The sequence below is a fragment of the Seriola dumerili genome, unplaced genomic scaffold, assembly GCF_002260705.1.
Source record: "Seriola dumerili isolate Sdu_G_001 unplaced genomic scaffold, Sdu_1.0 BDQW01000044.1, whole genome shotgun sequence".
Classification (NCBI taxonomy): Eukaryota; Metazoa; Chordata; class Actinopteri; order Carangiformes; family Carangidae; genus Seriola; species Seriola dumerili.
This window is the reverse complement of record NW_019174299.1, coordinates 1,983,330-2,093,075: the sequence shown is the minus strand read 5'-3', so window position 1 is coordinate 2,093,075 and position 109,746 is coordinate 1,983,330. Positions and strand designations below refer to the sequence as shown.

At 40.3% G+C, this 109,746-nt stretch overlaps 2 protein-coding genes across 2 annotated transcripts; one reads left to right on the top strand and one right to left on the bottom strand.

Annotated features, from left to right (window-relative positions):
* Positions 1 to 19,199: 19,199 nt before the first annotated feature.
* baiap3 (BAI1 associated protein 3) lies at positions 19,200 to 44,026 on the bottom strand. Its single transcript, XM_022739611.1, has 33 exons — positions 43,893 to 44,026; positions 36,476 to 36,563; positions 35,256 to 35,339; positions 34,937 to 35,044; positions 34,311 to 34,370; positions 32,539 to 32,605; positions 31,531 to 31,744; positions 31,330 to 31,374; positions 30,712 to 30,789; positions 29,561 to 29,666; positions 29,279 to 29,386; positions 29,105 to 29,197; positions 28,101 to 28,204; positions 27,897 to 28,014; positions 27,600 to 27,724; positions 26,286 to 26,376; positions 25,059 to 25,115; positions 24,847 to 24,944; positions 24,648 to 24,699; positions 24,368 to 24,519; positions 24,107 to 24,230; positions 23,455 to 23,595; positions 23,201 to 23,296; positions 22,720 to 22,935; positions 22,237 to 22,305; positions 22,061 to 22,140; positions 21,232 to 21,340; positions 20,615 to 20,686; positions 20,412 to 20,495; positions 19,997 to 20,117; positions 19,800 to 19,923; positions 19,507 to 19,712; positions 19,200 to 19,303 (listed from the first exon to the last, which is right to left on the bottom strand). Exons 1-33 carry the CDS (start codon positions 44,024 to 44,026, stop codon positions 19,200 to 19,202), a joined length of 3,528 nt encoding a protein of 1,175 aa, XP_022595332.1.
* Positions 44,027 to 61,923: 17,897 nt separating this feature from the next.
* usp31 (ubiquitin specific peptidase 31) lies at positions 61,924 to 72,805 on the top strand. Its single transcript, XM_022739649.1, has 16 exons — positions 61,924 to 62,592; positions 63,145 to 63,279; positions 63,608 to 63,702; positions 63,784 to 63,876; positions 64,402 to 64,537; positions 64,937 to 65,084; positions 65,181 to 65,361; positions 65,506 to 65,617; positions 65,862 to 65,956; positions 66,995 to 67,072; positions 68,328 to 68,457; positions 68,867 to 68,986; positions 69,214 to 69,439; positions 69,553 to 69,711; positions 70,125 to 70,277; positions 71,098 to 72,805. Exons 1-16 carry the CDS (start codon positions 62,068 to 62,070, stop codon positions 72,570 to 72,572), a joined length of 3,861 nt encoding a protein of 1,286 aa, XP_022595370.1. The 5' UTR covers positions 61,924 to 62,067; the 3' UTR covers positions 72,573 to 72,805.
* The last annotated feature ends 36,941 nt before the right edge of the window (positions 72,806 to 109,746 follow it).

Genomic DNA, 109,746 nt, shown 5'->3' with positions numbered 1-109,746 from the left:
TCGACTGGCCACATGAAATCTCTCTGTGCAGTGGAAAGATGAAAGGCTGTATTAGTCCACAAAGAACACGCAAATTAAAACATCTGCTTGATGTGCATGATGTGTCGCTGGTGGTGGCACCTGTTCCAGCTTGTGACACACAACAGTGAAAGATGAGGGTACAGATTTCTGAGCATTGAAAAATGTATATAATTATTTCTGTGTTTTTCTGAACTTAGTCTTTTTCAACCAGGGAGTTACGCTTTAAAAAGAGAAATATGGCAGCTTCAATTGAAGAGGGAAGACAAATAGTTGTGAAATTATATGAACAATAACAACCATACTATATTCATTAGAGACTAGGTGGGTTTCTGCTTAAATGGTTCCAGCAAGATTAATCACAAGTACACAATGCTGCTCTGACTCATGAGGATGAAAAAAGAAGGAAAAACAATATCAGCATCTCTGGCATAGTGAGATGTGCTACTAAATCAACATCTTGGCCACAGGGAAATCTTTGGTTACGCCCCCAGCAACAATGATGGAGGTCTAAACAAAGTTAGACACCCTAGCCAGGAGGAAATGGGCATTGATGCTGTGGGCTATTGTCATTATTCAAAGCTGTCACATTTCTCTATTGTGTGGTAACAAACATTTTACTATAGTTGAACAGAAGTGGTGTCAAAATGCAAACAACACCGGATGACAAATGGCTCTAACTGTGTTGTTTTTGGTGCACATGCCAGAATCCGGTCTTAAACAAACCACAATCAGAGAGATTTGAAATGTGTTCTGGACCAGTTTTTGTTTGTTCCTCCATTCCTATCAGCTGTTATTTCAGATCTCACAGACAAACCTTTGATAAAACTTGAGGGAATCAGGCAGCTCATTGCTTTATTGTTGCAATACCAGTGGGCTCAGGGGAAAACTATTATTTGTTTGTTTGTTTTAAACAAGAGTGCTTGCAAAATCAAAGTGTAAGAGCTGTGTCTTAATTCAAGGGCTGTGAAGGATGCAGCAAGTGCAAGTGTTCCTCCACAAATGAGCCAGACCAGCCTTTAAAACTGACTGTTCACTGAAAACAAGGGGTCTTTGTCAACTTGTTAAGTGCAAAAAAATTTGACAATTCTCATGAAAATGCTGTTCTTAGAAGGATGAAAAGTGTATGTAATGGGGTTTGCGTAACTTTGCTTAAAGGAGCTATTTGCAAGTTTGGTATTGCTAATAGCCAACGTTAGCATCAACAGCTGTTTACTTACTAGTCTCAAACAAACGTTGCAAGTTCAGCATCCAACTTTATTCCTTTACTCGCCAAGAGCCAACTCCAGGGGTGGAAAGCAACGCCAATGTTGTTTCATTTTATACGACTTCTTTTCTTCTACTGAAGTAAGCATGCTAACCAGTTAGGTATCACTTTCAGATACCGAGTCACTGTAACATTCAGGCTGCCCTGAGAAAGTAACGCTGCTCAGATGGGGTTGAAACTCTCAGCAGGACTGGTAAGTAAACAGCTGTTAATTCTAACGCTAGCTATGTAGCAATAGCAAAACTTACAAATAGCTCCTTTAAACTAGAACATATGTTGTATGATACCTGAGTTTACAGTACGACTTTGGATGCTTCACTTGAACAAATGATGGACAAAAGGCAAATAGTGTCAGAATGTGATAATATCCATATAATCCTTTTCTATTTTTCTGCAAAACCAGGTATGCTTTTACTCTCCATATTTAGGGAAAAGAGGGCTGCATTTACAAGACCCGTTGGGAGGATACTTTAAAATTGGGTGTAGTTTACTTGTTATGACATATTCATTCTACACAAAGTGGTCCCAGCCCCTGACTGGGAATGCAGCTACAGAAGAGCCCCTCGATACATGATGAAATTCTGGATGTGGCTCAAGCAAGACGTGTATGTATATCTCTGGGTGGTGCTCTGTGTAGTTTCTGTCAAAATGCAGGGCTGATGGATCCAGAGATCCGCAGAACACACTGCCAGTTGACGAAGCTGACATTTTTTTAAAGTTGATTTTATTCAATATTCCATAGGCATTAACCTCCCAAAAAGCAATTTCTATCTTTTTAAAAATCTTTTTGATTTAGGTTTCGGTGTTAGAATATGTCTGAATGACAAAACAGATCAGCTGATTGGTGAACTGGTGAAAGATGATGGCAAAACACATTTTGCTGTACTTTTTTCAGAGCGGTGCTGTCAGCATGGTGCTGTGTGCCTCCCTCTCTCTCTGTTCTGCTTCACTGTGGGCCTTTCAGCTGCCCCTCTCTGGGCCCCCTTCCTCTCCATAAGGCCTCCTACTCTCTATTGTTCTTCTGTTTGGTGCTTTGTTTGAGGCCTTCTCTTATCAGCTGTGCAGGCTCCAACTCTCCTATTTATAAACATCTCAAATATCTCCCCCTCTGACTTTCACTGCCCTGCTCCCTCAAAAACCAAACACGCAATATCAAATGTAACATTAAACAGAACTAATTGGCTGATAAATCCTGTCTGTCTTCTTCCGTCGCATATCACCATCCTCTCTCTACTCCCTGAACATTCCCCGCTCTTTGCCTGCTAGCAGCACCCATTTATTGGCCTTTTTAATGCATTGTGGGAGGTTTGTGTGGAGGTAGAGCTGAGGTGGCCGCCCTTGTCTGGAAGGCTTGTTTTATGGGAGGTCTACATTCACCGCAAAGGATTTTCTAGAGAAATGCAGATTTTAGCAGAGGACACTGTTGGACATGCCCGCCTCCACTTCCCTACACAGAGCTGGAATCAAAACAGTGTTGGAGCATAATCCATTGTCCTTATGTTCTTCATGTGCACATTATTTATGTATTTAAGGTGGTAGAGGGATGTGTCGTGTGAGCGTAGTGAGGTCATGTAGAGGTGGGACTCTATGTTTATAGCCAACACATGGAGGACCTTGGGTAGGATCAGTGAACCACAAGGGTGTCATTACACAGTTTTCCTTACATCAGCCACATTTCCTTCACACCCAAAAACACATGACTGCAGTGCAAACAAAGAGCATGCCTCAGCTCTGTCCAGTAACACAAAGACAGATTGAATGCTTGAAAACCCTCACCACAAAGTTCCCTAAACTCCTGGGACTGTCTGGATGACATCTTGAACTCAAGTCACTCTGTAGCAGCTGCGCAGGAGAACCAGACTTCAGGCTTAACCAGCTTGTATAAGAGTGAGCCTGAATGAAAACACGGGCCTCCCTGTGCTTTCAGTCAGATAAGAGTAAGTCCAGGGAGCAGGCATGGACTTCCCTGAGCATTCCTCTGCCGCTGCACACAAGACAGCTTTTATCTGCTATCCATTTTTTTTCCTGTGGCCCCCATTCCAGTGGCAGGGCATGATGCGTGTTGTTTCGTAGATATACCTGTGGAAGCCTTCAGTCACTTGTACCTAACTGGATCACACAGATAGATGATGCGATTACAGTCTACATTTACTGCACATAATGGGCCACCCAGCTAGCTTAAATGGCATGGAGACAGCAGAGTCAGCCACTACCTCTGCATATTAAAAAGGTAAATACCCAAAGTTTTGTTACCTTAATGTTTATCTTGTACATTACCTCAGAATACATTTTGAGTTGTTGAGACATCACAACAGATCGTTCAACTGGAGCTTTAAAGGGTTAATCCTCTCCACTGGGGCACGGAGGAAGAAAGGATATCATTATATTTAAAACCCTCTGGGCGCATTCCTGAATTTCTACATCTAGATACATTAAATAAGCACTAACAGAAAAAAAAGATTTACTTTGTAATAGATAGAAATCACCACTGATGCATCCAAAGAGCTAAATAGATACACTGTGGTATATACCTCTCAAGTATAAACAAAAGGAAGAAATATGAGCTGGATCATATCACTGTGGTTAATGTCTCACATTATGAATAAGGATTTGAAATATGACTTTAATTAATAAATAATTGGGTCAACCCTCTAACAAGTAGTGGCCTGCTAGTGTACAAATTCATGCTGTGCAGCCAAACATGGTTCCAAGAAAACTTTATTTTATATTGAAATAGAAATCCCAAGGATATTGAAAATGTTAGCTTCAATTTAGGGGAAAAGTCATATGAAATATTTCCATTTGGCAGAATGGTACAGCCACATAACACTCAGTCTCAGGTCTAAATATTTTAGTCATATATACATGTCTTACAGCTTCAATGAAGAGCTGGACTTAGGGGGAAATCAAAATGGACAAGCTGTATGTCAAGGGGTTAAATGTGTGAAATAATGGAACCATAGTAATACAAATAGGAAAAGTGTTTTGTGCTTTGAACATGTGTGCAGCGACAGAGTCGTTCTCTCTCTCACTTCAGGAAGTAAACACCTTCTTCCTGCCTTTCAGTCAGAATGCAAATCAATTAACAGCATACATACTTGAAAGTAACAAAAATAGGCCATTGCTTTGTTCTAAACTGATGTCTAGTGGTAACTGCTTGCAGACACAAGGCACTCTCAGCTTCTTTGTTTGACTCTAAGCTGCTGATTTCCGTATGTTGGACCCAAACTTGCAAACCTTTCGTTTACTTTTCAAACTAAAAGTCACACATTTGTTGTTGTTTTTAAACACAAATGGCTTTAAACTAGTTCTCTTTATGTTGTTGCTGTTCTGGGATTTGGCTGATGGATTAAATTGTCACGAAAAGTGTTTCCATCCCATTAATATCTGATGTCATTATGTTGGCATTTCTTTTTTCCAGAATTAGACCTACCATAAATAATACTTCATTATGTCTAATGGCTTGTTAACTGGTTTTGGCTCGATGCAGAGTTTGATGTATGGCTGTCTTAACTGAACACACTACACTGTAATTCAGCCACTGCACCACATGGGCAGAGATTTATGATACAGATTATTTTATTAATAATCTGTGATGCAAATACAAACCAAAAGAGCTCGTTGACCTTTGCAAAAGGTTTTCTTTATAGACTGTAACCAAGTGTTACTTGTGGCATATATAAATGTTGAATCACTAAATACACTGATAACTGGGTGATCTATCCATCTGTGCATAAAACCAGAAAATGTATTAAGCGGTGACATCTGGAGCGGGGTTGAAGTAACCTCAGACATTTGTTATGTTTATAACTGCAATGAAAACAATTGCAAGATATAAGGAGAGGGATTTTGGATTGATAGAAAGATGGAGGAAGATGGACGAACAGACAGACAGCGTGGTTTTACAGCAGGGGTTCTTCCCCAGATCCAATGAACCCATCACTCCTCACTTCAAAGAGAGCAGTGCATTCTGGGGCAAACTGCAGGATTTTGCTGTTGTGTAACAACCAAGGGGTGTTTCTAGGATTTGAGGCTATGTGTGCGTGCGTGTGTGTGTGTGTGTGTGGGTGGGTGAATGTACTTCATCTGATAAAGTACAGTCTGTCTGTTCGTGCACTGATTATCTGTGTTTGGGTGATATGCATGCAAACCATGATTGGTCAACGTCATTCTACATTACACGTCACATTGTGTTTTAGCACTGGAGCAAAGTGGAGCGATAGGTGGGCTCCTTATCTTCTTTACCGTCTAACTGAGTTCCAGTAGAATCTGGAGGTTGTGGAAGTTGAAATACCAAAATTTCAAAGCATGAATTAATTAATTTAAGTTTAGCTAAAGGCAGAGCACAGGCCTTAGGTATTCAGACTTTTACTGACTGACATTATTTTGAAAGTACAGTATTTACACTACATATTAATGAGATATCCCTTTAGAACTCGGGCCTGATCTCTCGCAGCTCTATCCGTTTGTAGAGCCAACAGGAATGATGTTGAGGAAAGACTGTCAGATCATTTCAATGAACTTCAACATGACAGCCCGCGCTGCTGCCTTCACGAGAATCAGCCATGTTGTTAGTGGGAGCCAGTCACTGGGAGACAATGCTGGTGTTGCCAAATAGCAGGCATCTGGATTGAGTTTCACTCTGCTCGGGCCGTATCCTCAGCAGATGGTCCTCGCCAAACAAGCAACACAACGCTGATTAGAACCAGAGGGGCGGTCCTCACGTTTACTGTACGTGCACTCATTTCATGCATGCTTGTCAAAAGGCCAGTTTTAATAACATGTACCTCAGGGAGAAAAGCACTTCCACACTGCTTTGTGGTTTGGGCCAGAGAAGCTTCATTTACTGTAAAAGCGAGTGACGACTAATCAGCAGTGTTTCTTTCCGTTTCTGTTAACTTCATGGAGAAACTGCAAGTGATTAGTAAAGCTTAATATTTAATTTAGGTTTAAATTCATTTCATTGTGGGAAGCATTTTTTGCTCAGAACAGAGGTGACCAATTTGTTTGCATGTGAGCAAATGGAATTTGGGGCATTTGGTGTATTGTGAACATTTCAGTGGATCCAGCTTTGCAGTAAAACATCTTCATCAAGCTTGTCAGAGGACAAACAAGCAGAGGGAGACATAAGAGTGAGACGTCACCTCGTCGGTGCACGCTGGCACGCTGCCTCACAATATTCCCCTTCTTTTCATCCCGACTGAGTGTACCCTCGAATTACCGAGCATTAGCTCCTGGACCCATTGCAGAGGGAGGTGGGGGCACACTGAGCTACTGTTCGGCTGGAATACAGGATGGCAGGTTCTTTTGAAAAGCTCACCACATGATGCCCACATGATACAAAAACACACTGCAGCGCTAACCCACAATGGCCACAGAGTTTACTAGCTGTGTGGGAGCTGATGAGAGCAGACTGTGAGTGTTGGCAGCTGCCATGGTGGTCCTGGGGACTATACGATGACATCCATCATGCTTTGAGGAGACTACAGAGGCTGAATGTGGGATTTTGGCTAAAGCCTGGCTAGGTGTAGAGGATTTTGGCATGTTGGGGGCCATATGGTTTGCTTTGTAGTAGATTGTCACCTTCAATTTGTTTGTCTGTCCCTGCAGTGGCATCTTTGTTCTTCTGACACACTTGGGTACAACAGAATTAAAGGCAAGGTCCACAACTCCAGAAACATTTACAACACTGAAAATTGATTCATTTTTATTCTAAATTTCTTACTATATTGAAGTGGCTAAGTGGTCATACATGTTTAACCGAGGTTATGTGTTATACGCAAATGGCATAGCTGAAGGAATGTGCTGGAAACAACAGGACTATTTAATGAACTACTTTGATGGCTCTCAATTTTCTTTTGGCTTGTGTGGAATCAATTGTATATAAAACGAGTAAGAAAAGTGGCCATCACAATGCAAAATGAACAAGAAAAGAATTCAAAATATGGCTTGGTCTATGCTTTTACATTTATTTGCTAGATTATGTTCACATACAAGCATATGTATAGTATATTACAGTCTTCTTGTGTCCCAACATTAGCAAGATCTAAATAGGTTGTCAGTGGTGAGGAAGAGCTGTATGTAGAGACTCAGTTCACACCCGCTCTGATAATGTGTCATGTTCGTTTCTGAAAGGGTAAATGGGCTCTCAAAGTTAGAGTCAAGATCACAGGCGACAGTGAAACAAAACATGGGACAGCTGAGCCAGTTGTGAAACACTGTGTGCTTGGACAGAATGGTGGGATAACATTTTAACAGCTGCTCCTGTCCTGAAAAAACACAACTTGAAAGTGCCAGTACCCCTATCACCGACCCCACTCTACTATCGGTGTGCGCTGTGCACAGCACTGTTGGAGGACGGAGGGGTGGGGTGGGGGTGGGTGTTTGGCTTGGTCAGGGGAGAGACGATGTGACTCATGTAGAGGTCTGGGGGCATGAGAGAGAGGCCGACATTATACACTGTTCCTCCGAATCACATACTGTACCCACAGGCCCTGTGACCACAGAGGCTCTCTTTAGACTTGCGTTGATCACTTATTCCCCTTTGGGAGGATTCCTTCAGTTCATTCCCACAGCCTCCCTGTGAGGGTCCAGTTAGGAGAAAGACGGAGACCGCTCCATATGGCTGCACCTCCCAACCAGTGAACTTTGACTGTGAGAGACCGTATGGCATTTTCAACTTTTCAGCACTTTCACACATTTATCCGGTACACATGAATAAAAGTGTAATGTGTTATCCCATTTGAGTTCGTACTGAATAAATGTAAATTTTCCTCTGCTTACTTTACACATGTTTAACTGTATCCTTTGCACATTTCTTTAATCAACTATCCAATTAATGCATGGAGTGTAAGGGGGGTATGGGATCCTTCGTGTAAACTGTGTTTGGGACCAACCAAGGGAACCACAGTTGGTGTGCCTGCTGAACTGAGTGGATAAACAGAGGATTCATGTGGACAAAGTTTTATCTACTGCTGAAAGTGGTTTCATGCAGTGATGGTTGCTTGCCAAGAGCTTCAGCCATAGTTGCATTTACAACACAAGAGGTTATAATACCCCCTCTGAGCAGCTCTACTTCTGCCTGGTATCCTAGACGCTGCAGTGACTTGGTATCAGAAAGTGACAATACAGTCCGAACAGACTGGGGCTAGCTGATTAGCGTGCTAACTTCATTGGAATAAAAGACTTGATGGAAATGACAGCAAAACAAAAGTGAACATTGGCGTTACTTTCCACCAATGGAGACTGCTCTTGGCGATTAAATTGATGCAGAACTCGCAACATTTCTTCTAGATTAGAAATTAAACAGCTGTTAATGCTAATTTTGGCTATGTAACAATAGCAAAAACATACATAACTAACAAGTCCCAAAATGAACCTTCTTTGACATCAAACTATGGACAAAATGTCTTGCTGTCTTGGAGAGCAAACATTGATGAAACGATCAATGGTTTCAAATGGAATCGTGGAACATGCTCTGGGCTGTTGTTGGACATAAGGATATCAGATGCTATTCATGTGATAACCTCTTGGGTTATCATATGTCCATAAAGCTCTTATTGTTCTTCATTTGTCAGGGTGTACTATGTCTTGCTGTACTTAATCTAATTTGTACAACTGTCATAAGTACTTATATAGAGCTCTTCACAGCGCACAGCACAATTACTGTGTGGACACCCTGAAGACATCTGAACAAGAGCATGGACATAAAGATGAAAAGAAGGCTGGAAGCCAACCTTTGCAAGAGCACCAGCAGGGGAGGAGTCTGCTTGATTAGTTTGTTCGTGAAACTCACTCCAACTGTCTCCAAGGAAGAAAGAGGAAAAAGTCAAATTATCGCAGTGTCCAAGAGCCATTTCATGTGATTCAACCTCGGACGTAGAACAAGACGACATACAAAGGGGAGAGAAGAATTGTGTTTGATGGTGGGTGAATTTCTAGTTCACTCAACCATCCAATTAATGCATGGAATGTAAGGGGGCATGAGATCCTTCATATGAACTGACTGGAAATCTTCCAAGGAAACTGAATAGTTAGCGCTGAAAGGCTCTTTACAGCACTCACATAAATGATATAAAATATTTTGCAGCCAGTAGAAACACATAGATAGAGCAAGAGAGGAAGCACATTGTGTTCAAGTCTGCTTCAGGGCCAGTGTTTCCTGTTTGAATCATAACAGGGGGTTGCTGCTGTGGTCTGCTACAGAATGCATGTGAAAAGTGTAAAAGGTTTGTTGACCTTGAAATGAACCAGGGAGATTTTTATCAGCAGCAACTGCTCACATTCTCCCTCTTTCACCACTGGTGGCCATGGATACAGTCGTCTTTGTTAGTTAGTGGCCATCAAAGACTTCAAAGACAGAGCTGTGAACACTTTGGCTTTGCGACTGACCACTTGACCCTCGGACGCCCCGCTTGTGGAGAGCTGTAATAGGAAATGAACTAAAGATTACTCTGACTACAATCAGTCAGGGGATAAAAAAAAGGGCTTCACACCAGAGGATATTAGCCTTTTCAGCACAAAGAGAGAAGAATACACGGGCCATTCAGAGATAAATGCTAGGGTGGTGGTCCTTCAGATTCAATTAATACTGACTTTGGGTGGCATGGCCGCTATACTTTGAAGGATTCAGACTTTGGTTGCGCCATTTCTTGCCTTTGAAAAGGGCAGCGGTGACACAGAATAAATAACAAGAGGACTAAACAGCTCTGGTCAAAATGTCATCTTTAATGTCACCCCCATCATTGATGCAATGGTGAGCATGCTTTGACTAGAAGTGGATACAAGTCTTTCCCCTCTGCAACAATCCTCACCTTTTGTGACCTTCAGACCTTCATACCCGGGGTGTAACTAGAGAGGGTTAGGATTTAAAAAGTTTTATTAGATCTATCACTGCAGTCAACATGTGCAGAAATCAGAGAAAGTTTACGTTTACTTGTGTACTTGTAGTGAAAATGTGTCACAATATATGACTGATAGACACAGTGCTGAGGGAAGATTATTCTGTTTTATCGAGGGCAGATTACCGGCATGATCCTGAAGTACAGTTTTCCTCAAAGTCTGCCATTTTTGCTCTCACAGCGTGTAAAAAGTAGAGGAACACGACACAAAAGATTAAGTAATACTCATATTTTACAGTGTTGAAATAGTGGTATTATTTCACTCAGACTATTTGTATTTTAAATTTGGAAAACAACAAAAAGTCCTCAGGATGAGATAAATTTTATTAACTTTAAATCATCTTGTATTCCAATGAAATGAGCATTTACAGTAGCTTTTTTGTTTCTGGCAGTTTCATGTCCCACACTGAAGTTTGCTGCACACTGTAGTTGTGTCATGCCAAGTTCCTCTTTCTTAATCTCACTCTTTCAGGGAAAGCTATTTAGAGTTTCACAGCTTCTACTTGGACCAAGTGTTGCCTGCTGCACATTAAATTTAAGTGACAACCTCCTGTTTTGCCTGAGGAAAGCTTCAGCTTCAGAAACCATTGCATGTAAAGTAGACTGTCGCCATGTGGCAGCTGATTGTGTTTGGCCCCATGTTTTGTAAAGTTAGGAACAGCTAATGTCGCCTTGCACACATTAAACAAACTGCCAAGAGGAAATAAAATCTGAAGGTGCATATGGTGTCATTAGAACTAAAAGAAAGCAAAGTCTTGAATTTTTTCTCTTCATTGTGATTTGTGGGTGAGCTTTGAGTGAGAATGTACAGCTAAGGAGGTATAGAAGTCATTTGGGCTGTTGCAGAAATAACCGGGAATGGATGTGCGTGTTTGATACCAACCAAGGGAACCACAGAGGGTGTGCTCGCCGAACTGAGCGGATAAACAGAGGATTCATGTGGACATGCCGTGCCACGATAATGACTTCTTCACAGAGCCCTCTGTGAGGAAAGAAAATGGTTCTGTTTTCATTTAAGTCTCAAAATGAACGTCCTTCTCTGACATCAAACTATGGTGTTGGGTAGCCTCCCCTTTTCGCTCATTTCTACTTTTCAGGCTCTGCTTTTGTAGAACCATCCTCTCTGCGATGACTCAGACATTTGTCTACCAGGAGGAGAGTACATTCACAAACAAGATGTCCAGTTAGTCTTCAGGAGCTGACAATGACGGAATCGTAGAACCTCCTCTGGGCTGTTTTTGGACATGAAGGTCGGAGGGAAATCAGATGCTGTTCATGTGATAATCTCTTGGGTTTTCATATGTCCATAAAGCTCTTATTGTTCTTCATTTGTCTGGGCGTACTATGTTTTGCTGTATATACTCTGCTTTGTACAACTGTCATAACTACTTATATAGAGCTCTTCACAGCTCACAGCACAATTACTGTGTGGACACCCTGAAGACATCTGAACAAGAGCATGGACATAAAGATGGAGTAAAGGCTGAGGGCCAAGTGCATTTGGTTAGTTTGTTCATGAAAGTAGCTTCATCCATCCATCCATCCATCCATCCATCCATCCATCCATCCATCCATCCATCCAATTTATGTGGCGCAACTGTGGATGAAGTACAAGACAACATGAAAAGAGAAGTGGAAAGAGGAGACGAAAATTGTGTTGGGTGGTGGGTGAGTTTTCTGTTTATGTGTTATCAATTATCAATTTCCATTGGATTGCGCTGCAACAAGCAACATTCCTAAACTTGATATGTACAGTGTGAAGCAGCAGGGTTGTACTAGTGACTCATTTTACATTATATGTCATTCAATCTGTTGTTTTTCTTTTTATTTCCCACATTTCCGCTTTTCATAAAACAGAGACAGTAGAGAATGACAGGAAATGAAGGGGAGAGAAAGGGGATGTCACACAGCGAAGGGCCTGGGCTGGATTCAAACCCAGGCCACAGCGGTAAGGACTCGCCCCCGGACGTCCCCTAACAAATATCGGTCAGAGCAGCTTTCATAGACTTTTCTCTTGGTGCCGGGTATTTGAAGGACTGACTGAAATGTCATTGCTAAATATAAATCTTTCATATTCGCCATGGTGGTTGTCACTTGTCACCCTTTCACCTAAGCGCTGAACTGTCAGACCTGCAAGCACAAGGTAATGTACAGCAGCTCAAAATACCATATGAGGCTCTGGACAACACTTTGTAGTGATCGATGCAAAAGCATTTCTGTGGTCAGTAATGTGAGGCTCATACTTTATATGTAGTTAAATACGAATGTTTGTTATTCAGCATATTATCAAAATCATGTTGTTGTTGGCTCAAATCATATGAAAACATTTGGAAATTGTTATTGTTGGAAGAACATGTACTGTATGTGCAATGATTGCCAGTGAGCTAAGTACATGCAGGTCGAAACTTGTTCGTGCCAAATCTTTTCAGCGGGGGTCTGCAGGGTTTCCCTTGTCATTCCATTCAATATTCTAACCATGCTATGAATTGTGAGTAAACTTTGCACAAGGTCTGCAGGAGCTCAAAGTCTGCTAGAAAGCCCTGAAGCACCTACTGATTTTCCAGTGTGACAGAGCTTTGCCTATGTGGACTAATCAGAACATGCGAGGAAGTCTATGATTGTGGACACTGGGATTGGACCACTCACTCACTCACTGAGTCACTCAGTCACTCACTTACTGTATTGACATCAGTTGACGCAGCTCTGTGTGAAGCTGAAGGGATGATTCTGTGATGGGTTCTGTTAAAAGGCTCAGCGGAGTCACTGGCTTTAGCCCAAGCACATTTGCATTCCTGAGGGGCAAGCCGTCCAGTATTATCTCTGCTCGCTCCAACAGAGGCCCCTGAAACCACAAAGGACTTGCTGTGTTGGCCTCTCCTCACCCTGGCCCCCCATCATATTTGCTGGAGAGGAAAGGCGGACTTCAGAAGTGGCTAATTATGCTGACGCCACAAGCTAAGGATGCACCTGCAGACAACAGGTGTTTATCTCCTTAGCCTTTGAGGTACCGTCCTTTATTCTAAAAGGAAACATCTCAGGCTTTGGCAGCAGCAGACATTTATTATGTGCCACGTCTGATTGAATCATATTTCACTTTAGGTCATAAAGAAGGACATTTCTCTGGAAGTGCTTCAGATGTATTCATTTCTTCCACTTCTGTAACTTCTTTGAAGACATATAATATAACTTAATGCATGTGTATGTACATACGTGCGGTGGCTTGGTTGGATTAAATGAATGATCTCCCCCTGGTCCTTGGAAATGTATCAGGTGAAGTGTCACGAATAAACCTGTGGTGTCAGTCTTCAGCGGAAAGCCAAAGGAGTGCCACGTCAGGGAATCTGCAGGTGTGTAATCTAAAATCTTAGAAAAAAAAGAAAAAAGAAAAGTGTCTGTGTGGGGGCTGCTACAGTGGGAGGGGACGGGCTGTGCGGTGTAACATTTCTGTGTGGAGGATTAGGGTTGTTTGAGGGGAGATAAGACACCGCGGGATCACAGCGCTGTTAAATGCATCTGCCAGAGCCAGTGAGGGAGCAGCAGCAATGCAGAGACTCTGCCAACATTCCTGCGGATCAACACCAGCTGAAGGCTCCCACCTCTCTCCCTGACCTCTGCTGCCAAAACTAGAGAGAACACCTGATAAGGAAAGCTCACTGTAGCCTCTCACACTAAACCATCTACAAATTCACTTCTTTTTATTTAACGCAACTGCACTTATGTACAAATTTGAGGTACTTGTACATTCCTAGAGTATTTCCATTGTATGCAACTTCACAGTTACTTCTATGTACCTTTTTTTTAGAGATAGATAGATAGATAGATAGATAGATAGATAGATAGATAGATAGATACTTTATTTATCCCCTAGGGAAAATTCATGTGTCAATTAGCTCATTGATGATAATAACAATAATAATAACAGCTGATAATAATTAAACAATAATAATTAGATTAGTCCACTTCCTTTGGCTGAGATGTTGTACAGCCTGATGGCAGTGGGAACAAAGGATCTCCTGAACTCAAAGTGCACTATTGCAGTTTGTTCATGACAAGATTAGATATCTCTGTGAGGTCTGAACTATTGTTCCACAAGATGTTGTATCATCTTGATGACAGCTAAACAAATACAGTTATACATATATATTATTTCATTCACTAAAAGGTTTGGGAATTCTCTGCAGTAACTGATATGTCCGTTTGTCATTAGAGACCATCTCAACACAATCTGACCATCTGACTACTTCAGTACCTCTAAAATCACAAAAAGGCACACCTGTGATGGAGGAGGATCATGAGCCTTAAGAAGCTTTCAGGTAAACAAGAGTCTTGTTTTCCTGCTCTGTGCTGCCATGAGTAGGTGAGGACTACATGCACCGGCCTGCAGGACTCAAGGAAGCTTAAGAAAGGATTTGTAAAATTACGAGGACATCTAGTGGTTCAAATAGGTAATCCCAATTGAAAATTGTCTGTTGATCCTCTCCCTCTGACATACAAGCATTTAATCTGACCTGCACAAGCTTGTATTTTACAGAACAGATGAGAAATACCATTAACTCATATATGAGGCTCCCAGCTGCACAGAGACATTATTGTATAGTGAGCTGTCAGATGGATGTAGTGTGTGCAGGCGCTGACTAGAGGGCATGATGTCCGCATTAGATGACAAGGTCCTCTCCACACCTGAGCCAGCACACAATTCAGTAACCTTCAGTCATCACTGGACTTGTAATTTAAAATGTATTGACTAGCATTCAGTAGAGTACAAGCACTCACAGACCCTCCATGTCCTCCAGCTGTCAGAAACCCTTGTCTAATCTACCATCAAAGAAACTCTTTGAGGAACATGGACAGTAAAGTGATTGTGTCAAGGTGAGTCCTCTGATCTTACACTGGACATAATGAACACTTCTGTTTCACAATGTTTGTGCATGATTTTTCTCCAGGGCTGACGTGGTGTTACAGGATGTGTTTGATCGCCAGGTAGCTGCTGCAAAGGGTCGGAAACATATTAAAGGTCGAGGAAAGACGGAGAGACAGGACTGAGGGGAGATTGATTGTGAGGATGATGACATTGTGGGGAAGATAAAGTGTAGGCAAACAGCTCAGTGTCAGCCTGCGGCATTTCTTTACACTACATACCCCTGCTGAGTTTAAACAGCAGGTGCAGTTATCGTTTCACTTGTTCTTTCTGTAATGTTTCAGCTACGCTCATGTTAGTGAAGGAACCAAGTTCAAATTTACATACAATCTTTATTCAAGGTCATAGACATCTCCCAAAGTTATAATCCAATAAACAGCAACACGGGCATTTACAATTCAAGGACAAATAATTCACTTTTACAATAACAAATTGAAGATGTTTGCCTCTTGAAGATATATTTCAACAGCTGTTGTGTTTAAATTTGGCCGGCAGACCACAAACCAAATACTCAGTTAACAATACTTCTATATTCATAAAACATGTCCATGTCAGCACAGACATTCATGAAACTAAGTTTTGATGATATTCTATTAATTCACAGTCTGATGTCTTTTGCCACGTTTTCCAAACAAGATATTAAGACCTTTACCTTTTTTCATTATAGCCATTTTATGAAATGCATTTTGTAGGACATGGATACTACGATAATACAATTCACTGAACATTTGAAGACTGAAATACTTTCTTTGAATTTGAAAAATCACAAAAATAAATGAATTTACGCAACAAATACTGACCAGATTGCCTGTCTGTGTGCAACATAAGCACATCTAGAATACTGTGAGTGAACAGACAATCGCATTTAATGGGTGTGCTTTCCTTACGTACGGAATCTGGAAAGTGACATTTAAAAGTGTCCCTGTTAAATATTATCTAACTCCCCACGCAGTTAGAAAGATGTAAATTACTTCTGTATTGTGACCTATTATAGATTGTATTACATAATATGAGCTTTATCTGACTATATAATGATTGTTAACACTCAAAGTGCGGTTGCATTTTTCTTTGTAAACATCTGGCCAGAACATCTGGTTTTAAAATAATCTCAACACTGAAAATGAAAAAGAAGAAGTTCTGTCTTTCTATATGATAACTTGTATTATGTTGTTAACATAAAAGGGATGGAGGGTGATTTTTCAGTAACAATACTAACAAACAAATTCTGCCTTCAATATCTTAAAAACAATACTAAACATAAAGGCTGTTCAGACAGACTGAGAGGATTCCTCGCTCCTGTCTAGGTAAGGCAGGCTTCTCGGACACCTGAACAATCCCTGTAATGCAGCACACTCTCCAGGCATAGATATGGTTTTTTGCGTGCTTCATCCTCACAACTCCACAGGGTATAACGACAAAGCACTACACAAGCAGCTACTGTAAAGATACATCACTATCAAAATGCTGTCGGTGCGAAGATTTTGGTGCTAAGTTCTCAATACTTGCTACAGTGTTTTATCTCTATCTCTATTGTTATCTCTACACATATTTTACTACTTTGTGATCCTGTTGTTTTGCCTGTGTCTTTTAAAATAAATAAAACTGCCATTCTCCTTTTTTTTTTGTTCTTTTTTTTTGTAAATGCTAGCAGAAACTCAAAAACTGACTGCATGTTTACCAATTGTAAACTTTAAGCTACATTTTCGACAGAAAGGGCCAGTTTCCTAGATAGGACTTAAGACTTATGTGGCATTTTAAACCAGGCTGCTGGCTCTCACAGACATGGTTTGGAATAATCCTGCATTTAACTCAGTCTATTAAGTGAACTGATTCCCTGAAGGAAGATTAAAGTTCCTCCAGGACTAAAGGGACTAAAACTTAAATCAAACCGCTTGCTTGGCAGGTCAGGTTAATGGTCAGTCAGTGCAGACACAAGAAAATGTGGGGGGTTTATATCATGGGAGTCTTGAGCTCCAACAACTAAGACAGGTGTTTGATATTAACCTCGTTAGTGAGAGCTGTGTGCTGCTCACTGGAGAACTGACACAGGTGATTGAAATTCAGCTCGTTAGTCCGTGATTTCAAATGTAATGTAAAATTGTTTCAAAAAGTCTTGTTTTTTAAACATAATAACTATTCTGGATTTAAGCCTTCTCCTAGTTTAATTCAAACTCTCACTAGGAAACATGACCTATAGACTTGCTACAAATATATTAGCTTGCTAAGTTACTGCTAATATAAGATTTAAATATGGGGAACTCCATTAAGACAGAATTTGTCCTTTTTTGAGTTTTTTTTTGTAATATTTCAATTGCATAACAACTTTGTGTCCTCAACAAGATTCCCAGTTGTGTTTTTCTACAGTAACACTAAAATCTTAACCTTTCAGTCACAGACACATAGCTTCAGAGGACTGGTGAGAGCCGGTATTGTGCCTGCAAGGCCAATGAGTGCTTCTGCCGGCAGGCTGATCTTGCCTGTCCCCGTGAGTATAATTATTCCACTGCACAGGTTCATTACACTTCCTTTCTCTTTACCTCAAGAGATTAAACCCCACACTGAGACACAATCTCAAATTTTGGCCTGTGATGAGCCTGCATCGATTTAAAATTGTATTAACAAAGGCTTTCGCCATCTTGGATGGCTGTTTCCAGAACCCTCCGAACGCTACATGAGCTCATTAGCTGCAATTAGCTGGGTTTCTCCGAATAAATGTTTTTGAAGCTCTACCATCTGGACGTAAGCCACACTGCCACACACTGTGTTATCTTTTGGAGATGTCATGGTGTATTTTCTCCCTTTTAATTATCAGGCATCAGTGTCTCCTGGTGTATCCTCATAACCATTAAAATATGAATAATTTTTAATATTATGTTACCAGCAGAGTAGAAGCAAGAAACAAAATTAGTCATTTAACAAATTCAGTATTACTTATATCTTTATAAATAATCAATTTGTCAAATCAAAATTTCAAATCTGTTAATCCTCTTTAGTTGAGCTGTTGTTTAAAATATCATATTCAGCATATATATTATAAAAATATTATAATATATAGTAAAATTAAAACAAAAGAGCTAAATAGCTTTGCTGGCTACTTTTTAGAATAGTTTCAAATCAAAATAATTTTATTTTGGTGCTGCAACAGTATAAGGTTTTTTTTCTTATTAATTAGTCGTTGCGTCAACAGCATCAATTAAGGCTGATTTAAAGGAATAAACAAATGTGAGCTGTCACATACATTTCTGCAGAGGTGTTGATTCATTGGTGTCACACAGAGAGAAAGAACTGAGTTAAAAGAACTGGTCTTCCCACCACACTGCCTTTGGCCTCCTCAGTGACCCATCATGAGCTTCGTGGAGAGCAATCTGAAAAGTCCAATGAACCCGAGCTGTGCCTCAGGGGAGTGTTAGGCTTCCCTGCTGCTGATGGGTCTGGCTGGCCTTAAAACACCAAGTCTTAGAAAAGTGCAATTCCCAAAAGCTATGTGTTGTTTCTTCATGATTCCCTTACTTTTATTCCTAGCTGTTCGTTGGTAAGCGACTATATGATTTGGAAAATCAACGTGAGCTCATGCTTTCACATCCTAAATAAGCTTTCATGCATCTCATCTCCACAATGTCAGTGAAGAATGTGAAAGTCTCGATACTAGTTAAACCCCCCCTGCAACTAATGAGCATATCTGAGGTATAGATTTAGACTTTGACTGAATACTATTGGATATGTAAGCTACTTCCACAAAATAGTTCTAAAATGTTAAATCTATCATATTAAAGATCATACAACAAAGATAACATTACCTCATTACAAAAAATATAGACTAGTAACATTTAGGATCAACTATCCATTAAGTTCTAAAATATAGTTTAACTGAGACAGCATAGGGTTGCACAGTGACAGGATGTTCATTTCCCAGTTGGAAAACAGTAATACGCTCTGCTTTTCCTTTTTTTTTCTTTTCATTTTGGTGTAATTACTGAACAATCATTAACATTGGAAAAAAAAAAAAATTCAAATATTTGTAAACATCGTACCAGTACAAAAGCACATGTTGCAAGACGTGGTCAGAAAACACCGATACAGGCAGCGCTGACAGCTTTTACTCCTCCTCCATCGACTTCTCAATCTCCTTCAGCCTGCGGACAAACTCCTGAGCCTCCCTGTCTCCGATGCGAGCGTCCAGCATCCTCATGATTGGCTTCTCTGGAGGGGAGAGCAAACAGATGAGAGCAGTTCCCACACCTGACACAAATATCTCTAGATTGAATGGCTTTTCATGTTCTATTGGAAAAGTAATTGGAAACCCAGGCCTACACCGTCTGGTCTCCAAAGAAGCCAATATTATGTTTGTGTAAAAAAAAAAAAAAAAAAAAAAAAACACTGATACAGCCTGGAGCTATATGTACCACTGGGTTTACTGCGAGACAGGTGCAGAATGACTGGCTGGACACTCTTGCCGGCCGCTGAGGCGTTCGGTCTCCCTGGCCAGCAGAAGTCGCTGAGAGGAGCCACGGCTTCACCGGCGAAGTCGTTGGTGGAAAGCCAGTCGTAGTCCATCACAGTGAAGGTCAAACAGGCAAACCTGTGTCTGTACTGTTCAGGGCTGACGTGGCTGGAAGAAACAGGAACCAGACAAATCCGGCTTAGGTTACCTACGTGTGAAACAGGAAGAGGATGACAGGGGGAAAATCCTACTCACAAGTAAAAGAGTTCATCAAATACTGGGTGCAGGGTCTTAAGCTTCACTTGTGTGCGTTGGCTCTTGGCCATAGGGAAGAGGTGATGAGGACAGAGCTCTACTATGACAAATGGGTCACTGAGACCTGAAGAAGACCAGAAAAGTGAGTGAAAACATCAAAGTTCAAAACAGCAACCTGCATTTAATTCAGGTTTTACCATTGGCATCCAGTGCAATGATATCTGCGGCGTGCAGAATCTCCACCGTCAGTCTCTGCTCTGGAGCGTCGTAGTAGCACTTCACGCTGATCCGACCGTAACGGGTATGTTTGAGTGTTTTCTGCAACGTTAAGCACATGTTGTAATATGACGTGAAAGCAACACTCATTTCGATTTTTTAATCACTCCTCTGACATAAACATATTCATCACATTCATCACTACATGCTGCGTCACTTGAAAGCATCCTGTTTTCCACGGGTCCGGGATGAGACAGATTTTTAAACCGGAGGTGAAACAACAGAAGACAGAGAGAGAAAGAAGAGTGTTGTGCTGTCCCGATCAATGCTTCTCTGTCCGCTCTGGGGCTACAATGATATGATGATGATTGTCAGCCAGGTAAGTTGAAAACGCACCTGGTGGGAAATCTTCTCCAGATAGTATTGTTCAATCAGCTCAAAGGAGGAACACTTATTCAGCCTGAGCTCCTCATCCAGGGCCTAAAGCAGCACGAGGACGGCCAGAAAGGGAAAGAGATAAATGACACGGTGGGTAGAAGGACATCAATCTCACCTTTCACCCACTCATGAAAGGTTGATAGATTGCATGAAGTCCCTACCTTGTAGTCTCCACTCTTCATGTCTTCCAGGGAAAGACCCTCTCCCCTAGCATGGAAGAACTGCAGTACGGTCTAAAGCATTCAAGTAAAATAAATAAATAAGTAAATAAATAAATAAATAAACTTCTAAGCTAGTAGCCCACATATTCATTCCTCTGATTCTGACAGAATGAAGTCTTAGTATAATAGAGAAACATGTTGTTCACACAAACAGCATGAAACCTGTAGTAGGAGGCAAACATGATATCTGTCTGCCAAACTCCACAAGCCCCATGCCATGACTTCTCATGCAAATCTGTCACGTCCTCTCCCAGCTGGTTAAACTGGCATTGGAATATACAGCAGCTCCCACATTGTCATTCATGAGGGGGACTCACTTTGGCACTGAACTACCACCTAGTGACTTTATAAATATCTGATATATGCTAATGATTGCACGACAGCAAGCATACAGAGCTAATTAAAGGCTGATGATAACGGCAGCGATGATAATCTTTACAGAGATGACAGATGTCTTTTTTTTTTGTAAGCAAGACTTAAAAGGACGTGTGTCAAAGCTGGAGCTGGAAACAGCAACAAAAAGAGTATTGTGAGATAAAAATTCACAGAGCGCTGACCTCCACTGTGTACTTGAAGCGGTTGTAAAACTCCACCTGAACGCCTCTGTTTTCTGTGACCGAGTCCAGGATCATCCGCAGGAGCAGCTCCCACATGCTTTGGAGAGCTCTACAAGGCAGCAGACACAATGAGACACCCACACGTTTGTGTTTACCAGCACGTCCAATTACACCCCTGTACCCTCACTCAGCCTCGTGTTATGTTTTCACAGATAATAGCTGAATAATGATAACTTGTCTAAGAGGGTGTTATCATCGTTACAGAGCTTACATTCATAGACAATCACAGCCTCTTCTTTTTTTTTTTTTTTTTTTTTTTTTCTTTTTGCTGAGCTGTCACATTTTTCACCTAATACTTTCAAATGGATTCAAAGAGGAGCCGACAATGAGGAGGATTGTGTAACTCGGTTTAAGGATATGTCTCTTATGGAGCCGGAGTCAAACAAAAGACACTTTTGCGTATACGCTGTCCTTCCTCCAGTCGAATGTATACTGATGATGCAGCCTTTTAAGTGCAGGCGAAACGCCACATGTCACACCGATCAAATCATTTACATCTTAAAGTGTAATCTTTCTCAGAAATGTTCAAACTCTACACACTGTTTTTCACAGCCTGACTGCGATATGTAGCGTGTGTACACGTGATTTATGTGCTCTTTTTGTTTTGCTTCTGATTGAATGAATTTGCACTGAATGTTCCTTTAAACTTTGTATCATTAGCTGCACAGGCTCACCAGATGGAAACCGGCAGTTAGTCAGAATGTGTCACGATTATAACTAAGAACAGCTCTCAGCAAAAATAAATGAAGTCATACTTTAGAGATATTACCTAGTCAGGTTCTCCTTTACGAGGTTCTCAGTGAGGATGACCATAGTGTCTTGTAAGTACTTCATGAGAGGGGACACAGCCTGGAAGAATGTGACATTAATAGACGTTACGTGTACTGCGGCTGCAAACAGCACTGTCACAAAGGATGACTGCTGTGGAGAACCACTGCCACTTACGTCGTCGTTGTTGATGGAGTCTGGAGACAGGCTGATGTGCTGGATGTACCTCCGCAGCTCGGGCAGCATCTGCACGGACGGAATCTCTCACACATGTGCATATGTGGACACGAGTACGTACAGGGACGGGGAGTATCACAACATGCAGCAATGCATCATGAAAAAGGACGAATATGCCTGAAACCCATTATTGGCGAATTGGGTGCAAGTGTCACAATAATTCATGTGTAGTGCATTATTAAATAAGATCAAATGTACAGCTCCAAAAATAGTCCTGCATTTAGTGATGGACATTTATTGTGCGTCTCTTTTCTCTAATTTGTACAATGTTTTATGCACATTTCAGAAAATCACTGCTTGTAGAAACCTCACATCGTCAAGGTGAATCCTTTCTCTTAAGGCATAAACATTAAAAACATACTGCATACATGTCCCTGAAGGTATCATTCATTCAGGCGTGGCTAGACGGCAGGTGTCCGTCACCTTGTCAGTGAGCAGCGCGATGAGACGTTTGGCTTCTCTCTGCAGGTCCAGGTCCATGTTGAACAGCTGGCCGTTGAGAGCCTTGTAAACCTGCTCCTTCCCCTCCACCCCGCAGGACTCCGCCATGGCCCGCTCCACGCCTTGCCAGTCCAGGTCATGGGGCAGGTGACCCAGGAAAACGCGCACGTGCTCTGCGTTGTTCAGGGCGATGCACAGCTAGCAGAAAGCAAGGAGGAGCCCAAGAGGAGAAACACAGGGTGGAGGTGGAGAAACAAAGAAGGAAAAGAAGCAGGGCTACAGAGAAGTGGAGGGATGGGGTGTGAGTGTAAATGACTAGAGGTAGCTGCTTTTTTTTTTTTGGACTGTAAACATATCTGTTCTCCTGTTGAACCCTTTGTGTTGCCAGGGAGCACACTTGCTGACATTTACCTCCCACGTTATTGTATGCCCTCCCCCTGTTCTGTCTTGCTACAGGCGTTACCTGCACTGTGAAGCTCTTGTGGTCTCGGCCCAGCTGGTTCCTCTCAATCTTGCGTGTTATCATCTCTGAGTAGCACACAGCCTCGCTGCAGAAATTCTATGAGAGATAAAAAAAAACCCCAGTCTGTTATTACAGGGAAATTCTTGGTTACTAATGGCACTAAAATCTTCCATTAATCCTGATTATGTGTGTGCTATGTCGTGTTTGTGTGTGTGCGAGTATGTGAGTGTGGCAACACTGGAAGTGGCACTCACGTCCGTCAAACGAGTGACAAAGATGAAGGCTCCCGCAGAGTCTGGCCAGGCCAGCTGGAGCCAGATCTCGCGTACCTGGCTGAAGCACGTTGTCACTTCCACCGCTGAGGAGCTGTGTTTGGCGAGCTGCACCGGCTCCAGCTGTTCACAAAACACACCAACCAAACAGGCAACATGTTTTCAAGACTGTGTCATGGGAGAAGAAAACACTGTTGAGTTTTTAAAAGTTCTGTGATACTTTATTTCAACCCCTTATTTATTATGTACGAGGAGTACATAAACAATTGAATAAATTATAACACATAAAACACTTTATAATTTGTGTTAAGAAGCTATAAAGACATTCGTAGGTGTTTATTATTAATGCATTCGTCAACTCCTCAGATCAACTGGTGTATGAGCAGTTAATGAACGTTTGAGTATAACACACGTGTAATCATATATAATGATATGTTGTAGTTTTAGTAGGTTTAAACACATGTACAGAAACAGTTTTAATCGTCCTGTGAAATATTTGCACATGTGTAAAATAGATAATAAATACTAAAATCTGGATGCTAAAAATAATTTAAACCTGCCTATGATATACTGTATCTGACCTCCATTATTTTAATTTTCACTTTCCAACATTTCAGGGGCAGGCGCCTCTCACCTTGTCTGTCTCCACTGCTTTACGGATCCGGTCACAGGATCTGTCGTGCACGATCTGCAGCCACTTATGAATGGAGGACTTGAACCAGTTATGAAAGCCTGTTAAGGCCAACATTTTAGCATCCCTGTCAGAGAAGAGCACATATTATATACACTCAAGGACCAAGAATAGGTTGAATTCTCATCTTCTTGCTGACATTTCAAACAGATATCCAGCAGTCAGACACTTTACGCTGCTACGTGAAACGAACTGATAACCAACTTGAGTGGAAGAAACTCTCGAAAGCCTTTGAGGATTTTCAAGGACATGAAGAGTTCAAAGATGGTCTCCCCCATTGTCTGAGTCAGTCTGGAGCTCTCCTGCTCCAGAGTGCCACACACCCGCTCCATCGCTACATTCACATCGTCAGCTACCTGGAGGATGAAATAATTCGACTCTGTTCAGGCACAAAGTGTCAAAGTTAGCAACAACAATACAAAAAGGCTCAAAAAGACTTTGTGATACATTCTTACAATGACTCTTCACATTTTCAATGACATACCTGCTTCTCCAGCTGCCTGTATGATATGCTGAAGAAATCCACTTTCACAGCACTGTGAGAACAGACACACACAAACACAAAGGATGAAATGGAACCGGTCCAACAGTGCAAACCAATGTTTTCTGTGGCAGGCAGCAGAAGATCACTACATTGGATTTCCTCTAAGGTATGGTGCATGTGTTTCAGTATTGATATTCACCTGTAGAAGAGTTTGTTGTAGATGTTCTGGGCTCTCTGTACGTCTGCACACACGGCATCCACCACCTGAACCAGCTTCTTCAGCTGCTCCTCCAGAGTCTACATACACAGCGAGCATCCTGATCACGCCTCACTTCTTAAGGCACAGTCAGTGCAATTATACGATGTGATGATTTCTATCACCGAGACTTATATTCATTAGTATACACTTACCCCCTCCTCTGGTTTATATCGTGCAATTAAGCTCTCATACCACTCTGCTGATCCTTTCTGTCAAAATAATTACACAAATAAAAGAGAGTGAAAGGGTTAATTATGTATGTCTGTATCCTCAACGCCTACAAATGCCTTCATTTACAATGATGTCGAGCAGATACAAAATACTAAACATACATGATAAAAAAAGAACAATCAGTTAAAACAAACACATAAATACAATTAAAAAATAATGTAACAAAAACTGGTACAAACAGGGGTTAAAAGGTTAGAGATTATGGATTTAAAATGACCAAAGAATTCGTTTTTAAAGAGTTTTGTAGTGAGTTCCAGGCCGACCAAGCCAAAATCAGTTCTTCCAAGCTCAGCGTGAACTTGAGGGACATGCAGTCATTTAGTCCTGGGGTAATGTAAACTAGCATGGAAGTAATATATGATGGCAGCTTTCCAATAGGGGCCTTTTAAATAAACAAATACGTATGCAAATCACACCTCTCTGAGAGAGAGAAGAGAGAGAGAGAGAGAGAGAGAGAGAGAGAGAGAGAGAGGATGACGCAGCCTCTTTGTACAGGCAGTAATGGTTGAGTGTTAAAGACATCACCAGTAATGAACCTGAGAGCAGAGTGGCAGACAGCACCAAGGGCCTTTAGATGTCAAGATGTCACAATAATCTTAAAAAACAATGCAATGAGAGGCAGGATTTATTCCTAAAGAAAAATATTTTTGAAGGACATCTTCTCATCAGTCCAAATGAAGTATTTGTAGAGCACGACTCTGTCAGTATTGGTGCCACTCTTTGTGGTTATTTATCCAAATTAATATTTTTGTCTCTGGAGAAAAACATAAATTCAGTTTTGTCTGAGTTTAAAATGAACGTATATTTACTGAGTGATTGTAAATCAGCGAAGCAGTGTTGCACTGTACAGTATCCACAATGCAAAAAGCTTCATTCACCACTGGTCTTCTTTTCCTCTTTTCTTGGTTATTTGCTGCTTTAACAGGAACACCAGCAGCTATACAGCACATCACTGCACTCTATGCAGAGATATGTGTCATGTCACCCCTGTGTATGTGTGTGTGCATGTGGGCGTGTGCTGATTTCATGCAATACAAAGTATACGTACAGTACGGCACCTCTATCCGTCCAAAGTGGACCCGCACACCTTTAAGTGAACTTACAGTAAGAAACAAAAGTTCATTCCTTTATTGCTCTTTTATTGTTACCTTGACAGCAGTAGTGATGTCCAGATGCAGTTCATTTCGAAGAGGACATACAGTCTTAAACGCCCGCATGTTTTGCATGTAGCCAATCCCCCTGGCATACACAGACAGGAAAAAGCCAGTTACAATACAAGACTGCTTTCAGGTCCCGTAAATGCTCGTTTCACACTCACAAACCATTCTCTAAATTCTGTCCACTTTATTTGTACGCAGGATCCTGCATTATATATGCAGAAGGGGAGAGATTTAACTTTAACTATGAGGTGAGTCACTCAGTGTGTGTGTGTGTGTGTGTGTGTTTCTGAGGGGTGTAGATAATCTCCCTCGAGGTGTTGATCACTGGGCAGAGCCTGATTTCTTACGGGGGGAAGTTTCTATAAAAAAAAAACACCCAAAAAAAACAGCCTCCAAAAGAGTCCCACACAGCAACGTGAACTTCAGTAATTAGCTGGTTTTACTGGCTGGCACTGGTGTGAAATAGTTAAACAAATATGGTGTATTTAATGCTCTTCTTAACTTCCTTGTTATGTTTGATGGTAACTTGAAGATGTTCTGTTAAAGACTTTGATCCAGAGCAGGATATCTCTACAAATACCAACCAAATGGCAACATCAAACTTTGTACAGACAGTTCCTCACGATCTCATGGACACCTGCCCTTCCTGCTTTTTAAATTTTCCCTTGGCCAACACATTGCCGCTGACAATGTGTCCAGAAAATTAATGCATGGATTTCCATGAAATTCACTGTGGATATTCATGTCCTCCCAAAGGATGAATGCTTATGATTTTGGTGATTTCTTTTCCAGCTTAAAGTTCCACACGTACACTAGGAAGCTATATCTGTATCTAAACCTGTTATCTTCATACTGATGCTCGGCAAGAGCGGTAATCCTGTCAGATTTTCAGGACTGCGTCGCCCCAATACCAGCGTGTATGACAGGATTTGGTCGCTGATTTTACTGGTGGAATGAAAGCATTATATGATATAGAGAAGAATACATGTTACCCAAGGTGAACATAATAAATATATACAGTACGTTGTTGCTTATGACTGCAATATGTTAGGGCAACTAACCCTTATGTTTCAGCAAAATTTGTGGCCAGGACAAATTTTAATATCTTTTTTTGATATGAGTAATGAGAAATGATTAAGATATTGCTGTTTGAGTAAAAAGCCCCAACACTGCTTCCTCCACAGAGTGTAACTGACTGGTTGTAGTCTCTCTCTGTGTCCGTTGGGGGGAGAGGTCGAGCGTGTTCCCGGTATGGCAGCACGGGCGGGTGCGTGACGTGATGTGATGGCAGTGTGACTTTACCTCAGCATGAGCTCGTAGCGTGTAATGGCAGCGGCGCTGGTGCAGGGGAAAACCTGACGCATGTTCTTCATCAGGCACAGGCAGTGCTCTGTGTACAGCCTGAAGCTGTCTGACAGCTGCCTCTCCTGGACACAGGAAGGGCCTTCAGTTATAGCTTCAAGTACACTGGCTGTGAGACATTTTTGGCTGAACCAAAAACCTTGATGAATGTCAGTGAGGAGCTGAGCTAATGAGGTGACTGTTTTCCAGATGATGAAAGGTTCTTTCCTACTGGGAGGCCAACGGCGGAGAACCTACCAGGTCTCCCCTCACGGCGGGGGGGTCCCACTCTGCATCGATGGTCCTCAGGAGGCGCATCAGCAGGGAGTAGCACACCCTCTGGGTCCGATGGTGGCTGCTGTAGCACTGCCAGCGACTGCGTCAAAAAACACAACATGCACCTTTTACCTGACGCCAAAAGCTTTCATATTTGATTTGATCCATTCCTCCATTAATACTCACAGAATGGCCTGTTGTAGAGGGGAGAGATCAGTTTGCACAGCATGGTGAGTTAACACAGTCCATGCTGGAGGACAAACCTGCCCGTTCCAGTTGTAGGGCTCTCGCTAGAATCATATGTGGAAGATAAACAGGTCATTTCAATTCCACTTAGACAGAAGTATCGGATTGTACTCGTCAAAAAACATCAAAATAGCATAAAATCTACCACTACTAATAAACTATGTAAACATAACTAACTATAATTACAATATCTTAAAATGATCAAATCACTTTAGATTTTTTTTTTTTTTTCTACAAATCCAGACTGGAATCAGACCAGAATAAAATTTTCAAACCCACATGACTTCACCCACATGAACTGGTGTCTCTGTCTAGCTTCTGACTAATGAAATGTTCTCTCTGTCCTTTCCAAACACTCAAGTCAAATCCAGAGAGCAGCGACTGTCACGGCAACACTAAACAGACTTAAACCGCCTCAGCAGCAACTGTCATCCGGTGCGACAAAGGAGCACATACGAGACAGTGTGCGCTGCGCCGTTCAGCCTTCTATCCTGTGGTGTACTTTCTTTTAATTCCATTGTTTCTTGGATTTCAATTATTATTGTTCTGAATTATGATATAATGTTTACTTGAGCGGATCCGTTGAGTGGCAGTGGCTAATGTGGATCTCCAAATAAATAAATCATTTTACTGTTTCGTTTTTACACTGGAAATTCTTAACTCAAAAATGAATAAAACACAAAACGAATGTCCCTGCTGTCAGAATGAAGCCTCATGATTCACTGGCCCTTAGAGGTCATGCTGTTTGTGGTTTGACTGACAGGCTAATCAAGCAGCTAATCAGCTGAGGCCCCATCCTTAAAGCTCTGTGCTTTTACTATGGAGCTAAACACAAAAACAACACTTTAAAGTGATTGAATGATTAAACGATAATCACAAAAATCACATCACAAATATGATAATTATGATGATTATTTCGACTAAATAATGTGGTGGAGACTCACCTTAACATGAGCGTGCTCATACTCCACAATCTGACTCAGCAGTTTCTTGTGAATGGAGACATTTGAGTCCTTCCCGGACAATGGTGTGTCTCTCTGGAGGAAAAATATGAACATAATGATTCGGTGTGTCGTCTTTGGTGTAGATTATGAAGAAGTGAAACCTGTTACACACACCTGGCTGGTGAAGAGCTTCAGTATCAGGTGACATTCTCCTTGAACTTTAGACGCACTGGATCGAGGCTCCAGCTTGAACCAGGTGTCGTAGCCGGCGACAGGAATCTCCTGCAGAAAGGAAAGCAGCCTGACTACGCGAGTACCTTCAGGGAAATCCCTCACGTTGTATCCTTCAGTCTACTTGTGCTCGTGTGTGATTTGTCACAGTAAGCTTGGCACCTCTGGCTGGTGAGACCTTTTTTTTTTTTGTTTGTTTTGAACATTTCCCCTTTGAACACTCACATTCAGAGGGATGTTGATGCATCCGAGGAAGTCATCAGCGTTCTCCTCGGAGCCTGATGATGCAGATCCGTTGGAGCGCACTGACTTCGCTATCTGCTTGAAATACCTGACAAGAGAGAGAGCAGTGCATAATAAGGAAGATAACATTTCTAGACTCTTTCTTGCTCGTCACAGTTTGAGTTCCTCTTTAATCCCTCAAATCTAATATGAGATATATATATGAGATAATTTCTCATTAATTTCAATCTTTCATTCATACATAAACATACATATTTGTATGGACTAAACATAGGCTATATGTCAATATATGAAATTGTTTCAATTTCTAATAGGTTTTAAATATATTTTTAACATATGTTTTTATTTCATATATGGAATTTCAGTATATGTACATATATTACATTTGCATATGGGATTGTACTGTGAGAATGACAGTCTAACAGTTTTCATTTTTAGGCATTTAGCTAATGCTTTTATCTGCTTTATATTAGAGCAGCGGCAAAGTGAGTTTCATTTCATAATGGAAGATGGATATTAGTCAGTTTTTTTTTTTTAAATAGAAATTGCACATTGCACAATTCTCCACCATCAAACTGATCCTTTTGTCCCTGGGGTATGATCGGCATTCTCAGATTTTCATTAGACACGTCTGCCATTTATTAGTCTCTCTGTGATCCCACTGAACTCTGTGTGTGTGCACAGCTTTATTGGCACTGAGATTTCCTGTATGTCACTCGCTGTCTTTAAGGTGAAAGGACAAAAAGTAAGTGATCCCTTAATTAACAAGCAGGATGGGGTCTTTTTTTTTTTTTTCCAGCAAATGTAGAGAGGCCCGGCCTCTTCACTCATGTGCAAGTGCACATGCATTCAAGTGCAACTTCTGGCTTAATTTAGATGGAAATTACCCTTTGACATGACAAGTTGGATGATTCATCTATTCACTGCCACAATACCAACTGGATGAATGAATTCATTACCAACTTATATAATTGTGCACAAAATCAGAACTTGTGAACCAGTTGCATGTCAGCACTTCAAATCAAAACCAGCAAAGAAATGAACAGCATTTCTTATAAGAGATGAATCTGAGACATTTACATCATTAAACTTACATCTTACATTAAAGGATTACATAATGGAGTTTCTTTTACCTGCCCATTCCTCGCAGTCCACTGACTTCATTGAGCTTCTTGCAGGCCTCAGCAACAGACACATCATCGTCATGATCCCTGGAGAGAAGAGGATAAGTCAGAGGTTGTTACTGGCTCTCATTTCCTGTGAGAACATTTCATTTCATTATCTTTGCACAATAATAAATGGAACCGAGAGCTGACGATCTTTTGGATAATGACTCTCCAACTAGTCTGTTAGGCAACATGACGCAGTTTTTAAAAAGCTGGGAGGGAAAATGTTTCAGTTTAGAGCTGAGACATCAAGATCAAAAGCCGACTTCATCTATATAAAGGTATCTGAAGGACAGAATGGATAAAACTGTCAACAATAACCACAACCAAAACCAATATTGTTTTCATCCAACTTAAAAAAAAACACCTCTTCTCTTTGCTTTGAAATCGAATGTTACTGCAAGAAAAAAAGGGACAAAAGTTAAATAAGATTTTGTAAAATACTTGTGACTGTAAAATGAGATAGAGACAGAGCCTCAGCTAAAAACTAAAGTATTTTATGCTACCTGTCATACAAGAAAAAAAAAAGTAATAATATGATAGTAAAGCAAGTTTAGCCTAATCTAATCAATGCACTCTTCTTACCATATGTCCAGATGTAAGAGGTCGTTGTGGACGTCATCGATTTCACTGTGAAAACAACAACAACAACAACAACAACAACAACCAAAAAGCAGGAAAATCATGAATGAAATCATTTCCATGAATAAACATTAACAATAAACACTGAGATACTGAGATAACCCATGTCCCATACTGTGCACAAGGTTAAAGTGCCGCACTCACAACACAAAGTGCTCGTCCCACACCGGGTTGAGAGTCTCAGGTTTGACCTCGGTCACCTGGATGCACCGGGCGGGTAACACCTCCTTGGTGCTGGAGCGTTTCTCCAGCTTCTCCTTCCTCTTCCTGAAGCTGAACTTTCTCTCCTTCTTCTCCTCCATCTCCCGGGGGCTCTGTCCCACCAGGATTCCCAGCATGCAGTAGGGGTCGCTGTACCCTGGTGGGCAGCAGGGTAAAGTAGAGAAGAGAGGTTATCCTGTGCGTGAAACTGTTTATATCTCCCTGATTATTAGTTACAGCAGCAAGAAGAGGGAAGCCATGACAGTTAGAATTAGTGTTTGTGTTGTGGTTGTCAGTGGTTGGTTGTGGTCGAGGGAAGTCAGCTTGGACAGTTTGATGCAAGAATAACATGGCAGTCTAATATTATATTATTAGAATTTATCAGCTCATTAATCAAGCACCAGTTATTGTTGTAGTACTGATGTGGTTAATGTGTGGCAGGCCATACAAGACAGTATATATTATATACTGTACATATTCATGATGTCTGCGTTTATCATTCAACCCGCGGGTTGACCACTATCAGACAAATGTCAGCTGACTACATGCACAGATGTACACAGATGGAGAGATGAAAAGAAGACGTGCATAGAAGATATTATCTATGTCGGGAATATGAGGCTTATCATTTGCCGACGCAGATTTAAAACATCCTCTGATTTTATTACAAAATATTTCACTATTGTTCCATTTTATCTTTCTGCAAAAGCAATGAAACGTGTTGTACATGTGTCTGAAATATAACACTTGACTGTAATTTCTTCAGCCTCTGAGGAGGTGACACACAATCGCAACCCGAGAGTCTGAAAACTGATTTTTGTGAAATTACAGTTGGAGGTGAATCACGTGAAGATGTATTGAGTGACTTGCTGCTGGATAAGGCACATTTCACAGAACCATTCCGTTTTTTCCATTCGAGAAAAGTGTAACTTAATGCTTGTTATATCTCACCATTTGCATCCTTGGCCATCAGACTCTTTGCTTTCATAACAGAAACTCTCAAGGAAAAACTGGCTCTCTGTGGGAAAAAGGAATTTACAGCGTGTTCAGTGAGAAACTGCACATGCAACAAATCATTGTCATGCACTGAGCACATTACAATGCACTTCCATAAGCCGAGTCTCTTGAGACTCCATTCAAGTAAAATAGCATGCATTGTGTAATAGGCTAAGTGAGTAAGAATGTAATATATATAAATATATATATATATATATATATAGTTATATATATTAGTATTCCTCTACGCTTCATCAGTCAGATTGGCTTTGCGAGTCACAATGCAGAAAAAGTCAATGCACCAGTGAAAGCAGCATAAGAATATTTCCATGGTCAGATATTGTCACTGTGGTCACAACATTTCACAGCAGTCTATCGAACAGTTCTAAGCTTTCAAGTAACAGACACAAAGTCATATAAAATGTGTCTTTCAGGTATTACACGTCTTACATCTCAAAACTCTCCAAGGGCACCGGTGCTCTCCGACTGTGGCTCTGCAGACCCCTGCTTTCACCTTATTACCGCTGCACTGTTCAGACCATCGCCGTGAGGAAATATTAGCTAATGCGTTGAAACACCACGTGCAGCTGCACGACTGAAGGTTAGTGATGTTTCTTATTCTGCACTTTATTAACTCAAGATAATGATCGAAGAAAAGGACTGTAACTGTGGTTTTACCATGAGTCACATACCGCATACTGTAAGATCACAGCTAACTGCAGTTTTGTATAAATAATGACGTTGTGTTTTAGAAATCTGACAGTACAGTATTTTTCTATTGTTCCAGGCACCAGTTGCTTTCCATTCAGCTTTCTATTACAATCTACTAGAAGTCCACTTGAGTCCCGTTAATCCATCCCAGTCTGTGTTAACTTCTGTCACAGTTAAAATTAAATTTAAAGTTTAAACGAAACTAATGCAGAATTATAAGAGCTTCCTGAACTATTCCCATATTAAAACTACTTTTTTTTTTTCCCGAAACACTGTGTTGCTTTCAGAGCACGCAGCACATCATTCTTCAACTGAGCAGCGCAAATTGTTCTGCAAAAAGCCATCACTCACTTAACACCTTCAACATATGTGCCAAAAGCAAATAAACCCGTCAGCGAGTGCTTCCCCGCCACCGACGTGACATTTCCCTTCGTCACTGCTTCAGACTGCACTGTTACATGTCTGAGGAGGTGTGAGAGCGCGACAGAGGACACTGCTGTTGTGAGTCTTTGTGTCTGTCTCGCTCAAGTGTTCCTCTCTCAGCCAGCTGAACCAGCTCAGCGTAAAAACCATCAGTTACTACAGCGTATTCACGGGTTTCTCATTCTCACTCGGTGTTCACCTCTGTGGTACGTGCCCTATTCACAGTAAGTACTTTATATACAGTAGAGTTTATTGTACGGTAACGGAGCCGAAGGCTGAACAGCAAGAACATTACGCTGTAGGGGGGTTCAGGTTGCATTAAAAAAAAAAAAACACTATAAATGAACTTAAATCGAGGACCTTCCACTCTAAACCTGCGGGACACAAAATAAGAAGTATTTTACATTGCAAGTTCTGCGAATTCAAACTTCAACACTGAACAATATGACACCTTACATAACTTTATTATGTCATAAACATCAGCACAGCAGTTGTACCCAAATTTCCCCCCTCGAGCTTAGAAAATTGATGACTGTCAGATTTACTGTTACGTGAACGTATGAAGACACTGAGTCATGTACGTTGTGTCCCACCTTGGATTCCTGAACCTTTTGTAGAATGATGTCATGTTCCTCTTCGCCCATGTCAAACACCTTGGAGAGAGAGAGAGAGCAAGAGAGAGAGAGAGAGAGAGAGACATAAAAAAAAAGCTGGTACAACAGTAACCTGTATTAACATCATGGAAACACTTTTCTTTCTTCATACAAGTCAAACTAAGAACCAGAAAGATCAAAACATGTATTTCCCAAAGAGACAAAAAAAAAAAAAAAAAGATAACAAATTCCACTATATCATCACTGAAATTCCTTTATAAAAATCTTTGGTTGAGGCCCTTCCAGCACCTGAGCTGCTGGGAACACACACCTGCAAATCTTGGAGAAAAAAAAAAGACGCCCACTCGAGACATAAAAGAGGCTAAGATCCTTAGCATGACATCATCTGAATGAATATAATATCACAGCTGAAGTGTGAGTGGGTTTTGATGTTTAATCAGGTTTGAGCCGAGAGCATCTGCTCAGATTTTTACAGCCTGCACAACAAATAACAACGAGAGGCTCAGCGTCAGTGTTACTGACAGAGATTTAATGGAGCTCAGGAAATAGTGTGTTTTCTGATGTTCATTGATCATTGATGGATGGATGGATGGATGGATAGATACCTTTAGCAGGTATGCAAACAGCTCTTCGTCACTTTTCACTTGCTCCGGTGAAGGCACTCCGACCCTGTTGACCACCGTGTACACAGCTTCCTCATAAAGCAGGTCCAGCTACATGAAAACACACTCCACTTAATAACAACCTTTCAAAAATAAAAGCTCATGTTCCTTTGACTTCATGCTTTCTGCTCTGCTGCACATCAAAAGCAGGGATGAAAAAAAAAAAAAAAAAAAAAAAAACATGACTGCCTTCTGTTATTGTGACTTAAAATTTAATCCCCTGCTGAAATGCGATGAAAACAGACAAGCTGTGGCGACGCACCTCTGTCCTGCTGATTCTGTCGGGGATAAAGGCCTGGTCCACGTGCTCTTGGGGCGGCGGCACTGTGCAGGCCCCTCGTTGGCACTGTGAGGGGACAAAGCCATTTAGACATAACAAAACCAGCCTTTCTAAAGGGTGTGTGGAGTAAGAAGTGGAGAGAGGAAAAGCTAAGGTCACAGGAAGGCACATTATTACTGACAGCTGATCCTCAGTCATCACTAAGAAGGAGAAACCTCTTAGTCTGCCGGCCTGTGACGGGAGAAGTGTTCAGATCTTTTACTACAGTAACAATGTAAAACCACTAAATGAAACCACTGGGTTTAGAGGTGGAAACCACTCTTTTGATGGGACTGCTAACAACTCAGACATCTAAAATGTGACAAAGGTACGGTGGCCCCGAGAGCTCAATGCACTGCAACTTAAGAAAACACATGCAAATACACAAAACATGAGCAAATTAAAAAAAAACATCTTCACCAATTTGACAACAGGTGAGCTGCAAATTCTCACAACACAACCAACAAACAGTATTTGCATGTGTTTTCTAAAGCTTCACTGTGTTGAGCTCTCAGGTTCCACCGTACAAAGGGCCCCGACTAAACAGTGCATTGCTGTTTGGAGCCATGGACCATAAAAGGATACCGCTGCTTCCTGCCTTCCTAATATGGTTTTTAATGGAAAATGGTAATCTGATGCACCAACCAAAAAACTGAAGACTCATTCCAAACTCACAAACCCACAAATAGAAGTTCAACTTTGATCTTAAACTTTTTAACTTCAATCTGTCTTTCTGAGAAAAGGTTCTGTTAACTATAATGTGTTGCCAAATACGACATGTGGTGTAGATGTTCCTTATGTTTTGATGAACAACACTTGCTTATTATTATTATTATCATTATTATTATTATTATTTATTTATTGTTTTACTTTGCTGAACATTTGGAAATGAAGTCATCAACCTCCCTCAGCAAACATGATCATAAAGCATCATTGCCTCGTTAACACTGGCAGCAGGAGGAGCTGAACACAGCCACTGACAGCAGCTTGTCACAGCTGAGCTTCCAGTCTTCTGAGCCCCCTACTCAACCCGGCCCTTCTGTCTGCAGACGTCACACTGGCCGCGGCGGTGGGCTGACTGACAGCGCCGAGGGCCTGCTCGCTACATGTATGTGCTACTAGAGTGTAACAGACGGCAAAGGTGGAAACTGGGGGGGGTTTACCTCAGCCTGGGCGGCCCGCAGCATGTTCTCCTGTTTCTGAAGGATGGCATTCATACGCTCAAAGAACTCCACGCTCTCCTCGGAAATCCTGCCAAGAAGAGGGAGCCGATTGACAATTCATCTCTAAAAATAGAGATGAAACACTAACACAAGATGTTAATTTACAAGAAAAAAAAAAAAAGTGAGGTGAAATGCGTGTCGTAGTCATCAGAGTATTTCTGGATGGTAATTAATAACACAGTGGGATTCAGTGACACTGGTGAAATCACACTGCATCCTGTTTGCAGACACTTTGGAGGAGCGTCTGTCAATAAAGACGATCTGTTTCCTTTTCATGAGGAACTACTGGACTCCATCGCCTGCAGCTCAGCTCTTTAGTATCTGTCAAACACCGTTTGAAAAGCAAAGCTGCTCTGGACCAAAGCTCTCAGTGATGCAACATGTCTGCACCCTGCATGAACCAAGTTAATCTACGATGATGAGCAGAGCTGTGTGCTAAATGCAAACGATGTTTTCTGTTTCCTCCAGGTGTGAGTGAATCCCCGGACTCCCGCTGGCCCCAGTTGTCATGGTGATACAGGCACATTCAGGGAGGGGAGTAGCTGACTGAACTCCTTGGGAATCCCCCCTCCACCACCACCACCATCACCACCACCACCTTAACCCTCACCTCTCCCTCCCCTCCCAAATCTCTCACCGGGCATCTTTCTCCCAGCCTGTATGGAAATCACTGGGGCAGGCAGCAGCTCTGACGTGAGCTGTAGCAGAACCGTCGGGATCAGCCATGCCATCCGCCTACAACTCCTCACCCCCAGCACCTCCACCACCATCCCTACCCCCACCCCAGCTTCTGTCTCCTTCCTCATCTCTCAGCCATCCACACAATATTATGCAGAGGAGCCGTCCACAGAGGCCTTTCACGCTCCTTCATTAGCGTCATCGCATGACAGCAGGCGTGTGGCAGCCCATCCCAGCACCCACTGACTCTCGCCATGGTGGGGGAGCGGATGGCAAAACCCCGAGGTATTGATGAAGACTAATGGCAGCCATGCTGGGAGAGCTGGTCAGGTTTCCACTGGCGTCAAACCCAGAAAAAAACGTGATGTTTTCGATTAAAACTGCTAAAATCTTTCATCATACACACACAAAAAAGACACAACACCAAAACTTTATGATTCATAAAGTAACACTGGTAGTGGTAGGTCTGCAACTAATTTATTATTTTCATTATCCATTAATCTGTGGATTATTCTCGACTGATCGATTGATTGTAATTGTACAAAATGCTCATCACCACTTTGCAAAGCCATGAGTTGGCATCATTCAGATTGATTGTTTTGTCAGACACCAAGACATTCTGTTTAATGTCACAGAAGAACGAGACAACCAGCACATTCATATCAAAGAAGCTTGAACCTGTGACTTTTGGACATTTTTTTTTAACTATTTTGCAACAAAGACGGGCCTTTCACTTTTCAGCCTCGCTGGTGTGTTTGTTGATTTTTTGCTAAATACCAAAAACAAAAACAAAACTGAGTTGTTATTTTCAAAAACAACTTGGTCTGTTTGAAATCTTGAAACCACAATCTGTGAATGACTCCACAAACAAAGCCTGTTCCACTGAGAAAGAGATCGGAGGCTTTGCTTTTTTTGGAGCTTGTATTTATTTTTTATTTTTTATTTTTTGCATTTGCTCACATTTACTACAAATTAGCTCCGTTTGATTGTAATACTTGCGTTATGAGACACTCAATTCTCTCCACATCCATCTTCAATCAGCCAGGGCATTCGTCCATCCACAAATCTGTCCCAGCTTCTGTCAGTCCAGCAGCTTGAGGATTTGTCCAGACAGTCTGGGATCTTTTGTTTCCAGCTTTGGGACGACGTGTTTATGAGCAGGAATAAAACCCAAATCATGCAAATCCAGTTAATATTGATTTGATCTAAACAAAAAAAAAAAAAAATGATGCTGATATCTTTTAACCTTTCTCTCTCTCACACAGACACAGACACACACACACACACACACAAGCACACACACGCCACCAGAATAACAAACTGATTTGATGTTGCTAGGAAACAGCCCCCCTTTTTTTCATCTACTCATTTTATTCTAATTCATTTTCTGAATTCATTCAAACACTCCAATTACGTTTTCCTGTCTGCAGAGTAAATCAGGAGGAAAACGTAAATAAAAACACGAACACTGTGAACTCCCTCTTCTATCTGACCGAATATGTGTTTAAACATGACTAACTGGGAGTGTGGAGGTGACAGCGGCCCCTCACTTCAATATAAGATGGCAGTGCATACGTAGTAATTAATAGTGCAGACGTCGCTGTCGTGTGCAGCATGAAAGACAATGTGACGTCTGTATGCGTTCTGACAAAATAAGATGATTTTAAAAAAATAAATCTGATTCATCACGGTTGTCGGTGCGTGATATCAGCCTGCAGCTCCTGTCACAACCGAGGGTGTCCTTGACAAGAACCCCCCCCTTCAATACTACACGCACGACAGTTTGTTTTACTATAATTACACATTTGATTAAGCAACAGAACACTGCAGATGAAAAAGCTTCAGTGTGGAGATATGATCGCAACAGCTCTGATAGAATCTCTCCATTCAATAACTAGTGAAAGGAACACCAGTCTCTCAGCCACAAGCGCTGACACTCTGGCCTGGTGTGAAATTATTTCTAACTTGGGTCCTCATGGGTGCATCACAATCGTCTCTCCCAGCTTACACTCCCTCCCTGTGTGGGTCAATGGCTGACTTATGATTTAGCCCCATTTTAAAACAGGAAAAGGGCAGTTTTAACGCAAATCTCTTATACAACTCTTCCAGATGGAAATGTATGAGCCTTGGGAAGCTGATAAATGTTCATTGTCCTTTATTCAACAGTGCAGTACGATAACACAATGCTTTCTCTCAGTATTTGGTCTTATAGTGAATGTTAAGCCGGTATAGTGGCTATTACTCCCTCAAGGTTTAATGTGTATTAGATTTTTTTTTTAGAATGGATAAGGCTCTTGATATTCTGTATTTCCTTTATTGTCAACAAATCGTTTACCAAATCCAAAATCCAACAATGAACTGATCCTCCCAACAAGTATTGTATACTGTATGTACTGTATATCCAGAGCCAGATGGATGTTCAAATGTCCATCTTCCTGCTCCCTTTAAGCTGAGGAAGAAAACACGTGACATGTATGTTGCACAGTAAGTGTTGTATTTTCCACTTATGAAAGAAGTATTCACATCCGTCACTTAAGTAGCAATCATAGACTGTGGCCTGAGGTGGCGATAAAACAGTGTGGAATATTCTATACAACTAAAAGTCATTTATTCAAACTCTTGAGTAAAACTACTTTCAAACTACTATCAACAAAACATCTTTGAATATTTATATATTATATCATTGTATTACTAGTTTCAGTGCTTGTGTATGTAGTATTTTAATGCTTGGTATTTTGTTATAGCTAGATATCCTCAATATGCACTGTAACATGTGCATCACATTTTATAAGGTCCTAATGTGTTTCACCTGTAAAATATGAATCATAGAAGTACAGAGAGTCAGATAAAAGTGTTTAAGCAAAGAGTACAATATTTAACTCTGAAATGTAGTAAAGGTATAAAGTAACATCAATTGGAAATACTCAAGCATATTACAAGTAGCTGAGAACTGTAATGAAGAACAGTATTTGAGTAAATAAACTTCTTTCTATGACTGGTAGTTTATTTAGAGTAAATCCCACATACACTGCTCTTGTATCGCCAATACTCACTAAAGTACCAAAACTGAAAAAATCCGCCACTGAAAATAGTCCCGAACAAATGCACAATTGACTACTGTTTGAGAAACGTCTGCTAAAATCTACAGTGCCCAGCTGTTTCAGGAAGTTACTGAGCCTGTTTAAAAAAAAAAATAAAAAATCACATCATATATTCGTGAGCCATTTTTTAAGATATACATCTTCAGTAGGAATGAATGGGCTAGGGGCTGAGAGCAACAGACAGGGTAGCTAAATCAGGAAAATGCTAAAAGATGGACACACGTTGGTTTTAGTCTTTTCAATGGATTTGTTGCCAGAAGGAAAAGTACAGAATTACACCAGCCTTATCTTTATACCACTAATGACTGTAATTGCATGTGCATTTGGGGTTTCCATTTAATGTCATTCCAAACTGATTGTTTTTCTGCATTAATTAAAAAATGAGAGCTTCACTACAGTGACACCGAGGAGTCAAATCCATTACTGATACTGCAGCGAGCTCATGATTCAAACCCCAGTGAAGTCAAGTGTGAAATATGAAGTCCACTGTTGTTGGCAAAGATGGAATATAACACACTCTGACAGTTGTCTTGTGTATTTTCCACAGACTTAACACCCGACTCACATCGAGGTAAAAACATAATTTGCTCAAACGAGTTCAAAAGTTCACCTCCAGTGTGCCAGTCTCTGCTCAGGGAGCTCAGCTCTGACAGCCGACTGTACTACTGGGTCAACAACTGTGGACGGAGCAGCCCAAGTCTACACGGCCTCATTTGCAAATTCTCAATTAAAGTGAGAGTGCAGGCGGGTGAGCAGCAGTCTGAATGGATAACAAAGATCAACAGCCTGCCTCTAATGATGAGCGCTCTGGGTATGTGCATGACTGAGGCTCAGTGTGAGGGCTGTAGCACCAGGGAGCTGGCATGGGAAATGAGTAAGAGGTGCGATACTGACAGTTCAAATCACTCTTTAATGAAAAACACAAACAGGGTCCTACTGGAGCAACTGCATTAAAAAAATACAATTAAAATGATAAATCAATAAATCATACTGAGACAGCATTAATAACATGCATTAAATAAACATATACTGTATGAAAAATGTCCCCAGAGGTGCTCTGCAGGTCTAGCATTGGCCTTTCAAATCCCAAACTGATCAGTGTTCAACACAGCATCTGAGGTTATCTTCCACGTTAAAAATAGACATGGTCGTCATTACAAGTATAAGTACACATTGTGGCAGCGGCCTGTGTTTATGTTGCTATAGAAACCTCAGGTTCATACTATTACTTTTGGCTTCAGATGAAGCTTCAAAACAAGACTGAAAAAAACAAAACAAAACAAAACAAAAAAAACATATGATTGATTTTACCTGCGTCTGGAAAAACTCCAACAAAACCTTTAACAGAAAAAAAAAGGTGTAAACCTTGGGAAGGATCAGGCAAGATCCAGACCAGGCTACAAAACCCACTGTCCACAAGTCCTGTTTATTCTCCCACGCTCAAGAGCACAGTGCTGTCGAGCAAAGGGTGACACATGACATTAACCAGGACATTACACAAAAACTAAAAAGTGTAACAGACAATAAAAAGAATAGAAGAACCAAAACTACTAATAAAATACATACAGTACATATAGCATACAATACACATATACACAATACATATTTACAGTACATATACACACATACATGTGTAGATACAAACATACATACATACATACATACATACAGGTCATATAGCATATGAGACATGAATACAAATACAAATACATACAGGCAGATATACAGTATGTATGCTGCATACGCACAAGAATTTACATTAACATATAATAATCAAAAACAAATCAACAGAATTAATCAGTTGATTGTGGCAAAAGAGATTAACACTTAGTTTAAGAAGCATTGATTTACTGTGATATTTTCTCATTCTTAAAACATCAGTATGTCAACGTAAGTGATGTCTGATGTCTGAAAGTAACATCTGGAGAACTGTGAACATTTATTCATTTACAAATGCAGTCTGAAGAATTATTATTCATACAATTTATCTAAGAGGAGTAAATCTTTATATGCACAGCTGTCTGGATGGCACGTCTGGAAGATGACAACTAGGTTTGTCACATCTAGGGCTACAGCTAACAATTATTTTCATTAGAAGTGAGTCTGTCAGTTATTTTCTTCATTATTTGATTAATCGTTTCACTCATGAAATATTTCCCCATGGGTTTGTCTGTACAAGCAGCTTATTACGACCCATAGTTACGTTTTATTGCTAGGCGACCTCTAGTGGCCGAAGTAATTATGACAGGAGCAAAGGAGAAAGTCAGGTGCTGTTATATTAAGAACATGTGTGTCATTACTTTATTACTTTAAAAATAACTGAAACGATTTATCAGTCACATACTCGAAACAGCTGCAGATTCATTTTCTTTCATTTCATCAAGTTAGCATGGTAGCTACTCGGAGAAACTTAAGGTTTGTCTTTTATGGTGAGTCAGCCTGTATGAGCTGGTCTCTCTGGTTCTTCCTGCCTTACATCTTCTTTTTGCTTTGCAAGTTACTGGAAGATGTCTTGCTGTATTTTTGATTTTGACACATATTACATATAATACACACACACACACACACACACACACACTCAACTGAAGCCCTGTAACCGTAACTTTGATGCATATTTCCATTCGCACGCTGAAACACATATAAACGTGTGTGAGGTGATTTGCTCTTCCGATGTGTGATGCAGGAAGACGTCTCTATCATTCAAGCAGCAGCGTGCTGCACCATGGTGCACTCATATGTTCGAGGAGACATGTGGACATGAGAACCATGCGGTATAAACTGATATACAAGAAAGCAGCATTTACGATCCCCTCAGATCCTGACTGTGCATGTAATAGTGAGGTTGATGTGTCCTTTGGGGGTGGGGGGTGGGGCAGCTTGTGCATGGCCTCCTCACAGCAAGTCACAACTTTGGAATAAATGCCAACCACATTAAAACACTCTGTTGACAAGAAATGATGATCTGTGGCTTCAGCAGGACGGCCAGTGAAAAGTAAATGAATAACAGGCAAGAATTATTGCTTGTGGGCTCGCGCTTCCCTTTTTGGAAAGGTTGTCATTATATTTCTGAGCTGCGCCGACTGCAATTTAATTTCCTAATAAAAAAGACCCTCATTATTGAAGGTATTACTTGTCCTAAACGGCAACATATTTAATTAATATTAACTGTAGCTAGAGACTATGTTTTTACAAATAGTAACATATTAACAAACAGGCTGCAAGGCTTTAATTTGAGCCTGACTAATTCAGTAGGTAATTTAAAAGTAAAAGCAGAAAGTACATCACAAACCTAGCTCTAATGTCAAAAGACACAAAGTTCAGGCTACACACTTCATCAGGCAAACAGTGAGCGGCAGCCAAGTATTTACAGACATGAATTAAACATGTTCATTTATATTAAATGAAACAGCACCAGGGACCAAATGTCCACACAATTCCATGAAAAGCCTTCATAGTAACTGGAAACCAGTTGCACCAGTTACTTGTGTCTGAATGTGCTCTTTGACCCCATGAAGAGTAGCCATTGCATTGTGACAACTAATGTGCATCCTATAATAAACAATAAAGCAGTGACTCACCTGCACGGTAAGGGGTCGGGACAGTGTGTGAGGGGGCTGCCGGCGGTGGGTGGGGGCTCCCTCCGGCTCCGCAACGACTGGCTCCTCTGCACCTGCCGCAGCACACTGCTCTTCAGGTCCAGCAGCGTCGTCATGATGTTTCACTGCCGGAGCAAAGACGCAAAGAGCAAACAATCAAGGCTCCACTGTGAGACACTGATTGTCAGCGTTTGTGTGAAGTAGCAATTCACAAAGTTCTATTCTAGGAATGTGAATCAAAATACATTTAATTTCAGCTGTGGGATCATATTTCTATTACTGGCCGTTACAGTTGGTTAGGGGGATTTTTTTTGCTCTAATCAGCTGCCTAATCACCCCCACCCCCTCTCTTTTAAAATAATTATAGGTGTGTTCTATTTCTGTCTGAATCTGACTGATGCTGCGGGGTGTGCAATTTATCTTCCACCTTTTGAGTTCGGTCAGTTCACAGTCACTTGACCTTTATTTTTGGGGCCACACTTTGTACAAAATATGCAAATCAAGACGCCTTGCCAAGCTGAGAGCCGTAAGAGCTGCATAATAGCAATGTCACAGAAAACAGTTGTATCACTACAATAAAATGGCAAGAAAATGTTTCCTGAATGTCTTAATCACAGACCTGGAACCTATAAACAAAACTACAAGAGGACTATGTTGCGAAAACAGATCAGAACAGGGAATATTAAGATGTAAAAAAAAGTCTGTAGGAAAAAGTGTAGTGGAGTCTAGAGAAAGAGTCTAATAGTGAAGAAAGATACTGGTGGTTTGTAAAAAGCACATTCAGTAATACTTTCTGTATCTACTTGTACAAGAAAAGCAACATCATAAGCTATAATGAAACTTTTTATTAACTGTTAATTATGTAATTTACACTTTCATCCTCTGATCGCAAACAATAAAGTTGTAACTGGCATTAATTGCAAAGCTGCAATGTTTCATTGAATAATTAGGATCATTTGGTGGCACAGAGACACAGAGAAGCCGGTGATGCACAAGAGTTCCTAACAGTGGATTTGGAAACTGTGGTTACTGGCTTTTCATCGTGGGTGGACATAAATGTTCTTATTCAACAGATGATGCAATGCACACTCCACATATGACGTCAACCTGGAAGCGGCGGAGAGGCTTCTGTGGTACTCGATTACTGTTCGCCACCTCTAATGTTATTTTAAAACAACAGCCGGAATGTTTTATCCAGACATTGAATCTGTCACACTGGCTGGCCTGACATAGGTAATGTAGAAATCTACTGTAAGAAATGCTTCATCGTTTTTGGAACTATGCTTTTTCGCTTTCTTGCCTAGAGTTAGATAAGAAGATTGACACCACTCTCTCATCTGTACAGCCAGTTGGCTTAGCTTAGCCTAGCATAGCATAAAGACTGCAAATGAATTTGGACCAGTTGTTTACGGATTCAATTAAAAAGATATAAAGTATCAATAATTGAACTCTAGAGGTGCTGGTAGGTGGGTTTTGTTACCTAACCTTGTTACAGATCCAGGGTCAGCTGTTTCCAGTCTTTGTGCTAAGCTAAGTGAGCATTTTTGGCTCTAGTCATAATAACGCATGTGAGTGGTATTAATCCTCGTAATAAAATCACAGAACATTTCCTGTGTCTTTTGACCATCTATTGTATTTTCCAGATGAACAATTTATCATGAAAAAACCTCTTATAATATATATTATTTCTGAGAATAAGAACTTTTTGATGATGCTGGTTTTACTGATTCACCTGTGCCTAAAAGTGTGACAAATAAATGTGTCAAATAATAAATTATATATTTTCATCTCAGAAATATTAAAGCAATTTAGAGAGATATGGGAATACAGGCATTCAATTTAAGAAATATTACATAAAATCATTGCTTTCTTGCAGATGTTAACATGGGCCAGCTTTTCACTTTGATAAGGTTTAGCAGAATATTATCTGAGCATTTGCAGAGGAAGGTACACTTTGCTTAGCGTGACTGTGAAATATGAATTTAGAAAAATGAGCCCATCTGACGACCTCAGAGAGATTGGCAATGTGTTGCTAAGCGATTCGCTGAGACCAAGGAGGTCTTTCTCAGAGCCACTTGCCCATGAAGTGAGCTCTCATTTTGGCTTCATGGTGTCTTTAAAGTATAACTGAATGATATGACCTCATACCAGTATTGTGCTCCGTCAGTGCTCCCCACAGAAAAGGGGCCAATGAAATAACCCAAAGATATTTAATGAAACTGCAGTTTCCCCAATGTAAAAAAGATACAGAAAAAAGGTAAAGAAAAAAGAAAAAGCAAACTTTACAATTTACCAGGAGTAGCAACATCAAATATGATTTTACATCAGCTCATTTTTGCCCATTAACCATAACCAGTCTCTAGGCACAGAAAGCCAAAATATAAACTGTCATTTAAAAGGTTTAATGGGAATACACTGTATTCAATGTGACAAATTTAAGTGCCACATAATTGGTGTGAATGTTATTTTTAAGTCTAATGCCCCTTTATGACTATTTTGTTGAAAGCCAGACACTGAACTTTATCATGTATCTGCAGTAGATACCCTTTATTAGAGTTAATCCTTTTAATCTCAACAGAAGGTTGGACGTCCATAAATATCTGTGCTTCAATATTGAAGTCAGTCACTAAACCCTCACAGGAACACTATACATTTATTAGCTGCAACAGTTTTTTTTAAGTGCAACATAAAATTTTGAGCTGCGGTTGTACAGCAAGAGTGTTTGGTTTCACTTCATATTCATTTCAAGTAAAAAAATAAATAAATAAAAATCTGATTGCAAGGTCATTAATCGCATAAATGACAGTAGATTCTACAGGAAAACACTCAAGGATGCTCAAACGTCTGCCTAGCAACCGAGGAAGAGAGTGAAGCTTATTGTCAAATCAAAGAATCTCCCTAACAGCATCCAATCACTTTTGTCCCTGCTTGTCCAGTTTACTGCATTTTAACTGTGAAGTTCTCATAAATGGCTCTGTGATGCTGGCTCCACCTGAATGACTGAGAGTCTTTGTGTGTCGACAGTGACGGAGGAAGAGACAGAGCAGTCAAAAAAAGAAAAAAAGAGGACTGACAAGGACACAAGAGGGAGGGTTTGATTGATGGAGAAGTTGTTTCTGAGGACAGTCAGACAGACTCAGACAGTCAGACACTCCTTTCAAGAGTTGACAGCCAACGTCTGTACATCTGGGTGAAAAAAAAAAAAAAAAAGCTGGGAGCTCGTCTGACTTTTCAACCAGTAAAAGACACAATAGTCACTGTTATTAACAAACTGTAATAGAGGACAATTAGCTCCGTCTGCTTGTGGAAAGAGATTCTGAGCTGATTTTACAAGCAATGTTGATTTATTTATTTATTTATTCTTATCATTTTTTTTAAATAACGTTCCTTAAGGTTGCCCATTTTAAATGACAGCGCTTACACCAAATAGATCCAGAAATGTGAAACATATTGGCTGCTGTCATTCGGCCAATTGAACTGGGAGCAGCACGCAGTCGGACTTTCCAGCTCGTAGTAAGCCAGGAACTCATGGTACGAGTTTGCCTCACCGGCTGAGCCAAAGAACAGTATGCTATCGATCCAGGAGGCTGACATCTGTTATCTACTTGGAGTATCCACACTTTACTCATTTAGACTCAAGTGTCGATACTCCTTCCCTGTCAGATATCATCAAAGTGTCATTTCCAACACGCCCCCAGTGAGGAACTGTAGGAATTTCTATTTCTACCTCACAGTGATTTCCTATACTTCCCAAAATGACAGTGATAACAGATGACAGGTGTCACTTTACTATTTTCAATCAAAGGAGGTGGAGGTGCATATAAATATTCAGCTATAGCCATATATACTGGTTTCTAATAATGTTCATGTACTAGGTTTAACTGAGACTCACATGAATCCATCAGTGTATTAAAAAAAAAAGAAGATTTATCTATTGAAATAAATATGAAGGGGGTGTGACACTTCATATTCAAAATCCCATTCCTGCATCCGGCGGCATCACCAGCGCTTAAATGATGTAGAGATCTGTATTGAAATTTGATCCTGTGCTAATAAGCTGCTGTTACAGTAATTCAGACGTGTTGCATTTTGACTCTGTGAGTTTTTCAATAGTATATCCTTGAAAGCTGTAACTAATGCCTGTAGTTTCACTGAGGTTGTGACCCTGTCTCCTCATACTAAGACCACTGCAGTGGGCCTTCATACATCCGCGTGTGTTGATCATATACTTAATTACACCCCGGACCTATGTTCAAAAGCCGTCTCTGTACCCTTAGGATGAAGTGGCCATCATCTTATGCCTTTACAAAAGGAATTCTAGGGTAAAGCAACCCAGATCATTTCAGTCATACGCACATCTCAATCTTGATACTTTTATTAATGATAAGCATTAAGATCAACGGTCCAAGGGTTGCAAAGAATGAACTGTTCTAGCATCACGAACATAACGAGCAAAGTGGTTGAAAGTCTAGAGCTAGGAAAAATTATGCTCCATTGCTGGATGATGAGTTAAAATCTTTAATGGCTAAGCGTGACAATGCTGAACACATCAAATCAAATAATCCATCTGACAGGCTCACGCATCATAAACTGAGGAACACTGTCTCCAAAATGAGTAGATACAAAAATAAACTGTACTATCAACATAAACTGAGAAAGGCTTGTAACGAGAGCAAGAACACATGAGGGATTCTGATGAGAGAAAGCACTGATCCGCGTATACCGTGCATTTTATCTGAAGGGTGCATTGAAATTGACAATTATTTCAACAAATTCTGAGCAGAATTTAAGCTGAAGAATGAACGATGGCTGATCCATCACTGTCACGTCCTCTAATCAAAAGGACAATTATTGTAGATGAACAGTTTTCTTGGAAACACATCTGTCTGTGAAGACTCGGCTCCTGGCCTCGGACCATTTAGATGCTAAATTACCTGAGAACTGCAGCAACGTGTATAACTCCCCCGGTAAGTCACATTTTCAACAGATGCCTGTCTACTGGCACATTTCCCTGTCAGTGGAAGAAATCTAAAGTCATTCCCATCCCAAAAGACAGAAAAGAAAGCTGTAATGGGCTGCTCTCCGCTACAGATCTATAACAGCTTTTCACTTAATTGACCATGGAGTGTTATTCAAGTTATGTTTTTTCAACATCTGCGCTCTCTTGGATAAAATAAGTTATTAATTCAAAAGGCCTCAACGATTTTATTACAATGGTTGTTTTTTTTCCCCATCTCTGCCTCAGTCTTTTTTACAAGCCACCTTCCATTTATCTCGGATCAAGGAACCATGGTTATGTATTCTGGTGATTGTACACTGCGCTACTCTGCTGGCACCACTGATGATATAACTGAAATCTTAAATAAGGAGATGAAAAAAAGTGGTAGGATTGGATGTGTAAAAACAACTTAAGGCTGAATTTATCCCAATCCAAATCCATGCTTTTTACAGATCCAGAGCCAGAGCCACTAAAGCTGTCACTGCAGGGTGTCCAACTGCAGCAAGTTAAAGAAAACAGGCTGTTGGATATCACTTTGGACAGCAGTCTCTCTTGGTCTCAGCATATCGATGTATTCTGATCTTATGAACATCATCAGTGTTGTTTATCAGGAGACCCATTATCTCTGGTAAACCTGGATGCTCCTGGGCTCAGCCTTAATGTACTGACCACAAACATGAACATTACACTAGGAATGCTGAGAGAGGTCAATTATGTCGTCCCTAACACAAATTACACAAAGAAAACTAAAGACACATTGTATACAGAGCTTCTTCAGACTGTTTCCTTTTTTACTAACCTACACTAAACACATCTCTAATCCAAACTGTTTCAAACTGCAAAGTCAGATATATATGATGTCATGACACCTCTCTCTCTCTCTCTCTATCTCTCTCTCCCTTGTCCTCAAACCAACTGGTCGAGGCAGAAGGTCGCCCACCATTTGGCCGGTTCTGTTCAAGGTTTCTACCTGTTCAAAGGGAGTTTTTCTTGCCACTGTTGCTAAGTGCTTGCTCATGGGGGAATCTTGTGTCCTCTGGAAATAATAGTGTAAAGAGCGCGGTCTAGACCTGCTCTATATGAAACGTGACCTGAGATAACTTCTGTTATAATTTGGCGCTATAAAAAGAAAACTGAATCAATTTGAATTTGAACAATTTTTATATTCCTCTTCTAACCTTTGTTCTTTAATAACTGTTAATGTATAGAATTTGTTGGAACCTGAGAAGACTAGCAACTGCGTCACCGGATGGCAGTGGCTCGGATTTATTCTCGTATGCTTTTTGACTCCGTCACTGCTCGAGCTTTTGCTCTGAGTGTCAGACTGAGTGTCAGAGTTGTTGATACTTTCTGCTGTCAATCTCCATTGGACCTGCACTGGAAATATGTCATAAACATGAAGGTATAATGGCTAAGTTTAGATACTCCACAGGAATAAAAAGCAGCAGGGTAAACTGCAAAGAATGACTGTTTTTACCTGTGCCACTAAAAGACAGGGTCAGGTTTGTCCGCCTCATCGGACTCATTGTATGTTTGCTGATTTGCAAAAGATGTCAGACTTATCCCTAATTCTCTTTAACAGCAGAAAAAATAAGTTTAAAGTACAAGACGTCTCCTAATTTTATGAGAATTGCTTATTAACATGATTTTGTACTTATGACATGTTCAAAAGTCCACTATAGTCTGTTCCAGCTGAGATGTTTTACAGGTGGAGTCTCAGAGAACTCACCTGTAAAACCAACCGGTAGCCATGTAGGCTGGAGGACTTTCTCATGTTACAGTGCTTCACTTGGATATATTGTACAAATATAGTTTATATGCTCTATTGGTGAAATAGCCTTGCATTAATCACTATGAAGAGGGGTGGCTGACTTTTTGGCAAAAAACATGAATTATATTCGTTCATGCAAAGCGCATATAAAATATGAAACATATAGTGGTTCCTTACTTGGTGTAATAATGATGCTTTTGTGGTAATTTCTATATTTTGTCACTTTTATCAAATGTGCAGATGCAGTTAGTGGCAAAAAGGAAAGGGTCACCACTTCATTACATTTCTACATATTTTGTTTTAATGAGACCTGAAGAAGAAAAAATGTGTGAAGGAAAAAATTGTTTATTTCTAAATGTATTATTATTATTATTATTATTATTATTATTATTATTATTATTATTATTATTATTATTATTATTATCATTTTTATCAGTGGTTAGTGGTTTGGTAGAGTTTTGAATCAGATTTTTCCACCATTAGTCAGTTTTATTTTGTATCTGTTCTTTAGATGTGATGTCAGTACTGGAAAGTACAAATCCCCAGGTTTTCTGGTCGCCTGCTGAAACTGCACTGATGTGCATTTTGTCACTGAGCATCAGAGGCTACAGCTTTGTGAGGTGAGTTTGTTCACGGTTTATGCTCTGCTGGGCGACTTCTGTTTAACGGTGTTATGCTCCCTTCATGACATCGTTAAACGGCCGAGCTTCTAAAACACCTGAGGCAAAAACAGGACAACTGTTTTTAAACTTCAAACTATGGTGAAAAAAAAACAAAAAAAAACTGCTCAGGCATTAAATCATATCCACTACAGGCAGGCTGGTAAGTATGAAATGTTGACAGCCAACAGGCACCGCAGAGCAGCTGTCTCCCAGGTGAACTCATTTCAATTACAGGAGTGGTTGTCTCCCAACTGGATTTCGCTCTGTCTCAGCCGTCAAACGCATAGTGACAAAACGGGTCGACGTGCCACCGTCGGTGGGGCACCGGCTGCCAAGGAAACACTGTCAAAGCCAGGCAAATGCCTTTTTCGCTACATTGGTGCCGAAGTCGTGCCAGGGAAACACTTGCTCACCAGTGTCTCTCTCCTGTGAGAGCCAATGAGCCCGGCAGCCAAAGGCGCCTTGCTGATAGGGATGGAGTGTCTCTATGGTAACAGCAGAGGAAAAGGAGCTGGTAAATACAGGTAAATGGAATTCTACAAAGGCTGAAAAAAGACCCTTGATGTTATGATGTGTGCACCTTAACGCAGCCAAACATGGAGCGCATTAAACATACACACAGTTCATAGCAACAAGTATAACCATCACAGCAGGTCAATCTGATCACTTCATCCCCTTTCACAACTGTGACAGAGACTACCTATAAAACAGCTGTAATCCAGGTGTATATAAAACAATTCCTCACCTACGTAGCACCTCAATCTGCCAATGTCAGTCACAGTGTCAATCAGGTCAGTGTGACTGAAAAATCTTGACTACTTCTCATTCCTTTCCTGTCTCCAAAGTACACATAAAGCAAAAGACAGCTACAGATACAGGAGCCGATCTATAAAGCAACAGGGTTTACAATGTGTTCCACAGCCGTCGGTCATTAGCAGCTCCAAACACACTCAAAGATTAGTGTTTGTGCGCTCTTCAGTAACACACCTTTCTAAGTCATTAGTCTTTTTTGTTGCGGCGTTCTTCGCCAGGTGTCTGTTTGAGCGTGAAAGCTTCATCCTTTAGAGTGTTGCTGACTGTTTCAAAGGGGTTGGGACAGAGAGAGACAGAGAGAGAGAGAGAGAGAGAGAGAGAGAGAAAGAGGGGTGGGGAGATTATAATTTTCCACATTTCCTTGTCTTATAATCAATGTAATTGGCAGCACGCATTTAATTCATTACATTCCTCCCGAGTCTCCAAAATGAAAGGGGAATATTAACCTTTAATGATGACACTGACAGTTTACGTAATTGAATCAAATGCACATTCTGACCTCCACATTCACCCGAACTTAATTTAACCACGTCAGCCTGAGGACATACGCATTCATATCATAACTCAAAAGTAGATTATTCTGTGGTGTTACTGATGATACAAAACCACTGCCTTTAAGACCAAGAACCAAAAGCCTCATCAGTGGCCATCAGTGTTATTATGTGACTGGCCCTTAGGGGCACGTGGGCTAAATGGATCACACCACTGCCACTTCTGTGTCAAATCTTTAACAAGCTTTCCAATGGATTGGGTGTGAAAAAGTGAAGACATCACTGTGACCTATACTCTATGCACCTGTAGATAACGCATAATCTATAATCCAGCAAAGGAAAGTGCATCTAGTCGTCTGCTCCCAGAAGCTCCCAGGGTCCGTGTTGCCAAGGCACATAACAAGCACTCCGGCTTGGAAATTGATTGCCAGAGAAAATCCCAGGAATTGAGCTTTTGTCGAGGGGTGTATGCGCCAAAGCCAAGCGGCAGGAAATCACTGACAGCCACGCACAAAATATAAAACTTAAACAATGGCACAAATCCATTGCTTATTATGCCACAGATAATACATCCTTTGTCACCCTGAAAACACTCACTCCAGCAGCAACACTACTGTCAAAAATAGCAGCCATTGAGTCTTTATGCAGAAGCGGTAATGCCACCTCCATAGTTTACGCAACAACATCACTCGGAATTTACAAGACACTGTGCTACAATACAAGTGATGCTCTGAAGTCATACAACTGCTCACACATGCTATAATTAATGGCGTACTTCCGAACGGAAAAACTATTCACTATATTTGTGCAGCATTACCATAACCTTTTTATGATGCCTCTCTGACTGTACGGCAAGAGGAAAACACTGGGGGAGCTGCTTTTTTTTTTTATTTTTTATAAACAGGTTTTTGAGTAATGACCCCTGATCCGCTGTATTATAATAATAAGAAATGATTAATGACCTATGGATTTATAATGATTAGTCTAAAGTGGAGTTATGACCTCCACCAGGCAGCTTCTTAAGGAAAGTAGAGGAAGACACACAGAGCCACAAACTGTGAACACAAGCAAAGATGCTTTCTGTTTTGTTCTGCACACGTCAACCACAGCGTCTTTTCTAGTAGACTGCAGTTTTATGCAGTTGATGAATAATGAAATATAATCCTTTTTATTTCCCTTTTAATCTGCCGCACATGTAATCATTGTCAATATTAAAGCGCAGGTAAATTACAGGCTTGCTGTCACTGGGGGAAACGATAGTTCTGGTTGAGCTGTCTGTATGCGTGTGTGTGTGTGTGTGTGTGTGTGTGTGTGTGTGTGTGAGAGAGAGAGAGAGTACCACAAGCATCTCCACAGCACAAGATTGATTTATACAGTATGACGCTCGGCACATATTGTGCGTGTGTTCAACCACATCAAGATCAAGAGATCCTAAACCTGCCTTTATTCTCATGAGAGATGCAACTTATTTTGGGAAACCTGTAGATCAGAATAAAACACTGCCTCTATTTCAAGTGCAGAGAGTGGCATTCAAGACCTTTGTGTCCAGGCTCATGAGTAAAATAGCACATCTTCAGTGGCAACTTCATGTTTTATCTTTATCCGATGTGATGCTGCTGCTGCTGCTGCTGCTGCTGCTGTGTGTTTTGATTCTTGATGGGTGTGGGGCGTTGCTAGCTTTTGAAATAAGCAGAGTAATTTGCTATGTGACAAGAGGGCATTCAGAAAAAAACAAAAAAAAAAACACACACACACACAAATGATAAAACAATGAGTCAACTACTTCAGAAAACCACACAACCTTGTCCATTGTCAGAGTTTTAGTGAAAACCTACATTATGTAACATTCCTCTGAAAAGGATTTCCAGAATGTGTGTCAGCCTGGTCTGCCTACATGCTGGTTTCACTCAACCTGCTGAATATCACGTTTAAGGTGTTTATGATGAACACAAGGGGAACTTGTGGTCATATGGCATACAGATAGTAGGTTACATCGTTTATGATTATTTCTTCTCACAAAAAGTGGAACAGGTCTGATTAAACCCTCACGAGATTCATCACGTCAACCACATAGCCTACTCATTCCTACACTGATATTACCTGAGTATCAACAGAACTTTAAACTCCGCCACATAAAAAGAGGCTAAATTCAAATGATTTCTAACTATTGTGAATTCTGATCAACAGGTGCCAATTAACCAGCCTTAATAGTGGCAGCATGAGTCAGTGCAGCTGTTGCATATTTTTGCTTTCAATATTGTCAACTACAGAGGTGATTTTTTTTTTTTCTGTGATGTTAAATGATGAAGAAACCCAGCTCACCTGTGTCTGCTGACAGTTTTCCAGTGTGAAATGTTTTTGCTGCTGCGTGTGTCAGAGTTCCTGTGGATTAGAGCTTCGGTCGCTGCAGCAGCAAGCTGTTCTCTTCTGGAAACGTGACGCAGTCAACTTATGTGAAAACAACGTTTGGGTAATTTTCTTGTGATACACGGCAGACAAAAGCTCATTTTAGTCCTTCGAAATGCTTTTCCTGAGCTCACGCTCAACCAATGCTCACCCAAATATGGTCATAGGAAGTGCAGCGATACTTCAGCGCCCTCGACTACTGTGGGAAATATCGCAATTACGAGTTGACAGCACGATCCGACAAAAGGTGCAGCCTACTGGGGGTGTGAAATGGTGTAACTGGGAAAATTGTCATTTTTATAAAGACAAGTTCTGACGTGAAGAGGTTGAGCTGTGTGGACAACTGATAATTAAAGGTATACCTTCTTGTTCCTGAAATACACTTGTGATTATATGAACCCATTAGCTTATTTCACAGCATAGTAAGTAGGCTAAAAGGCTAATAGTAATAGTAGCTTATTGGTAACAGAGGCTACGTAAATGTGATTTTTAAATATTACAAAGTGATAATAAATACAAAGTAAAGTGTTGATACCATAATTGAAATTGGTATATGTATAAGAAACAAGACTTTTTGGTACCTGCAACTTTTTGGGAGTGCATACTTTGTTGGTGGCTTTGCTTTTGTGAAGTTAAAGTTTATGAAACCAAACTGTATTTCTTATAGAGTACAGAGCCATGCAAGAGGAGGTGAGGACAGAGGCTTTTTATTTTTCAGACACCTAAAAGACACCTTATATTTTGTAAAAAAAAAAAAAAAGAAAAAAAAGAAGTTAAATTAGCGACATAGCAATTACATTTCAGTTGACTGTTCATCAAATTTACACTATCAGTATTTCTCTTCCCTTAAGTTTGGGTTGCTTCATAGGCTACACATGATTGCTTCCGATTAAGGGCACTTGACTGAAATTAAAAGCAGGGAATTTACGGTTTGCACCTGAAGGCATCATTTGACTGTTGCTGAGGGACGTCGCCGAGAAAAATCCTCTCATCAGTGACGGGGGGGAGTAGGTCCAGCTGTTACTCAGACTGAGTTACATGTACTTTACTTTGTTCTGCTTGATTAGCTCAAACAGTGCTTTAACTATGTCATCCAGGAAGGGTTGATTCAAGGGTAACTGGACTCGGTTGGTTGTGGACTTAACCAAGTCCATTTGCCCTAAATCAAATGTGTGACTTGACTCAAAATCATCCTCATAATGACACTGGCCAGTGAAGATATGCAATAGGCCTATTTCATCTGATCCATTATTTCCCACTGATTAATAGGGGAACTAATTACTCCTAAATTGACTCCAAGGCATTGACAATATGTTCTGTTTCAGTACTCTGCTGAATGACACTCTTGCACTAATATTTACACCACATGCAAATAAGGTTGAACAGATGATGCACAGCACTTTGAAGCCTTGTATCATAGGACACGTCAAGCACTTCCTCACTCATCTGTTTGCACATTATAGGACACATGAGAGGAAGGGCATGTGCACAAACGCTTTAAATAGGAACAGGAACATTAATTATATGCTTGCAGGGGGAGAGGTGTCTCTCGAAGCACAGAAATTATTTCACACATGGCCATTATAGCAGGAGCTGCAGCCATCTCATAGTGTAGCACTGATAACACACAAATGGAACCCTTCATCACCACCAGCAATGTGGAAGCTTGTCTGCATCCTGCGATTAGGGAGTTTCCTTATCACTGTTTACCTACAATAATCAGAAAGAGTCAATTCGGAAGCACTCATTATCCGCTGTGGAACGACTGAAATCAGTTGCTAGGAGTGAAATTTGTTTATAATGTCCAGGTAACATGGAATCAAATCTGATCTGGTTGTGGAAATAATGTAGTATGGCAGTGCAAATCCCTGCTGCAAACACCAGATTGCTTAAAAGGTTGAAAAAGCATTTTGGTGCCTCTTTGCATTCCTGTAAATGTCAAAAACAATAGCACAACACTTCAGCGGTACATTGGGTAAACACATAGGTAAAATCACATAGAATCAAGTTCAGCATTCACAATTAATCCCACATCCACAGGTTTTCAAAGCCAATGCTAATTAATACTGGATCCTTACGTGGGTCGTGATTGGATAATTTCCAATGTTAAGCGCCTTAGTTGTTTATTTTTTGACTTTGTTGTGGGGTGTTTTCTCACCAATGCATGTTAAGAGATGGAACTTTCTCTTGTGACTGATTGAAAGAGCCTCCTGAGCTGCCAATGAGGGGCGAATGATACAAAAGCAATCTGACAAGTAGTCGAAAGCTGCAGTCTGGAGAATTACATCAGAGGCCTTATCTAATGCGCTAATGAGGACAATCAACAAAAAAAAGTTGACCTGTCTGATTTTGATATGTTTTGACATCATTTTAAGATCTCAGCAAAATCAAGCAGAAGGCTTTTCCTATGTTGAGTGATAAGACATGTGACCCCTTGCCTTGTTTCCATGGACACATCATTAGAGAACTTCCCCAGCTGGCTCCAACTGCTTGAAGTGTCGATGGCAAATAACAAGTGAAGGATTTGGTTATAACCAAGAGAAAATCAAAACCGTCTTTCATGCCCAACACTCAATCTGATTAAAGTCCTATACCTATGACATTGTGGAGCAATTCCAGTGGATGTATTGTAGACCACAAATTTCCAATAATCTGATCAGATAATAATATTTATATTTTGTATTTTTGTGATATTTCTTCACTTGTTTTACTGATTTATACAAAATATATGACTTAACAATTAAATCTTTGATGGATTCCAATTCCATGCAGAATACAGCACCAATTAATGTGAAGTCATCGCACTTAAAAAAAAAAGGTATCAGTATATGAGAGGTTTGACAGCAGAGAAGACAAGAGAGGTGTATAGTATACAAAATCTTTTAGTTGTTTCCATGTGGCTGTATTTATTTTAATTGCGGTATTTTCCAGTGCATTAGTCATTTTGTCTGAACCCTACAAATCCAAGTGGTAGACAGATTTTTGTCTGAATACTTTGAAATGCCATCTTCATCAGCATGTTCACCAGAAGTCAAAGCTGCACAAAACTTGTAAAAAGCAGTGTTGACAGGTTCTAAAATACACCCACGCAGATTTGACCCGCTTTGTTCTGCTTGTGAGGAGCTGTTCTCAAGGCCTCAGTGAGGAGGGGATGACTAAACGTCAGAAGTTTAAAATGCACGCACAGCGACACAGTGGTGAGCAGTTTGTTGCCTCAGTGTTTTGTCACAGCGCATATCTTCACTGATATCTGCATGTTACATTACAGTAAATGCGGCTCACACAGTAGCTGTGCATAACAAATGTGTCTGTCAATTCTGTGGTGTTATTTGTTTACAGTAATGTCTAAAACTGACTGTAAAACACACATGAGTTACTTTATCCTCCTCTGACACAGCCGCAGACGAAGTGCAGCTCATGTGAAGTCATGTGGTACACAGTATTTACTTCATTGGATAAAGCTTTCTTCTATATGGATCTGTAGCACCACCAGAGTGACATCTGATCCAATGAACATTACAACATAAAGTTCCCTATTAGAGTGAACAAGCAGCCCCTCTAACAAGCAGTTGACAACATCAAACATTTTTCACTCAAAAGTCAAAACTTTTTCTGCAGAAAATTTTTTGTTTTTAATTTATTACAGATTTTTTTTTTTTTTTTTTTAACACACTCAGATTCTCTACAATTGAGCAATAACACAATGATGAAATTTTTTAATGAAAACTTGTTGGACCCTCTCTTTATCTCAGTTACCCGTGATTTTTTGTTTGTTTGTTTACACGCTGGTTTCCAAAGTTTTGGCTGTGATCTTGGAAGAGGGGGTCAGAGCTCAGTTCCCAATGCATCAGACCCATACACTGCAAAACCAATATCTTGAGCTGAATACAGCAACACTGCAAAGAGATTGTGAGTGGAATTATCACTTACTTCGTCATTTCTTGTCTATTTATGATTCCAGTGCAGCTATTCTGTAATTATAGTGTGAGGAATAAAACTACTGTTAGTCACTCCATATAATATTTCAATATTAGTGTCATTATAATGTTCTACAAATCCATTTTTTTGTGTGTCAAAGTAGCTTCCTGCGGTATCATTAAAACTAAATGTCCTTGTGATATTTGTGGGTGTATTCCCTCTTCTGTAGTATCTTTATCTGTCTTCTCCACGCACTTCGCTGAAAAAAGGAAACTTGGATGATTCATATTGATTAAAATGCTCTCACGCTCTCAAGTCCACTTCAGTTAATCATACATACTCTGCCATCAAGACAGCAGTGTTCTGACTATTTTTGTTCCCACATTAGATTGTGAAAACATGTGGACACACAGATAAAGTAGTGCAGTTACACTTGGTCACCATTCCTCTTTCTTAGGACACTTATAAATACATACATACTGCACTGACACATCACTATAGTGTGACCGTTCTAAAGCCACACACACATACAAACACAGTGCGTACACGTTACCTTCTAATATTAGTGAATGAGGTTCTCAAATAATTAGACATCCCTTTGTACCTATGGACACATCCTCTAACTCTGTCTCTTCTTCGTTTTTCCCATGCCTCTTGTGCCTCCCTCAGGCAGAAGACTGAACTGACATAGAGCAACAACACTGTCACTTTATTCTTACATCAGCCACCTCATCACCTCTACCAAAACATGTGCTAACTTTAACAAATACAAATCTCTTCGCCACAAGCACAAATGCACAAACTTGAATTTCTCATGCAGATTTATTTTACAGGTTTACAAATGTTGTTATTACGGTATTTTTCGAGCTTCTCGTGTTTCTTCTTCCTGATGTTGCCGACGCTCAGGATTGCTACATCTATCACCACTGCCTTCTTCTGTTGTTTGTCGATCAACACGATGTCCGGTTGGTTAGCCTTCACCAGTTTGTCAGTCTGGATCTTGAAGTCCCACAGGATCTTGGCTTTGTCATTCTCAACCACCTTAGGAGGCGTCTTACATTCTGACCGTGGGACTTCCCGCATACTGTGTGTACTGTACCCATACTCAGTGCAGATGTTCCTGTACACTATGCCAGCCACTATGTTATGGCGTCCCATGTACGTACTGTTCCTGCCTGCATCTTACACCCTGCTATTATGTGCTGGACTGTCTCAGGAGCATCTTTGCACAGCCTGCAGCCTTGTACGGCCTTGAACTGAGTGCCTGCTCTTGCAATACCATGATTAGTGCTTCTGTGCTGTCTTTCAATCCAGCCTTTTCCAGCCACTGGTAGGATTTCTTGATATGAGCCACTTCTTCTATCTGGTGGTGGTACGTGCGGTGTAGGCGCTTGTCCCTCCATGATGGTTCATCCTCCACTGCATTATCGGGTTTCTGCTACCTGAGGTATTCACTTAGCAGCTCATCTTCAGGGGCCATCATCCTGATGTATTCCTGGATCTTGGTCCTTTCGTTCTGGACAGTGGCTCCGATGCTAACCAGCCTCCCTCGCTCCGAGGGTGTACAGTCTCATGGTGCTGGACTTGGGATGAAACCCTCCATACATTGTGAGGAGCTTCCTTGTCTTGCTATCAGTGACCTCTATCTCCTAGTTTGGCAGGCTTATTATACCAGCAGGGTATCTGATGACTGGCAGGGCGTATGTGTTGATGGCTTTGACCACTTTCTTCCCATTCAGCTGACTTTTCAGAACCTGCCTTACTCTGTGTAGGTATTTGGCTGGGGCTGACTTCCTTGCAACCTCCTCATGGTTCCTATTTGCCTATGGAATCCCAAAGTATTTGTAGCTGCCCTGAACATCTGCAATGCTGCCTTCTGGTAGTTCAACCCCATTGTTCTGATCATCTCTGCTCTCTTTGATACCATCCGACCACACTTATCTAATCCGAATGACATTCCGATGTCTTTAGATCCTGGTGATGTGGATCAGTGAGTCGATGTCTCGCTCATTCCTGGTATACAGCTTGATGTCATGATGTCTATGTAGAGAAGGTGAGTGATGGTTGCTCCACTTCAGAATCCATATCCGCAATCAATCACTGAGGGGGTTCAGGCCAATGCAATAATATAGGCTGGCTACAGCAACATAACAAACTGTGAACGAATTGAAGGGGCCTGAATCCTTTCTGAATGCAGTGTAGCTTCAGCCTGTGCAGAGGCCAGCAATCCCACTGTGATTTCATCAGAAATTGGATTTTTTAGGTGGAAATAAAATATGCTGGATAGTTAAAACCGGGTTAGAAAATAGAACCTTATTTTGCAGCCAGGCTGCTGCTGTGACTCCAGTCCGGTAGGTGGCGGTGATGTAGCTGCAAACTCGCAGACCAGGTGCCAACAGAAACAAGAAGAAGAAGAAGAAGAAGAAGAAGAAGAAGTAAAACGATTTTGCTGTTTAGTAGCTTAGCCCGAATGTGCCTCCAAATATGTGAAAAATGTGAGGTTTACCGAATTTCGTACACATTCTCTACTTTGACTTCCTTTACCTGCATACCATGGCGGACTATCGGTTTCTGTCGTATTTGGACATCTTGGCCGCAAGGGACTGTCGCTGCTTCTGTGGCTCTTGTTATTGTAGCTAGCGCTACCGTTAGCTAAATTAGCTAACACTGCTGTTTTCGTTCTCCGCGTAACCGATGTTGATTCATTGCTGCGGGGCAGTAAGTCAAACCGCAAAACAAGGTAACTGTGGAGCAAGTTGCAGACACAAACAGCTGACCTGGGCAATGTTTTTGTTACGCCTCTTAACTCATTCGGTAACTGGTCTCAAGGCAATATTTTAGGTAAGGTTCTGGTGCACGATATGCTAACGTTATTTTGACAGTGAAATTAAACATCAACCGCTGCATGCTTCAGAAGGAGAGACCTCAATTACAATGCAAACATCACTAGCAACAGCAGCATGAAGCTTTAACGTTAACTCGTTGGCGTTAATGCTGTCTAAATATATTGGGATGGAGCAGCAGATAGCAGCCACAGAGATGGCTCTAGTTCATCACAACACATCTGTCTAACTTGTACGCCTGTGAAAGGGAAATCATGTCTTGCAAAGCCGCAACCAAGGACAAGAAGTCGAGCTTCAGCAAGAAGCTGTTCAGGCGAGGCTCCGTGCGCTCCGTGGGCAGTTTCATGAGCAGAGTCCTGAGGACACTGACAGCCTTATCACACTTTGGATCTGAAGTACAAACAGAAGATGATAAAGATGATGGAGGATTCTCTACTTTTAAATCTGGAAGTAAAGATGTACCCATGGATGATGGGGACATGGGGGGTTTTCTGTCTGGAGAGAGAGTTCCTGGAGTGTCAGGTCTCAAAAACCACGGGAATACCTGCTTCATGAATGCAATTCTGCAGTGCCTCAGCAACACTGAACTCTTTGCTGAGTACCTCGTTCTGGAGCACTATAAAGACGAGGAGCTGGATGAGGACAAACCGAAGACAAATGGCGTACTTCTGCAGAAGAAAGGTCCTCTGGCCAAAGGAGAAGTTACGGAGCAACTGTCAGGACTTGTGCGGGCTTTATGGACGTTTGAATACACCCCCCAGCATAGCAGAGACTTCAAGGTAAGAGTGGCACGCGTAATCACACGAGGCAAGATACTGTCACAAGTGGACATTAATGGTGACTGCAGTTGTGTTTTTGCAAACAATCAGAAAACTAATCGGGGAATCAAATTACAACATTATAGCAGGCCTGTAAATATTACAAAAAATCCCTCAGTAATATGACAAGTCCCACAGGTGTAAGTGTCAGTTGTGAAGGAGTCCTGAAGAAAAGTTAAATCATCATTGTAAACACTTTATCTACAGGATGTGTAAAATCCTTAAACGTTAGTCTGATGTTGTTGTGGGTTCTTTATATGAGAAACATAAAGTGTGAAAGTAAAAATGCATAAGACATTGTGTTGCAAGTTCATTCGTTAGTGCTCTTCTCACTGGTGCACTGTCTGTTGAGAAACGCCTTTGTCATTGCATGTTGAAAATACAATGTTTAGGATCTGCTGCTAATGAAACCTCATGACCAACTCAATTTAAGGTCATTGATGAATAAGTAGTAGAGTAGAGATTGTGACCTAGCATGCATTGTAACCTGTGGGTCACGCTGTTTGTTTGCAGAATGCTGTGTCAAAAAATGCCACGCAGTTTAAAGGGAACGCTCAGCACGATGCTCAAGAGTTTCTGCTGTGGCTGCTGGACAGAGTCCACGAGGACCTCAACACAGTCAACCCCAACAGCAGGCCTCCTATAAAGGTGAGCTTGGAAGAGTGTTTGTTCATTGCTCAGCTATTTTGTCCTTCGCCTCTGGAAAACTGAAAATAGTTATTCCATGTTTTTTAGTATGGTTATTTTGTTACGTTGCATTATATTTCACAGGTGTTTAAATAAATATCTTACAAGTGAGCTGCTTTCACAGTTCAGTTGAACTAGGCTTGCCCTGTCTTGTTTCCTCTTGATTTCATGGGACTTGTCAATAACAACACAGCATGTAAAGGCTGTCTGGCTTTCCCACTAGCTTATGAACCAGGTATTATTTATGAATTACAAATCTGACTCTACAAATCTGTTTGTGTTTGTCCAGCCCCCCATCGAAGAAGATGACCAAAGCCTAGAAGGGCCTTCTCCTCCACTCTCCGCTGGGTCATTCGTACAAGAACTGTTTCAGGCCCAGTACAGGTAGGCTTTATGTCCAGTAGAAGTTCTGTTATGTCCATATTACCTCTCTGCTATATTAAGAGATTTAATTTTTCCAAACAGGTCTTCTCTCACTTGCCCGCATTGCCAAAAGCAGAGCAATACGTTTGATCCCTTCCTCTGCATCTCCTTACCCATCCCACTACCACACACACGGTGAGTGCACACCTGAGCTGTGCTATGACTTTCAAAAAAAAAAGTATGTTTGTTCTACCTCTATCTAAGCAAACGCAGTGTATAGAAGTTCTTCAAAGAGGTGACACCTTTCACTGATTTGTGTGTGTGTGCGTATGAGTGCTGACAAGTTCACAAGGACCTGAAGCAAATACCAGTTTGTGTGGTCACAGAGGGAGGAATGTAACCTGGTTTAGCAGGGGTGTTGGGGGTGGGGTGGGGGGGGGGGTGGGGGGGGGTGGGGGGGTACAGGAGAAGCAGCAAGGAGGCATGGGAGGAGCTTACACTTTAGAGTTTAAAAACAAAACAACAGTGTGTTCATTTTAGGCGTTTCTGCAGTGCAGGAAATATAGAGGAAGGAAATACTACAAAATCTTGTTCTTTGTGTTGTAGAGAATATGTCGGGGTGTTCTCACGGTTACAGTATAATAAAATATAACCATACTTGCTTAGTAAACTGCGACAGTACTGGAGGATTTTTAAATGATGTTCCCTTCTTTTTGCCAGGCCCCTGTATGTGACAGTGGTGTACCAGGGCAAGTACTCTCACTGTATGAGGATTGGAGTTGCTGTTCCTCTCAACAGCACTGTCTATCGCCTCAGAGATGCTGTGTCACGTGAGACCAAGATCCCAATGGACCAGGTGCTATTCCTGTCACTTATCAGCTCAGGGTCTGCCACAGTGAGACTATATTACTGTCACACAGTGTTAGCTCAGTGTTCCTAAAGCAGGGTGTGCCTCTAAGCAGTAGTTTCTTATAAAGCCAGGTTTTTTTATAGAGTGCGCTCAATATGCAGTTGACAGAGTAACAGGTTTATAAACACATTATTTCTTAGGGCGGCAACAACTGAGTGTTAACATTGATGAAAAATGGCAGGGTGAAAATGCCTTGAGAGTAAATGTAAATGACAGCTAAGAGGTGGGGGGTAAGGACTGATATTGAGATGAGTATGTTTATTTATGAAAACAATGCGAAAACACTTGGACACAATGAGTGATTCATATGTTTAAATTTACTCTTTATTTTTTTTCTTCTTTCAGTTTGTTTTGACTGAAATGTACTATGATGGTTTTCATCGTTCATTTTGTGATGATGACGATGATCTCGACATCATTCAAGAGAGCGACTCCATCTTTGCCTTTGAGACACCAGAGACCTTCAAACTGGAAAACATACGCACAAAAAGAGGTAACACTTTCTTTATATTTTGCAGATATTCTTCTTTTTCAAATTAAATGAAGAGATCACAATTTATATAGACTTGTCTTTTCTGTCTAATCACAGGAAGTCTTCTTGCAAATCTGAATCATAACAACTTGAAGTATGGGACAGAAATCGGTAGGACTCCTTCGTTCATGCAGGGGGCCATGACTCCTGTAACTGCATCGCCCAATAAAAACCTGGGTCCGGAAAAAATTATCCTTTTGGTGTGTAACAGAGCTTGTACTGGCCACCAAGGAAAGAGGTACTACAATCAGAATACTTTCTTTCTTATTATTGCAACACAATTGGTAGTTCACCAGAATGGGAATGGGTTAATGGGCGTAGTTATGAAGCCAACCAGAGAAACTAATGACTGCTAATAAAACCTCTTTATGTTTTTTTTTAGGTTCGGCCTGCCTTTTGTACTGTACATGGAGCGCACTGTGACCTGGGATGCTCTACAAAAAGAGATCTTGGAGAAAATGCGTCATCTTTTGAGACCCGGGGTCTACATTCAGGTAGGAAGACACACAAGCAGTCGGCCTGTTCTCTATAATGAATATATAGTGAATAGTTTTGATGCTGCAAATGTTAAGGTAGGTTCAAAATTATACAAACAGACATATATGAACATTTTTATTTTAGATATGAGCCTTCAAAGGAGGGAAATCAGTGAAATTGTTGTTATTTTTCTGATAACTAACCATCTGGCTTGATGTGCTGGTCTCAGAGAAGTATTAAAAATGGCATCTTTATGTGTAGGTGGGACCTTTCAGTCTTCGGGTGGTTGGCGTTGTTGGTATAACCTACCTCCTTCCCCAAGATGAGCGACCTCTGTGTCACCCAACTGTGGAAAGGTCAGTTCTGATATTTTATATAACATGTATCGTATGTGTATGTGCATAGAGTATCTACTTTCCTAAATCTCTGGCTATTTACACTGTGTTTTTCACTGACTGTGAAAACAGTCAATATGATTTGTTTATTGTGAGTCAAATATACACACCCTTTTAGTTTCCATCTTGATCTTTATTGCTTCCTGCAGAGCAAGTCCAGTCAGAGCCAACAAGTCATTTCATCCAGTGGGATGCAGCCAAAGAAAAGCAGGCCTTGCACAATGTGTGAAATCATATCGTTTGTAGTAGAGTAGCGCAGTAATTTTAGCAAACTATACATCACATTTTTAAAACGGTGACTTACCTATGCCGAACTGTTTTCATACCTGTGAGTTTTCTCTCAGTGTTAATGTCAGTGAAATGTGAAATTGAAGCAGGTGGAATTCAAATATAAACACTGTGTGTACATATGCAAAACAAAGGTAAAGACAGGCATGACATTTGCTAACGGGGTGAGGTCAAAATAATATCCTTCCAGGCCTTTAAGCTTCTCTTTTCACACATATGCCATTGGTGTCAGTTTGTCTCACAGACCTGGTTAGATGACATGCCCTGACAGGATTTTGACTGTTTGTTAAAATGCCAGTTTAGCATGTTTGGCTTATAACCTACATAATAAAACAAGTCACAACATTGCCGGTCCATAAAAGTGTATGAATCGAGGTGAAATCAGAGTTGTTTTGTTCATTATTGTGACTGATAAATAGGTGCTTTCATAACAACTAAAATGTCACTGGATATGTTGTTTTCCGTTATGAACACAGTCCTATAAACACAAAGGCTATTACAGCAGACATGTTTATAAACTTTTAAAGGGATATCTGTTTGTCTGTTTGTCTGTTTTTAGAGATTATTTCATTTTTATGGTCACATTGGATTAACCCATCCTCTAAATTCATTCCCTCACAGTGACTGACTGATTGCATGTAGCGATGGGGGTATAGAAATTCAATTATAAGTGACACCTGCCTAAAATACTTCATTTTTTTTCCATCACAGAGCATACAAGTCCTGTGGACAAGGTGGACCACCACATGTGAAGATAGTGGTAGAGTGGGACAAAGAGACCAAGGACTAGTGAGTGTAAAAGATAAATATTTGCTGGACTTCTGTGGTCTGTTTTCTTCTATCTACAGTATGTTTGTTCCGCACAGAAAGAATTGAAGCAAGATGTTGACATTTGTTTTCTCTAATCTTCACTGAGAACAATATATTGCATTTCAAAAATCTGAACTGTAGCAGAACAGTAAATTTGCTAGACATGCTGCATACACCAAATGACATGATTAAACCGTGGTGTTCCTTTGGAAGAACGGGTTAAACCACCCATTTTAATAACTTGCCTTGTAGACATGACATTGAATGTGTAATTTACTGTGATTTTTATTGAAGGCCATTCATTAGCAGGTAAGCTAACAAGCTCGGCTTTGTTAAGCAATTACATCGAAAGTACAATTAAAACGAATGGACCCAGCTTCAATGTTGAATACTTAGCATTATGAAAGAATATACCATAACCTCACATGTTACGTGTGAGACAAAATAATCAACAGTATGATGTATTGAACAAATGTCAGCCCCACCTGACAGCCAAAAATGTTGTGCAATGTGCTGCAAATTTTGTTGCTTAATTGGTCATTCATGTCATCAAATACTCAATTCTCAACTTCATGTGACTGCTCATTGGCTTAGAACGCGACAACTTGGCAAAGTCACAAAAATAAGCTTGCCCACGCATGACTGCACCTTCGTCAGTTGAGGACACAGTCTTACAGTTGAAGGTGTGGCAACACTTCAGTAAAATTGATGGTGACATTTGTTGCGATGTGCAGGATTACTGAAAAGACTGTCAAGTTCAGCAGCACGTCAAACTCGACAAGGCTCTTTTGAGCATTTGGATGTAGGTCCCTCCCACTATTTCTCCCTAACTCCCATCCCTCACACCATTTTCTTTTGAAAAATAAACTTTTTGAATCTAAATGTGCCTTAATTTGAAACAGTTGTTGTGCTAACACAAGTAAACAGCAGAGTCTTTAGTTCCACCTGCACAATCAATGACATGTCTGCTCTTATTTCCTCACTTAAGCCGATTACTGTGTTGTGTGGTTACCACACATATACGCCTTTGAAAGTGAAATGGAAGTCACATCTTCATTAGAAGTCATGGGTCGATGACAGTTTTTTTACTTCAGTGTTTTTCAAAATCATCTTAGTTTATTAAATTCTTTGATATAGGAAACAATTTGACCAAAAGGCAGATGCTCTGATGCTCTGATCTTCTCGTGACTAAGCAGTTGAATGAATGTGTGACTTTTGCTTCATGTTCCCACAGTCTGTTTGGGCACACCGAGGAGGAGTACATTCCTGATGCTGAGAGCGTGTATCTGCACAGAGAACATCATCATCAGCCGCAGGCCTGCACGCTTGCACAGTGCTTTCAGCTCTACACAAAGGAGGAGCAGGTAACATTTTGACCAGACATATAGTGGGTGCACGCACAGTCGATTACTGCAGGGTCAGTAGTTTGACATTAGAAAATAAATCTTAGATTCGCCTTGGCACATGAGTATATTTTGAAGTGAAGCCTCCTCCCTGCATGTTTATTATTCTTCTGCTAATGTTCAAAAAGCCTTTCACTGGCTGTGGTTTTACTGTGTGTTTGACTCCTAATGCTATGTTTGGAACAAACTAGAAATTCTGAGAACAGAATTACGTATACATTGTGGTTTAACTCGCCTGCGAATGTTCTGGAGGAGAATAGAGAGGAGTGAGAGGAAAACTTAGGGCCTCATCCTGTGTGAGGCCTGTTTTATAAGCAGTGTGGTTAGAGCTCGTTCTTGATGGCTGCTGCTTGGGCTGTGTGTGTTTCAGCTGGCCCCAGACGATGCCTGGCGCTGTCCCCACTGCAAGCAGCTGCAGCAGGGCCGCATTAAGCTCAGCCTGTGGACATTGCCGGATGTGCTCATACTGCATCTCAAGAGGTTCAGACAGGTACTTCAGCTCATCTGGACACTGTTTAAATGGAAATTTGAACCCAAATGCACTCTCTGATTATCAAGAGCATCCTGTTGTTAGGGATGGGCACTTGAGGTTAGGACTGGGTATCAAACCTCTTTACTTTTTTGTAAATAAACTGCCATGTACTGCAAGTAGCTGGTAAACGGGGAAATTGTTCCTTAAATGCTGATCTGTTTCTGTTTCTTGTGTTCTTCTTTCAGGAGGGGGACCGGAGGGTCAAGATGCAGAACATGGTGAGGTTCCCATTGATGGGCATGGACATGGCACCTCATGTGGTTAAGAGGAGTCAGAGCAGCTGGAGTTTACCTTCCCATTGGTCGCCGTGGAGAAGACCCTATGGCCTGGGAAGAAACCCTGATGACTACCTGTACGACCTGTACGCTGTGTGCAACCACCACGGGAATATGCACGGAGGCCACTACACTGGTAATACAACGAATTGATGCACTTTGAAAGTTTATATACAAAAAATAATCAGAAAATCTTGGATTCATCATCCACTTCTAACCCAATGCTTTCTTTTTGCTTTGCGCTTATAGCTTACTGCAAGAACTCCATTGATGGTCAGTGGTACTGCTTTGATGACAGTGAGGTTTCACCAATAGCTGACGATGACGTGTGTCAGCAGACAGCCTATATACTCTTCTACCAGAGGAGGACCGCTATTCCCTCCTGGTCGGCCAATAGCTCTGTTGCTGGTCAGTTTTTCTTTCCTACTGTCTGTCTATATCTGCCGTATTTCCACTCATATTGTGATGTGAATTGTAATTTAACTGCAGTATTTGCATGAACATACCCACAAAGATATACCACGTTGAACACTGGAGAGAAACTAACATTGTAACGTATTATAATGTGGAGGTGTCTTTAGTCATTAACTGATGTGCTTTGAAGCAAGGGATCAGGACTGCTTGTAAAACAAACATCTTAAAGTTATTCTTATTCTGCTTCTTAGCAATTAAGATTTTAATGTGCATGCACCTACCACACAGGTCCGCAGACCTTTTTAAGGAATTTGTCATATTATTTGAAGAAAATAAACAAGATAGTATGCCTCACTATGTCTTTAAACCTTTAAAAGAAACTACAGTTTTTATTGTCTTTTACACAGGTTCAACCAGTTCATCCCTGTGTGACCACTGGATCAACAGGTTACCAGGTAGCAGGCCTGCTAGCTTGGCCTCCGGAGCCTCGTCCAGACGCACCTCTCTGGCTTCACTGGCTGAGTCAGTAGAGTTTCCAGTCGAACGCAGTGAGGATGACGGTGAGACAGATGCTGATATTTGTTTTTGTTTTAAGTGATTTTGATGTTACATGTGTCAGATTGTAGTTTTTTGCGTTTCGGTGCTTCGTGTGTATTTACGTTACATGCACATGAACTCCTGCTGCCATCCGACTCAGATTTTGAAGTTTACAGTTCAAAGCTTTTGATCTTTAGCTTTTCAGATGCAACACCATGTCAGACTTTTTTTTAAATTCAGGAGACCAAAACCAGTAAAAATAACAGTATACGTATTGCAGACCAGCAGTTTTAGACCTAAATGACAAGAAGAAACAGCCTCACAGATACTGGTTTGCCTACTTTGTTGCTCAGTGTATTCCACAGTAAAATGAGCAACACAAACCTTTGTACCAAGAGTCCTTCCACTAACAATATTTCTTTTGGAATCGAAAGATGCCATTAAGGCTTCCCAGAGTCGTTTCAAATCAGGAAGCCCCCACCCCACCCCACAAATTTGAAAGAGATCAAAGCAGAATCAGAATTGCTAGGACGTGGCAGAAAGTGATGGGACATATGTCACATCTGAGTGGGATGAATAAGACAACATGCTCAGCAGAGTGGGAAACCTTAAATTCCAAGTGAATCCAAATTGAGGCAGATGTTGGCCCGGGCTGCTATTTGTGGTTAATATAAATATAGGTATTACGTAACCCTCCAGAATACAGAGTTAGCATAGTCCCAAAAATGCTGGAAAGGCAAACTGGTGTTTAACTGTGGCTTTCACAGATCTCAATATGGATAATGCATCCAAATTATGTAATGCATTTTGCAATATAAGCCATTATTTATTTATTTTTTTTAGGAGGATTCTCCGTCCGCCCTTTTGTGAGGAGCATTCAGCGTCAGAGCTTGTCCTCCAGGTCGTCCATCGCTAGTCCTTTAGCGTTCAGCGACAGTGGGATGAAGCCGTCTTGGTCTCTCTCTGCGAAGCTGCATATGAGGTCCAACTCACCCTCGCGTTTCTCCCTCGACTCTCGATGTTCCCCTCCTCTAGAGAGGATAGGAGAAGCCTGCGATGACAAGGTTTCCACGTCCTGTTTTGGCAGCTACAGTAGACATGAACGCTACTTTGGCAGCAGGACTCCCTCGTCTATGATGGAGAGCAGCTACAGTGACCATGACAACAATAAAAGGTTCCTAGACATGATGTACTGCAGGGCTCCCACTCCAGTGGAAAAGAAGAGCACCAAAAACGAGCCAACTGAAAACAACAACCAGATTACAGCTATAGACCAAAACATACTACCTGCCCAAGCAACTCCCTCTAAAGAGCAGAAACGTAAGAGCAGCATTGGAGGATTTGGCTCAAAGGCAGAAAGCACAGGCTCCACAAAGGGCTCCAGCAAAGTGGAGCAAGAGAAAACTTCCAAAAAACGTTTGTGCTCAACCTATAAGACTTCAGCTTCTGAGACGTCTTCCAGTACACCTGTGAAAGGCAAGAAGGTGAGCAATACTAAAGAAAAGAGTGTAAATGCCAAGAAAAGCACCTCAACACCAAGTGGGACTCCCTCCAAAACAAAGGAAGCAACTCAGCCTCTAGAGGCGACGCCACAACACAAGCCTTGTGTCCGCTCCACACCTCAGTCCTCAGCGTCTCCCTCACCAACTGCAAAGAAAAGTTCCAGTGTCACAGAGAAAGGCGCCACGAGTACTCGCAAACGTCTGGTCGAAAGGAGCTACAGCAGAGATTCTATGCACACTAGCCCTCTGGTCGACAATCTCCGAGGCAGCTTGGTAGGTCGCTCTTCACTCTCAAAGAGTGGGGAGACGAACAGGCTTGAAAAGAGATCTGTGAGGAGCTCCAGCAGCAGCTCTTCCGTCACTAGCTTGCGCTCACCAAGTGTAACCACCAGAGACCTGCAGCGCGGCAGCAAATCTGAGGAAAAAGGGTTGTCTTTCTTCAAGAGTGCCCTTCGACAAAGGGAAAGCCGCCGGTCGGCTGATTTAGGAAAAAGCACCTTGCTTGCCAAAAAGGCGTCAGAGAGGACGTGCAAGCAAAATGGACAAGCCAAGGAGATCGCTGGTGACGCCGTGTCCTCACAGACATCTATAGAGACTCATGGAGGTGAGACAAAGTCGGAGACAAAGGAGTCTTCCAAGCCCCCCAGCTCTCTCAGTCGCACTCTGTTGAACGTAGGCAAGTCCAAGTCTTCCACTTCTGAAGTAAGTCACAAGTCTCCCGCAAACGGGAAGAAGCCACTTGAAAGGATGGCATCTTCCCGAAAACTGTCGTCAAGCATGCAATCTCCTGCACGTACAACACAGAGGCCTCAATGATATATCAATAGTAGTTATATTGAACTTACATATTGCAGCTATTTTCTTTGTGCCTAAGTTTCAGTGAGCCCCATATGTGTTTGTAAAGAGACACATTTTTTGGTGTTATGGTTTTGTACACTTGCATTAGAAGTATGTGGCTTTGGGTTTTTGAATATTGGCAGCCAGCTCTGAGTTTTTATTTATTTATTTTTTTATCTGTACTGGATAAAAAGTAAAGTACTGTACTCCATTTGCATATTTGGGTGCCAAACACGTGCCTGGTATGGACGGTATATAAGCATGCCATATGCATTCAGCTGTACAGCACAGCCTGTTTGATTGTGCGTACTCGAGGCCTGTATGACAGCTGACAGAATTCCCTACTGGAATCTTGAGATCCAATTATCTTTCCTTCAGACACAAGAGGCTTGTTATATCTTTGAAAAATATCTAGCTAAAAATCCCTCATTTAAAATGCAGCAGCTTATACATTAAAAAATGAAGGGGATAAGAAACATTTTCACCTTGTATGCATCAACAATGCATAGTTTGCCTGGAAGAGTAACATTTTTAAACTAATATAGATTCAAATTTTTCAGATCTGAGATGAAGATAGGCTGATTGTTGATGCTTAGGCCTCACTGCTGTTCTATATGCATTTGAAACCCAACAACAGTGAGAACAGAACCATAACATTAATGATTGTCTCTGGACAAATACTGAAACAGTTGATTTGCTCACACACACACACACACACACACACACACATGCACACATACGAAAGAGTTTCATTCCGAAATAGCTGTGGCTAAGCATTCATAGTGGTTTTCAGTGATTGATTTAAGCCGATCAAAGTGACCATTGTTTTTTCACACACGCACGCACGCACACACTTTCTCCACACACCTCATGCCATTGGTTAATAGGGATAGTATGAGTGTTTTTTGTCTTTGGCTATGGAGAAAGACTTTAGTAGACTTTATATACTCATAATTAATGTCACATTCTTTCTTGAGAGTATCTGGGAACTAACAGCAGCAGTGGTCAAAATAGTCTTTATTGTAAACATGAAAAGAATAGTTGTGAAATGCAGAGGTAATAGCAGGCCCTGGACCAAAACAGAAAAGAATCTGAGATGAGAAAGAATCAGGATCGGTACGGAAACTGAGACAAAACTTTATTTTTGTTTAATACTAGTACCTTTTCGATAGAAATGTATTTTATTAAAGTTCTTATTGAAGCTGACATTTTTTCCTCAAAGAGATGGTGTTTTGGAATGAAACCCTTTAAATTCAAAGTATATGAATATATATAGATGTGTCTGTACAGATATCGACATATAGTATATAACCCTTTTGTCCCCTTTCCATGAGCAAGATGAAAATTATCTTAAGCGCCTTTCAATGCTGTACATGGAAACAAATAATTGCCTTTGGCAACATAGTAGTCTACTACTGTATGCATCACTGAGTAGGAATGTTGTGTTGTTTGCACTTTGTATAGATAAAGTAGTTTTCTTCTTCAGTCATACACACACACACACACAGACTCGCACTCACACTAACACTCTCTATCTCTCTCTATCTCTCTCTCTCTCTCTCTCTCTCTCTCTCTCTCTCTCTCTAAGTTAATATAATTATCTCATTTTTAATATGCTGTACATGACTTCGAGACATATCGTAAAGTAGTGTCAACAGGCCTTAGACTTGAAATGGTAAAAGGGTACATTCATCTCAACGTTTCAGGGGTCATTTAAAAAAATACAAAATAAAAAATTCACCCCTTCACTACACCTGGTGCTGTAACAGACCACTGCTCCTCTGGCACTGATGTTTCTTAAATGAACATATTTTCAAATGCTGATGTTCAGAACTGTGACTACACAGACTTCAGTGACCTGGAAACCTGTTGGCATAACCTGTGGTACCTCAATGGAGAGGACAATACTTTGCCATTTTTTTCTTCATCAGGCTGAAACAGAATATTGATATTGAGCCATTTAATTCATCATAGAATGACATTTATACTGTCTCTGAGCAGTTATCCAACTTTGGATATGCAGGCAGAATTTTCTCACCTATCAGGCACTGCATGGCATTACCAGTTTTGCAGTATAATGATAGATGCGGAGGCGGGTTAGTGTCACTTCAGCTGTCATGATGCATGATTGGCCTCAATTTGAACAGCTTTACCATTATAGAATCAGCCCACCTGTAATTGCAATATTCATACATTAGATACCAGCAATAATGTATGTTTCCAATGAATGAATGTGGATATGCTGTTAAAAGCCAACCGTTAGTGAGCAGTTCTTACTTTGAGCATTAACATAATCGTTGAATTACAGATTACAGTATTTCTCTCCACTGTTTCTCTGTAGCATCTACCAGGTTTACATTGGTTCTCAGATGGTTTTCAGAGGAAATACCACTCAAGTTAAAGATTTAAGTATGTTGTTGAAATGGTCTGTATGGGGTTTGAGCAGATTTGGCTCAGCTATATGCGACATAGCCATGTCGCCTTGAAGGTGAATGCTGCAGTTTTCTGATCAGTGCGCTGTTGGCAGGTTAGATTGCCACATGATGACACTTTAAACCCAAATTCTACCCAACCATGTTTTATTTAGATGTTGCATCCATCTGTTGAGAATATTAATAGACACAGCAAAAAAAAAAAAGATGTATTTGAAGCCAGAGCATCAAACTTGACATTTAGAGAGAAAAAAAAGTTTACCTGTTAAGTGATGAACAAGATCGACATTAAAGTCCTCTGTGTATCCTCAGGACTTTTTTATTACTGTGTTCTGCACCGATTTAACATAGGTTGCTGATCTTAGGTGATAATATAGATTTGTGAAAAGGTTATCTGCTGTAGACCTGTGAGCTCATCACTTCACTGGCAACCAGTCTCTCTAAACTTTTGTGGGACTACCATTAGAAATGTGTAGTGTGCTCAAACCTTAACAGACCATAGAAATAACATACTTATTGTTTGAATAAGGTGGTTTTCCTGTAGCTGCTCTTTTCTACTTAAACTTGTGATCTATCAGGAACCTGTGCGTGGCACTTTGGGTCAAAGCAGGACAATTTTATGTCATTTTGGCTTTCACCGTCTCGTTTGCCTGTTTTAAAGTCAATGTAATTATTGTTGTGGCTTGTGTGCATTTTAGTGCTGGATTGTTTCATTACACTTGCTAGATTTGCAGTTTATTGTTGGATTTTTAATCCATTCATGTAGCCAAAACCCAGTGCATTAGAATGTGATGATGCCCCTTCACTTTTGACTTTTTTATTTTGTTTTTTGGGGCATTGTAAACAAGGATCAGTCAAATACAATATTACATATTGCTTATATAAATAGTGGTCATAATTTGAGATCAAATTGTATCCAACCAACCTTTTGAGACTTTTTCCCTCTGCAGAACTAAAATCTGAAAGCTGCAGCATCCTTAACAATTTTGATTATAGCCACCACTTTTGTTTTTACAGCGTGTAAGATTAGATGAGGCATGGTTGTTGAGACCCTCAGCTCATTCAGTAGCAACTTAGTGGTGTTGTACAGCCTAAATTCTTTAAATGTAGTGTATTGCAGAGCTGAATGTCTGTGGTTTTTACAGGAACCTTTTGTCAAACATGAAACGTTTAAATCAGTAGCTTCCAAAAAAAAAAAAAAAAAAACTTTAGGATTTTTATTTTGCCTTGACCAACATACTAGTGGTAGAACAATAATCCAATAATCATCTCATTGTTTGATGTTCATCAGTTAGACTAAGGAAACTGAGGTTTGAATGACCAAAAAGTGCAACATGGCTGATTTATGAGAGCTCAAGTATTGTAGTAAGTAAGTTTTCTTCCCAATTAATCCAAATACATACTTGCTGAAAGAAGATGTCAAAAAAAAAAAATCCATGTAAAATGAATCAGAAAACCTTTTTACATCTCTTTCGTCACTGCAGTTATTCTGTTTTTTCTTAGTTTTTTTTTTTATTTGTTAATGTACAGTCAATGTACAGAATTAAAAATGATTAAGGAATGCAGTTTTGCATGAAAACGCTAATGCATGTATTTCATTAACTATGCAAGAGTCTGCAGCTGTGTACATTAGAAAGCAGAGCATGGCTGGTATATTCCATCGCTTCATTTGCACATCATTCCAATATTTAGAAATTGTAAATTTACAGAGTATTTCATCTTTCAGGTAAAAGGATTAAACATGAAAATCTTGCCTATATGAAAATCTATTTAATGCCATAATTGCTTTTAGCATTCTACCATTTAATGTTTCTATTTTGTATTTTTTTTCCTCATTATTTAATTATTTTTTTTTTTATTTCTGCTGATCTGTGCTCTCTGGGTGCTCCTACCAAACCGGTAGGTTAATGTCTTTTTGTTTTTGACAAGATGTTTAATATTTACTGTTGTACACCAGCAGAGACAACACTATGGATACGATAATCTCTATGTGGTTACTAAATAGCCTCATGTATGTATGTAAGTACGTATGTATGTATTGTGAAAAGGCCTTCCATTAATTCACTTCGGTGATAACGGTTTGTGAACCCCTGTTAAAATGTTCTCAGCTGCATCAAAGATGTGGTCAGTCTCTAATATAAAGGCAACTCAAATAAATAAATAAATATATATAGATAGACATAGCTAAATGCAATAAAGAAAGATATTAAATTTATAGTTTTATATTACAATATGTAATGAACAATGACATGCAAATATAAATGCTCAGTTAATACTTTTTGTAGTATTTATGCCACATCAATCGTTTTAATCATGATGTGATTTTTATTATTTTTTATGCAAAGCGGTTTATCAGCAAACAAACAGCAACTTTAAAGCAGCACTTCTCTTTTTTTTTCTTTTTCTTCCTGATATCTGGTAAAGTGGGGGTAAAACATTAATCACTCTAGTTGCTAAAATGCATACAGGCTTCCCTGCAGAACTTAATTAAGATTAGAGAATCCTGCATTGAGTTATTGTTGAGACACAGTTGTTTTTGTTTACTTCTTGTTGTTAACAGAGTCACAAGAAGTAACTCTTTTTCAAGATGAGAGCAGTAATTAATGATTTTATATTCAACATGTTTGAGTAAGTATTTTACCACTGAATCAAAGTTACAATAACCACTGAACCTGAAATACCACACTCCTACATTTGACTTCAGATTCTTCAGATATAGTGTCGTACCACAGCAATACAGTGGTGTCCTTTAATATTTAAAGACTCAAAATACTTCCATTGTTTGAGTTTCGGGGTGAAATAGTTTTATTTTAGGGCAGATAAATGAGGCTTTTGAGGACATTTGTAAGATGTAAACACTACAAACATGATACTGAAACTTTTCAGAAGCCTTAAGCAAAACAAATTGTTAGTTTGTATCTGGATGATACAGAAACTTAAGAGCTGTGTAATGAATGAATGTCATGAGTCTCATTTTATTATTATTTTTTAGGCTAACATAAAGAACACTATTGTGCTAAATCCATAGCACGTCTCTACTTTGACATTTTTGTCTTTGACTTATGCTTTTTTTAATGTATCAGTCTTAAAGCATTTTGTAAAATACAGTATGTTGCATTTATTGTGAATTGTTTTCTTTACTATAGTCCTTGTTGTACCGGGTTCATGAGGTTATTATTGACATTTGCATTGTCTGAACTGGCCTATTTTTTTTTAAGATTCTTACATTATTTTACATTTGGGCCTCTGTTCCAACATTTGCCTGTTTTTTATTTTTATTTTCTTAGTTCCAAGTTCATTAGACTGTGTCGGAGTCTTCTATGTTAATTTATTTCTCTTTTGTTATCATATATGCACTTTTAATGTTTTTTTTTTTTTCTCTAAAAAGACAAATGTGTATATACTTTGTTGGTTTACCCATGCAAGTACAAAATGAAAAATCAGATTAAAAATATTGAAAGTGTCTGTGCAGTGTGGAGTTATACTTCTTACTACACTAGAGGGAGCTTTTCTCTAACACATTGGCCTCAGCATGACTCCATGCAACATGCAGTTATTGGATATCAGTGGTTCAAAGAGACTCACTGATGCAGCATTACAACAATAACAACATTAAAGTTACAGAGTTTTCAGATTGATTAGTGTCAGAAAAGCCTGTTGATCTCACCTCATGTCAATAATGTGTATAACCACTCAACAGTGGGCTGGGTTGTTCAGATCAGCAACCCTCCACAGTCTGTCTCCATAAAAGCATCAATATTCTGACTGCTGTCACAAGTTGCATTGTAGCAGCATGTAACATATTTTGAAGGCATTTTTACTTTAATGTTCAAAGACCCCCCTCCCCCTTTTACCCCGCTTGGATCCAGGTTGGGCAACCAAGTGTATGAGCACACAAATCTACTGCTTATTGTCTCGCCACTGCAGAGACTGTGTATTATCTGAGACCTCAAGGCTGTGCAATACATGAGCGGCTCTAAATTTCTGGGCAGGATTATTATTTCAAGCTTTTCCTGGCCGCACAGTGCAGAGGTGCAGAAGCAGCGAGGGGGCAGATGCTAGCATGTCTGAGCTCAGTTTTTACTGGGAGGTGTCCACTTGACATCATTGGACACCAGTGAAAAAATGACTGTTCAGGTGCAAAGCAGATGTCAGATTATTTTTTCTTTCAAGCAGGCAGGAGGCGGAAAGTGATGAGATGAACAACGATGATGCTCTGGACTGTCTCTAACAGCTTTGAGCCACTATTGATTTGTCAACTGTTTCTTATTAGATTAGTCATTTTGCTTTGAAATACACTATAAATTATATATTATTATATTCACATATATGCAATGTTACTGGATTAATATTATTAATATTGTTAGTCACATTTTAAGTGCAGTTTAATCTTTTTTCATCTATAACGATGCATTATACTTCACAAAAAGATGTGTTTTGTATGAAAAATCTCAGCCTGTAAAGTAAGTAGTAACTGTAGCTGTCAGATAAATGCATTTCCCTGCTGATATGTAGTGAAGTATAAGTTTAGAGCGGCATAAAGCGGAAATACTCACATACGCGTACCTCAAAGTTGTACTGAAGTACTTGAGTAAATGCACTTTCCACCAGTTGTTAACCAGAAAGCCATTAATACTTTTCTCCTGATCAAGTACTTGATCATTCATCTAGTCATTTTATTACTCAAGGATGAATTGCAATAAAAAAAATGACCTTTTTTAGAGGCCAGTAACAACTTTCAGACTTTTACAGTCCAGTCTAACACATGAGTTAATGATGTAGGTACATAACCAGCAGCTACAATAAGAATTGCAATTCCCATTCCTGCGGCCAGTATTTCAGTTCCGCCCTCTCTAAATGTCTAATTTATTGGCATCAGTATGTTGGTTTATGCCATGAAACAGGACAGCCAGTCCCCCCCTGGCCGAGATCCACCCTATGAACCTTTTGAAATTTTCTGGGAAGCAGAGGATGCCATTTACTCTTATTCTCCAGCGCTTTAAAATGGAGTCAAAACAGCATCTTACTCCTCTCTCACGATAATATCAGTCCCCCCATGGTACAGTGGAGTTACTTTAGCAATTCGCCCGTGGTTTTATCTCCTTTGTCCCCTCTTTTGACTCCACCCCAGAGAGTGCAGAAAAATCAATAATAATTGATTTTAGAAGGCAGGAAAAGCAGGTTGGAATTCAAGGGAAGGACCAGGGGAAGACAGAGACAGAGAGGTACTAGCAGAGAGGTGTTAGACCCTAAGCATAATATGCATGTGCTGGCACAGCTAAAGGTCACCAACATGAACCTGTCTGTAACAACAGATTATAAAGTGTCTAGGCCTTGCAGTTACCGAGGTCTCACATATAAAAGAAGAATAATGGCAGCTGTGAACAATGACGCTACCTCTTAGACTGTAAGTAATATTAATCCATAAAGAGAAAGACAGTGTTGTGTTCGGGTTCAATTATTTTCTTGAAGACTCTCTTCCTATAGCAGAGCAATTGTTGATGATTAAGCTCATAAATAGTGCAAGATTTAGTTGTTTTTCATGTCTGCTTCAAGTGGGAAATAATGTACCAATCCTAAATCTGATGTAAAATCTGCTGCCACACTATCAGCATTAATTTGTCATGTTCCTCCTTGTAGCAGCCAATTAGCAGTCTGTTTTCTGCTAGCTGCTGCTGCTGCTAGCAGCTGAGCTTCATCTCACATTCACTTTCACACTGCTTGTTTGTTATCCTCATTTTTCTCTCTTTTTTTTTTTTTTTTTTTTTTTTTTTTTTTTTTTTTTATACCCGAGACCACTCAATCAACCTTCACAGGGTAATGTTCAAAGCAGGACAAGACAGCAGCAGACTTTCACTACAGAGAGGAAGGGCTGTTTGATTTCTATTGCAGGATTCGTCCGGGGGTCCGGTGGGTCACTGTGGCTGACAGTTTGGAGATTGATAGTTGAGATCTTTCCCAGGCGGAACAGTGTTGGACAACATGAGCAGTGATCCACGGCACCAGTGGACTGGGGTGGAGGTGGGGCAGCTACAGATGTGGTGTATCCCTCAGTGAAGTGTGTGTGTGTGTGTGTGTGTGTGTGTGTGTGTGTATGTGTGTGTGTGTGTGTGTGTGTGTGTGTGTGGTCTTTTGGCTGAAGGCCATGTACCCCCTGTCATCAGTACTGCTGAATGCTACTCAGTACCTGTAGACTTTGATCTATGCACCTGGGGACCCATCAATGGTTCAACATGAGTGAAATTTCAAACAAAATGAGAGTCTGTTTTTTTTTTTCTTTCCTTCTTTTTGGTTCCTTGTTTTCTTTATTGACTTTTTATTATTCCCTCCTGTCATTTCCTTCCCTTCTTTATCTAGTGTTTTCAGACAAAGCAAATACGCCAAGATTAGCACTGAGAGAAATCGTCACTCAACCCAATTTTGATCAGAGCCATCCGAACGGTGAGTTGATTTTAATATAGATGTGCACACACATGGACATCCAATCACAATGCTGTTACGCTGGTGCACTGATTTCTCTTCTCTTATGAAAATAACACGCTTATAAAAATAAAATAATTTGCTCAGTATCACAATAGTGATTTTAAAAGTGGATATTTGTCTGGTAGGGTCATGCTCCAGATTAGCTTGTGTGTGTGTGTGTGTGTGTGTGTGTGTGTGTGTGTGTGTGTGTGTGATGAGGGTTGTGGGAAGGTGGGGGTCTGCACATTGTTTCACAGTCTTCAGATGCTTATCGCTGAACTTAGATTTCTTGTAATTGATGCAGATCCAGGAGACTTTGAATTATTTCAGCAAGTAGCTTGTTGCTGGAAATTGATATAAACACATATTTAATCATTAGCACATATCAGAATCTGAATATCTAAATATTGAAGTAGGCTGTCAACATGACAGTCTCTTAAATGCTTCATCAAGATGCAGAGTACAAAATTATTCTTTTGGTCCAATAGCGTGGATGTGTGTGAATCCCAAGTATTTTTCCATTCTCCTGTTGTAATGCTTGTACGACCTGCATCAGACAGATGTAATGACCCTTTGTACCGCTCAGCACATTTCTACTGACAATGCTTACTATTACTCTGACGACATGTGTTTGCATGTTGGGCCATATTCCCATCAAGGTGGGATCAAACATGCCCGAACTTGTCAGTGAGCAGGTCAACACCTGAGCGCTTCATTTGCATATATGTACCATATACATGCATACATTTTTTGGAATATGGAGATTATGTTTGTGAACCATTTCTTCAGACCAGGCTCCTTGTTTGTTTCCCTCGACAGATTCAGCTGCAGAGAGAGAGCGAGAGAGAGAGAGAGAAAAAAAAAAGAAAAAGTGATCGCATGTATGAGATCCCAACAACAATACACTGCAGATCTTTTCAGAGCTTTTGGAACATGGAAAATATCATGAAAAACTAGCTGAAAAAGGAGACTTCAAGACGGCACACGCTTGGACAGAGAGAAGCGACAAGCCAAGCAGGAAAAGCAAGTTGGCCTTTTTTTTTTTTTGAAACATTGCATGAGAGAGGGCAGCATCGTGGACTGGAAGGGGAACAGAGTCGTCACATTTGAAAGCAACAAGTACCACCGCAGGATTAAGGCGGCAACACAAATCTTGAAATGGACCCAGTGGAGCGTAAACGGGGATAATGGACCCACCAGCTCTCCCACACTTGGTAGACGTGTGCTGAAAAGCCCATAGATATGACCAGAAATAGCTATCTCACCATTTCTAACCATTAAACCACCTGTGACCGAAACTGTAAAAGTATAACACACAGCTACGCACACTGGAGTATGAAATGGTTCATGAGAATATTCTATTGAGGTTTTCTTACCCCTGACCAGCGTCTGTTTTAATGCATATCTACATTTCTACCACTGCATTATTGGATTAACCGGTAAAAGGAAGAGAAATGCTTCCTGACTCTTTATGTGATGCTTCTCCACGGGAACAAAAGGCTTGAAGGAACCATATTTTAAAGGGGCTCGGTGCTCATGAATCCTCTTTATCATGATACATGGTTTCATGAGCGCAGCAGCTAATACGAATATAAAGCCAGATGCCCCCATAAGCTGTTTCACCATTATTTATTTATGAATGAATATTCTCCAACTGCACTAATATGTCCTTGGGCTTATAGGGAAATGGTCTAATGTGTTTGTTAAGCTTGGTCCGCGATTCTTTATTGCCTGTCACATTTCTAAAAGTAACACTTCATCATGTGGTTTTATTTCTCTTTCCTCCTCTTAAAGTGTGAAAAGCCGAATCTGATGGCGAATGATGGCTGAGCCTGCTGAGGCACTAAGAGCCACATAAATGTTTTTTTTTATTATTATTATCACCTGCAGTTACTGCATTTTAAAAACTGAGATGAAAATTTGATGACTCATGTCAAGAGCTCAGCTGTTATTTATTGCATGTGAAGGCAGGCATGTCTGTGAATCTGGCATGTGATAGTTTAATTCTGAGGTGAAAGCGAGCTCCTTCAAATCATAATGACGCAGCTACGTTTCTTAATGAGCCGGATGTAAATGCCGTGTCTCCGCTCACATTATTTACATCATACGTTTACTGATGGGGAGTGAACTGGCACCTTAATAGAGGGCGGAAGAATGTCTATCATTATTTTCCTGAGAGGAGCTGTGTGGCTGACAGAGAGATGACGTTTAACCATCTCTGGTGAATTCTATATGTTGGTTTAATGTGGACGAATGCAGGAGCGAAGAGCCTCCCATCAACACATTCGTGCTGTTATGAGGTTTCCATGCGTCCTTGAAACCCCTGAAATAAACACAATCGTGAACGTACGCTGGTGCAGCAGACACTTAAACATTTGAACCACTGACTGCCTCATTGCCCCTTCTTCTCCTTTTTTTTTTTTTCTTTTTACCTCTATGTATCATTTCTCCCGTGAAAGATAGTTTTTAAAATGAAAAGGGAGCTACAGATTGTATTTGAGCGATATCACCTAATGGCCTTGTGTCATGGTCATGACAAGTTTAAAAAAAAAAAAAAAGCCATCCTCACCGCTCTGCTAATTAACAGTAAGAAGAGACCCTATCACATTCCCCAGACTCTCCTCTTCACCAATGAGAATTACAATGAACCCAGCAGAATGAATTATAGATCGTCCTATACTCTGACAAATGATATGAGCACTTTAGTACACAGTAAATTTTTGGTGACCATTTAAAAGTCACTTTTAAGCTGTTTTCAGTACCACAGAAACTGACTAATGAGTGGCCTCACATCGCTGTAATGAGTCAGCCAAGCGTTGGCTTTAACCAGAGCAGCACCCTAAACCAAAGCCCCGCTGCTGCTGCTGCTGCTGCTGCTGGTGGTGCTGCTGCTGTGTGTGTGTGTGTGTGTGTGTGCGTGTGTGTGTGTGTGTGCGTGTGCGCGTGTGTGTGTGTGTGTGTTGTGCATCAAGCTTTCTCCTTCAATTCCCACCAGTCCCTGGCTGGTCTTCCGAACAGCCTTACTCCACTGATGAGCGCCCTCTTTGCTTCTTATATCTCGGATTTAAAAAAGAAAAAAAGAAAAAAAAAAAAAACAGCACTAACTTCACCTTTGTAATAACTAGAAATTCTTGAGACACACATCTAAGATGAAAATGCATTATTAACTAATACATGGTTCTGTTTAAAACAAACATTTTCAGCTTCTCAGTGGATGACATGAAACAGAATTTCATATTGGAGATTTCTTTTTTTTTTTTAATTTAAGATGTGGGAAATTTTTCATCCCTAGTGATAAGTAATGTATTACCTCTCGTTCTACAGATTTCTGACCTCAATATGACAGCTTTTATCTTCTCCACAGAGCCAGAGTGTCCTAAAGAGTTCATTTAGAGGAGGGATGAAGCCCTCAAGAGCTGGAGAAGACTCAGTGCAGTTAGCTCCTCAGAGAAGTAAGAAATGTCAGCCGTGACTTTGAGGCAAACTGTTTTAGTCTACCTCTATAATTATGATGTAAGGAAACACATTAATGAATAAAATATCAAACTGTGCCTTGAGTATGTAAACTTGAAAACCCAGTAGCGACTCATGAGGATCTTAAAACTCTTATTTTCATGCATTTTTAATTGGTGGTAAAATAAAGGGAAGAGGAAAGAAAACAGACCAAAATGAACTCCAGAAAAAAGTCTTTACATGTAATGCAGAGGCAATTTACAGCAATTTAGTGTGGCTGGAATCCAGCAGCCTCCTCAGGCGCCTCTTTTATTTTCATAGAAGATCCAGTGACAGTAATGAATCATAGTTAAGACCAAACTGCAGTGTAAGCTTGCAGTTTATTAAACAGTCAGCAGCTCATTGCTTTTGATCCTTGGGAACGTCATTGTAATAGATTACAGTCCACCTCATTGATAGTTCTCTGACCAATCCCTCTCCTTCCCCTTCGTGTTTCAGACTTCATATTTCTTCCCAGGGACCTCGGAAGGAAAGCAACAACAAGCAAGCGCACCCCAGGAGCCACGCTTTGGAATGTGAATGCAATGACCTTGGTTTGTGCTTTATCCGTCCGAGTGTTGAGTCTCTCTGTGGCTGAAGGCAGGAAATTTAATCACTTTCTCAGGTTCTTTTTGTCTCTGAAACAGGTTCACTCTAACATTCTGCTGAGGGACGAGATATGTTTGGAGAGAGTTATCAGGTCTTACACAGAAGCAGAACCCTTTCACTTTCCCACGAATGCATCGTTTATCATCAGATGATTGATACTTATATCCTGCTGCTGACACCGGGGGCCATTCTTCCTAATTCTACTCAACATCTGCCATTGACGCTGAAGCAGTGCGGTCACGGCGGGGTCGTGTTGTTGATTAGTGTGCACCATCAGTATTGGTCAGATATGTGACATTGACAGCGCTCGCCGAGTCCAGGAAGTATTGATGGTGAAGGAGAAAAATATTTTATTGTCAGTCTTAGGAGGAATTGTGAATGTAGAAGCTGAACAACAGCACGATGTGCCAGGAGATTCACAGCAATGTTTAATTTATAATGCCTGTTGTAAATCTTCTCTAATAGTACCTATAACATGAAATTTAGAGGACACTAGTGAGCAGGTTGGTTTCAGCATATTTCAACACAGCAGTTCAAGGACTCAGCTGATGTGGAGGTGCATGCTGGGGTGGAAATGCTACAGGTATCGCTTCAGATGAACTTAAATCTAAACTTTAAAATGCATGTGGGAAATATGCTGAGGCCATGACCTCCATGTCCTCTGTCCTCTGTCCTCTGTCCTCCTTCCTCTGTCCTCTGTCATAGCTGTTGTTCAGACTGTTAACCGGTCTATGTCAGCGTCTTTAAAATTTCAGTGATGGTGATAAATTTTTCCTGTGCAAGGGCTTGCTTGAGCAATTGGAGCGACATGGAACTCAGAATGGCTTTTATGTCTCCTTTGTGCAATTTTACCTAAAATATAGTATTAGTATTATAGTATAATATTCTGAGATGTTTCTGGTACTAAGTAGCAAAATGAGCTCTTTCTGCAGCACGTGATTCTCACCATGTTTTTTGAGGACCAGTGTTCTTTGAATTTATGTTCTCTCACCACATTAGGGTGCGAACCAATTATCAGATAGGTAATCATAGATGTTCAATACCCATCAGCGCAATTATAAAAAAAAAAAAAGGAAAGGAACAAAGCTCTCTGTCTCCAGGCCTCCATCAGGGCAAATGTTTGACAAAGGAGAATCCAAAATATTATAATGGGACCCAACTGTGCACACCTGCACTATTTCATGCAAATGCACATGCGAAATGCAGTTCAAGACAATTACAACACCTTCCAAAGTTCTTGGATCACATCTTGGAACATGAACTGCGTAGCACAGGTGTACTCTATTTGGTCCCATTATCATATTTTGGATTCCCTCCTCTGTGGGAACAGAACGCTTGGTTTTATTTCTCAGTGGCTGGATTGTTTGTAAGTGCGTAGGGCCTTCACAACTGAATGTATTAAAATGGTCACAGATTCTGGCGTGTGTGAAATAGTTCAGAAGCATGTTGCATCCCGCCAGATGCCCATCACTCCTGCCATCCTTGGTGAGAGGATCGAACACAGCCCGGGACTAAATGCATCGCAGACCGCGAAGCACAGCACACAGCAATGCCTGTTGAACAGTGCAGTCCTTACATTACATTACATAACATGGCAGCTGCTACTCCTTCTCCTGCTCTTCCCTGCTTCTCTCAGCATGAATTGTCCTCTGGTGATGTTCACAGCAGGAGATGGTGCGGCCGAGCCGGTCCACGCTGGTCAAAGCTTTTCCTCTACGTGGATGTCCTTTGATGCCGATACTGTAATATGACTCCAATAGAAAGGTCTGCACTAGTAGTACAGTAGCTGTTGGCGATAGTAGGTGTGCATCTGTGCGAGCACACAAAACACAAAAATATCACACTTACATTTCTATTTTAGTGTGCAGGTTTCAGTGCTGCCACTTGTCAGATGTAAGTGGTGTGATTCTGTGGTGACAACAATGAAAGTGGGGTTGTTGACAAAAAGTACAATTTTGTGGCAAAGTAGCAAGAGAAGGGTTCTCTACATGTGTCAGTGTGAATAAAAACCGAATGCCTAAATGAGCTAAATGCCTAAAGTTGACTCGAAATATCATGAAAATATGCAGCAAATCCTGCTTTGTAATGTGATGCAAGATTTGCGACAGTCATCTTAAAATGATAAACAAAGTGAAGTTATGTTTCCATGGGATTTCATTTTTCCACAGGGAAGCTACTGCAACAGAGACCAAAAACCCTGACAAAACCCGGACAAAGATGATAGATATATTGGTAGCCAGTGGTGGACTACATCTAATTAAGAACTATACTTAAGGAGGGGAGTCTGTTGCAACACTTTTTACATTTCTCTCAGCTACTCAGAGACTATTTGGACTAGACCACCCAAACTTTTATATATTAAACTTACAACTGTCTGGTAATTCCCCTTACCACGTTGAGATGGTTACATATGACATATCATTCACAGTATTTATTTGAATGGAATAATTCAGATGTTGCAAGTGACCCCAACCCTGGGGACAGTTGCAACACAGATCAGGGATGGTTGCAACATACAGACCCTTTCCAAAAAATTAGAATATCATGGAAAAGTTGTTTAATTTCCATAATTCCATTCAAAAAGTTAAACTTTCATAGATTATAGATTCAGGGCCCACAATTTAAACGATTTCAAGTATTTATTTGTTTATTTTTACATAATTTGGGCTTCCAGCTCATAAAACCCACGAAAACAGGAATTCAAAAAATTAGAATACTGTGAAGAAATCACCATTTACTTCTCAGTTTTTGCAGAAAAAAAAAAGAAAGAAATTAGGATCACATCAAATCAATCAAAATATGGTACTTTCAAAACGATATGTCAATCTTCAATACTTGGTTGGGAATCCCTTTGCCTTAATCACTGCCTCAATGCGACGTGGCATTGAGGCAATCAGCCTGTGGCATTGCCTGGGAGTTATGGAAGCCCAGATTTCCTTGATGCTTGCTGTCAGCTCTTCTTTGTTGTTGGGTCCGGTGCCCCTCATTTTCCTCTTGAGAATACCCCATAGAGTCTCAATGGGGTTTAGGTCCGGCAAGTTGGCTGGCCAGTCAAGCACTGTGATGGCATGGGCATCAAACCAGGTTTTGGTGCTTCTGGCGGTATGGGCAGGGGCCAGGTCCTGCTGGAAGATTAAATCTGCATCTCCATACAGATCCTCAGCAGAAGGAATCATGAAGTCCTCTAAAACATTCTGGTAGACTGTTGCGGTGACCTTGGATTTAAGAAAGCAGAGTTTACCAACACCTGCACCGGACATTGCACCCCAAATCATGACTGACTGTGGATATTTCACACTGGACCTCAAGCAGCTTGGGTTCTGTTCCTCACCCGTCTTCCTCCAAACCCTTGGACCTTGATTCCCGAATGAAAGGCACACTTTACTTTCATCGGAAAAGAGGACCTTGGACCACTGGCCAACGGTCCAGTCCTTCTTCTCCTTGGCCCAGTTGAGACGCTTCCTACGTTGGCTCAGGTTCAGAAGTGGCTTGACCCGAGGAACCCGACAGTTGTAGCCCATCTCCCGGATGCGTCTGAATGTGGTGGTTTTTGAAGCTGTGACTCCCGCCTAATTCCACTCTTTCTGGATCTCTGCCAGATTCTTGAATCTTCTCTGTTTGATAATCCGCTGAAGCCCACGGTCATCTCTTTTGCCCTTCCACTAGACTTTCCATTGATATGCTTGGACACAGCACTCTGTGAACAGCCAGCCTCCTTAGCTATGAACTTTTGTGGCTTACCCATCCTATGGAGGGTATCAATGATAGTCCTCTGGCCAACTGTCATGTCTGCATTCTTCCCCATATTGAACCGAACTGAGACAATTGAACCAAACTGAAGCAATTTAATGACACCTGGGGTAACCTGTGCAGGTGCTTTGCGTTTAGTAGATGATTAGTGTGTGACACTCAGTTTAAAACATTCATGCCCTGCAAAATTTGGGCTGATTTCTTCACAGTATTCTAATTTTTTGAATTCCTGTTTTCGTGGGTTTTATGAGCTGGAAGCCCAAATTATGTAAAATAAACAAATAAATACTTGAAATTGTTTAAATTGTGGGCCCTGAATCTATAATCTATGAAAGTTTAACTTTTTGAATGGAATGATGGAAATTAAACAACTTTTCCATGATATTCTAATTTTTGGAAAGGGTCTGTATTATAAATAAATTTCACTATTTAACTTTTGCTATTTGTCTCAATAAGCATAGTATTCTGAAAATATACATTGTACATACATTTACAATAATATTATAGTAATATTTATTTTATACATTACTATTATAGTATTATTTATTTATTTATTTAGTAATATTTATCAAAGAACAGTTACTGAGTTTGGTTTTGCATATATGCACATATGCCTACCTTGAGTCAAATTAGGAACAGTTTATCTATTTTATTGTTTATGATAAACAGAACAGGCAAATATATTATAAGACCGTGAGAGGCAAACAGAATAATTCTCAAATTTGAATAATTCTGTTGCATTAAAATGAACATTTATTGTTGCACCTGTTGTTGTGACACAATTAGCAGCACATATTGCCTATTTTGAACCAAAAACTAAAACACGAACATCATGTGCTAGACACACTTACCTTGACACGTGCTAACCACATCACTTAGAAGTCAACAATACAATGATTCAAACAAAATATGTTTTGATTAATTTATACAAATGATCAGGACCGTGCAACAAAAATACAGCTCCTGATGAAAATTACTTTCATACTTCCTAAACAATGTTTTTCATGTGCAGTATGAGTGTCGTCAGTCGAGCATGTTTCTGTATGCAGGAATAAAACGTGTTGCAACCGTCTCCGTTCTCCCCTACAATGTTGAGTTTGGTTCTACTTTATACCTCTATTTCACTACTTTTTATGTGGAATTATTGTACTGATATCTGACAGCTATAGTTACTGGGTAACATTTGACAAAACATAATTAGCATAATAGCATAATATAAGTAAAGTTATAAAATATTACATATTATTATCGATTAATCCTGGGCTACAACTAATTAATATGTATCCATTATTGATTCAATTATGATTATTTCAATTATCTATGATTTATGATTATGTCATCAAAGTTTCCTAGAGTCCAAGGTGACATCTTCAGAAGTCCCAATGATATCCAGGTTACAATTATATTACCCAGAGAAAAAACAGCAAATCCTCACACTGGAAACACCACAACCAAATAATGTTTGATACCTCAACCGCATACAACATTTAAATGCAGTTCACATGTTAATGTATCTGCAATAATAATCTATAGCAATAACAGCAGCCAATAAATCTAATCTATCACTGTGTTGGAAAGATAGTGACCCCCCCCCTCCCCCTTCAATGTGATTTAATGAGTTGTTATCTCGTGATCTTGCCTGTGATGCTTAGGGGAAAAAAAACTTTAATTACAGGAAAACCTCTAACGAATTCTGTCAAGTTCAGGGTAACCTGTGGAAAAAAAATAACAACCTTATCTAATCTAATAAGGTATAGTTATGTAAGACTCTAAAAGGCTCCATTCTGAGTAACTTTTCCTTTTATATACGTATTACTGTTAATACTCAAGTAAAAGTTTGAATGAACTTTTACAAAACTTTTACTTGTAATTGAATATTTTTACAGTGTGGTGGAAAGTCTACCGCTGTTACAAGCTGACATCACAGATGACTGGTATATCTTTCCAGTGTAAATATACATATTTGCGTGATTGAAGACTTCCACAATATAATTTCAAACGCTGTCAGTTATATCTGCACATACTGTATTGTAAAAGCTGATATGGGGCCTGGCGGATTAAAGACATACATCATCACACACAGAGGAATGTGGTGCATTGTCTCACTGTGTAACAACTGATTAGAAAGATAAGAAGAATTCAACCCCACCTGACATGCAATAAAAGTGGCTTTAATCATTGTCATCATAATCCTTAGACCCCACTGCCAGGTATTATCAAGCCCACAGAACACAGCAAGACAGCCAGCCCCACACCTGCTGTGCTCAGCATAAAGATATGTGAGTGCAATCTAAAAGCTGTTCCACTAACTGTGACAGAGCATCTATAGAGCCCTGTTCCAGGGAGCATATACTGTATTTCCCCATTTCAGCATATTGGCCTGTTCTGTAATTAATCTTAATTTAGTGGCAGGAAGTGGCAGGGGAGGGTGTAATATGGAGGCTTCAGAGATTGGTCTGCTGTCAGGTTGGACCTGTGCTCTGGTCTTTTAATAAAGAAGAAAAGAGGGAATTTAACACAATCGATTATCATCAAGGAAAACTGAAGAGGCTTTAGGAATGATTTACGGTGTCTTTTGGGATCCTGGTGTATGCAAAACTGGTAATAAGTTAGTTTAACATATTATGCTTGCTGACTGTTCTCAGGCTATCTAACTCCATAGGCCATGATTTTAAACCCTTATTTAGTCTTTTTCAGTGTAGTTTATTGTGTCATAAATCACTGCTCCTTTTATTATATTGTTTCCCCAAAGAAAACAGAGAAATATATTTGAAACAGAGGTGTACGCTCACTTCCTTATGATTATCACCACAACAAAGGCACCAACAGTAGCACTTGCATTAGGGAAAAATGCTTCTGCCATGTTGGCTTCTATAATCAGGTTTGTATCCGGGCATATTATTTATTCGAAAAGCAGATGTTTATGTCATTTTTAATTAATCGGATTTTGTCTTCCCATTACAGAATTCAATCCCTCATCATACTGTAAATATCTAAGTCGACAGCTGGATATATTTGAAATATAAACTCTGGTAGCGAGATGAGACGAAGCGCATGTGGAGGTCAGGGTGTGCTGCTGAGAACAATATGGCCGCACATGGTATCAATTTTCTGTTCACACACGGAGCCAAATGGATGAATGTAGCATGAAATATGTCTCACCACAGCTCAGGGACTGAAGTCGAACTGGTGTTTATGTTTAATTGCAGCAATTTATTCATTTAGTTAAATCTGTTAAAAACACAATGTGCTGTAGGATTTTCCGTCAAGGTATTTTAATGACCCACAGCTTAAGGAGTGCAAAGGAATGCTAATGCAGACAGGACGGTAAACACGCTGGAACCACTGAGGAGGTTTCAAAACAGTTTTCGTACATTAGGAAAGACTGCAGGGGCCCCCTTTTTTTTAAAATTTGAATTGGGAATCAGTTGCTCAGTAAGTAAGCTCGTGTTAGACTCCTGCTTCACCATGCAGAATAATGAATGCGTTTTTAATATTACAAAGATTATTAGACTGATCCTCTCACAAGACAGCGGCTGGTTGCTCTCAGACTTCAGTCTCAGGTTTATGCTTAAAATCCCTGTGACATGTTTAAAATATCAAGTAGTTCAACACTTGCGGTAATTGTGCATATTTGCATTGATGGGCGTGCGATTATTTCACTTGGATGATATGCAGGACGTATCGTATGGGAGATATTAACTTCTCACCTCCGCTCCATCTCTATCCGTCTCTCCTCCCTCCATCCCTCCCTCTCCCCCCTCCCTCCTTTTCCTCTCCCGTCTGCAGTTCTCGGCTGATCTGCCACCATTTTTAAAGTCGTTGGATGTCTGAGAGTATTTCTTCGCTCAGCAGCTATGGATGAACTGATCCTCACACCCTGCTGCTGTGTGGAGGAGAAGGGAACATTTGAGATACCTACAGTTATACCCACAAACTCTGTCTTGGTTTATGACAGATGTATAAAATACTACACCTCAACAACGAAAAAGGCTCGACAAACAATAAAAAAAAAAAAAAAAAAACACAATTTCCTCTGTGAGTGTAGAGAAAATCCTTTGTAAGAGCAAAAGCACAGAGACTATATTTCAGTTAGTGCTAACTGAGAGTAAACATGTCTGGTTTTATTTGTCCTAACACTGGTAACACACAGGCCTGAATACTTGCAAAGATCTGATGTAAGGCAGTCCAAACAAGATAGACCTGTTCATCTAATCAGAGTCTTTATTGATATTGATCGTCCCTCCATTCTGCAAACAGAGCTTAAGGAGAATTTCTGTCATTTCACAGTGAAACACCTTCTGCCCTACTGACTGTTTTGGCCCAGCAGAAGCGATCTGATTATTTTCTGTGGGCAGTGATTTGCCCTCTGATTGGTTTGTATAGAGAAAAAGAGGGAATAAACACAACTTTACAGAGCTGCGGGTTTATTAAAGTGATGCACATCATCATGCTCAATAATAAATAAGGAGAGCAGCCAGTGTGGACGAGGCTGTGGTGTGAATTAGAAGCGGCTGTAAATCTTTTTATCTGTCAAGCTAGAGGGAGTTTTCTGTACCGTCAGGAAAGTTCCACAGCCAACTGATACACTGGCTTATTGTTTAAAATGTGGAGGCTGTGTCTTTGTTTGAGCTTGTTTCTCGCAAGAGCTGGTTTAGTGAGATCTAATGAACGGTACAGAACAGCTGTAAACTCTGCAGATGTGTGTGTTTTTAAAAAAAAAAAAAAAATTCTCATGATTAGTGTCTGATTTTGACAACTCGCATATTTTTTGTGGTACACTTAGCTGATGTGTTGTGCCGACCTCACGTCCTTGGTTGTGTAAAAAATGACAATCATTAAAAGGTAATGATGGTGAATCTATCAATTAGTGGCTACAGCAATGAGCAGGCTGTAGTCAATCATGCAAACACTCAGTCAGCAATTAGTCAGTCCTGCTGTGTTTCACAAGAGGCTGTTCTGAACATCAAACAAGCTGCTTCATACTAATATATTGCATAAGACATGATGGTGCTCCTCTTGAACACATCAATTCTAAGGTATCTGCTCTTGGCCCTTTAAAAGAAGACATGAACTCAATCAATCAAAAATCAATGAACAGGCAACCTTAGTCTACCTGAAATGCTTTATATACGAAGGCTTGTTTGCCTCATTTTTGTGCGTCCGTGTTTGTTTTCGGTTTCAATCTGACAGAGCTGAGGTGAGGATACGCTCGAGTGTTTCTGAGGGCACTGGCCCGTCCGCCTTCGCTCCATGTCCTGCCAACGAACGTGTCACTTTGACATATTATTTACCAGACTGTTGCTATTCTTTAACGCAACACTAGAGCGAGACGTCCCCCGGAACAAAGAAGTGTTTTGTCATTGCCTTCACTTCCCCCCCCCTCCCCCCCCTTAAAAAGAGACATAACAGTGAGGGTTAAACTGTGGTGCCTGCTAAGCATTTGCCAAATAATACAATAATAAATATCTGCTGCTCCTTTCTGCTGCAGCCCTTAATTTCAGATAACAAGGTATTGTCAAACCACTCACACTGCCTACAGCCTCGCAGGTTAATCAGTAATAATTGCTGTAAGTGGATACCAAAGCAAAACATTACATTCATAATCAGAATTGTAATAATGATATTTGTGGCGAGTATGCCATGTTTTTACCAGCTCTGATTAATGTTTGAGTGGGGTGGGGAGTGGGGTGGGGGTGGGGGGAGCTGCCCACATGCGCCTGAGGCAGCAGTTCAAGATTTCACTTTCGTTGGTTTCAGCTACGGTTTATAACTCGCAGTGTGAAATGGTTTCGTGCCTCTACACCCAGGAAACACTGGAGGACAAGTGATGTGTGACTCATTGAGATTCGTTTACAGGTAGATACTTGAATTCTAAACGACCGATAATATTGTTTTAGCATTGTTGATTGAATTTTTACCACTTATCCAGTAAATTTGGTACCACTTTACTTTAACCCGGGTTTTCACCATTTTTAAAAGGGCTATTTATAAGTTTTCTCTGCCGCCAAACATGGTTTCTTGCCGGAGAGAGTGGTGGTGATTGTTGCTTGACAAGACCTTCAGCCATCGTTCTGTTTATAATACGAGAGGTTATAATATGCCAAAACGTACGCAATATAATTCTTCTTCAGGACAGATTGGAGGCTACAGTGAGTCGCTGTCGGAGAGTGAGGAGACTGGCCGGAGTTAGCTGGTTAGTGTGCTAACTTCAGTAGAAGAAAAGACGAGATAGACAGCAACGTTGGAGTTGCTTTCCACTTCCGGAGACAGCTCTTAGCAAGAAAAGGAATGAAGTTTGATGCTGAACTCTGAACACTGAATTTCCTCTAGACTGGTAAGTAAACAGCTGTTAATGCTAATGCTGGCTATGTACTTACAAATAGCTCCTTTAAGTAATATATACATATTCAATAAACAGTTTTTAACACATGATAGTGTAGTTGTAAACAGATATTTATTAGCCAACACTAACAACTTCTCATATGACGTCATATTTTATGTTATTACAACTGTGTTTTAGTACACAAATTATCTGTTAAACTGAAAGCCTTCACTCATGGGTGCCCACAGAAGTAGTTGGAGTTGTTAACGAATAAATGAATAAATGCCCACACATGCTTACAATTTCTGTCTTTTAAAAATTTAACACTTTTCATGTTAAAAAAGTGTTAAATTTACTGTATTTATAGTTTAACATCTCATTAAAAATGAATTATTGCATATATTGTTTATTCACAACCTTCTATCTTTAGTATATTACTCCAGCTAATATGTAAAGTGAAAAATATCTCAAGTAATGAAGATAAAACAGTTTCAAGGCCCATTTGCTGTATAGTAATTTGCAAAAGGCTGAATGAGTGGGAGGTTAATTGAGGAGTTTAAAATCTCACTTGAATAAGATGCAACGATGAAGCTAGAAAATGCTTGAGTGTTGCTCGTTTTGCTGGTCGATTAAGCTCAATCATGACCATTAGCCTCCAGAAAATGCAAATTCAAATAAGGATGAACGTTGTTGGAAAAGGAGGCATAATGGTCGCAATGAGGAAATATTCATCATTAATACTAACACTCGCAGATTTCTTCTTCACTGGTGGACAACCAGACTTAGACTGAGTTTCTTTGTATTGAAATTGATCTCGGATGTTTAATTCCCATTAATGAGAAACTGCCTGTAACTCACATTTTCTTTCCACGGGTTCAGTGATAGGTGGTTGATGGGTTTTTTTTTCTCCATGTTTATATTTCAAATCAGTGACATTTTTTTCAAAGAAGAATCAACAGGTGTCCTGGTTGAAGCCCCCATTCCCGGTATGGAGGTTAGCATGGGGGCTGGAGGCTAGGTATCAGGAATTGTCAGTCAGTCAGCCACTTTTTGTGCTCTCCGACCCAAGTGGGACCACATGGCGAATAACAAAGCGGCCCGTGTGCTTCACTCTCTGTGCTCTCAGCCTCTGGATTCCTCTCCATGGGAGTCGGCAGCGCTCCCCCCTCCTCCTCCCTCCAGCAGGAAAGACACCAGTGATTCTGGTGAGGATACACTGGTTGGAAAAAAAAAAAAAAAAGCTAGCACATAAATGCATCATGCCCGCTGCAAGTCACACCACTTGTGCAATCAGAAGTGTGAAGCGAGTGCAAATGAGCAGCTTGTGTGTGGCTGGTGTACAGTCAGAGAGCTGCCAAAGCCTCCTGATTGTTCCTCCAGGCCAATTTGTGTGACACATAAATATTCAATTACACTCAGATTAACATCATTTTCACCGGATCTGGGTTCACCACATATTTATTATAATCCAAGAACCTATTTGTCTTTCTGCTCATGAAGTATAAGAGCTTTTGTTTATGTACAGGTGTTCCAAAATCCAACACCATCTCTCCGGTTTTAATTTACCGTTCAATTCACAGAGTGTCTGAGAGGGTTTGGTTCAGACACTCACCCGACTTGAGACAATTTCATTCACACCAACTGGAGCGAGGGTTTGGTGCACAGGCTGTGGGGTGGATTTACAACTCCTACAGGCTGTCCCTTTTTTTTTCTGAACATGTTGAATAGTGATGATAAAACTGTCTGCAGGTTTGCCAGAGCCGCTTTGTTTCCGCACATGAGGCGACTCAAGGTTCTGGCACAACAGAGGCCGGCCAGATTTCCTGAGCCTCCAATGCAAAATCCAACCCGGCGCCAAAAAGGACACAAAAGGGGACTCTGCTGGCTTTGTGAGGTTCAGTCAGACGGACCTGACCTCAGTGACCTCTGTGGAGGAACTGTGTTCTACATATGTTAAATTTACAATATTGTTTTTGAAATTTGAGAAAGAGGTGTGCTGTTAATGTACACTTTTGAATATGCTGTCATTGGGAATATAATCTATTTAATGAATGAAAATGCTGGATAATTTTACATAAATAAAAATCTAACTTAAACTGCCAACATTAAGACACGGTCTGCGTTTTAGAGTTAGGATGAGGACTGTTATCCCTGAAAAACTTCTGTTAACACTGAAATTTCCTGTCAAAAAGCACAGTGAAACAACACTCTCACACACAGTTTGGCAAAACAGTGATTTACGGAATGAACTCTCTCTTTTGTTAAAGTAAACACACATAGCATGCTGTCATTGTTGCTGAGAGCTGTGGCGAAGCGAGGGCTGTGTGCTTCATACAGCATGAAGGGTACTCTGCTCTGATTTTTCAGAAATGTTGTCTTGAAGCTCACAATCTCTTTCTCTCTCTCCAACAAGAAAACAAACCATGTTTTAACTAGTAGCAACACTTTGAAGGTGTGTGTCGCCTGCTAAAATAGAGATAATGCAGCGACTGCAGTTCTGTGTATGGCTGTGTTTAAATACACAAGTTCTCCCTAAAGTTTGACTTTATTCTAAATGCATGGGTTTCAGTGTCGCAGACCTATAAGCCTATACATACAAATAAAGCTGTCACCTTTACGGCATCATAGCACTAACTGTACCTGCCAGTCATTCAGCCGATATTAATCTTTCGACTGTCCGGGACTGGCTGCTGCTGTACAGGAAGTGGCTCAGTAATTGTAGGAAAACAGATGAATCCCAGCAGATACTGTACTGTACAATCAGGGGGCTGAGTTATTTGCATCGTTCTTGGCATTGATATTACAATCACACACACACAGGTTGTTTGAAATGTTTCTTAGGGAAGCCTGGAGCATAAATTGTCTTTGAACACTAAAGATCAATTGTCTCCAATGATCAAAAACTACAGGGCTGCGCTGATTCCCTTTGAAGTTTAAGGCAGTTCTGCTGAAGGCTCCTGATTTCAAACATTGCTGATTCAGTGACATTTCATAACCCCTGCAGTGCATTATCACGCTCTAATATATTTTGAATAACACAAGGATGCATCTTACAAACACTGTGCTATTCATTCTTGTATGCAGTAGCTACATTATGATGCAGGTGATAATAAAAACAATATATTTGGTTTCTCTTTCCAGTTTTTCCAGTTATGTCTGTTCCAGATGCAATCAGTCCATCCCCATGCACAACTTTGCATTTGTTCCTGCAGTCTCCCCTGTCTGGTACAGAGTGTATGTGTGATGCATTTCTCCCTAGTTGCACTACATAGAACATGGTGATGCTGATCTGGTTAGACAAGCAATTTACACATTTGCCATGTTCCTGTCATTCAGATGTTTGTATTTTTGTCCAAAAATTTCTAACTCTGATTAAGATTTATATTTTACTTAACTGCCGTCTCTGCTGTCAGAAAGTGTTGGTGTGATGTTTGGAAATATGTAAAAATGTCAACCTTCAGCATCGTCATTAACGTTCATGTTAGCAGCCCTCATTGATGGATGTGCTTCAGTAGGCGGCAGCTGTCTATAATCAGGTCTGTGGATTATCAGAAGTAACTTTGACATCTTTCCAAAAATACAGACACAAACCAGCTGCTGTTTGCTCTGTTATGTTGAGGCGACAGCAAATGCCTCTGCTGCAGCAACTTCAGCAAATCAAACCCAAACTATGAGCATGATCAGATACTGTAGCACTCCAGGTAGCTATATTCAAAATATGGTTTTTGTATTTTTTTTTTTTTTTTTTTGGCGAAGCAACCCCTTCAAATAACGCCTTGTCTCATGGGAAGCCTCTGATGTCGCCCCTTTTCACATTCTGTTTGACTGTGAGCTGAAGAATGACAATGTCAGCGTTTCTGTTTGCAACGGCTCATAATGCTGAGTTTAAACTGTGTTATCTGCGACTCAGTTGGCAGGGCCAGCTGAAGGTCACCAAATGGGGAAAATTTCATATGCAGCTTTTTTAAAAAAAAAAAAAGAGGATAAGACTATGAGACAGTACATTACGGTGTGAAATGTGGGTTGTAAAGATCTGAAGACTAAGTAGTGTTTTGAAATAATGTATACTAAACTGAAGCTGTGTGTTAAATCGCAGTTCATGTCGACTTCGCGTGGTCTCTCTTTGGATGCTCATCAGGCCCTCCATGCAGCAGTATGTGTGACCTTTACATGATAAACCATGAGGGGCCACCGTTCTGACATATCGTTTTGTCTTGGGAGACTTTGGCAAAGAGGCTCAACTCTCCTCGGTGCAAGAATGCATGACAGCATTCTGGGATTTTTGAAAGGCCACTATCCATTTTCAGAACATTTAACAAGCAGCTCGGGCACACTGCATTTGCTTGGCCCCATGAATCATATCTGTTCACCCACATCATCCTCCTTTATTTGTGCTAATATGTTCTCAGCTTGAGGAAAAAGAGGAAACTTTTTTTCTTTAATTTCATCCCTTTGCTTGAATCTAATTTCTTGTGTCAACACCTCTTATTAACATTTTGTTCATAGTTCTGTTTGGGCAATGAAATTAACCTTTGCTTATGTTTCTAAATAGCTTGTAATTTTGGTGATAACTGAACCGTATTCTGCTTTACACTTAAGGGTGGTGGATGAGACTGTTAGATAAAATGTAATGTAAAATGTAATTTTGAAAGTTACAGAAATTAGCATGTTAATGTTAACATCATGTAAGTATCACAACCCTCTCACTAGGCAAACGCTGTGATATTGAATGATTAAGCAAAACCCCTGATTATGTTAAATGATTTCTTATCAAATTCTGTGTCAGCGCTTTTTTTTTTTTCCTAACAATATGGTATGGTTAAAGGAATACTCTGACATACTATTATCACTTTCTTATTTATATAAGATGATAGATACCACGCTCATGTCCCTGCACTAAATATAAGGTCAGAGACAATTAGCTTAGTACGAAGGGGAACAGCTAGCCTGACTCTGTCCGACAGTGACAAAATATGCCTATAGCATCTCTAGAGCTAATTAATGAACACATTATTTCTTGCTTGTTTAATCTGTACAAAAACCCACCTATAAAAATGACAAGCTGGATTATTTCTTGGCCAGAGCAGTGACTTTCTGGACAAGACTCCATCATCCAAAATGAATGAAAATCCAAGAGATCCTGGACTGGTCAACCTGCATAATGCAACACAGTATCAAAATCACACAATTGAATTCACATCATTTTTTTCCTTATCGTTTTTTTTCTTATTTTTCCTATTTATCATTCTGCCACTGTTACACACAAGACTGCAAATTTGTTCAACCGCTGTTACTTCATTCTTGAATTCAAACTCCAACTACACAAGTACATGAATGCACCAATACAGAAAGCTTCGACAAGACTCTGAACTTTCAAGCTCAACTCATTTTCTCAAAGTTTATTGTCACACCAAACCGAGAACTGAGACACTGGCTGTGCGAAAAAGTGGGAAAAACAAACCTAACATATCATACAATCTTTGAAAATAGCTGACAGTAATAATAATTATGTGATTCGTACTTCAATGACCTAAAATGGCAAAAAAAAAATCCTGTGATGTCCTTGAATTTTGAAGTGCCATCAGAACATTTCTCTGTTTGTATTCTTGCTGGTGGAAGTCATTTATTGTGAGTGAGAGAAAAACACATTTGGAAACCTTCAGCTTCAGCACCTTGAAGAAGCGTGGAAGCGTCGGCGTGTCTAAAAGAAAAAGGCATTCACTTAAAAGTCAAGCAACATTGTCGATCTGTGTGAAAGCACCCGCATGACTTTGAGATATAGGAAGAAAAAAAAAAAAAAATCAGCAGTAAACAGGAATTGCACGTGCTTGTTCTTGACACTGTGTGGTACAGGCCATCATTCGACACTTACAGACAACACAGATAGTGGCAATTTGATGCTAACATCGTAACAATCACTTTCACAGACTCGGGGGGGGGGGGGGGGGGGGGGGATCCAGTGCAAAGCTGCAGCTCTGCAGTATGTTTTTTTTTGTTTCTGTATGTAATATATTTGTTCTTCGAGGAGTTCAGAAAAGTGTTCTGCAATTCACACGTCCTTAAATGAATGATGACGGTCTAAACTCTGATTTCAGAGTCATGCCATCACCAAAGCACACCAAGTTGTCCGCAGTATGTGCCCTCGATATCGTATATAGTGTACTTTCTGTGCATAAAACTGCCATGTTTAACCAAATTAGTTTGGACTGAATATTGTTGATGGACCAATTTTAATAATTCAGTCGTCAAACAACTTTGATGGTGTGAGACACAAAGGCTGACAACTTCAGTGGAGCTCACTGTAAGTCCCAGTTATGTCAGTAAACATTAATAATCCTCTTACATTTTCAACCCATGTTGTGCAACTTGTCATGCATTTCAGATTGATTCTTTTGTTGCCTTCATATAGCTTTAGAGTGTCTCTGCCAACCACAAGCCATTAAGCTGTGCCCATTTTACAGGCTGACAGAAGAGACGAGCCTTGTTACATCTTTTACCTTTTTTTTTCTCAGATTTGGAGGCTGTGTGTGAAGTCGTTCAGATGTAAATTACTGTACCTCCACTAGAGGAGAACTGCTAAAATCAGAGGTAAATGTTCAGTAGGTGATTTTCTCTAATTTATCAAGAGGATGACAGGCTGGTAGACTGTTGTTTTAAAGGTGCATTTACACGCATTTCAGTTTTTCTCTTTCCTAGCACATTATTTTGAAAGATGCCAAAATGAGGCAAGTGTGTGTGATGACAGCTCACTTATGTCTACTCTGGGGTGCTAATAATTTTCTGACAGAAAAGACATTTGATTTCGCTAAGACTGGATTAATCTCATTGCGGTGTTAGAAGCCTTGCACAAGTTTCATGCTGACAGCTCAAAATTTCATTTAGTGTTGTCTAACGCTTAAAGCTCCCTCTCTTGTTAAAACTGGGTAGGCTACATTATAACGAAGTTCCTCATGATCTTAAATGAGTCCCAGCTTCAATTTCAGCCACTCTCAAATCTAAATTAAAAACTCTTCTTGTGCTGAGGACTGATTCATTTTCTCTACTGAACTTTTCTTTATTACATTTGGGGCTATTTATTACTGCACTCAAAGTATAATATAGCTAACCATTATCTACTTTGTCTCTTTCTTTAGTTAAATTTCATCAGTTTAAGTACGTTGTTTCTTGAAGGAATAGTTTATTTTGGGGATAGTTCTTTTTCAAAAGATGAGAAGTTTGATACCACTCTCATATCTGTTTGTTAGATATGAAGCTGCTGCAGCATAGCTTTTGCATAACTTAGCAGGGGGAAGTGGTTAGCCTGGGTCTGTCAAAGGTAAAAAGCTCAGCTTGCAGTACATTTAAAGCTCATGGCTTAACACGAATGTCTTGTTTGTTTAATCTGTACAAAAACAAAGAGTCCAAAATAATGTGCCGTTTTTACCCTGCGGTTTTTGTATAATTTAAATAAACAACAGATTACCTTTTAACAGAGCTAAGTTAGCTGTTTGTGCAAAGCTAAGCTAAGCTAAGCTAAGTGACTAATGGCTGTAGCATTTTATTAAAGGGACAGAAACTGTAGACACTTCAAAGAACCAATAAATCTAAAATCCTTTTTTCTTTTTCAAAATTAAAATATAGATGACTTTATTCTGTTTTCTGGCACATATAGATTTTTCTTTCTTAATCATCTACAGACATATAGATTCAAAAAGGTAAAATATGGGAAAGTGAAATCAGAGCAGAGAGCCGACTGGAGTGAGCAGCAAATATCTTAAAATATTTCGGGGGTTGAGGGCTGCTGAAAGCGGAGACAGTAAAAGATAAGAGAAGGAGTTGGACTGATAGTGACTGAATGAGCCCATTTTCTCTGAAAGCATGAAAGTAATGACACTATGGAATTGCTTTGATAAGTCACATTACACTAAACCAGGGCAAGTGTGATTGCAACGAGCTTCGCTGCAATCTATGATAATTTCGCTCTGAGAATCTATCCCAGGCAGATAGAAGCAATCTCAGTGGCTTTGCATTTGCTCTGATTATTGTCTCCTGTTCTCCAAAGTAAGGGCATTAGTTCCTTAATTACAGAGACTTACATTTAACAATGATTCACCTTTTTTCTTTTTTTTCCAAAATACCTACACTTTATGGTTCAGTGAGGCATTATATCAGCAGTGCACATCCTCCATTCATGTTTGCGGCACTGATGGCATTTTATTCACTCCCTGAAAACAATCACGACAGCTTTATGGTTCCATTTCATTAGAGATGCCGTCATAAATCTCAACCTTACATTCATAATTACATCTGAATAAGCAACACAAATGTGCGGTATCAATCACAAGCACAAACAGAAGCATTATTCTTGTGATACGTAGCTGTAACATAGAGACTATGGGGGCTTAAATACTGTGTCTCTGCAGACCTTTTGCTATTCTATCATGCCCCCAATAGCTCATATGCCTGATGTGGTCAGGATTATACAACAAAGATTATTGTTTGATATTTCATATTCCATTAGTATAAAAGTGAAGACAGCATACTCATGGAAACTCTGACATCGTCATGTCATTTTAGAGATATCTGGCTCCTGTGCCATTAAAATGTATGAAGTAAACAAGAAATAGCTGTGCCTTTATGTGGAGGTGACAGCGCCCGGCAGCTCAGTGACTAGCAGTAATTGCACTCAGATTACTTGCGTACTTTTCCTTTTTCACCCATTATTAGTTAAGTGAACTCTCAGTGTTGTTTAGACTGAAGTACAATTCATTTTCACCACCTGCTGGGATTTTAAAAGCTTCAGGATCTGTAATGTTGAGCTGTTTATAGCTGAGGCCAGCGGGCTCCGGGTTTGTGTGAAAGTTTGTGTAAGTGGTGGTCATTTGGCAGAGCTCCTTATTGTGTTCTACTCCTCTGAACACGCTGCCGGGCACATTCCCTCAGTTGAATAAGGACTTAATTATCTAAGTTACAGACTCAGACTGACTCCATTTATCAGGCGTCCTGGAGAGGGTGTCTGTTATCACTGCATACCCCTTCTTTTCCTCTGGAGGTCCCTTGGGCGCAGTCCTGTGCACTGAAATGACTTCCTCTGTGATCCCAGATTTAAATGGAAGGCAGCGGGCAGAGTGCAGCGCCCAGCCAACACGGAACAGTTGTTTGACTGGCAAAACTGCAGCCACCACAACAGTTTGCATGTTATCATTTGTCCTGTAGTTAGATTTTTTTCCCCCCAGTGAAACAGTGTTTGAATATAATGTTATTTAGCAGATGACTCGACTGTTCTACATACAGCAGCACTGGGAAGCTGTTATCTTAACAAAAATCTATATGTCAATTTACTGATGTAGTGAATTACTGATCAGTAACAAGATCTGATAAATAATAAATTAGGTATTAATTTTAAGAGTAGTTCAAAACCAGCCCCTTTTAAATGATCTATTTATAAATTTTGCTATTGCTACGTAACCAACATTAACATTAACAGCTGTTTACCTACAAGTCTTGCCAAGAGCTTCAGCCATCAGCAAAACATGAGGTTATAATACGCCCTCTGAGCAGCTCTACTTCAGGGCGGACTAGATGCTATACTGACTCGCTATCGGAAAGTGATGAGGCGGTTCAATTGAATCAGGGCTAGCTGGTTAGCATGCTATCCTCAGTACAAGAGAGGAGGTGATAGAAACCAAACAAGAGAGTTTCACTGCTGGAGACAGATAAAATAATGAAGTTTGATGCGTGATGAACTTGTAAGTAAGGTAAGTAAACAGCTAATAATGCTAATGTTGGCTATATAGCAATGGCAAAACTTACAAATTGCTCCTTTACAGTTCACTAATGAACACGTTGCATCACATTTGAATATTCAAAAACCGTAGTGTAAAGACAGTAAATGTCCATTTTACAAGGATTTATGGGCTGGCCCAAGAAATAGTCCATGTGAGTGGTATCAAAGTTCTTATCAAGTAACATCTGCTTCAATGATATACTAACTGACAAAAAGACAAACCATTCAAAACATCTGTACATACAAAATTTAGTATTAGATGCTTGATCTGGGCCTGTAAACAGGAAGAGTAAGTTAAAAGACACCTTTCTTACCACACTTTCTTTCCTGCCACAATGTTTATTTTATATTTTGCTCGAGAGCAATGTAATGCAAATCCTTACCTGGCTTGCATGTGAAACAATATGTTCGTTACCCCTGAGGGTGGCTACTGACCGCTGTGGTATCCCAGGAGCTGGTATGCATCTTCCACCACCACTGCTTAATTAGTTGACTGTGTGCCTGGAGACCTGTTCTGCACTTGACCTTTCTGAAGGTAAGGCAAGCAGCAAATGTTCAACAGACCAGAGGAAATGAGGTGAGGGGAAAGGTTTTCACATTGGTTAGTGGTGTGTGTGTGTGTTAGTGGTGTGTGTGTGTGTGCACATACAGTAGGTGTATACATGTGTGGCTGCATTGTTCTTTTTTTCCCCCCCGAAGAATGCATGGCTCCTTTAATGGGAAACTTTTCATTAGTATGGCACAGAGCTCGTCAGGTGCATTACATCAAGTGGTACTGCAGAGACATCGGCATGAGGACATACCAACATGCACCTGTAGACGAAATGAATCCATTTTTTTTTTATACATCTTTTAATTTGGAGAAACAGCTTGAAGTACGATACCCAGTGATAGAACATGTTCCAGTGATAGAGCATGTTCCTGGAAAAACCAGGATGACATATTCAAAAGGTGCATTGATGCAGGTAGAGGTTAGCTCGCATGCCATTTTAGTATTTAATGAGATTTCCTCTGGAGGGGTTTCTGGCTGCCAAGTTTCAAATCATCTAAAGGGAAGTCTGCTCCTCTCATTGTCCATTGGAGAAAAGGAACATCCTCATTATCCTCCATGGCTTTGGCTCATTAGGAGGGGACAAGGAGATGTCTCGATATAAATACTTCAACACTGTCCCCCAAATGGAAAAAAAGTCTTCTCGGTGAAGCTATATTCCAGTTAGAAACAAGCTTGCGATCTGCTCTCATTACATCTGGAAATTTCAAGTGACATCAGAAAACAAATAGCAGCAAACTTGGTACAATGCATAAAACAAGCTGATAAATATTCAATTTTTTTTATTTTTTTTTTTTACTTTTTTTCTATCATTGCACTTGAGCATTTTTATGTTATTGATATATTTTTTTGAGACAGTCTATAGTTACTGTGCTTTCTGGGACACAGCACATTCACAGCTGTTTTTCTTTGGATGTCGTCCCCACAATACAGAGATTACAGACACGAGCTTGTAAAGTGTGTGAAGCGTCAGGGTTGGCGCCTCAGTAGAATTTCAATTGGTTTTCAAGGCAGGCGTTATAAAAGACCTCTACAGCAATGGAGTCTGCAAGAGGTGACTGCAAAACACATATTTGAATACTGCTTTGTTATTTCTTTCTGTTTAATGAAAAGTAAAATAAACGGACTCCGTGTTAATAGATTATACTGTGCACTGTTAGACAGTTCTAACTACTGGCAGAGGTGTACTTTACCTCAGAGTCTTTGAAAGTTCATGACATTTACAACAGCTTCTTTGGTATTTACTTTGAAGGTTAGAATGGTCAGTCAGACAGCTTTTAGTTGCCCAACAAACACGTTGTTCTTTCATAATGACGAGTAAATAAAATTAAGTACATCAATGAACGGTTTGTTTTTCATTGCTACAACTGCATGTGTGACACTGCAGATGTAGGTTACCTTCGATACTGCAAAGCATAAAAATTTAATGAGCACAAGCATTCGAAGTAAAGATGTGCACAACTTTGAAAGCTGCCATTTCCCTCCCTCCTTGCATTCTGTCAAGATGCTAGAAAATAAAACTTTTCACCATAACGCTGTTCAGCAGGAGTTACATGGAAGGTCGTCAGATACAGGACGGATAACACATCAAAGTATTCACTGGGTATTACAGAGTGGCAGGGGCGTGGGAGTCTTTTCTCAGTGACATGTCATCAGGCTCTAAGCATTCTGGGGGAAAAGTTATAATTGACTGAGCTGAGATAAAGTTGAGCTTATTGCTAAACTGGCATGTCTGCTGATGGCTCACTAAGTAGCGGGCAGCTGCAGACGGCATTGGCAGGTTAATCAAAAATTAATGGAGAATATCACAAATGACAGTTTAAATACTGCTGTTGGCCATCGGACATGTACTGAAGGAGTACAGTCGGAATGCAAGTGAATATCTAATTTCCTTAATATGGAAGGTCACATTGTCACATTTGTACATTAGTCGAGGTGTGACTAGATGGGGCTGCTCAATTTACAACCCTACAGCGGGGGATTAAACAGTGCAAGTGAAACACCTATGGAAGAGGTCACAGAGCTTTTTCATTCTCTAAATACTGAAATGTTATCCTTAGATAATCATATTATTTTATCAAAGATTTCCATTAAATTCCCTCTAATAACAATAAGAAACCTGAATTCATTTGTAAAACATATTGAATCCAGAGTCTGTCTCCACATGGATAAAATGTCCAGTTGAGCTGCATCATCACTGTGACGCATTTAACAAAGATAAGACATGTTTAGTTAAAAGGACGACGATTATGCACAGAACTTCACTTACAAGTTTGTGTTTGCAATACTTTTGAGCAAGAACATCATGTGAAGCACAGATTACAGGGTCCATTAGACTTAGTTTCAGCTTTAATGGACTCTCTTCAAATGAAAAAGTTTGTCAATTCTTCAACACGTCTGGTTGAATTTATGGAGCATGTGTCTAATTATTGTTCTGCCTCCTCCAGAATAAATGCTCAAATTCAGTGTTTCCTGCTGCAAACAAATGGATTAGCCTTAAACCAAACAAAAAAAATGACACAGCAGTGACAACATCACAAAAACAATTCAAGGTTCAGCAGTGTTGGAATGTCATGCGCAGTCAACTCACAACAGAAGTTAAATCTAAAGCTGCATTCACGCAGGACACAAAATATTACCTGGGGACTTCGGAGGTAATCTGTGATCTGTGTTCTTCATCCAATGCTATTATTATTAGTGTTATCTTTTTTTTTTTTTTTTTTGGTTTCCCTCACCTTCTGTGTCGACAATTCTTGAGGTTTCGGAGGAAATTATTAATGACAACTCTGATTGGCTTCGGGGTGCGAATTCAGGAGGTTAATCTAGCTGCTTAGTATTGAGACCCATTCAGAGGAGGAGCACGGTGAAATCCATTAAAAGAGGAATCTTGAAAGTTAATGAGATCAATGACATGCATGGCAGCATTTGATAAGGAACATTTTATCTTTCAAGAGGCTCGATACAAACTTCTTTCTACTACTTTTGTCATATATTTGGCCGGGGAGATGTGCGTGAATGTCCTGCTCAGATGTTCGGATGAATTCCTAAATCACGTGAGGTCTGTGATAGTCCTGCCTGTGGCCTGGATGTCACAGAGCATCAGGCATCAGGTTTGATTTGATTTCTGTTTGTGATGCAAAGCAGGGAGCACATCTGATTGTATTCTGTTCCAAGACACCGTCACTAGATGCTAGATAAGTACAGATGCAAAAAACAAAACAAAAAAAAACAGAAAATATCTCAAATAAATCCTTTAATTTGAATTCCTTTTTTTTACATTTATTTCGATGATCACAACGGAAACACTAACACAGAAAAAGATGAAGTAGAGTTTAACAAACGGTTCATTTTCATCAGTGTTACAGCATCTCTCAATATAGCTGTTATTTTTTTCTTCTTCAGTTACAGTACATTTATTAAATAAATTTGTCACTGTTGCCTATGAGCTTTTGTCAACAGATTTCAGTGCAGAATAACCGGCAGGGTGATTTTATTTATTCATTTGACATTTTGCTGCTGCATCATGTTGAGAGCTCATTTTAAATGTAAACCAGTGGTTTAATTTTGAGCTGAAATGAGGAATAAATAAGCAAGTTAGGCAATGAATATTCAAGCAGTGTCATTAATGTCAGACTAGTGTTGGTGGTTTCTGGTTAATGAATTAATGCTGGCTGCCTACTGATGAATTCGTATGTCATGTCCTGTATACAGTAAAGAAAATGGGTTTCTGTCTATGCTTCATCTTTTAAAGAAATGGCACTTAACAT

Bases quoted from the DNA above. Each gene is read 5' to 3' on its own strand.
- baiap3 (XM_022739611.1), bottom strand. From the start codon at position 44,026: ATGACGACGCTGCTGGACCTGAAGAGCAGTGTGCTGCGGCAGGTGCAG. The intron at 24,945-25,058 runs GTAAGTGTATAC...CTGTGTATGTAG, and splicing joins GATATAAACCAGAGGAGGGG to ACTCTGGAGGAGCAGCTGAA. The intron at 23,297-23,454 runs GTGAGTGCCACT...TATCTCTCATAG, and splicing joins TTGTCACTCGTTTGACGGAC to AATTTCTGCAGCGAGGCTGT.
- usp31 (XM_022739649.1), top strand. From the start codon at position 62,068: ATGTCTTGCAAAGCCGCAACCAAGGACAAGAAGTCGAGCTTCAGCAAG. The intron at 63,703-63,783 runs GTAGGCTTTATG...TTTTCCAAACAG, and splicing joins CTGTTTCAGGCCCAGTACAG to GTCTTCTCTCACTTGCCCGC. The intron at 68,458-68,866 runs GTAACATTTTGA...TGTGTGTTTCAG, and splicing joins TCTACACAAAGGAGGAGCAG to CTGGCCCCAGACGATGCCTG.